General features: G+C 40.4%; 4 protein-coding genes and 1 long non-coding RNA gene across 14 annotated transcripts; 3 read left to right on the forward strand and 2 right to left on the reverse strand.

The window, feature by feature from the left end:
- Positions 1 to 6,593: 6,593 nt before the first annotated feature.
- Positions 6,594 to 41,603, reverse strand: LOC119745404. 2 transcript variants are annotated; one of them, XM_038221727.1, is made up of 11 exons: positions 41,289 to 41,603; positions 37,499 to 37,597; positions 26,978 to 27,102; positions 22,243 to 22,322; positions 19,513 to 19,566; positions 17,699 to 17,852; positions 16,122 to 16,237; positions 14,233 to 14,398; positions 12,324 to 12,737; positions 10,874 to 10,980; positions 6,594 to 9,691 (listed from the first exon to the last, which is right to left on the reverse strand). In XM_038221727.1, the coding sequence occupies exons 1-11, from the start codon at positions 41,300 to 41,302 to the stop codon at positions 9,665 to 9,667; spliced, it is 1,356 nt and encodes a 451-aa protein (XP_038077655.1). In that variant the 5' UTR covers positions 41,303 to 41,603; the 3' UTR covers positions 6,594 to 9,664. The 2 variants fall into 2 exon arrangements, with proteins under 2 accessions (XP_038077655.1, XP_038077656.1); XM_038221728.1 differs by lacking the exons at positions 37,499 to 37,597; positions 41,289 to 41,603 and adding an exon at positions 33,302 to 33,496.
- A 3,036-nt stretch (positions 41,604 to 44,639) lies between these two features.
- On the forward strand, positions 44,640 to 74,308 carry LOC119744883 (tRNA modification GTPase GTPBP3, mitochondrial-like). Of its 3 annotated transcripts, none has more exons than XM_038221074.1 (9): positions 44,640 to 44,968; positions 62,435 to 63,001; positions 64,287 to 64,422; positions 66,814 to 66,967; positions 67,950 to 68,022; positions 69,089 to 69,232; positions 70,083 to 70,248; positions 71,532 to 71,936; positions 73,484 to 74,308. In XM_038221074.1, exons 1-9 carry the CDS (start codon positions 44,947 to 44,949, stop codon positions 73,707 to 73,709), a joined length of 1,893 nt encoding a protein of 630 aa, XP_038077002.1. In that variant the 5' UTR covers positions 44,640 to 44,946; the 3' UTR covers positions 73,710 to 74,308. The 3 variants fall into 3 exon arrangements, with proteins under 3 accessions (XP_038077002.1, XP_038077003.1, XP_038077004.1); XM_038221075.1 differs by lacking the exon at positions 44,640 to 44,968 and adding an exon at positions 56,164 to 56,206; XM_038221076.1 differs by lacking the exon at positions 44,640 to 44,968 and adding an exon at positions 61,092 to 61,288.
- LOC119744884 lies at positions 50,755 to 52,016 on the forward strand. Its single transcript, XR_005273600.1, has 3 exons — positions 50,755 to 50,801; positions 51,033 to 51,163; positions 51,314 to 52,016. It is a non-coding gene; the product is annotated as an uncharacterized LOC119744884 (long non-coding RNA).
- A 3,563-nt stretch (positions 74,309 to 77,871) lies between the features above and the next one.
- On the reverse strand, positions 77,872 to 116,933 carry LOC119744575 (uncharacterized protein DDB_G0290685-like). Of its 7 annotated transcripts, none has more exons than XM_038220562.1 (16): positions 116,685 to 116,933; positions 110,644 to 110,853; positions 109,698 to 109,752; positions 107,218 to 107,381; positions 104,239 to 104,502; positions 102,795 to 103,265; positions 100,190 to 101,206; positions 96,980 to 97,230; positions 94,852 to 94,892; positions 93,650 to 93,829; positions 93,563 to 93,595; positions 90,735 to 90,866; positions 86,955 to 87,103; positions 86,454 to 86,517; positions 80,849 to 81,781; positions 77,872 to 78,454 (listed from the first exon to the last, which is right to left on the reverse strand). In XM_038220562.1, the coding sequence occupies exons 1-16, from the start codon at positions 116,871 to 116,873 to the stop codon at positions 78,267 to 78,269; spliced, it is 4,341 nt and encodes a 1,446-aa protein (XP_038076490.1). In that variant the 5' UTR covers positions 116,874 to 116,933; the 3' UTR covers positions 77,872 to 78,266. The 7 variants fall into 7 exon arrangements, with proteins under 7 accessions (XP_038076490.1, XP_038076491.1, XP_038076492.1 ...); XM_038220563.1 differs by lacking the exon at positions 93,563 to 93,595 and having other exon boundaries at positions 80,849 to 80,990; positions 81,027 to 81,781; positions 93,617 to 93,829; XM_038220564.1 differs by lacking the exon at positions 93,563 to 93,595 and having other exon boundaries at positions 93,617 to 93,829; positions 107,218 to 107,339.
- Positions 116,934 to 119,929: 2,996 nt separating this feature from the next.
- On the forward strand, positions 119,930 to 124,176 carry LOC119744382. Its single transcript, XM_038220284.1, has 2 exons — positions 119,930 to 120,671; positions 122,746 to 124,176. The coding sequence occupies exons 1-2, from the start codon at positions 120,210 to 120,212 to the stop codon at positions 122,776 to 122,778; spliced, it is 495 nt and encodes a 164-aa protein (XP_038076212.1). The 5' UTR covers positions 119,930 to 120,209; the 3' UTR covers positions 122,779 to 124,176.
- Positions 124,177 to 128,327: the final 4,151 nt, after the last annotated feature.

Raw genomic sequence — 128,327 nt, forward strand, 5'->3', positions numbered from 1 at the left:
CTAGGCAGGGTAATCAGTCTTACTCTTGTACGTCCTAAACTACCCTGGCAAACCGAATCCACATAGTTATTTACTATCTTGACACTCGTCGTCAGCCAATCAGATTGCTTCGTAGACTTCGTGATGCTTCGCTATACGCACTGAATATTCACGATCTGATCTACAATGTCATTTTTTTTAAGCTTGAGAGCGCTTTACATGTAGCCTTTGGTGCAATATTTTAGGTAACACAAATATGGAGACCGAATTGTCGAGGATTTTTTTTCGGAGTAGAGAGCCTACTATACATGATCACCAGAGAATTTCCACTCAGGGTGCCGGCCAGTAAATCGGTCCGAAATTGTCTATACGCCGGCCAAAGCACGATTTGCATGCCCTCAAATTCTTCAGTATTAAAGCATTTTGAAGAACGTGAACTTGATGATTTGTAAAAAAAAGAAGGTTGAAAGCCGTGCAGAGGACTGCGAGCTCGTATTTCTGTGAAATGTGGATGAAATTAGGCTCTAAAATGGCTCTATTTTTCAATGGAGCGTAGGCGTCCATTTTCAAAATGGCGATGGGTTCAGAACTGCTTTTAGAAGTGATCATCTTTGGATGGAATTTTCTCCCAAAAGTCATCGGTTAACCCCCAGAAAATTGAACAGAAAATGAAAGATGACGAAATAAGCTTTAATTTGATGTATGTCTTGAACACTTCAGAAGGTTGTGAGTATTCCTGAATTTCTGAAGTGGGGGCATTTATCATTGGGGTCTTTGGAAATTTATTTACTGGTCTGCAACCTACAAATGCCTCTTGAATAGTAGACATGTTTTTTTTGTTGGAGTGAGGCCCGGTGGGATCAAGAGCCTGCGCTGCGTGGACTAGTCAGTGGCAGCCAAAGCCATTATGTAGCGCAAGAGGTACGGTTGTTGCCCGATTGTACTGGAGATGGATTCATGTTGGCGGTCAGTTTTGTAACAAGCGATCTGATGGGACGTTAATCCATATTTGGAAATATCATGAATAATTCATCGCGAGAGGTCAAAAAAGTATACACGCATGCGGACTCGGTTTGTCGATGAAATTTTGAAACTCTTTCTCCAACGAATGTCAGATGTCAAAGGAGGGTGCTCGCTAATCTTTAGGAGGTCGGTATATAATGTACCACCTAAAGACCTATTTACTGTACACTAAAGATGTACGGTACTGGGTGTGTGGTTTTGAGTTTCACAACGAAAAAGAGATTTTAGTTCAAATTGCTATTTTCCTAGCAGTAGGCCCTATAGGCCTAAACAGTTATTCAATTTTGAATGAGACATCGAATGAAAACATCCACCTATATTTAATTATGGAATAATTACATTACAATTTGCGGCCCGGCAATAATTCCGTTCTCATGGGGTAGGCTGGTTCCAGACCCACTATCAGAATCAATATTGTAGGGAGGGAGCCAGTCTACTCACTTTTGTTTATGTTTGGCGTTATCTATTTTCAAGAGGGTTGGAGACGCCAAAAATAGAAAAGAGTATTTTTCTCCCGTTGATTAAAATGAAGCATACATGTTGAAAGTTTGTAAGGAAAAAACAAAATAGAATTTGTACGAACAGTAGGCATGTCTGGAACATTTCGATCCGTGACCCAATGTCGATCAGCCTCCTCCACCCCGACTTCTCGCCGCGACCAGCGGTAGACATCAGCCCCCTCGCAGACACTATTTATTCAATTTGTCTGTGCACAGAGTCAGATGGCAACTCGGGGTCGATCGTGGATAGGTGTCAATTGACACCGTGGTTAACTGGGGGTTGGGTCCCGCACAATGTTCCATGTCACACTTCGTGTAAACTCGATTTGAGCCTACACTTTAATATGCAACTGCCATGCATATATTATTGCAAGCGTATGTTTGTTGGGCTGTAGCCTACGTGTAGCCTACGTGTAGCCTACTAGTACTAGTTTTAATGTGTAATTTCGATTCGGTATACAGGTTCAACGGCGAGTCAAAAAAAGCGCAACCCAAATGTCGGGACTATTGTGTTAGTGAAGTTCTTCATGTAGCACTTGCAAAATCTAGGATATGAAAGTCCAATTCATAAGCTTTCTTTTAGTACAAGAATCATTAAAATCACTATGTACTTTTCAAGTTATGGAATTTTAAACACAACCACCGTTTTAAAGTTCTGTCCACGGATCACAAGAAGGTAAGTGTTCTTTCAGCAATACAAAAACAAATCACATAGGGATATGTGTTAATCGTTTTCGTTTTGCTGAACACCTTTTTTGTGATCCGTGGACAGAGGTTTAAAACGGTGGTTGTGTTTAAAATTCAATAACTTGGAAAGTACATGAGTGATTTGAATGATTTTTATACTGAAAGAAAGCTTATGAATTGGGCTGTCATATTCTAGAATTTGAAAGTGCTACATTCAGAACTTCACGAAAACAATGGTCTCGACATATTTTTTTTTACTCACCCTGTATTTATTTGGGTTGCTTGTGCGTTTACAATGCACAAAAAGATATGCCTGAAATAATTCTAAATGTGTAAAGTAATTGTTTCAGACTATAAACGTGGGGCGATTTTTTTTTCGCGCTCGATGTCTCATTCAAAAGTGAATAACTTTTGTGTTGCTAGAAAAAAAAGCTAAAAATAAAATGTGTCTTCGGGTGAAAATATATCGGTCAGTACATCTTTAATCTTGATGCAAGCAGCACCTGGTTTCTTGATCTGCCCTAATAGACGCTGTGCGGAGTCAGAGGGCAATGGTTTTGTATTGCCTGGATAGGCGTGGCTAATGGTTTTGTATTGCCTGGATAGGCGTGGCTAATGGTTTTGTATTGCCTGGATGGGCGTGGCTAAATCTTTTGTGCATTCATTGTACCAATTTAAAAAACAACAAAGAGTACAACATGAGATAGCTAGACCTGCAATGCATGAGGTCTATGAACTCGAGCCTCAACATTAACATCAACAAGAGTTGCCAACAAGGAATGTCAATAACTGCTTATCAACTATAGACCTAACAAACTAAATGTTAAAAATTCACAACCACCACTGATTAACAAAACTTTTTTCTTTCCACAACAATATGATAAAGCTCGTAAAAGCTTCATTCAAATATTTTTTTTAAGCATTCACATTTTTTCTTTTCATGAACCAAATCTGAAAGGAACAGAAAAGCGAAGCGTGAGATTCATGGCAGGAATAGCTGCGTGTAATGCGATTTGAGAGACTCATCACAGCTGGGCGTCCATTGTCATCGAAGGCCGCTTAATGGGCTTGGCAGGAGAACCGTTCAAGTAGCTGGATGACACTATAGACAATTAGTATCAGTGTCTTGCACTGTTGGCGATATAGAGGCCCACTGTATCGCGGGCGATACAGTTTACATGAACATAGTTTCGTGTGGCCTTTATATATGGGAATTTGTCTGGAAAGAACCATTACCCTTCTGACATTTTTCTCCGTAAATGGAAGATGTTAATTTATTCGGATTTCCTGTGACCAAAACCTTAAAAAATATATTATTTTTTTTAAATGAAATTTTATCCACCAGATGTTGGCGATCTCTTGAAGCTAAGTGTATTCTTAGTGCTTGGTGCGGTCCTGACGAACTCAACTATACAGATTGAACCATTCCTTCCCCCATGATTGAAAACTTCTAACATCGACACGAACATGATCGGTGGCTGGTACATTGGAGCACAATATATTTGATTGCAAAGGCTCATGCATAAAACTATGCAAAAGACAGAAACAAAATTCTCTTACACATTGTGTCTTTTAAAAACTCTCGAAAATACCGGATAACGTAAAAGGATGACATTTCAATAATTCTTGAAATTTAAGATTGACCACCACATGAAATTTCCAAAACCTAGCACACTTAGATACCAATTCCATCGTTTCTAGTCAATGCAGTTTTCAAATCGTGAAGGCTCATCTTTTTCCCCCATTTTCTTTTCTAGATGGAAGGAGGGTAAAAGCGAATAGCGCGATTCGAGTCGGAACATTACATTAATGGGGACAATATCGTTACTACCGAAATTCCTTTGAAACCTCGAAGACACAAATCAATATCTACCGTTTTCAGCAGACACTGTACGTCCTGTAGGCCAGAGGGCGCTGCGCACTAAAATCAGGACCTCTGACGGGTGCAGACCAGTAAGTAGACTTACATAGACCTCAATGACAATTTCGCGCACTTCCCAAAAATATTAAAAGTACTCACAACTCTCCAAGGTGTTTGCGATAGACATCAAATTAAAGCCCATTTCTTCATATTTTATTTTCTGTTCCATTTTTTTTTGGGGGGGGGGGGGGTAACTAATGACTTTTGGGAGAAAATTCGATCCAAAGATGATCACCCCTAAAAGTGGTCCGAGCCCATCGCCATTTTGAAAACGGACCGCCTATACGCCCCATTGCAAAAAAAGCACTTTTTACACTAATACGAGCTCGTAGTCCTCTTTTTTTACAAAACCCTTCTTTTTTACAAATCCTCAAGTTCACGGCCCTGAAAATGCTTTAATACCGGATAATGCGAGGGCAAACAAATCGTGATTTCGGCGGCGTAGGCAATTTCGGGCCTATTACAGGTCTGCACCCTGACGGAAGAATCTATTCAGGAGTACAGACCGTACCAGTAAAAAGGCGCAAAACTTTAAATTGTTCTCTTAATAGAGAATTTCGTGGCCCCTGCCCTGAAATGAAGGGTGCCAGTTCTAACGTGGTCTTTGAACTTGTATTTCTGAGATTTTTGATGACATGAGACCCGAAAGTCGCTCTATTTTGCAATGGAGTGGAGGCATCATTTTTCGAGTTTTTAAAATTTAATAACGTTTTATCTTACCAGGGTAGCCCCATCAGTTATCAAAGAACTGTTCTCCCTGGGTCCCTGGCGATGGGCTTCGTGACTGCATGAAGGGGTGATCATCCTTGGCGGGAAACACCCCTCAAATGTCATCACAATCCAAGAACACACTGAATACAAACACCATGGCATATCCGATCAGTTTTATTTAGTACTGAAGCAACACTGCAATGCACAATTCTTCATGAAATGAACTCCAACCTCGTTACACACTAGACTTAATAGTACTCACACTGAGGTACTTTTTCCACAACTAGAACATGTACCTGATGGAATGTATTAAACAAAGACGTCTTAGCCGACCGTATTTTTGTCTCTCTCTTTTAATAAATTCAATGTTTACCTTATAATTTGACAACGGAATTATATGTACCAAACTCTTACAATTGTTACGTGTGAATTATACTGATTATTCTAACGGACAACATTCACGTAAAAGTTACATTTGTCCCTTTTCCCTATTAAATTCGCGTGATATGCCAAAAATATAAAGAGATGAGACACATAAACTTAATTACAAAATCTGTAGTGCCATATTAAGACCAAATTGGTATTTATACTTCACTGTTGTAGGTGGTCAAATACATGAACACATAAAACAAATTGCAGTAGGACAGATACCCCCAAGTTGCGCACATTTATCTTTTCCCTAGATTTCATCAAGTGGTCTTGCCAAACCTCTGTATTGATAAGCTTCAAATTCACAAAGTTACTAACTGGCACAGTTACCCTAAACTGAACTGTGTGGAAAATCATGTGAACAATGATAGCATCATGGTATTTAGCCCAAAAGCAAAAGGGGGGGGGGGGGGGGGAGAGGTGTCCATAAACTGAAATAAAAAATAGGCCAAGGGTTGCCTGACGTGGTGGACTTGAACAAGTTCAAAGAAATCCCCAAATTTACCTGTAAGAAAAGTTTTGACATTAACGTATTATAAACAACCATAATCTCTTGGGGGATTTCTTTGAACTTGTTCAAGTCCGCCAAGTTAGGCAACCCCTTGGCCTAATTTTTAGCCCAATTTCCGGACACCACCTTCCCCCTTTTCTGCTTTTTTCAGGCTGCTATCATTGTTCATATAAATGGATATCCACATAGTTCTATTAGGGTAGCCGTGTCAGTAAATAACTTTGTAAATTTGAAGCTCATCATTACTGAGGTTTGGCAAGACCTCTTTGTAGTGGGGCAGATAGGGGAAATATTTGGGGGAAATGTGCCTTTGATGATACAAACATGGCATTTGGCACACAGAGTATGTCTTAAGAAAGATATCTGGCTATAGGGCCATCGCAGATTTGTCCTTTGAACAAATATAGGTAAAACAACAAGCAATTGTCAGAATTTTCAAAATGGCTGCCATTGCTTGTTATTCTACCTAAATTTTTCAAAGGACAAATCTGCGATGGCCCTACAGCCAAATACCTTTTTCATGACTTAATCTGACTGTGTGTCAAACGCTATGCTTGTATCATCAAAGGCACAATCCTATCACCTATCTGCCGTACTTTTGGTGCTTTGGACAAGTCGATCAGCCACCTGACTATGTGTTCCCTAAAATTTGAAACATTGTCAAAAATGGCCTCCGCTGGACAGACATTTATCATGAAATTTTATATCTCTCCTTTGAAGAAATAAATCCTTGAGAGAGAGAGAGTGAAAAACATTTGACTATTCAATCAATATAATATCCTTTTTGGGACCTTGTCTGCTTGTGTTTACAAAAGAAATGTACACAGCTTAATTCTTTACCACCACTCAAGTGTTTTAACATCACTATGGGATCGAATAATGTGCAATCAAGTGCAAGATATATTTCCCAGAATTAATTTCCTCTTCGTGAACATTTACAATAATCTTATTTTACCTAACATTTAAACTTTGTATAGTCAATAAACCTTCATTGCCATCATTATAAAGCTCTGCTGAATATATACTCAAGTGTTAGATTTAAATTATTAAATTTCTTGCATTTCAATTCACAGTGATTCTTTATTATGAACAACCCAATTTATACAAATATATAACAATAATTTACAAATGTTGTAAGGAATATATATATCCGCTAACAAAACTTATAATCAAATACAAATCTGTGTTTGGAATATTAATTTTTGTTGTAGCTCACGTTCCCCTCAAAACCAAACCTAGATAACACAATGAGCACAGATTGACACCAAGAAGACCACACATGAAATGAATCAATCTGCATAGCTTCAAGTACATGTACTATACATTGGTGGAGTAATGTTCAGGGCAATTCCCCCAAAATGTTTTCACTTTTATATGTGGATCTGTGTAGAGACAAATGAAAAGTGAAATATGAGAATTTTCCTGTACATGTGCTGACATCTGGAAATCATAAATATCATAAAAGAAACAACTCAAAGTTTAAGGGATTATACTTGCGGTGAACTGGTATCAAACAGTTCCATCTGAATACTTAAATACACGGAATGTCAATTGAATACTATTAGTTATCCGGCGAGCGCGAGTGAAACACGGAATACTGTAGTGCGTCTGTGTCCCACATACCACGAGGCCGAAGGCTGAGTGGTATGTGGGGCGCAGAGGCACTACTCGCGCGTGTTTCACAAGTGCCCGTGGGACAACAAATTTATCTTCAAGCAAACTTAAAGCACAGTGAAGATGGAACACCCACAACTCACATGAACTTTTCAGCGGTTATCCTATTGCACATGCGTGTTGTAAGGAACGACGCGCGCCTCTTGATATGCAGAGTGCGTATGGACCGTGGCCATGCTACATGGTTATATGTAGCACGGCGTGTTGCCATGGATCGACCAATAAGGATCAAGGATTCAAGTTCACTTGAAGACAAAGCTGAATATACTCTGAATAAGGACAAGGTGAAATCGTACTTGCCTACAAAAACTGCTCTTTTGATTACCAATAATATTGTAGACATGAATGGGTTACTTTGGATTATCAGGTTATTTTCTGTTTTTTCCCCTCTTTTTTCCCTCTGCATGTTCTAAAGAAGCTGCCACGGGTAACAAGTACACACATTCACAGTTAACCCCTAATTTTTTAGAAAACGAAACCAAACTTTGACACATACTGTTGCTTCATACTCTAGACTACGGCGTGATGAATTTTTTTTAGGACACACAAGCACCTCTCTTAATAAATTAATAGTTACTCTAACAGGCAAGAACTAGCAGTATTGCATGCTGAAACTGTACCAACCCAAATATAAACAAAGCCAATGCAACCAAAATAAAGAGTTATCTCAAATAAAGAGAAAGAGTCTGGTTCTAATCTACATTGTCTAACTAGTTCCAAATTCACCCTCATGAATGATACTTACTTTACACAGGCCAACATGCTTGCACTATGACAGTTCAAATTATGATCAACTTTACAATTGCATGTGTGCTTGTAGAGCAAGCCACAAGCACATTGTATCCGTCAAAAGCTAACTACCAATGTTGGATTCTGTATGTTTGATCAGGCACTTTCTATACTTGTTTCTTAAGACCACACACAAATTAACGGATTAGACTTAGCATTGCAACTACATAAGCACAAAGACAATTGATATTTTGGCTTCTCAAAACTGTCTATACGCAATACTATTTATATATCCAATGTTTTACTTACAGCATGTAATGTATATACCATTTTATATAACACCCAAGGAAATCCTTGTCATTTGATTGGAGGATTGTAGGTCACGCGGCATCCATTGCACGGCCTACGTCATAACCGTGCATTTTTGGTTGCATCCACCGTGCATTTTCGTCCCATCCCTTTTGATCTATTGCACGCCGCGCGCACACTAAGACACGCAGTGGCCCAGCGCTATACGATCTTTGCGCTATTTAGACCATAGCATGCGTTATAGCAGTAGAAAATTTGCCTTTGAAGTTGATGCAGTTGCATTGATGATTTTTGCATTGTTTTAAGAGCTTAGAATGTTAATTTTCATAAAATGATTTGACTTTTAAAACTTAATTGTTATCCTCAAACAAGCTGAAAAAAGTAGTGGATATAAAACAATTTTGTGAGTTTTGTTTGTTCTTAAGGTGTTATCCTCCAATCGAATGACAAAGATCTACTTAGATGTTATATAAAACAAACAATGAATGTTTCGCATTTCTGCCATGGTGAGAATGTTTTCATTCGTTGAAAGATGGAATGTTCCATTCAACGAGGCGAAATCTTTCAACTCATGAAAATATTCTCACCATTACACTCATAAACATTCATTATCTGTATACCAACCCCCAGAATTACATGTCAAATGGAAGATGATAAAATAAAACAAACATTTGTTGAGTTTTATAATCATTCTCCACTTTTTGAATAATTCCTAAACGCTGATAATTCTCTTATAAACAGGTACATAAGGTATCAATTTTCTTGGGTCCGAGGGTAGAACGGAGATAACACAACCATGGAAGGAATAAATTAAACTAAAGTACTTATAAACACGACGTTGAAGACATCTTGCTTGGAATACACAACCAAACATTCAAATAAAAACGTTCCACTCAACTTTTTATGTGCTTCTTCCGTGTTGCTATACCCCAGCTTATGGAGACTTTTCAAGCGACACACACTGACGGTTCGGCACACAGGAATACAATGACACATCAGCTGAATATCGTGTACAAAACAATTCAGGCACACAATGGAATCCAAACGCTGTTGGCGCTTCTTTTATTTATACAATACCTTTTACCTCTTCCACTTCCTGGAGGAGTTCTGAAGAGGATAACCACCAAGTACCAAGTACTTTTCACATTCTTTGGTTGTTTATAGTGACTGTTGTCTTTTACAACATGTTGTTCACAGGGACGTCGTGGGGACCCCATCCTACAAGAACAAAAAATAATAGAGTCAACAACGAAACTAGCTTAGAGAGCATATGTGATGTGATCGAGCTAAATGAGTCATTTGTCGACCCTGGTCAATTTTTTTTTTTTTACAGATTTGAAAAGAGCACAATGTCAGCATTACTGCTGTAACACCGCATGCTGATATCATCTTTAGTTCAAAAATTATGGAGGTCGGAACACCAAGAGATGTGATGAAGTGATGTGATGAAGTGGCCCTATTTTGGCCTGAATCTCCAAATGAAAGTTCCCGACAAAAGACTCATTTAGCTTGATCGCATCAAATATGAACTCGGGAAAGCTAACTTGACCAGCTTTGGCCTATGACAATGGCCCTGAATGCTCACACCGGTATTTGCCAATACCAGTACCTGCATTCAGGGGCACTACAGTATGTCCCAAAAATGTGTCCGTCTGACTATTTTTGAAATTCCTACAAAACCATGAGGTCAATTTTGAAATTGTTTGATTGTGCAGATACCCCTATGAGTTTCACATAATTCCAGTCATGCGTCACTACACAACTGTCAATTGATCACAACATTTTGACAATGTGACCAAGTTCCTTGCCTTATTCAATTTCAGTGCTGTGTCAAGTAAGTGGTGTTCAAAATCCTTCATGTTGTGAAAAGGGCTGCAGTTGGGATTGGAATCATTTGCCTGGCTATCAGTCATCATGGCAAGACATCAGTTTAATGCTCAAGGGCAAATGAATTAACTTTTCTAAAACCCTCCTTCTGTTTGATCAGTCACAGTCAGTCAGAAATTCAATCCACTTCCCCTGCCATAACTTAAACACAGGCTAGTGGGCAGCAGTCAGATCATATTGCTGGTAGGCACTGCGACAAGTCAAATTCATTTAAAAGACAAAATCAAGTAACTGGTAGTTACAGCTGGCTTATCAATCTCCTGCAGTCAAGGTATAGTTGTATGAAGTTACATAAACAGTCACAGCCAGTCAATCCTGCTTTATGTAGGCAGGCAGCACTCAACTGTTAAAAAACAGTCACTTGACTGATTTTTTGACAGCTAAGTTGGCTTTGTAGAATTTGCCAGCCAGAGAGGGAGTGTTGTGCAAGTCAACATAATACATTGTCAAAAACAGACTAGCACCAATTATCAAGAGTGTTTGCATTATTAGGAATGAATAGAGAATTGTTACCACTTCTGTAGTGTTGGTTGCCAGTTCAGATTGCAAGGCTTCGTCAGACAGTCTTCTTATCTCATCCAACTCAATCCGCAGCTGGGCTTCACTCTCACCTTCAGAATCTGACCGTAACATAACAGAAAGAAACATCCTTAAACCATTGCTATGGTCTCATCTCACACTTTTGTTAAAAGTGTGGATTCGGAACTACGATTCGGAAATTACCAATGCATCTTCACTGTCAGATTCTCCGCCGTCACTGCAAAACCTACTTTGAGTCGGAAAGAAATCATCGTCTGAACTATCCATGTTGACGGAAGGAGCCTACGCACAAAATGACTTGGTTGTAGGGGTGTGGCGACACACATGCTAAACACGCCACAATGCTTGATTACGTATAAAGCCTCGAAAAACTCCCTTGTAAATTACCCTAATGGCCACAACTCGACACGAGATATGCAAGTCTTTTCATCTCCACTCACTGGACTGTTAATGACAATACTTCTTTTGACGCAATGGTTTAAGTCAAAGAATACACTCCCAAGTGTGGATTCTTAAATTACGAATCCACACTTTCTCGTGTATTCTCCTTAACGTACTGTGAATACTAAGACAAACTCAAACCACAGCCTACAGATATTTGGCACATTGTCTTATCATTTCTCAACCACAACTGCCAATACTTGACTCAGACAAAGCTCAAAACAATCACGTTTCCTCAAAAGTTCAAAGACGTGCCTGTGGCTTGAACCTATGGCAAACTAATGGCCCTTTGCATCAGTAAAGTACCATGATTTTATTCTTAAATTTATTCTAGGAAAGCTGCTGATTGTGAGGGACATTTTCAGTTAACACAATACAGGGTGAGTAAAAAAAACCCTGAAACCCGATGGAATTTGAATGAAGTTTTGCCTGTAGCACTTTCAAAATCTAGGATATGAAAGCCCTGTCATTAAGCTTTCGTTAAGTATGAGAATCATTCAAATCACTCATGTACTTTTTCAAGTTATGGAATTTTGAACACAAACACCGTTTTAAAGTTTTGTCCACGGATCACAAAAAAGTCAGTGTTCTTTTAACAAAACAAAAACAATTCACCTGCATCCCTATGAGAATTGTTTTAGTTTTGCTGAAAGAACACTTACTGTTTTTGTAATCCAGGAAAGAACTTTAAAACGTCGTGTTCAAAATTCCGTAACTTGAAAAGTATACATGAGTGATTTGAATGATTCTTGTACTAAAAGAAAGCTTAATGACTGGGCTTTCATATCGTAGATTTTGAAAGTGCTACACGCAAAACTTCATTCAAAAATGGGTCCTGCCATTTGAGTTTGGTGTTTTTTTTACTCACCCTGAAAAACAGTATGGAGGATATAATGCTATCAGCAGGATAGATGTCAATCCCTAATTAAATCAGCCAAAAAAAAATTATCAGATGCTTTGACAGTGATTGAAGGCTCTTCACCTGTTTTCACGCTGCTTCCTGAGCTGCATGGCTCTTGTGTGTCTCCCTCAAAAGCTAAATTTGTCACGCCTCTGTTCATCTCATCTTCAAGCGCTCTTCTCTCTGTGACTGTTGACAGGCCCCCAGATTGCCCTTCTCCGTCATGAATGAAGCCAGCGTTAGACAGGCCCTCGTGGCTGGGTGAGGACGTCTCCTGCCGGACCTCAGAGATGGCCTCTTGGACAATCTGCCTGGAAGCCGCCGAGGCGAATTGCTCATTGGCATGGTTGCCATGTTGCAAGCTGCTTGAGAGTGCAGGGGAGCCGCTAGGAGCAGAGCTACTGAGAGTTGGCGGTTCACTGTAGATGTTCTGGGTGGAGGATATGGATGTGGCTAGGTCCTTGGTGGATGAAGCGATGCTGTCTAATGAAGCATCTGGGTTTGAGGCAAAACAGAAACATTGAAAAGAACATCTGTAATAGTTTGTCACATTCCATAAATTCACAAAGAGAAACTGGAAAGTTAAAAAAAAAAATAGTCAATAGAAAGTTGAAAAGAAGAAAAAATTCCAAAGGGAGGGATTTGAGCCTAGAACTTGTGGAGCATGGTGCTTTACTATAATAATAACGGAGTCTTATATAGCGCACGTATCTACCAACAATAAGGTACTCAAGGCGCTGGTTATTATGTCTATTATTAAAGAAAGGTAAATAAAGTATATGAGAAATATGAGACCCATTATGTAGCACCTTATAAGGGTTGACAAGGTGCTGCGGCGCATATTGCAGCCACTGCCAGAAACACCGGGGCAAACCCCTTCTCTTAGCGATGAGTGTTACTGGGTTCTTTTACATGCATTACACAACACACGGGAGCTACGGCTTTACGTCCCATCCGAAGGAGGAAGCAATAATGGTAAAGTGCCTTGCTCAAGAGCACAAGCACCATGTTCCCACGGTCAGGATTCGAACTCATGTACCACGGCACACAAATCAAACTCTGTAACCATTGGACCACAGCATCCCACAAACACTCCACATACAGAGTTATCCAGCCCTATGTTGGTGGCTTCTCAACATGTCAATGGGTTTGTTCATGAGTGGTACTGGGCAGGTGCCATACGCCTGTATGTGTCATGCTGCCAGGGATCAACATGAACAATGATGTAAACCTCAGATAGAGCAAACAGGGATCACTCAGACAGGATATGGCCTTTTGCTTCAAATCATCAATTGTTATACCTCTGTCTTGAATACTGTATTTTCATTGGCCTAGAACGATCATGTGTTAAGTTTATAAAAAGTCATGGCACACTCCCTGTGGGATATCACGTATGTGATATCCCACAGGGAGTGTGCTATGACTTTGTACGTACAGTACACGGTGTGAAATGCTTGTATCGTTGGTACCCGCGCTATTTTCACCATGTTTTCACACATGAGTGGGATCAGTGAATTAGCAGACGATCAGCTGTTTCGAGCGCGCGACATGCATGTGAGTTGAGGTTCGATAGTCATGATTGTTGTGTTTACTGCTGTTTGTTTTCGTGACTTTAACATCAAAATCTAAAGAATCCAAGACAGAGGTATAACAAAACAATTGTTGACTGCTGTGATGTGGCATATGACGTTTTGAACACCCGAAGGGCGCATAGCACCCGAGGCGAAAAACCATGTTTGATACAAAAGTTCATGGATTATCAGCACTTTTCACTGCAAGAGTTTGGACTCTGAGCCAGATACACAGGCCAGCCAGCCAATCAAGGCAGTTTCTTTGCTTGTTGAGGGGTCAAATAAAAGTCATATACAATGCATGCAACTTCTGTGCTTGACTTGAATTGTACTTTACTGCATCAAATTACAAGAAAGGATGAAACATGCAAGCAAGTAATGAAATCTAAGGAGCTAGGAGGTCGTTGGCCTGTCCTCACCTTTGCTGAGTTTGCCATTCACTCTGAGTGTGTCGGCCTTATCGTAGTCAATTGCACTTGAGGATATGGAGGCACTAGTCCGGTAGTTTGGCACAAAGTCCAGCTTTGTTGTGTCTGGATCCAGATTATTCTGGTGAAGGAAGTCTCTCAGATACGCAATCTCTTTCTGCAATAAATCACGTTTAAAAGAATTGCTAGGTGACTAGTTACACACTTTGTTGTTCTCAATCCTGTCTCAAAATGCTTCCTCTGAGACAATGGACCGATCCAGTAAGCCCCTCTCACTGCGCACGTGGGCAAATTAACACGTGCTCCTCTCCAATGCCACACTGCATTTTCCTGCCGCGCGCATAATACGCGCGTGCACGCATGTCGGACTTTTGTGCACGCATGTTGGACATAAATCACTGTGATTGGTCAGAATACCATGGGGCGGTGCTTACTGGATCGGTCCATTGCTTCTCTGAGACATCAAAAAAACCCGATTTCCACGATCAATAAAAACCTTTAAACTGGAGGTACAACTACAAGAATCCAAACGGGAAAATTCAGCCACTTTGTTTCAGGCTTTTGCGGATATGGACCAATCAAAGCAAAGTTGTATGAATTGTGTTGCCAGGGACTTATTAACAGGCTTAAATCGAGAGAAAAAGCTCATACTAGTACTTGCAAGATAAAAATGACATGTACTTATACTCTTACTCATAGAAATGGTCTCCTACTGGAATTGTAAATCTTTTTAAGAGGTACTGTTTGGGAGGCTTTTGCATATTATCTAATACCCAGTTTGACAGCAACAAGCCCTTAAGAAAATAAGTACCCATAGAAATGTGCTGTACTCATGGAAAGTACTCATGGAAAGTACTCATACCTGTACTCATTCTTAACAAAATGTACTTATACTTGGTACTTCGTTGGATCTTCTCCTAAGGACTTCCACAAGGCCAGAAACACTGGGGCAAACTCCTTCTCTTAGCGATAAAATGTTACTGGGTTCTTTTACGTGCGTTACGCCTTATACAACACATGGGACCTCCGGCTTAACGTCCCATCCGAAGGACGAAGCATTAATGGTTAAGTGCCTTGCTTAAGGGCTCAAGTGTCAGGGCCCGGGCTCGAACCCACGTCAACTGTTGCCTCTGAAACACCAGAACATGAGTCCGGTGTTCTTAAAGGGAATATACATCATTTGCTTTTGTTGTAATTTTCAGAAATGGATGGATTTGGGGGGTTAGTATTTTATAGCAAATATTGTTACACTGACGTTTTTGACGTTTTGGGTTCGTAGATGCAATAAAAACAATCATTTTCCTGGAGTCTGGTTCCCTGACCCCATTTAAGATGAAACTGAGCAATATATAGTTTTTGGGGAATTGTAAGGTCAGGGAACCAGTCTGGCTGGCTTGTACCCATTCACAGGTGTGTAATCGATTGCAAACAAGTGCAGACTTGGAACTAAATATGGTCAATTGGGACAAGTATTTGAAAAAAGCCAGTTTTTTCCAACGCTGGTCGGCCGACCAGCGTTGGAAATTGATACAAAATACCACTTTTCTTGAAAATGACAGTACACCAGGGGCCATGATTTTACAGGATGCTTTACACTGTCATTCACTAACAGTCCAGCAAGATATTTCCTAATTATTTGGTAGATTTATTTTTTGATGTTTGCAAATGTTGTATTTTCCCTTTAACCGCTAGGCCATGACACTCCATGACTTTTGACACTCCAATTGTCCTGTATTCATAGTCATACTCCTGGAAAGGTACTCATATTCGTACTCATGGCAAGGTACTCATACTCATACTAAAGTGCTTGTATTCATGGAAATGTACTGGATGACAGAACTTGATGACAACACTGCATAGAATACAGCTGATTATCTTACCAGCTGCTGGTCACACTGAGCCTGCAGTGCATCTGCTTGGGCTTCTGCTTGTCGTCTGGCATACTTCTCCATCTCTAACTCACACGCCGACTCCTCTCTCACTCGCTTCTTCTCTCCTACAAAGACACAAATTCCCCAAAACACATTACTGACCTGCTCTGATCAAAGGCATCTAGAAATTGCCAAGTTCATCCAATGGGTTTTAAATATGGTTGACATATGTTGCACCTCCACAACATGTATTGTTCATGGCATATGACACAATATAATCAGCAACCGTGTAACTATAATTTGAAGATTAAACAAGCAGTAAGGATGAAATGGCCTGTGCAGAAGACAATTATAGTACTGCAGCAACCAAAATGTGAACTTTATTCCAGTTATTGTTAATAAAATTATCAAAGTGTGTCGACAAAGTGAGATTTTTCCACATTCTGCATAATGAACAACCTACATGTATTGCATGTGAATGCGTAATGTGACTTAGATCCTATTTGGAGAGTGGAATACTTTATGTGTAAATTTCCAGAAAATAACGGATTTATCATGAGCAAGTAGAAAGGGGGTGGTCACATCTCAACATGGATTGTAAGATGTCAAACTAACAACGTTGATGAATAAACACAACAACACTTGGAGACAGGGAGACGAGAAACAACGTTCTTAGGGAGAGTTCAACTCAAGCATTTCAGAGTATCCTCTATTAAAAGATCCTACGCTGTCTGTCTGTGTGTCATGTTTCTTGTACATGTACATGTAAAAGGAGTGAGTGGAAGTGCAAAATGCAAGGGTTAATGGAGAGGTATCAAGTGTGCAGGTCCTATGCTCCAATTTGTCCTCTGAAGTCACGGTTGGTATGTGAAAAAAAAAAAAGATTTAATTGTCTTGTTTTGCTTTTTTGGCAAATTTCTTTCTTTGACAATTTGCACAGTGAAATATTACATTATCTCGATGAAAACACTCCAAAACATATCGCTATTACGCAAAACATACCATTGATGATTAAAAGTGTGGCAAAATTGCTTCACCAGGGTTTAGCACACCCACTTGGGGTCAACATGCAAATTGAGGTCAAAGTAATACATTAGTATATAACCCTTTAACCGTCGATTGTGCAAATTCGTACAATATGAATATGTAAGCATTTCGAAACCTGACTGCACAACGAACCCCTTCTCAAAAAAAGTCAATTGTGGGCTTTACGACTCCACCCAGCTAGCGGGTGCCGTGCTTGCTAGTGTACCAAAATGTAGCCAGAAATTGCGCGCAAGGCCACTTGCCCTGCCCTATCAAACTGTAGCTGTAAGCTATCAATAATTAAAATATCCTCTGACCCTTGTATATTACTCTGGTCTGTGTGGACAGTACCACACGCACATAGCTTGCTCTCTGATTAGCTCCTGTATTTTTTACATGAACCATCACAGCCGATTGCTTTACATGTTTAATGTGCAGTTGAGTTGTCATGTAAGGATTGATGAAGACAATCCGTATGATTTACCAGATGGTATTTCAAACCGTTGTCAGTGGAGATCAAATGATCAAACCGATAATGATTAGCATGTGAACCAACTAACCACGCAGAATGCCCCAACATCTCCACATACGCAGGGCAACAATGAAGGAGAAGGCTCTGGTGAATGGGTACCAAATGTAGTTGTCCTGAAGCTGGATGACGAAAAAGACCAAGTCTGGGATGAATGTCAGGAGGACAACACAGGCATCAAATATCTGCAATAAGAAAGAAGATCGGACCAAAATCAGGTTATCTGGCCATTGATTAAACGGAGATTTAGGCTTCAGCACAGATGTTTTGCTTCCACATGTTTTGATTTGTTGAGCTTGGATTTCAAATCAAATTAGGTTTTGCCCTTCACCGACGTTTTTAAACACTGTGTACTCAGTGTGTTACCTCCCGAGTGAAAGTTGGAAAAAATCACTCGGGTGGGACTCGAACCCACGACCTCCTGCTTTCTAGTGCAGATGTCTTACCACTCGACCACCGAGCTAACGGGATCGGTTGGCCGGTTCGAATCTGATGTACATAGCAGCGGGTACCGCATAAACTATTATAAGATGGAATTTTGCATTTTTTTCCCAACTTTCACTCGGGAGGTATCACACTGAGTATACAGTGTTGAAAAACGTCGGTGAAGGGCAAAACCTAATTTGATTTTTATCACCCCAACGCAAAATTCCATCTTATAAGAGCTTGGATTTGCATGGAAGGTTTGTTCTGGTCCATGGGCAAATATTATCAACCTGTTTTTGCACGAGTAGTTTCTCTATTAATAAACAACAAAGGTCAATTTCATGGCGCTACTTAACAGTAAGCAGAAAAGTTGTGCTTACTATAGCAGAAATTGTGCTAACATTAAGCAATATTTCATGGCGTGGATGTGTTAACGGTTGCACTCGCATGGAGATTTCTATCGTTACGTCACTGATTTAAGCACCCGTTTCCTCTTAGCTAAGCGTGCCTTTTGATGTGCTTACTGCTTACGGTCTCCATGAAATAGAAATAGGCTGTGTTAGCAGAAAATTGTGTGCTCAGCAGCCCCATGAAGTTAGGCCCACGTCTGTTTCCATTCAAATGCACGTATTGGCCAGAAACTGATAGCCACCAGTAAATTTCCTCAGCCAATGTTGTAAAATCAGCATTCAAATTAACTTTCGTGCATTTGAATTCAAGTAATTTGCTTAATCCAGTTGCTCAGTGGTTCATTTTAACAATTCAGACTAACTGCAGCATGCAAATGTTGCACATAAGGTTCTTTAAATATGGAACAATTATGCATTGCGTTACAATAGACTTAAAGAGGTTGTGGAATGCTCGAAGACATTTCCATCATTTTTTGGGTATACATGTATGTAGCCTAAGGTGTGATGAAATAAAAACGACTATTGTTTCTGTCATGAAATGAGTACAAAGGGTACTTTTGAGAGCTATTTTTCAGGTCCTGTTTCGACCCGAACGTGCAATTTGTGTAAAAGTCGTCGTTGCGGGCAGCAAACAAAACACAGTAAATCATGACGTAATAAACAGGACTCGTTTATGCTATTCTGCATCGGGAGTCCTGTTTATCACGTCACGATTTACTGTGTTTTGTTTGCTGCCCGCAACGACGACTTTTACACAAATTGCACGTTCGGGTCGAAACAGGCATGACAGGACTTGAAAAACAGCTCTCAAAAGTACCTTTTGTACTCATTTTATGACAGAAACAATAGTCGTTTTTATTTCATCACACCTTAGGCTACATATAACCGAAAAATGACGGAAATGTCTTCGAGCATTCCACAACCTCTTTAATTGGCCATTGTACATTGCTATACAGTGTATGTGTGACATATTCAAGGTTGTAGCATCAAAAAGAACCCAGCATCTCACCTCTAGCTTTCTCCTTCTGAAGTGGGCTCCCATGCTGAAAACTCTAACCACAACCTAAATAAGTAGATGGGAAATTGACATTCAAATTAATATGTACAACATTTACACTGTAGACGCAGATCAGATCCATTCTGTGTATTGAGTTCTACTTTCTTAGCAACTTTCCTAAAAATATCCCAAAACAATTGTTCTATGAGGGCACAGAGTTTGATGCTGGCTAGACGCTGTCTGTCAAGCACAGTGCTGCATGTCATCTACAATATATGTATACATGTATGTACAATAATGTGCACGGTGGTTTTACTCCCACCCCAGTATGCTTGATGTCGCTCAAGTTGTTTATGTGACTACTGTATATATCAAAGGTACATGTAGTAGGGAATTCTCCTTATAGACATTGCACGGATGTTGTCATTTCCTAAAATAGTTTTATAATTAAAAAATGTTAAAAACTTTTTGATGCTTTGTGCATGGGTTATAATTCAAATTGTCCTGCCTTTCATCGTCATGATCGTTTTCCATAATCCCAGGTGTACATGTACAAACAGACATGTACTTGTGTATCTACTGTAATCTGGAATTCTATTGTTCACCTTGTAAAAGATTTCTGTGTGACTGCCGAAACAGCTCAATTCCTTTTTGAGGCTCCACGTAAATGGTATGTGAGGGGGGGGGGGGGGAGTATACAAATACAGCATGATTTGAGGGGAAGTAGTGGGAATTACTGGTCCCGAGGTGTAGGTCAGCTTGACTACCTCCCGACATGAAATGGAGGGGGTAGTCAAGCTGATCCACACCGAGGGACAAGCAATTCTAACTATTTTCCAGAAATAAACCATGCTGTATTTGTTTTACTGCACCTCATAAATATTTAGTAGCCTCACTGTCTTTTTAGTAGCCTCACTGCCTTGTCAATAACGGCGTTCCTAGATTTTGCATATTTATTCAGCACAATTCAAGTTCTTTGTCACTAGTGCCAACACAATGTGTTTTTACTGCAGTTAACAAGGAACAACAGACTGGTTCCGTAAAGATTTCATGTCATAGACTGCATGTCTACGAGGCGGGTTCCAGAGGGAACTTTTGGTGCTACCAGAAAAAAACTACCGCAAGGCAGCAAGCTGGATACTCATCGGGATGATGTCACCTGGGCGCGTATCATTTTTATTTCCCGGACGCGCGGCGGAATTGGCCAATGACGCGTTTCAATTTGATCATGAATATTTATGAGGTGTAGTAATTGAATTTACCCCCTGAATTTGTGCCACCATCGCCTCCAGTTATTCAATTCTGAAATAATCATGACTTAGAGCAAGTACACATATCGTAGATTTGTAATTTGACATGGAAGTATCATTGAAATTGACCGCTAACTATTTTTATTTGCTTAGCAGGTACTTTGCATTACATAATCTCTCTTTGAGATAGAAAGCATTAAAGATTGTGTTCTGAATTTACAAAATGTTATGTCACCCAAAAATTTGGACCAAAAATGTATAGAATGACCCGAATAACTGTGTGGGACTAACAGCTTAAATGCTTGGGCGGACACCGTGGAAAGACAGACTCAAATTCTCTGTGTGCAATGAGGCGAGACACTGTGTGGTACTTCAGTTTAATTGTTGGCTGCCATACCAAAGTCATCACTGAACAGACTCACCAAAACAACATCATTATAAGGGCATATAAACTACAAATATAGCATGTAAAGGTCAATTTATCACTGTCACAACAAAGTGTAGTCAGGTCAAGGAAGGAAACCTCATTGTGCAGCACAGATCATAATAAATAATGACATTTCATTTTGCATGTGAAAAAAATTCAAACTTGCTCTATTGTACACTTTGTATATGCTTGGTCAATGTCACCACAAAACTTGAAAGATGCATTCCCCGCGCTACTTTCGAGTTTCATCCCCAAAAATAGATTCCTTTTCTAAATTGCTATTTTTCTAACAATATTGATCTTTGAATGAGGCATCAACTGAAACAAATCTGCCCATGCTTATTTACTGAATTATTGGCTGCCAGATAATAATTCTGTTTTCGCAGGCCAGGCCGATTCCCATTGCAAAATCAGTATACATTGTACATGTATCTGTTTGTGCCCAAACACAAAAGGTTTCTTTGGTTGCAGACCTCCAACAACGAAAAAAAAATTTGAGGTTGAAGTAAAACATATTTCAGTTGAAAATGTTTGAAGAGAAAAAAAAAGTTGTTTTAGAGCAATACATATTGTTTAAATTTTAGGAGGTAAATCAGCAGTAAGTTCCAGGCTCATAATGCAGTTTGCTGGGGGGGGGGGGGTGCTTGACTGAGGTCATCACTGGGTTTGCCTCGCACCTTCTTTCCTCTCCTCTGTTATCAGGTCACAGGGAGAAGGGAGATATGACACAATGAATGGCCAAGAGTTTGGAAAGGTAAACATTTGCATACATGGACTTGAAGCATTTCTGTGCCATGTTCATTCTTCCTTCTTAAGGGATGAAACATCTGACAACCACTGCCATGCCAATTCTAAGGTACCGATTGTCCTTCGGCTCAGCAAAGTGGAACACGGAAAATGTAGAGTGTCTGTGTCCCACTTCGACCAAGTGGTATGTGGGACACAGACGCACTACATTATTCCGTGCTCCACTCGCACTCGCAGGCCAACTTACAGTACCCCACTGCTTGGTGCATGCTGCATTTGTACATGTACATGTGATGTTCATATAAATTGAAGACAAACCTCAAGCAAAAATAGAGACAAGATGGCCAGGCTGCTTGCAGACAGCGCTGATAGAACCATCTTCTTGTCATCAGGTGCAACTGTTCAAGGAAAACATACACAAATTGTTACATCATTAAGACATTTGACACCATACTTTACAAACATACATACCGGTACATTTACCAGTATACAAATATTGAATGCTTCGAGTGGTGTGGTAAAACTAGCCTCCCTCGGTGATCCATGGACATTCTATTTTCCCGAGGCGAAGCCGAGGGAAAATAGAATGGTCCATGGATCACCGAGGGAGGCTAGTTTTACTTCACCACGAGATAAAGCATTCAATATTTCTTTTATAACACTTCACCCACAGATTCTGCTTGGTTTTAATATTTCAAATTATTTAAATCTGAACACAGTTGAAATAAACTTCAATTTCAATACAAAATTGGTGGAAAACGTATTTCTCTCTTCCAAATTACCCCTTCACGAAATGTTTGAACCCAAGTCTGCGGCGCGCTCTCTTTCGAACAATACGTGCTACGCACAATGCGCAACGCGCACACCAGCATCCATTTGCACACAAATACCGCGCCGTCGAAATAGTACTTTGGTCGCTAATGGTATAGTACTTTGGTTGCTACGGGTATAGTACTTTTGGCCGTGCACAGAAAGATAGCAAAATTAGAAAGTTAAACATGTGACTCGCTCTCGGCCAATCAAGACACAGAATCTGTGGGTGAGGTGTTATAATACATTATATACCAGGCATGCGACTGCGAATTAAAAAAAAAAAACGAGGAAACTCCAAACCACACAAGATTCCTACAGTGTTTTTCAATTTGTCATGGCATTCATGAAAAGTAAAAAACAAGGAAATCAGCGGATCTGAGGAAATTTGCATGCCTGATATATACGTTCCGGTAGTTGCAGGGCAGGTCCATGATAATAGTATACCCCTAAATGATCCGCATTCATTTCGTTGAGAAACATGACAAACGTTATTAAAAAAATATTTTGATATAGAATTAGCAAAAAATAAAAAATACCACTCCATAAGCAACAGCCCTGGTCAAATTATTAGTGTTTAGTTATTCATTGGTTATCTTCATCGACCATTTGATTAATCCAGTGGTATTTGCAATAATTCTCTGAATTGGCCAAGGGGTCATTGTGATGATCATCCAAGGATGTCATTTGATCTAAATACATTGTGAACTTATGTATGTATACATACAGGGTCATTCCATGTCAAATCACCCAATGGGTTACACCCCACCCCCTTCAAATTTGCTCATATTTAGTATGTGGGGTAATTTAGGCTGAAAAAGCTGAAATTTTAAGTTTTAGCGCCATCGGACAAACGGTTTTTGTGCTTCCGCCCCCCATTGTTTAGCAATACATGAACATATTTCAGGGACAAAAAATCCCTACTTTAAATCCACTAGTACACTGCATAGGGATATCACATTTTGCAACACGTTTGCCAACTTTGACATGAGCTACATGTAGAAACCAAACAAAAAACATTATATTTTTTTGATATTTTGTAGAAAACATGGTGGGGTTTAATTTTCATCCAAGTTCGTCTCAAAGTTGGGAGATCCACAAGGTCAAATTCAAGGTCAAAGTAAAGGTCAAAAGGTCATTATACTTCAAATAACCCTGACATGAAAAATAATGGTAAATTTGGATTCCTTATGATGTTACCTTTCAAAAGAAACCAAGATTAACAAATTTGGCTTACAGGTTATGGAGATATGGTCATTTGAAAATTGGCAGCCACGCCCATTTTGACCAAAATTGCCAAACAATGGCGGGCGGTAGCGCAGAAACCGTTTATCCGACGGCTCTTAAACTTAAAATGTTAGCTTTTTCAGCCTAACTTACCCAATAAACTAAATATGAACCAATTTGAAGGGGGTGGGGTTTAAATGTAAAAATTTTTTGGGTGATTTGACATGGAATAATCCTACAGTCATGACAGTGTATCAAGCACAATAACAGCAACACATGTATCAGTATATCAATATTACTTGATTATTCGATATTATTTTGATATTAATATCACAGATATCAAATTTTAACATATCCAAATATCGAAAATTATATTTCGATATGATATCGAAAATATTTAAATGCGCCAGATTATCTTCAAAATAAATCTCCCGCTTGTGCTTTTAACGTTTGCTGTATAATTAATTAAAAACTCGTCGGCAACTTGTGCTTGTGACTCAAAATAAAAACACCAGGAAATGCCAAGCGGCGATGCTATGTGCTCAGCGATTGCTGGAATTTGCAATCTCCCTAATGAAAAACCTGCCTGTTCTGGACAAACTCTCAGTGCTGAGATATATTTCAAAAGTTTCAGCAATATGCTGCAGAGAAAGTTGTTGGAAAATTGGGACTTAAGTTTTTTTTTTTTTTGCTTGAAGAACTTCCGTTGTCCGTAGTGTTTTTACCTGTTCTTTATTTGTTTACATTGGATAATCCATATACCAATTATCTTGATATCGGATTTCTAATATATCGATAATTGAAAATTCTGATAGACGGTGCTTACATGCACATATAAAGTACAATCCTAAATACTCAAATCTTCATGAAATGTTCATGACAATTAGGCAACAACATGTTTACTCACTCAGTGCACCGCACACGACAAGATACAGAAACTACATGTACATGTAATAATCTTCAAGGACTTGATTATTCACTTGGACATGTACTTTTACCTTCAGAACTGTCAATAAACTGCCAGTGAAGGTAATATTTGAAATACTGGTCTGTAATAAAATTTCACAACCCAGCCCTAGGTGACCTAAGCTGGCTATTGAAAAGACAATCTTATATTTGACCTTGGAGCAAACAATATCTAGAGGCCTAGATTTGTGTCTATAGTCCTGGACAAGTATCTCAGGCTTAAAGTTAAAGTTCAGTTCTGCAATAAGAGTTTTACTGTTAAAGCTGCAGTCCATCATTTGCAGCTACAGTATCCAAAAAGTATCTGACATAATTATTGTTGAAAAGCATAATTGGTTGAAAGATAGTTGAAAGATAGTAAGGGAATTAAACTCCCTGTGAAATAATTCTTTCTGGCAAGCTGTCATTTTGAAGAAATCAACGAAAGAAGGCCTTTCCAACGGTGCATTTTAAGACGCACCGTTGGAAATTTTCGTTAGTAGTTTGGGTTTTTTTGTACTGCGAAGCGCGCGAAAGCGTTGACACGACGAACACATGCGCACGGTTGCAATTATTCGTCGGATCGCTGCGCAACATCGCGTAGCTGCAATCGGCTCAGTGAGAATGTCTCTCTGAAGCTGAATTATCAGGCCCAATTTCAAAACATGATTCAGCAACTTTTGATTCGAAATCGATATCCTAGAATTTTTTTTTCTCAAAATATACGGGTCATTCCACCGGGTTGGGGAACAATGTGTGACATACATGTATGACCACATTAAGAAAAGCATGAATGCCTTGCTAGCAGTTGCTCTACATAATATTTGCTGTTGGGTGTTTCACTACTGCAGAAAGTTTGAAATGATTTCAATGTACATGTATTTTGCCAAAAACATGAGCAAAAAATGTCATTTTGGACGTAACATTGACACCGTGTCAGTGTTCCGTCCAAATATGACATTTGTGCCTTTTTTTTATTTCTGCGAAACATTACCCAAATTCACTTTGCGTAGTTCTAACTATACATGCAACACAATAAGAAAAGCTTTTGTTACGGTTGTCAGGTATCAAATGGAGCAGAAATGATAGCTTGGTTGTGTGGACGTAACATTGACACAGTGCAAAACCCAAATGTCACACTTCCATTGAGTGATTTTTACACCGTTACATCCACACTTGAGGTATTGTTTCTGCTATATTTGAACCCTGACTATACCAAAACAAAAGCTTTTCTTGGTGCTTACAATAGGTGTCCAGTTGTAAATATGCAATGTCAGTTTGAGTAATATTCTACATAAGTGTAAAAAATGGCAAAAAAAGAATATTTGGATAAAACATTGACATGGTGTCAATGTTACGTCCGAATTAATACATTTTTGCTCATATTTTTTTCAACGTACTTTCAAATGATTTCAAACTTTCTTAAGTATTGAAACACCCTCAGACAAATATAAAGTTGAGCAATTGTTTAGAATGCATATTTTAATAATATAACCAAATATATGGATGTAACATGCACTGCTTCCCAACCCGGTGGAATGACCCATACAGCTGAAGTTCAGCTGAAACTTCATCAGGTTCAGAGTTGCAATCACCTGATTGAGAACGTGCTCTGGGCAATGAATTCAGGCGCAATTCGAGATCGAGACCCTAGAATATTCTTTTTTTTCTCGGAATATACAGCATTCACTCAGGTTAGTTGTTAAACACCCTTCTTCAGATTTTGAGCACTTTTGTTGCTTCAAAACATAATGCACAAATAACAAATGGTGTACAATGTACGTACCTGTCAGACTAATACAAGTGCCGGTGCATATACAATGTGCTTATCTACCCCTTTCTGCAAGTACATGTAAACCTAACCTAATTCTACCATTTCGGTATCATACATCTCCTTTATTATTTTTTCAATAGGTTCAAATATGTCAGTTTCAATCATATTCAAGTTGAAATTTCACCAATTGGCAAACTGATCATTAGACATTCAAGTGATATCCATGGCAACACCTAACCCATCTGGACACAATGGTGATTCATTAATCTTTTGTATAGTCTCGTTTATCCATCTTACCAGCAATCATGTCATAGGAAAACAGCAACTCTGATGCAACAATGAAGCAGTTAGCAGCATTCAGGACAAGCGCTGAGACATGGAGAGGGATGCTATTGATGAACTGGTCCAGATGCTGATGGCATCTGGGCAGAAAAGACAATGCAAGATATCATACGTTACTTTATCCAAAAACAATCATTTCCAACAGGAGAGAAAAATGTAATGTGGGAAATAGACAAAATGTACATTTACATCTTACAATGTATTTGCCATTCATATATACCTTAGACAGTTTACCCATTAACCAATAACGTACCTACATGTAAATCCTCAAAATCCATACCCCTGTTTTGGAGTACCGGTATTTCAGCGGATTCAGGATACCTCCATATAATATTGAAAACAGAGGATTTTGATGGATTCATGATCGTAAGCCTAGCCGTACTGCATGATTTTGATGGATTCATGATTGTAAGCCTAGCAGTATCCGCTCCGTTCACAAGTACCCCCTCACCGGCAAAGGAAGTATAGTTGGGGGTACGCGGCCACTGCGTGTACATAGAACAAATCCCCTGGTGTATGCGCGTCACACACAAGGAACGGTACGCGTCAACCAGCGAAATGTACCGCCCATGGGACGTTGTTGCTAGGTAAAAGGGCGCCCTTTTTTGGTAGCGCACGGAACTCATTGCGGAATTGTGATGGATTTAGGATACCTCCATATATACTGAGCACGCAGTCACCAACACCAATATTTTTGTGCATGACACAATAGGTGGATATTTGCGGATTCAGGATACTTTCTCGTAAAAGTGCTCAAGGGATAAGGGTTAATAAAGGTCGAGAGCACGTCACGTGGCCTGTTTTAACAGGTTGATAAAGACATGGCTGGCTGGTCTTAAACACTTTTCCGGTGTCACATGAAATTTTGGCTCCTATGAAATCCCTTGCCAGCACCGTTTTATTGGTTGAACGTTCTAAATCCTCAAGTAGGCATGAGCAATACTACCAGTGGGTCACTATTTCATAGTCCAAAATTCACACAACACCGGTGCATCTGCGTTGTGCGCCACATCACGCAGTACGCGCAACGTGGGCGTCAGCGTCAATCTCAATATTATTATTACGGTAGGAGTTGTTGACCAGAGGGCCTGACCAATGTATAGCCAGAAGGGTGTTTTGTTGCTCGAAATTGTTGAAATTTATAAATTTTGACTTGTTTTGACTTTTGGACCGAATTTTTTTAAGACGAGTTGGAGTCTGGATGCTGATAAGTACCATACCAAAGCTGAAGCATCAAGACTCCAACCTGTCGTAAACATTGCGTTTAAAACCTCCCAAGCACACATTTATTCCCTTATTCAAACATTGCTGTCATTGCATAATTGAAAAAATTCTAGACATCTATATGATTTTATTTGCAGGACGTGTCATCAAAACAAACACAAGATTTTTCATTAGATGGATGGGGGGGGGGGGGGGCCTGAACAAGACAACTGTTTTACTGTAAACACATGGTAAAGGAACAAATTTGTTTTAAAAAAATGCCTGTCTCTTCAACTTCCCCTACCGGTATAATGGATTTGTGATGCAAACCAATGAATCTGTTGTTAATCAAGGATTTACTTTTGTTCCTCTTCCCTTTTCCTTTGTTTATACGTTAACTTTTTCGCAACAGCTCTTTCTGGTTTTGTACACGTTTTCCAACCGAGTCGTCCTTGATTCGGTTTCAGTCCTCGATTCATCGATGATGTTGCACATGTGTGTCCTCGATATACACCATAAACACGCGCATGTATTTATTGTATACATGCACATCTAAAACATTAATACTGATATTTGTATCCTTGTGGAGACATTTCTTTGTTCTCGCGTAGTAAAGTTTTCGAGTTTGAAAGTGTAGTTTCAAAATGCTCTTATTTTAACCAGAATTAATTTCCTTGGCTGAAATTCGGACTTAATATCCCTTTTCTAAAACTGTTCCATTTGCGACAAAGCAACGCACCTTGGAAATTCCTAGTTTTGTGTAAAATCTATATACAAACGTGTACATGTATCTATTTCATGAAAACCTTGTGGAGATGTGTTCATCTATAGAAATTGCCCTGTGGAGACGCATACACAGTTTTGTTCCCTATTGTGTGCATGTCTCCAGAGGGCACAGTGTATCAGATCACCAACAACCACATGTTTGCACCTCCCCTCATGTACTTTGATGCACCTGTAATAGTGTAATGTATTTTTGGATGTACTGTAATGTACCGGTACATGTTCCGTAATTCTACAGCAACGTGAAACATATTTTCAATTAATTTCCCATTTCAAATTAATTAAAATGCAAAACTTTGACAATTAATCATGCACAGAACATGGAGCCTGTGTGCATGTACCTGCATTTTTCTGGTCAAACCACTACACAGAAGCCAGACAGAATAAAGTCACGTACATGTACATGTACTCTTGACTGGCTGTGACTGTTTATGTTACTAACAATGATTGATAAGCCAGCGGTGCATACATGTACCACTTGCCTGCTTTTGACGCAGGCATGCAACTTGGAAGAAAAAAAAACGAGGAAACTCCAATCTTTCCAAGACTTTGTACACTGTTTTTTCAATTTTTAATGGCATAAGTGTGAAGTGAAAAACGAGGAAATCAGCTGATCTGAGGAAAAGTTGCATGCCTGTTGACGGTTGACTGAATTTGACTAGTCACAGAGCTTGCTGTCGGTGACTAGCCTGTGTAAAAGGCACGGCAGGGGAAGAGGATTGATTTTTTGACTGTCTGTGACTGTTCAGGAAGCATGAGGGTTACATGTTTTTCCAGTTTCAATTTGTTCTGTGTATGTTGTACTTAGGCCTACATTGTATTCATTCTTTGTAATTTAATGAAATGCAGTTGGTATAGAATAAAATTCGTACACTTTTACTGAGGAGTAGGCCTACACAGCACAAATCTTGTGGTACATGAGGTTATCAACAAGACTGTACTGTAGCCATACATGTACACAGAGAGTGAAACTGACAAACCAACTGGTCAGTCAGGTCAGACAAAATGACCTACAATGTAGACTACATGATTTTCCCACGCCACATGCAAATTGCCCAATTCCTTCACTAACTTAAAATGTGCAACAGTACAAACAAATTTAATTGAACCCATCGTACATTTGTATTTTTGTTGGTTCAAATGTATACATACAGGAAATACATGTACTCATAGGCTATAGAAGATGTCTGATGTCCAAAGCTTCACCATACATGTTCCAAAATTCAACCATACATTTACATGTACATGCACCAAATACTTGCTGTTGAAAAACCTGTGACAAATCTATGACACCAAAAACATACAAATAGGCTTACAACAATACAAACTCTTTTTACTGTGTCAAAGTTAATAAAAGCAAATTCGTACAATGCACCAGTACTATTTCCGTGTACAAGTTTTCAGCAATGAAAGCAATAAACCTCAAAACATACACGAGTCAACATCTGCTGGTGCCCCAGCACATTGGACTTGACAATGCATCTATAGGTGTATTCTTTGCAATATGGAAACATACCGGTAGAAACGTACCGTACAAATGTTTGGTACAGTTTCCACATTTAATTCTCGTTTTCATTTTTATAGATTTGCTATTATGAAATAGCTTCTTGCCTTTTTCTTCAACAAATGTACATTTTCCATAGTTTTGAGAAATGTTTGTGTGTAAAAAGGTTTATGTGGTCTAGTTGGCCTAAATATTCATTCATTAATCAAAGTACCCTACATACATGTACATGTACATGTACCAGTACATGTACATTGTACACCTCGATCAGGGGTGATTAAAAAAATTCTTGCCTACTGTATGTTTCGTAAATATGCTCAAAAGAATACAGTACACGTGAACCTGCTGTCTCGAAAACATTTGATCATCAACTGATTGAATATTGCTTTTTGCCACTTTGAATATATGACTTTATATATTACATTGTACATTTAACTGTGATGCCATATTGGTAAAATTATGCCAAATCTCGAATCTAATTAAAGAAGCTTACATGTAAAACTGAAACTGAAGGTAACATTATTAAAAACTTGCACTTACAGTAAAAAGATGCCCTGCAATTGAATCACAGGAAGTAGAAGCAAATGAGACAAAGTATTTCAAGTGAGGAACTATTTTACAGGGGTGTGAGTGACCACTGATAAAAAATAGCTGAAAACAGCTGAAAAAAGGTGTAAAAAACTGAACTTTGGAAATCTCCTATACTTTTGTACACAGCAAGTGAGGGCAAAAGCTGGAAAAAAAAGCTGAAATCCAAAACAAAAAAAGCTGAAATCAGCTTTAAAGCTGAGATTTCACACCCCTGATTAATACAATGGACAAAAATCATTCACTTTGAGACTAGAAATCCCAGAGTTGCAACGAGATATTACAAATCCACTAGGATCCTGCTTTCAGTACAAAACAAGTGGGAAAATTACACAGACATATTCAGCAAAACAAATTATAAATATTTATGATTGGAACACCTGCCGCTTATAATGGACATTATGATGGATTGGGAGAGGCTTGGGTTCCGTGGTCTTTCCCTCCCTGCATGATTTAATAAGTTAATGGAACACCACATACAAACAATATGGCCACGCACGAAAAAAATAGAAGAAAAAAAAGACAATGTAAATGATGTACAGTATTTTTTATGTACTGTACGAGTTGAGGTTTTTATAGTATTTTTTTCAATGATTGTAAAAGTAAGTGTAAAAAATGTTATGCAAAAATTGAAAATTATTAAATTTATTATTTAAATACATTATGAACATTTAAGCGAAAAAAACTTAAAATAAAAAAATAAAATGGGACTACACGTGTATATTTGCACATGAACAGCAGATGTTCGCAGTTCAGGAATTCCTATGGAAACTATTTGACATTCCTTTTCGTTAATTTGATTGAAAAGAACACTTTTTTAAACATTTAAATTTTTCGAAGCTTTTCGTGGCAAACAAGGGTGCGGTCATGAGATGTCATTTCAGGAAAACATTGTTCAGTTTAGGGGTTTTATTGTGAGCCCACATTTGCTCATTGAAAACATTTGTGAAAAAAAACTTTGCTCATTTGGCGTACTGTCATATGAAACAACAATGAATCACCAAAGAAAAGAAAATTTACAACAGCAAAATATCCAAATTCTGGCAAATTTTCTTACTGAAACATACCGGTACATGTAAAAAAAAGACATAGATAGAAAGGACTTTTTTAACAGACTAATCTCTTATTTTTGCATTTATTTGTCCTTGTTGATACACCTCAATTTGTTTTCAAATTGTGTTCTCATTTACATTCATACAAGTACATGCAACATGTAATTTGAAATTGGGATTGAGGGTGAAAAAATTATGAACATTCACACTGATTAATAATTTGTTTTGGGAGATACTTTGCTAATAATAATGTTAACTTTCAACTAATTTGTTGTGTACAATTCCACTCAATTAAGTGGTTATTAACCCTACCCTCCCCGAGTACCCCCAACATCAGCAAAATCCAGCCCCCCCCCCCCCCCCCCCCCGCCCCAACCCTACCCATTTTGATGGATTCTGGGGGACTTGGTCCTGCAGGCCTGGTTTGACTAAATATTGATGGAATATGATGGACTTGGGCCTGGAGGCCTTAAACAAAGCATGCATTGGAAGCAGTGTGATTGATGGATTTTGGAGGAATTGGTCAGTAAGTTTAGTAAAAGAAGTAGGGAGTTAGGGTGAATGTCACATGTACAGACCTGAACATGTTCATCATGTTCATAAATGTACGTACGGTTGGTCTACCCTTCATAACATATGGATAAACTGCCTAAGATAGATGTACCGTATGCTTTCTTGTACATGAACGTACATACATGTACGTACAAATGTATGTAAACTTGTGTTAAGAATTAGACTTCCTTGTACACACCTACATGTACATGTACATGGCATGCATTGTCACCATGGATTCTATTCATAGCATCCATGGTGACAATGAGTCTCTATTCAAAAGCAAAAACATTTCTACCGTACATTGTAACTCTATGAAAATCAATGTGTCAATTTCAAAAACGTATCACGCGATGAGTCAGCATAACAGACACAATGTGCACGTACACATACAGCGATAACATTAACAAGTTTATTTGAATTTTTCCATGGATTATGTAAGTCTGTATCTGTTATGTTAACTTACGAAGAACATTGCCTTATTTTCACACAATACACTGTACCATATCAATACAGGCTAAAAGAGTTGCAACCTGTAGAATATGTTTCAAATCATAAAACATGCAAGATAACATCTAAACCAGACCAGAATCTTACCTTTTATATGACCCAACTGATTGCCGCCGCCGAGATTTTGCCATCACAAGATTAAACACTAAATTCCAGAAATCCGAATCTAATCATCTCCAAGGCAATTAAACACCAACCCAGAGGAGTGCTTTTGACGAACCAGTTCCATGACATACGGTACCCCAAAATCTGGCGCGGCGCAAAATCTGCTGCGCAAAATATTAGTCATCAAGTAGCGCAGAATATACGTACACCAGTGCAGGTGCAGCACTCGGCGCATTAATAAGCACTCATTGAGAATACTGAGCAAGTCTGATCCCACTCAATCATGCGGTTTTTTTTTTTTTCTCGCTAGCTTCCTGGTTTCATCAGTTTGCTGCACAACCACCAGGTGTTACTTAATCACCCCCCCCCCCCCCAGTATGTGTACGTATTACCTGGCATACATGTACAGTGTATGTAAATGGACATGTCTAGCCAATAATAAAGGTGTTCACTCATGAGTGTAAAATGTACACATGGCTATAGAAATTTCTCAAAGTGATACTAGTGTACTGTTACAAACATGGACAAATTTACACATGAAGCTACGGTAGATGACAATATTTTGATGTACATGTAGATCTTTTTTCTAATAATTGGTGGGGTTTTTTTAATTGTACTTTCATGAAAACAATATTTTTAGTTCCCAACTGCGAGTAATACGGTGCCTAGAAAAATAAAACCTACCAAACTTTCACCCAACATGTAACGAGTCAGCGCAAAGATGGAGTTTCTCCAGTTAGTATAATTCCGAGCTCAAGAGTAGGCCCCAAGGTTCCTTTTCAAAATGTATTCTTCATATTGGGGAAAGCGAGGACCACTGGAAACAGTCAAACATCAAGAACCTCTACTCTGGAATCATTAAAACTCTATGTAGGCCCTGCCAATTTTCAGCTCGATATATATGTACAGCTTTTAAAAAATCTGAAAAAAATATACTTATAAAATTCCAGTACGGCATTTACAATGCATTTGATTGCATTTTAATTGTCCTTTTATCAGGTGATTGGTTTCTTTCATTCCTCATTGCAATTCGTTTCCTAAATTGTATATTGTGTGTTTCAAAGAAAGTGTATGAAAATGTTAGGAATCAGGCCTTGCACAAGCCTCAGCCTTTTTCCTACCACTTAAAACCCAATAACTGAATAATGGGGTTTTTTTGGCTATTGATTGTGATGTTCATAAATTTTTGTGAAAAAAACAGAAATTCATTTCAAAGGCCATTTTTGCTAAGAACCATCCTCAATCCTCTAAAATTGTTGGGTCTGAGCTGTATACAGAGAGTGAGTGCAATATAGTGAGATTGTCAATAATACGGCATTTGCGAGACAATAAATTTGTATATAGCCTGTTTGCACATTCGTAAAACATTAAACAAGTAGAGCTATGGCACTGTGTCCTAAACATATAATTAAATGAGGCCAAACACATTTCATTTTCCTGTGTTTTTCTTGTGAATGCTCATAGTACAGCTTACTACCGGTGCATGTAACCATGACAACTAGAAATGCATACATTGTGCAACTACACAGCAAGGTACAATGTGCAGTATCTCTAATAAGGGAATAAATGTGTGCTTGAGAGGTTTTAATCACTCTGTTTAAGACTGCTTAGAGTCTGGGTGCTGATAATTACCCGAGCTGGAGGCGAGGATAATTATCAGCACCCAGACTCTAAGCAGTCTTAAACAGAGTGATTAATACCGACCGAGCACATATTTATTCCCATTCATAAATACCTTTTCGGTAAAAAAAAATCAAGGAATTCGTTCAAAAAATCCCGATTTTGATCAACAAGTTCACTCCAGCTTTTTGAAACATCCCTCTAGCAAAATAATGGAGTGTTCAGCTGGCGAGTAAGATGTAAACAACCCTTTTATGGAGATTGACGCGCGCGTAGCACCTGGGGCGTTGCGTTTTGAATTTAGAACTATAAAATTCTGACTCACTGGTAGTGTTGCGCATGCCTACGTTAGAATTGTGAACGTTCAACCAATGAAACGGTAAGAGGCACTGGATTTTTAGGAGTCCACATTTTATGTGACACTGGAAAAGTGTTTAAGACCAGGGCCCAATTTCATAGCGCTGCTTAACAGCTGACTTTGTGCTTACCGAGCCACCATCTATTTCATAGGGACCGTTAAGCAGTAAGCACAGCAAAAGCACGCTTAACCCCAGAAGAAAACTTTGCTTAAATCAGTGACGTAACAATAGAAATCTCCATGCGCGCGCAACCGTTAGCATGAAATAGTGCTTAAGCAGCAGCATGATTTTCTGCTATAGTAAGCACAACTTTTCTGCTTACTGTTAAGCAGTGCTATGAAATTGGGCCCAGCTAGCCATGTCTTTATCATCCGTTTAAGACCGGCCACGTGACGGGCTCTCGACCAATAGGAATGGCTAAACTGTCTGAGGTATAATTTATGAATGTCTGTTAGTAAGCCATTTGCGAGTTACATAGATAAATTACAATGTAGCATAACATCTGGAACGCTGACTTAATCCAATGCTTTGCACATTTTAACTTTGCATTTTCCCGACTAAAGAGACTGTTACTATAGGCCTACATGTACATGTATCACGTAATTTGGGGCAAGCCTTATGCTAGCAACCCCCAGCTCCAACATGGTCTGGTGTCTTTGTGCCATTCTCACCCATTGTGAACAATGAATTGGTGCTGAGCATCTCTTACGAAACTATGCAAGAGCTTGCCCCGAATTTGGTCTGGAGAATTCACAGTTAAAAGTCACAGACATTTTTCAAATTTAAATCCCAAAGGGTATACTGTAGGTCACTCGCAAATAGCTTATTACATGCACATGTTCAATTATTTTTTTTAATTCAAACATTTGCACTATAATTTGCATAATTAATGCATCATGTCAATATTACCTTTTTGATTTGCTTGCAACAAAATTGTAGCTACACATGTAGAAAGGATTAGGACTACATGTATTTTGGACACACAATCAGCGTAATAGTTGAGAAAATTGAATAATTCATCTATCTTGGAACATCGGCCATCTTGGTGAAATTTCTTTTTTTCTTAAATGCCTGCCTCCTTCTTTATTTCAAAAAGGCGGACAAGAAACTATTATTTTTTTTACTCGGCCTTACAGTCACTGGTCACCAATAAATACGATATATTAAACATGGTTAATTCCGGATAAGAGTTGCGAACTCATGAATTTTTGAAGTACATTTTCTACAAGTAGACCTAAATAATTGTTTCTTGGAGTGTAGACAAACCAAGCTTTCAGAAACAGTTTTTGCTTTTCTTCTACTGCACTTGGATTAATTTTTTGTCAAGGATTGAAGTTTCGAGAAACTGAAGTAGCATTTTTCTCTATTTTGTGAGGGAAATTTGAGTTCCCCTCTGTAACATTTCTTACATGTATGCTTCAAAGATTTTATTTTTGGTTGACTATGAAGTCTCATGCTGTCCCTATCCACCACTGTAGATTTTTAAACCAAAAGATGAAACATCACAGTTCTGAAGTCACAGTTGAAATATTTGACTGATAAAAAGACAAGGCCAATAATATGGCAATGTGGCATGAATGGCCATCATGGCCTAGCCCCATAAATTTTGGCTGAAATCCTGGGCTACCTCTGTATATCAGCCACAAAAGGCCATAATGGTCATAAGTGCATGCATGCGAGCGCACTTTGGCTAATACTGAATGACAGGCAACAGCCGTATCGATGCACTTTGCCAAAATTTGACGCAAGCTAGTGAGGGCGCGATTATCACAAGCCATGACGTCTTTGCAGAAATTCGTCCGAATTCAACCCGAAATAACAAGATAACTAGACCTCTGAATGTAATGAAGTCAACAGGTTTTTTTGTTATTAAGCAGTTTTAGACATGATTGTGTGATTACATAAAAGTGACAAAATGATTTTCTGCTCCCCTAGCAATGGGACCTTTCACGCACATGGCCTTTTGACGCTGATAATATACGGAGGTAGTCTAGTATTTCAGCCACCCTTGTTTCTGGGGCTAATAATGGCCATGTTTTGTTAAATTGTAAATCATCATTGAATCAAATGATATTCATTTTAACAACGCATATATCCATTTTTACAATACGGTGAATTTGCAAAAAAACATCAACAGTCAACTGTCAGGTATATAAAGCATGTCAGGTGAGGTGACCAACATTTTGTGAGAATGACTTACGACTTGGCGCTGCTCTGTCTTGTTGTATCCTCCATTGTTAGTGGAATCTCTGATTTAAAACTGCTTAAACTCCGGAGCGGAGACAACTTCTCCGACGTCCTGTCATAACCAAAAGAAATGAATATTATAAATACTAACTCTCAAAGTAAAAGATAGTTAATCTCTCCAGCTTGGGACCTTCGTGCACCAACTAAATCATAACAAATTACCTACCGGTACATGTAAATTTATTCTACGTTTTATGAAGAAGTCACCATCATTTCACCAGACGGTGTAACAAATATCATCAGTCCTTTGCTCGTACCACTCTCGCCCAAAATACAGTCAAGTACGAGGGTCCCAAGCTGTGCAACTCCCTAGATGTTTTTATACAACACCTGAATAAATCCCAGTCATCTGATTGGTGGATCGTTGATCACGTCATTGAATTATTCGTACCAACGCACGGCGCGCTCGTGGCGCGCAGCGCACAGTGCAATGGAAGTTCTATTGCACTGTGAATAGAACTTCCATTGCACGGTGTCGCTGCTGCTGGTGGTGGCGCTGTTTTAAATCGAGATAAATTGAATATGATTGTTCTTAACCTGTCGAACAGTTTGCATTAATATAGATATGATGAACTTGTGGCACTTTTAACCAGTTTTTAACCTGAATAAATTGGCTATTAAAAGTCAACCAATCAGATGACAAGGATTTATTCAGGTGTTACATGATATATAAAACAAGTAATGAATGTTTCACATTCGTGCAATGGAAAGAATAATTTCATTCGGTGACAGATAAAATGTTCCATGATTCCACTCGGCTTCGCCTCGCGGAATGGAACATTTCATCTGTCACCTCATGAAATTATTCTAACCATTGCACTCACAAACATTCATTATTTGTTTACTATATGGAATTTTCCATAATTAAAACAAAAATATAAAGCCGAACTACCGGTACATGCAATAACTAGGTATATAAACTCTCTACACATAAAGTCTATTCGCATGACACACAGGGTTACAAGAAGTTACTGTCCTTTTTGGTTTTAGTTTATTGTCTTATTGTATGTATTTTGTGTTAGTATGTAATAAGGGAATAAATGTGTGCTCCGGAGGTTTTTATCACTCGTTTAATACCGCTTAGAGTCTGGGTGCTGATAATTACCCGAGCCAGAGGCGAGGGTAATTATCAGCACCCAGACTCTAAGCGGTATTAAACAGAGTGATTAATACCGACCGAGCACATATTTATTCCCATTCATAAATACCTTATCCGTAAAAAAATATCAAATAATTCGTTCAAAAAATCCCGATTTTGTTCAACAAGTTCACTTCATGCTTTTTGAAACATCCCTCTAGCAAAATAATGGAGTGTTCAGCTGGCGAGTAAGATGTAAACAACCCTTTTATGGAGATTGACATGCGCGTAACATGTTCTGCGCGATGTCACGCAGAACGCACCTGGGGCGTTGCGTTTTGAATTTAGAACTATAAAATTCTGACTCGCTTGTAGTGTTGCGCATGCCTACGTGAGGATTGTGAACGTTCAACCAATGAAACGGTAAGAGGCACTGGATTTTTAGGAGTCCACATTTTATTGTGACACTGGAAAAGTGTTTAAGACCAGCTAGCCATGTCTTTATCATCCGTTTAAGACCGGCCACGTGACGAGCTCTCGACCAATAGGAATAGCTAAACTGTCTGAGGTATTTATGAATTGTTAATTAATACTAATGGGAGTCCCTACTCGACAAGCAGTTGCAGATCTTGGGGACCCCATCCACATTTACTTTTCTTTTCGTATCCTCGACCCTCCATTATCTGCGCAGGTAACGCTTGCAATACGTGCGCGCGTTGTCACATACAGATTGAAGGTAAATGTGTAGCAAAAGGGCCGTGTAGCTTTAGGGTAGGGGTCTGACGATATAGCTACAATATTGTGTAGACAATTAGGCCTATGCGGAAAAATAAAGAATGAAAAACCCTACACCATGCCCTAACGTCCTATTTTTGGCCATCGTGTAGTGTAGGGGCCCTGTTTTGTTTTGAGTCAAATAGGCCCTATGTAATTTTATTGCTCCAAAATCCCCTTCAATCAAAAGCAGACTTTTCTCAATTCTAATGATACCCGTTTTGCAATTTTGAACAGTTTCTTGGGGTAGAAACCCCGGGAAAATGTCCATACTCGATCATCAATTTATCTGCTGCCAAACATATTAATTGTAACCTCACCTTGTGATTTCACCCAAGAGGAATCGAGGAAGCTGTGTAAATTCGAAAAAAAGTTAGGCAAAATGTGTTTTTAGAGCACATTTTGGATGCTCACGTCGTGCATAACTAAGTTGGATCAGCCGGTCAACAGCGGTACGTTATACGCATGACATCGACAACCATGACCAGGCATGCAACTGGGAAATCACAAAAAAAGAGGAAATTCAAATTTTTCCCAGACTTTGTTCAGTGTTTTTCTATTTTCAATGGCACACATGGGAAGTAAAAAAAGAGGAAATCAGCTGATCCGAGGAAAAGTTGCATGCCTGCATGACGTCGCATGAGCCGGCCAATGATAGTGCAATACGTCATTATAAATATTTATTTTCTCATGAATCATCATCAGCGTTTAGAGTCCATTTGTCCCACTTTGTGGGGTTGGACATTTCATTTCCTTAATGGCTGCTCTCCAAGCTTTCCTGTCTGTGGGGTCCATGTGAGCAATACCAGATGTTTTGGCATCTTCTTCTACAGTTTCCCTCCAGGTTTTTCTAGGTCTCCCACGAGGCCTTCTTCCGGCGACTTGAAAATTGAAAGCTCTCTGGAGCCAGTGTGTTGCCTCTCTCCTAACCACATGTCCATACCATCTAAGCCTGTTAATCCTCATAACCTCTGCTACCCCCATCAGGCCCACTGACTGAAGGAGGACTTCATTCCTCGTTCTTTCATGTAGTGATGTCCTGCACATCCACCTCACCATCCTCATCTCAACCTTTTCCAAGCGCTGTACACTAGACGATTTCATTGCCCATGTTTCGTTCCCGTATGTCATGCATTTTCTTACACACGTATGCATCATACACCTTCCTTTTCACTCTTAGAGGGGTCACCCTTGAGGTGAGGAAGGGAGAGAGTTCGCGAATATTTAGTTTATGTCAATGGCTACTTCAAATACGTCCAAAGATTGATTATTGCAACAGCGATCGTGCGTGGCCTAGCGGTTAAGAGTCTCGTGTTTCAAGCAAGAGTCCGAGGTTCGAATCTCGATGAAGTAAGTGACTGATTAATAAATAGGAATAAAGGAAAGGAGAGGGTGAGAGTAGAGGAGGGAAAGTGAAGGGAATAACCATAAAGGATACAACTTTTGGTGCTTGAAAATTAATCGAATAAAACGTGGTGATCGAGTATGGAATTTTTTTCGAAACCCCGATTTTCCTGTGCATTTTGTGCCTTGCGATCATCGCCATTTTACCCCCAAATTTCCCTCAAAAAATCAAAACCCTACCCAGGCTCTATGTATGACATGATACTATAGGCCCTAGGCCCCCTACCTGTTTATTGAGAATGTTGCCAACTGACATGACTGACAAAAAAAAAAGGGACATGACTGAACTGGGGCCTAGTTTGGTACAGATTACAGTAGCAGTGACAGTAGGCTAGGCCGATTTTAAAGTGGATTTTGCTCCCGGGCCCTACACTACTACACGATCGCCCTATTTTTGTTCTTAAGTAATAATGCATTGCAATTGTGCCACAGTTTACTACTAACAGTATTTTGTAGCTTTAGCATGTTTAGGTGAGGTTTACGTTACCTGTCTGCAGCCATTTTGAACCGATTCGATTGACACTTCACACGTGACGTACTGCGTTCGACCACCTGTCATGAATCATTCTTTGTTTTGCGACAAAACCATTTTTTGTCGAATTTAATTCGTTGTTACTTCATTAAGAGAGACATTACTGTTTTGCCAAAGCAAAGGATGGTTATCAAGTCAAAATGATGTCTTAGTTTTTGAAGCGATCGAGTATCAATACATTACAAAACTTAGTTCTTTTTCTAAAGTTACATTCACACTTCACAGACATTACATGACTCAACTGTCAAGACTACGGCCGGCTATACGAACGACGTTCATAAAATGTTTTGGAGTGGATCGTAGATCGGACAACCTGCTGAAAAAAGTGAAACACGAATTAGCTGCTCATGGAAGGGCGCCACCACGTTCCTGATAGGTAGCGCTAACATTTTTGTTCTTTTGTAAACATAGAGTTTTAGAATATAACTCTCTGTTTGTAAATCATGCAGATATGGAACATTTTCAAAGCAGTTTATTCGCTGATTAATGGAACCAATCTGGTATAATTCAGGGAAAATGCTTGAGTACCTCATCTGACAGTGTACGATGATGCTGTGCATGAGTTGACTGAAACTGTATTAACAGGATTTATATTCTAAAACAAGTTGACTACATGTACTTTTGAGATAATTTTTGTGTTTGAGACAAAGATGTGTTTCTTCTTTGTATACAACCCCCCCCCCCCCGCTAATTCCACTGGTAATGGATGCATCAAATCTGGAATCTGTCTACTCCAAACCAATATCTCAGTCATTAATACATTACGGACACACTCTCGCAAAATGTGGTTCGACAGCTTTCTAAAACCTCGTGGGATCGGGGTTTTGTGCGTAAACCTCATCAGTTAGCCGATCACGCTCAATTGACGCTCAATTGATCACGCTCAAGTCCCATCATAATAAGCTAACCATGTTAACCGGACCATTTTCCCCAAGAGTGTGTCTCTAAGGCCAAAAAAAAAGTCTCCGGTTTCTGGTATGCGCGCGCGTCGCCGAAGCCATGCGCGTCGGCAAAATGAAAACTTTTTTTTTTCAATGAAAGATGATGTCTCAAACCGCCAAACTCACTGGTTTGAGTGGAATCCTGCTGCTGCACAATTTTAACGTGTTTTTAGATGGGGTTATGATCGAGAATAAGCTTTATGTGGCCTCTCTGGACTCCATGTATTTGCAAGAAGTTTAGTCGGGCACCATTTGCAGTCATCGGCCGACATTTGAAGCAAAAAAAAAACAGGTAAAAACAAAAAAAGCCGCGTCGCCGCACCACTTTTTGGGCAAGCTCCATACCAGAAACCGGAGACTTATTTTTTTTGGCCTTATGGTGTATGACGTTTTAGGCGAACCGGATTAATGGACCGATCCAGTAAACCCAGTTAAATTATAAAAACTAGAGCGCGCATTCACTATACCGCACGCACAATGCAGACGTGCCACCCTGTAGACCTCGACGCCATTTTGTAAGTGGGCAAAAATACTCGGATGTGCACACTTCAGGATTGACTGCAATGCGTATCTTGTTGTTTTACTGGTTCCATTTATAAATCCCCCCGACAATGCCTTGTTTTACCGTGCTGTTTTGCCTAACGTTATGTGTTGTGCGCATGTGCTTTGCCCACTTACAAAATGTCCTTGCCAGCACGGGGTCAAGTGATGAGTGCGCTCTCTAGATTTTTTTAATATAACTCTATGAGTAAACCCCGCCCACTGCGCACTGGGCAATATTAACACGTGCTTCTATCGAATGCCACACTGCATTTTCCTGCCGCGCGCATCATACGCGCGTGACTTTTGTGCGAGCACGTCGGACATATAAGTCACGGCTGTGATTGGTCAGAACACCATGGGGCGGTGCTTACTGGATCAGTCAACCATAGTCCACCCACACACCGTATACCTTTATTAGAAAAAAAACTCCGTTTATTTCGTTGCATTCCCGATGATCATTATCGTACACCACCATACATTTATCGTGAATTTCATGTCGCGAAAAAAAACCGATGTTGTAGAACTTCAATGTCTAGAAAAAATTGCGATCATCGACAGTGTCGTGAAATAAATTATTTAGTACGTCTTAGTTGTCCCTAGTTCGGGCCCAGGGGCGGCGAAACCGGGGTGGCACCCCCCCCCCCCCTGCGGACATAATGTGCCCCCCTTGAGCATAAAATCTGCCGGCCCCCTCGAGATATATAAAACAAAACTGGCTCTAAAATCTCAGATAATTTGTTTTCCCAAAATGGTATATCCTGAGAGTTCTGATATAAGCGGGGAATATGAAAACCCGAGCCCTAAAACCTCTACAATGGGCCTTGAAAATGGGCACATTATAAATTTCAACCGGAAATACGTCAAGCACCAAGCATTGGAATTTTTAAGAAAGAATTTCTGTCTCTTAACATAGATGACATCATCAGGGGGCCCACTTTGTTGGGGAATGGATAGGTCGATACACAATTTGGTTGAGGACTGTGTTTACCGTAAAGTTGGTTGTACTAAGAAACTGTCCAAAGACTTGTGTGTGGGCAGTGAAGGTCATTTGCTCTGTATAAAAGTATAGGGACTACACATTGCATAGGTACTGTGTGGGTGTATGTGTATACAAGGAAAACAATGAGTAATGCATTTAAGAGAATTAATGATTAAAAAGTTCAAAAGGAACATTGATAATTAAAGTGTGATAATTAACTAAAAATTAAGACGAATTGATAATTGAGAATTGATAATCTGAAAACGCTACAACTTCATGTAAATATCTGCTCGGTCACCATGGCGTCTGCATATTACATCCCTACTGATGAGATAATGCATGCAGTATATTCCACCAGATACAGAACCAGAATAAACTTGGCCGGTTTCGAAGAGCGCTCCAATTTTTGTAAACTTGGTACCAGCCCAGCCCCCCCCCCCCCTTTGATTTTACGGAGGCCAAGTGTCCGGTGAAAAAAACATGTCGACATCAAGTTCAGCACGGTTGTGCCCCCCCCCCCCCCAAAAAAAGCTGGATACGCTGCTACACCAACGGAAGATGCCTTTTATTGAGCAAGTGCCCCGGTGATGCGACTGTAACCGGTCAGTCCAAAAATTCAACCCCCAAAAGTGGGTGCAGTGCATTTTGTTTTCGTCCTTCACAGATTTATTTTAACAGGCAATTGTTTTCAACTCAAGTTGACCGTAGTATGAAACTGTGTCACCCGTCTAAGTAAGTCTCGTGACCAAGATGTAATCGCCCATTGGGATTACGTCATTAGCATTCTATCCGATTCTCATTTCTAACCCAGGCTTGTGCTGAATGCACATTATGCAAATAACGTGTTCAGAAGATTTCCACTCAGACTCCAGCCCTATTGTTACATTCATGCCTCGCTGATCACCATGGTACAGCGACCTAGCGTGCACGGGCTTTATTTTAAGCTGTTGTTTCCGTGCTGGGCTAGGCCTTCATTACTGTCGTTGTGCTCCTCACGCTCACTGCATGCTACTCATTACACTGTTCGTAATTATCATTTTGGCTCTGTATAAAATTGTTTATTCTAATTGAACGCGCACATTGTGTCCAATTTATATTGTATGAACAAAGACATCGTTACCATTTACTCCGATCAACACCAAGAGGGGCAATGTCTTCAAGAGTAGAAAGAGGTACGTTACATGTCTCTGGTTAATGTACATGTGTATAAAGTTCTCCTACAAAATCTAGGGTCACTTTAAGTAAGTGTAAGGCCTTTATTTGTGTATAAAGTATAACTTGGGGATAAGCAATAATAAGTGATTAGGGATTCGTCTCACGCGTGCAGTGACATTGTGTTCGCACGTACAATACTGCATAAGAATTCATCTCACAGGGGAAGTGACATTGTGTTCGCACGAATGATAAAAAAATTGCATAGGATTTGGTACGTGCAGCGACATTGCGTTCGCACGTAAAATATAAAATTTGAATAATATTTCGTCCTACACGTGCAGTGACATTGCGTTCGCACGTAGAATATAATCTTGTGTTAGCACGAATGATAAAAAATTTGCATAGGATTTGGTACGTGCAGTGACATTGTGTTCGCACGTAAAATATAAATTTGAATAATATTTCGTCCTACACGTGCAGTGACATTGTGTTCGCACGTGGGGAGAAAATACAATTTCGAAAGAATTCGTCAGACACGTGCAGTGACATTGTGTTCGCACGTGAGTTAATTTGCATAGGAATTTGATACGTGCAGTGACATTGCGTTCGCACGTGGAACAGTTGAAGGGTAGCATTCCAGTGGAAGTTTTTTTTCAAATTGTTGTCCCTGAATAATTCATCTCGCTAATTTACACCAGTATTTTCAATGATAAACCTGTGACAGTGTCTCCTTCATTGTCACATTGACTTGCAGGTCTTATGTAACTCCCTTTCTAAAGAAGGTTAAAAGACGTTCTCCACCTCAGTCTCAGAAACTAAAAAATAAATTGAAACAATATAAAACCTAATCAACATTCTGGGCAAAACGTTGGTGCAAGTGATGCAAACAATTAATTAGTTTTTTTTGTAGGTCAAGTTGGGAGGAGTGCAGACGCTGCAGGCGTGCATTATGCAGCATCCGCAAAGCAAAGCAGCTGCTGGATCTGTAGGAGTGTTAGGATAATGTTATAGGCATTTAAATTCGGCGATTTAGAAACCTACGCGTTTAGAAACCTCCGCACCGCGTTCTATCACTTTTCCGTTCGACAATAAGGCATATTCATACGTAATGTTCGGCAAACTCGTGGGTTTTTTTTTGGCTAGACCGGAGACGGTTTGGTACGAAGACCTTGAAGAGACATGGGAGTTATAATTTTTTTTTCCATTTTCATAATACTATTACGTATGTGTTATTGTCACGTACGTACGTAACTCACGCACGTACTTGAATATTATCACGTACGTAGGTAATACTATCACGTAGGGCCCACGTGATAATTATTACGTACGTAGGGCCCACGTGATAATTATTAAGTACGTCTACACAACGTATACTCGTTTAAGGATACACGTATTATCACTTACATATGCAATACATGTACGTACGTAATATGTACTTATTTATCAGGTATGTACGCAATAATAATACTAATATTGCGTTAGTACGTAATATTATATTATCACGTACGTATATGATAAATTAGATGTATCATGTACGTACGTTGTGATTGTCATATGTATATAGTAGTAGGCCCTAAATAAGAACAATAATGTTCATCTCCTCTTGGTCTTCGTACCCACGTACCCGCGTATCCGCATATCCGCATATCCGCGTACCTGCGTAATCGCGCGATTTCGTGTACCATACTTCGAAGTGATAAAATCTAGGGAACTGTTTAGCAAGGTGCAATGAACAGTGTTAGGGAAAATGAAGTAAACGAAAATTAGCCTGCATAGCCCGCTGCGAGCATGCGCACATTGAGCCTGCAGGCAGTGCGATGGGGAGTTTTAGAAGTTTTCTAAAAATATATATATATATATAAAAATAACACTAACTTAATGCAAACGAAAATCTGTCTAATGAATAACACTGTCCCCCTAAACTTGAAAGTACTGGTGTATTTTATTTTATTTTCGCTATTAAGAAACTTCACTCGCAAATTTAAAGTCGATTTTGTAATTGATTGAGAGTCATTTTGTGATGTTTTATCGATCATCAACTGGAATGCTGCCCTCTATACGGACATTGGCTGGTACTTTGCCCAACTCAAAACAATAATTAAACAAAAGTTAGTAAAACAACTACAGAAAGTGGCAATGCCTGGTGCGTTGTCCACCAACGACGATAGAATTTCTTTATAATTGTATAAAATGTTTAAGAGCAAACAAGATTCATAAAATCTAGGCCATCGGCAATTGACAGTGACCATGCCTGGTGCAGTGTCACTTGTAAGGGATACCCTCTTCGGTGCATATTAGCGCCGATTTCCAAGAGGCCCCTTCCTTCAGAAGAACTTGAACATCAAAACTTAAACCATTTAACAAAAACACGGAAGGACGTTACTACTTAAATAGCCATACAGAGAAAACTGTTGGTTAATAAATAACACTAATTCCTAAATGAGCTCTCTGTTAAAGTGACATATACGCTCTTATAGTTACACTAAAAGGTCAAAAAATCTGGGATTAAACAGCGTCTGTAAAAGCGCCGCATTGTCTATACTTCGCTAGTCTGTGAGCAGTGAGGGCACAGTTGACAGTTGACCATATTTTAATGATCGTAGTAAAATCAAAAGTCATAACTTTGGTTAATTATACTATGCTTAAATTTATATAAAAGACATTTTTATTCTGTGAAGAGCTTTTAAGCTCGGTTCATTATTAAGTATTTAAAGATAAACTTATCTGTGAGTAAAAAAATGCTTACAGAGAGAATGACTTTTGGGGGAAAAAAACTCAAAAGTAGATTGTATTTTGTTTCATTGTAAATTTTGCATGTTTGATTTTTGCCTTTGTGTGCATTGCTCTCTGTGTGGTGTGATTTTTTTTAATGGTATCCGTCTGTTGTCTCTGACAATAGACAAAATTAAATGTTTTTAAACAAATTAATCGTTGCGGCTACGAAAATGTCAAATCGTTAAGCAAAATCGAAGCAGTTGTTGAAAGACTTGAAATCAGTGTTATTTTTTTCTCAACTGCAATACGTCGGGCAAAAAATGTTACGGGTTTGAAGCGGCAAGCCTCAAATTTACGAAAATACGAAATCAACTTTCAAATGTTAGCAGTATTGGAAAAAATAATACCTGAAATCAGTGTTATTTTTTTACCTTTACTGCAATACCTACCCGGATATTTATTTGACAACGCGTACGACGAAAACTGAAAACAAAATTCAAATCGGTCCAAAAAAAATTGTAGCAAAAATCACATCGTAAGCGATTTTTTTTCCGAAAAAAAAATCACTCCGCTTTCTACGTGTAGGCCTACACGCTAGGAAAATGATGACAATAACGCGAGGAAAACACCACAGCGTTAGTGAGAGTAAAAATACCCGAAATCAGTATTATTTTTCTTGCCACAAAGTAAACAAAATGGGTTATGGAAATAAATCAAAATGACGAAAATAACGGCATAAAAATTAATCATCCGCGACGAGAGAAGTAAATACATGTACATGTACTTGCAAAAAGTCGGAAAGCGAATTTTGGCAAACGGTGGGAAAATGACGGCAGCAAAAGAAAATGAAATTGACGAAATTACGAGAAAAAGAAAACCATTATGAACAAAATATCTGTTTAGAAAATGACTGAATTTCAGTTATATACAGCGGCATTTCAAAAACATCAAAATTGTTGGCATTGTCGAGAAGTGCCTTCAAAAATACCTCATTGCCCCCCCCCCCCCCCCCACACACACACACACACACACCCACACACACACAAAGTACATTGTGAAAGGGTACAACTTATTGGCAACCTGCCACTATCGGCGTCGGCACATGTTCGTGTGCATTATGACAAAAAAGATCATGTCTGTTTTTAAAAGTAAATAGTGGAAACATGGGTAGAATCCTTTAGTTTCTATTTGGTATCAAGTGGCCTAATTACAGGTAGGCTTAGACATAATGCTTTGGAATGTTTCACTTCAGTAACAAATGGGCTAGGCCCAGTGTTTTCGTAACCCTGTTCACTTAGGAAAGAGTTGCAGCTTTCATCAAAGAAACTGATGATCTAAAAGTTGAGACTGCATGGATGAGCTAGGCTGCTTTGACTGGACGAAAATCAACCCTCCAAGGCTCCAACAGCCTCATTACACAGAAACTCGAGGAACCGGAAGCAGGGAGGAGGACCGACAGATGAACGGATGACCTGCTTGCTGGGCTACCCATTACTGATTCTTGAGGTTAGTTTACACGTTGGCCTCCTCTTCGCAGGATCAATCAAGTCACAGAACTCATCAAAATGGGCGATCTGACTCTGTTATAATGTTCTTCCACAAACAACGAGTTCTGGTATCCTTTCAGAAAAATGAGGACCACTGACTGATGAGGGAATTGCTTTGCTGAGATTGATGAGCCTGCCTCAAGACATCGTCAGGGCTCCAACAGCCTTATCACACAGAAACTCGAGGAACCGGAAGCAGGGAGGAGGACCGACAGATGAACGGATGACCTGCTTGCTGGGCTTCCCATTACTGACTATCAGGTTTGTGTACATGTAGCCTGCTTAAACAGAAACAATAAATAACTAATCAAAATGGGCGATCTGGCGCTCTTCTATGTTCGTCCACAAACAATGAGCTCTGGTAGCAGGGCTTTGCTTTGTGGGGTTATTCAATGTTGTCTTTCCCCTTTTTAGCCCTGGCACGGTTACAGCTCAATAAATCAAATGTTTTCTTTCGTCATTTGAATCCTTTCAGAAAAATGAGGACCACTGACTGATGAGGGAATTGCTCTACTGGGATTGATGAGCCTGCCTCAAGACATCGTCAGGGCTCCAACAGCCCCATCAAACAGAAACTCGAGGAACTGGAAGCAGGGAGGAGGACCGACAGATGAACGGATGACCTGCTTGCTGGGCTTCCCATTCCTGATTATTAGGTTAGTTTACATGTAGGCCTCCTCTTAACAGGAACAATCAAGTCACAGAACTAATTTAAATGGGCGATCTGACTCTGTTATTATGTTCGTCCACAAACGAGTTCTGGTAACAGGGCTTTGCTTTGTGGGATTAATTCAATGTTTTCTTTCCCCTTTCGAGCCCTAGCACGAATACACCTCAATAATTCAAATGTTTCCTTTCGTTATTTGAATCCTTTCAGCAAAGTGAGGACCACTGACTGATGAGGGAATTACTCTACTGAGATGAGGATGAGCCTGCCTCAAGACATCGTCAGGGCTCGGACAGCCTCATCAAACAGAAACTCGAGGAACCGGAAGCAGGGAGGAGGACCGACAGATGAACGGATGACACTCAAATTACATTTGTGTTTGTCCTTTTGTGATTTATTTCATTGCACTTTTTTTTTCTAGTTATATTTTTTACTTCGTATGCACAATTGTTTTTCTTGGTGGTTTTGCATGTCTTTTCATTTTCTTATTAATAATTAACTTACCTCACAAAAGTATAAACGCAATATATATCGAGTGTTGAACTTGCCTCGCGTCAAATATTTGTTTTCACATAATAGCTAAATTAGACAAAATATAATTCTGAAATGTTTCAAAATAATCTAGGAATTTTTTTTGGAGGGGGGGGGGCATTCTCAAGTTTTGTCTTCCCTTTTTAAAACCTTATTCGCAAAATGGCGAAATACAAAAACCTGGCTTTACCGTGCACAGTCATGTAGTCGTTGCTTATGTAATAATCATCTATGATATTATAAAGTGATTATTAATTTCTCACATTTATTGGCCTTCTGCCCAACTTTTTTCCTCATTTGGAATCTTTTGTATTTGTTTGTATGAATTGGTTTAAATATTTGTATGAACGGATGACCTGCTTGCTGGGCTTCCCATTACTAATTCTTGAGGTTAGTTTTTAGTGACATGTACCTAAAGAATAAGTAGAAACAAGTAATCAAAATGGGTGATTTGGCGCTCTTCTATGTTCTCCCACAAATAAAGAGTGCTAGTAGTGGGGCACTGCTTTGTGGGGTTAATTCGAACATTTATTTCTCCCCCCCCCCCCTCTTGCTATACCTTTCAGATCTTTCTTAATAATAATTCGGATATTTTCTTTCGTCATTTGAATCTTTTTACAGACATGAGGACCACTGATTGATAAGGGAATTGTCTTACAGAGATGGATGAGCCTGCCTCAAGCTACCATAAGATGGGAGGACCGACGGTTGACTGACTCTGCCTGCTTGGTTGGCCATTACCGATTCTTGAGGTATGTTTACTTGAAAAGAGACCAGGGATATGTAGGCCTACACTTAAATTTGTTATTCCTTTAATACTATGTCACCTCTTACGATGCTTGATTTCCTCTTTAAATATTAATTCACAATTTTGCTAGTTTACTCTTTTTGTCATGTTTTAGAAGATGAGGACCGCCAAGCTTGGATGAGACTGGAAAATTACGAAGCTGCTCTATCTGGACAAGGATGCCCTCATCAGACACTTTCCAATTTGCGGAATATTGGATCAAAAATTTGCAATATTATAAAACATAAAAATGACGAAAATACGAATTCTTACGCCAAAGTTACCGCTATAATTGGAAGAAATAATAGCTTAAATCACTGTTACTTGTTAACTTTACTGAGATACCTGAAATATTTGACAACGAATATGACGAAAATTGAAGAAAAAAAGGCAAATGTGTGTAAAATACATTGCAGTGAAAATCAAATCATGAGCGGATTTTTTTCTCACAGAAATGCTTCTCGGCTTGCAACAAGTGTCTGAGAAAATGATGAAATTTACGCCGAAAATAACTGAAATCAGTGTTGTTTTTACCTTTACTGCGATACCTACCCAAAATATTTGACTAAACGCGTGTGACGAAACGTGGAAACAAAAATCAAATCGGTCCAAATTAAATAACAACGAAAATCACATATTACGTGGAGTTTCTTCTCGCAGCACGGCACTCTGTTTCTACAGGTAGCTACAGGAAAATTACACCGAAAATCAACGCGGCATATGTGACGAAACATAGTTTACACGGCTAAAAAATCACAGCGTTAGTGAGAGAAATAATACTTGATATCAGTGTTATTTTTCTTACCTACAAAGTAAAACAATTCGATTGCGGAAGAACGAAATTACAGAGACGAAAATTACGTTAAAAAGATTAACAACGGCAGCGAAAGAAAAAAATATTTGAAAATCGGTAATTTTCTAAACTTCTAGGCCCTAGGAAAAATGACCGAAATAATGTCAACAAAAAAATTCAAATTATAATCGGCAGCCACTTCCACTTTAAAAAGTCGGAAAGCGAATTTTGGTAAACGGTGGGGAAAATGACGGCAGAAAAAAAGGTAAAAAAATGACGGAAATTAAGGAAAAACTCCATTATATCGAAGTAAAGAAAATGACTGAATTTCAATTAAAGCAGCATGTTAAAGGCAGCCCCCCCCCCCCAGTTCTAGGCCTACACCACATCTTTTAAGTATTATTCGTTGGCGAAAATAACTGCAATTTGTGACATTGTCAAGATGTTTGCCTTCAAAAAGGCCAGAAATATGTTATGCATGTGAAAGGGTACAACTTAAGCATGGGCGTCGCCAGGATTTTTTCTAAAACATATTTTTCGCAAAAAATTCTTGTATTTCTCGACATCAAGTTCTCGATTTATCAGTTTTAGAGGGGCGGGCAGGGACATTTTGCCCCCCCCCCAAAAAAAAAACCCATTTAATTAACACCACTATGACTTTGCGTCATTTTTTTTTCTTCCTTTTCTTTTTATTTTTTTGCTTCTCGGGGGGGGGGGGGGCAGCTCGCGACGCCCATGAACTTACGTGTAATCAACAAAGCGATAGGGGAAATGGCTGTATAGGACATGCGACATATTTACTATCGCATGCGACATTTCTTCGTGTTTTTGTAAAGGTTTAAACTTAATCTACATCATTTATGTGAGTCCGATTTTGGAAAGATCGGCAGGGATACATGTTTTCATCAAGTAAATATTTCTCCTTTGAGTTACTCATTTGGTTGTCTTACTTTGACCTTTGATAACGTATAAGGCCGACAGTGCTGTTTTATTGAAGGGGAGAACACGAAAACCATAACGGAAAAGTAGTTAAAAAGATCGGTCTAATATAGACTTTCACGATCAAATCTTTGTGGGCTACCAGTATACCGTACTTAACGTAAATTCAAAAGAAAGCATTTCAAGATATGCGACAGGTTTAGAGTAACATAGAAAACTACTATTTCCCTGTTGATTTTAGCCTACGTGTAACCGTCCCTCCGTATAATACTATGTTCAATGTAAGTCCGATTTGGAAGGGATCGGCAAGGATTAAGATGGCATTTTGTCATCTTAATGTCACGTGAATTTCTTTTAATGGTTGTTTATAGTGTGCGAGTTATATGCAGTTTCCAAAGCAACCTGTCATTATCAGCGTCGGCACATTATGACAAAGTAATCGTGTCTGTTTTAAAAAAGGAAATAATGGAAAAATGGGTAGAATCGTTTGGTTTCCATTGGGTCCTACCCATGACCTGGTTATAGGTAGGCTTAGACATAATTATTGGCTACATTTGCAATGTTTCACTTCAGTAACAAATGGGCTAGGCCCCGTGTTTTTCGTACCCCTGTCCACTTAGGAAAGAGTTGCAGCTTTCATCAAAGAAACTGATGATCTAAAAGTTGAGACAGACTGGATGAGCTAGGCTGCTTTGTCTGGACGAAATTTAACGTCTTTAACAAGACGTCGGTTTAACTAAAACGTGACTTTCTTTCCATTGTATATTTATTAGAAAACCAAGAACGTTCAATTTTTAGGAAAATTTAAAGAATAAACTGTTCAGGAACTTCTATCCATTAAAATGCATTGCAACAGGTATTTAAGTGACACTCAAATTACATTTGTGTTTGTCCTTTTGTGATTTATTTCATTGCACTTTTTTTTCTAGTTATATTTTTTACTTCGTATGCACAATTGTTTTTCTTGGTGGTTTTGCATGTCTTTTCATTTTCTTATTAATAATTAACTTACCTCACAAAAGGATAAACGCAATATATATCGAGTGTTGAACTTGCCTCGCGTCAAATATTTTGTTTTCACATAATAGCTAAATTAGACAAAATATAATTCTGAAATGTTTCAAAATAATCTAGGAATTTTTTTTGGAGGGGGGGGGGCATTCCCAAGTTTTGTCTTCCCTTTTTAAAACCTTATTCGCAAAATGGCGAAATACAAAAACCTGGCTTTACCGTGCACAGTCATGTAGTCGTTGCTTATGTAATAATCATCTATGATATTATAAAGTGATTATTAATTTCTCACATTTATTGGCCTTCTGCCCAACTTTTTTCCTCATTTGGAATCTTTTGTATTTGTTTGTATGAATTGGTTTAAATATTTGTATGTCAATAAGACTAAGGAATTAAACAAAATAAATAAAATTTGAAAGATGTGAGACACTTGATATCCTTGGAAGGTTGTCAGTATTTTGCCTATTTTTGTTTTAGTTGTTGGCGGGGGAGGTCAAGCTACTACAAAAGTAACAAAACCCAGCTGAAATGACGTTTTATTATTTATGGGCGATTGGGGGCGGGGTGCGCACATAAAGGCACGTCAGGGAATATAAAATAATTAGGTGTTTTTGTAAGGGAAATCTTTACTCTTAAACGGAAATAAAAAGAATCTCCTAGGCTCCTAGGTTCTACCTTTTAAAATGTCCAATAAAAAGACCCGAATTTGCATACGCCGGCCAAATCACAATTTGCATGCCCCCATGGGCTTTTAAAAAGAACTTTTGCAAATGGGAAAGACACTTTGGAAACAATCAATCAGTTTGAATATGCTTCATGAATTTCTGAATAAACGAGCACATTTTTAAAGAGTATTTAATTACTATTATTTTTCGATTTGGTGGTGGGGGAGGGGGTGGCTGGGGGGGGGGGGGGGGGGCTAGACAGAAGATATATCAGAAGTGGCGCAATAAAACCGACAGCGGGCGCATTAATTTTGATTAGGGTTTCAAAAATTTACGCGAGTCGTTAATTTGCATAAAAAGTGCCCCCCACAATTTTTTTTGTAAAAAACGAGACCGTCTAGTTTAAAAATCGGTGAAATCGTGCGAGTAACCGAGGATCATCTCCCCAGCTTTTGGGCTATTATCTAAGAGCAGATTTGATAAAATTAGCGTCCAAAAATGGGTCCTATTTTCACGAGAAAATGTAGGGATGCCATTGGTAACTTTGGCAGTATGGCTCAGCATTACCGGCAGGCTTCAACCCCATTACGGACACACTCTCGACATGCTTTCTATACAAAAACCTCGTTGGATCGGGGTTTTGTGCGTAAACCTTATCAGTCAGCCGATCACGCTAAATTGACTTCGGCCAATCCGCAAGTCCCATCATAAGGAATATTAAGTTAACCGGACCATTTTTTCCCAAGAGTGTGCCTCTAATGTAATATTTGAGGAAACTCTTGAAGCAATCCGATGATCGCCGCTTGAATTCTGGTTGTGCATTGTCGGCCCCGTCTCCCTCCTCAATAATAATAGTATTCTCTGGTTTGATAAGCAACGCTAACGTCGCGAAATCTCAAAATGTTACTAAAATTCGTTCATTTTTCGTCATCAATGAAATTCCCGCTCACAGTTTACATCCGACGCGTTGACCTACCCAACGGTAGTGGGGCGCCCTTCCCCGGCCATGGACCATTATCATAGACATATAATAAAACCTAGACACGACATTATCTGCTTTTACGTTGTAAATTCTGTGGAAAGATTTCCATACACGAAGTTCACTCAACACCCTGTGTACAAACCCTATGAGATTGGACTGAAAAATTCTACGTGTTTTCTAAGAAAATGCTTGTATTTTCTCACTGCTCAAATTGACTTTGATGACATGAAATTGCTATCTTGGGGCTTGTTAGTCAATACAGAGGAAAATTAGTGAACTTATATGGAAATCTTTCCTCCATGGCTTCTCCATGGCATATTCCATACGTTATTCTATACGCGCAGCATTTTGCTCACAGGTGCAATAGCAAATGTCGCGTCTAGGTTTTATTATATTTCTATGATCATTATTGAAGACACGTGTCGTTTCATCAGGCCCTGTACAAAAAGATACCCAGTGTCCGACGCATGCCTAAAACTTTCAAATGAGTTCAAAAGAGGGCGCACTGCCACATGTGTAGCTGATATGCAACTTGACAGTGAGTGACTGCCAGTGCCATGTGTGTGCAGATATTCGTGTCATAAGCTTCAAGTTCATGATTCACTTTTGATAAATTTGGTATGTAAATATACGTGACAAGTTGTTTTAATTTTGTGGATTATAAATGAAGCCTTAGAAAGAATTTACCAGCTGACCAGACGCCCCTTCTTAATTGCCTTTTTTTGGCTTTGTGTACATGACTAGCATGACTAGTCCGAGTAGCCCCATAAATCATGTGGCCAATTTACTGGACTACCTCCGTAAACATAGGCCACTTCCACATGTACAAAAACGTGTCGCACTTTGTCAAATTTTGATTTTCACATTTAAGCTTAGTTTGTAGGTTTTTTTTGCTTTAGAAGCACACTCGCCCTCTTTATAGGCTAATCAGAAAGTGCTGCCTTTTTCAGATGTCTATTTTTTTGTGAAAATTTTCATGTTGAAATTTTGATACGCAAACGTGTGCAAATGAATCTGGAATTTTCACGCAAATCAGACATCTGAAAAAGGCAGCACTTTCTGATTAGCCTTTAAAGAGGGTGAGCATGCTTCTAAAGCAAAAACCCCTACAAACTAAGCCTAAATGTGAAAATCAAATTTGACAAAGTGCGACACGTTTTTGTACATGTGGAAGTGTGGCCTATGTTTACGGAGGTAGTCCAGTAAATTGGCCACATTTATGGGGCTAACTTGGACCCAACTTATCGCCTTTTATAATATTCGGACAGTCCATGTCCGATTGTTAAAAAAAGGCGATAAGGCCCCCCAAAAAAGTCTCCGGTTTCTGGTATGGAGCTTGCCCAAAAAGTGGTGCGGCGACGCGTTTTTTTTTTTTTTTTACCTGATTTTTTGCTTCAAATGTTGGCTGATGACTGCAAATGGTGCCCGACTAAACTTAGTGCAAATATATGGGAGTCCAGAGAGGCCACATAAAGCTTATTCTCAACCATAACCCAATCTAAAAACACGTTAAAATTGTGCAGCAGCAGGATTCAAGTCAAACCAGTGAGTTTGGCGGTTTTGAGACATCATCTTTCATTGAAAAAAAAACTTTTTCATTTTGCCGACGCGCATGGCTACGGCGACGCGCGCGAATACCAGAAGCCGCAATGTAAACAATGCACTGCTAAGTCAACAATTACACTAAAGTAAACGATGCACGGCTAAGTCAACAATATACACTAATGTAAACAATGCACGGCTAAGTCAACAATGTACACTAATGTAAACAATATACACTAATGTAAACAATGTACACTAATGTAAACAGTGCACACCAAGTCAACAACGTACTCTAATGTAAACAAAGGCCAAAAAAAAAAGTCTCCGGTTTCTGGTATGCACGCGCGTCGCCGTAGCCATGCGCGTCGGCAAAATGAAAACGTTTTTTTTTTCAATGAAAGATGATGTCTCAAAACCGCCAAACTCACTGGTTTGACTGGAATCCTGCTGCTGCACAGTTTTAACCTGTTTTTAGATGGGGTTATGATCGAGAATAAGCTTTATGTGACCTCTCTGGACTCCCATTTATTTGCACTAAGTTTAGTCGGGCACCATTTGCAGTCATCAGCCGACATTTGAAGCAAAAAAGTCGGGTTAAAAAAAAAAAGCCGCGTCGCCGCACCACTTTTTGGACAAGCTCCATACCAGAAACCGGAGACTTTTTTTTTTTGCCTAATGTAAGTAGTGTACGCCAATGTAAATAACACACGCCAATGTAAGTAGTGTGCGCCAATGTAAATAACACACGCCAATGTAAGTAATGCCCGGCTTTCCGATTGAAATTCAACTCGGAAAAAATGTTGCATCCTGGCGCCACTTGTTTCCTCGCGCCACTTGTTTCCTCGTATTAATTATCTCAATGAAGATCAGTCTCGTGGCAAAAAATGTTAAAAGACATGAATCTGGGACTTACCGGTACAAACATTTCCAATTTTGTTAAGAAATACTTTGAAATGCACTCTCCATTCCATAGTCTCATCTACATGTTTGGAATGGAGAGTCCAGTGCATTTTCAAAATATTTCCTATAGGCCTATAGGGCTGGTTAAATTTTGGGTCAGTGATGAGTGCCAACTATGAGTCATATTCCGCCTCGATCGATCACCTGCATCTTGCTTGGCCAAGGTCTACAACCGCCTGATTCTTATCAGGATCCGAGCTGCCATAGACCCAATGTTGAGATACAACCAGAATGGCTTCATGGGAGGCCCATGCTCAGATACTTGCCCTTAAAAGAATCATCTAGGAGGTCAAGAAGAACAACCTGACAGCTGTCTTAGCCTTCGTAGATTTTAAGAAAGCATTTTACTCGATCCATCAGGAAAAAATGATGAAGATCCGGAAAAGACTGGAGGCATATGGAATACTCCCACGACTCCTGAAAGCCATTCAGGCCACCTACACAGATACCAAGTCCAAGGTGATCACCCCGGATGGTGAAAGCTGTGTGGTCATTGTTCAACATCCTGGCTGGAGTCCTCCAGGGGGACACGCTCACCCCATTCCACTTCATTGTTGTGCTCGACTACACCCTGAGGCAAGCTCTCAAGGACCTTGAGGATCGGCTTCACCATCCTACCAAGGAAGTCGAGGAGAACCAGGCAGGTCAAGATCTCAGATCTGGATTTTGCGAATGACATTGGTCTGCTCTCAGACCAGATCCGAGAAGCCCAAGAGCTTTTGAGCTGAGTAGGAAGGGATTGTGACAGGTTGGACCTTCACTTGAATGCCAAAAAGACAGAGTACATAGCATACAATGTCAGCGAGTATGAACCCCTCAAGATCCATGATGATGGAAGCCTCAAGTGTGTTGAGGACTTAAAATACCTTGGGTCCATAATGCAAAGTACGGAGGATGAAGACCAGAAAAACCCTCGCTTGGAGAGCCCTCAGTGACATGAGCAAGATCTGAAGGTCCCACCTATAGTATTAAGGAAGCTCAAGCTGAGGTTCTTCCACGCTACCATCGAAACCGTTCTCCTCACTACGGGTGTGAGGTATGGACCCTCACTAAGTTCCTTTCATGGGTGCTATACAAGGATGATCCAGGCTATCCTGAATGCCAGCTGGAGGACACACACAACCAATGAGGAGCTGTATGGCATCTCCCCAGCGGGCTGTCCATCAAGATCCAGGAGTGGAGAATGCACCTAGCTTGCTGGTCACTGCTACCAGCATCCTGAGCTGCCAATAAACAAGGTGACCTTTGAGAGCCCACTCATGGCAAGCTGTCCCAGGGGAGACCAGCGAAAATGATGGTCAAGGTCCTGGTGGAAGTCGACACCAAGGAAGAGCTGACCAGCTGTATGGGCAACCATGACATGTGGTGTGTCAGGCATCATGCTCGTCTCAAGCCAGGCCTGTTTGAGTGGACAAACTGACTGACTGACTGACTGACCACTAGCTGCAGCTGATTTGACACTGATCACATCCACAATGTCACCACTAAGCACTGCAGCTGATTTGACATTGTTCATATCCATCATGTCACCACTAGGCACTGCAGCTGATTTGACATTGTTCATATCCATCATGTCACCACTAGACACTGCAGCTGATTTGACATTGTTCATATCATGACACCACCAGGCTCTGCTGCTGATTTGGCATTGTTCATATCCATCATGTCTCCACTAGACCCTGCAGCTGATTTGACATTGTAGCATGTCACCACTAGGCACTTCAGCAGATTTGACATTGTTCATATCCATCATGTCACCACTAGGCACTGCAGCTGATTTGACATTGTTCATTTCCATCATGTCACCACTAGGCACTGCAGCTGATTTGACATTGTTCATATCCATCATGTCACCACTAGGCACTGCAGCTGATTTGACATTGTTCATTTCCATCATGTCACCACTAGGTCCTGCAGCTGATCTGATATACATGTAGTTCATATCCATAACGTCACCACTAGGCACTGCAGCTGATTTGACATTGTTCATATCCATCATGTCACCACTAGGCACTGCAGCTGATTTGACATTGTTCATATCCATCATGTCACCACTAGGCACTGCAGCTGATTTGACATTGTTCATTTCCATCATGTCACCACTAGGTTCTGCAGCTGATCTGATATACATGTAGTTCATATCCATAACGTCACCACTAGGCACTGCAGCTGATTTGACATTTCATTTCCATCATGTCACCACTAGGTCCTGCAGCTGATCTGATATACATGTAGTTCATATCCATAACGTCACCACTAGGCACTGCAGCTGATTTGACATTGTTCATATCCATCATGTCACCACTAGGTCCTGCAGCTGATCTGATATACATGTAGTTCATATCCATAACGTCACCACTAGGCACTGCAGCTGATTTGACATTGTTCATATCCATCATGTCACCACTAGGCACTGCAGCTGATTTGACATTGTTCATATCCATAACGTCACCACTAGGCACTGCAGCTGATTTGACATTGTTCATATCCATCATGTCACCACTAGGCACTGCAGCTGATTTGACATTGTTCATATCCATCATGTCACCACTAGGCACTGCAGCTGATTTGACACTGTTCATATCCATCATGTCACCACAAAGGGCTGCAGCTGATTTGACATTGTTCATATCCATCATGTCACCACTAAGCACTGCAGCTGATTTGGCATTATTCATATCCATCATGTCACCACTAGGCACTGCAGCTGATTTGACATTCTTCATGCATCATGTCACCACTGAGCACTGCAGGTGATTTGACATTGTCCATCTGCTCTCAGACCAGATCCGAGAAGCCCAAGAGTTTTTGAGCTGAGTTTAAATACCTTGGGTCCATAATGCAGAGTACGGAGGATGAAGACCAGAAAAGCCCTCACTTGGAGAGCCCTCAGTGACATGAGCAAGATCTGGAGGTCCCGCCTATAGTATTAAGGAAGGTCAAGCTGAGGTTCTTCCACGCTACCATCAAAACTGTTCTCCTTGCTACGGGTGTGAGGTATAGACCCTCACTTAAAGTTCCCTTCATGGGTGCTATACAAGGATGATCCAGGGTATCCTAAATGCCAGCTGGAGGACGCACACAACCAACGAGTAGCTGTATGGAATCTCCCCAGGATGCCCATGAATATCCAGGAGCCGAGAATGCGCCTAGCTTGCTGGTCACTGCTACCAGCATCCTGAGCTGCCAATAAACAAGGTGACCTTTGGTAACCCACTCATGGCAAGCTGTAGCGGGGGGACCAGTGAAGATGGTCAACCTGATGAAAGTCGACACCAAGGAAGAGCTGACCAGCTGTATGGGCCACAATGACGCTTGGCGTGTCAGGCATTGTGCTCATCTCAGGCTAGGCCTGTTTGAGTTGACGAACTTACTAATTGACTGACTGACCACTAGACACTGCAGCTGATTTGACATTGACCATATCCACAATGTCACCACTAGGCACTGCAGCTGATTTGACATTGTTCTTATCCATCATGTCCCCACTAGGCACTGCAGCTGATTTGGCATTGTTCATATTGTAACATACAGAATTTTGCTATAGTCTTTTGGGGTAGCTGTGGCTAGGAGCAGGATAAACGTCGACTACGAAGACTATACAAAGACACACTGGTAATGACTATGAGCTCAGCTATATGGAAAACTGGTTTATTTTTAAGAACTCAATATTCTACCGGTATTGTGTATGTACAGAAGTAGAAGACGGAAGACAGAATATCGTAGATAAAGACTGGCCAAAGCATATTGCTGAATCAGCTTATGGCTATGCCTCTGGTTTCCCAGGGAGAAGAAGGAGAACTCAATGAAAGTGGGAAAATGTGGACATTTTATACAGATTCAGAGGGACCACTTTAGGTGAAAATAGGAGATGATGTCATATAAGGAAAACATAACTTATGTGACATCATTTCTGAGTAAAGGTAGACTGACCATGGACTGACGTAATGGTCAGTCTGGGAAGTACACTTTTGATGTCATTTTTAAATCACAGTCTTGGTATGCTGTAGGTGTGTTGCTTGGAAAAGAGTGACGTGAAGACCTTGGGGTGTAATGTGGAACACCTGTGGTGAGAGTTGTATCAGGGACAGTCCAAATTTCGGTCTTACAATATCCATTGTGCCACCACTAGGCACTGCACCTGATTTGACATATTGTTCATATATCCATCATGTCACCACACTAGACACTGCAAACTTTTGAGCCAATTTGAATCAGTTAAAAATAATTGTGTTCTCTGTAACCATGTTTGCCATGTCTTGTTGCATTTAAAAGTCTCTCTCTGAATTATTGTTATATGGCATTACTGATATACATACATTTACTGTTTTTACCGTTTTACAGGCATGGCAGTGAGTACCAAGCACTTCCAACTGCTTCAAAGAAGGTGTGGTGTGCATTTTCTAAAGACTTTATACAGCACATTTATATGCAGGAGACTTTCTGTAGTGTGTTGTCATGCCAATCCTTACCAAACCGAGGGTTGGACTTGGAAAAGTGCAAAGTTATTAGGAACAGTTCCCTCATTACGTATTCTCCAACGATGGTTTCACATACCAGTCAACCAGCACTACCAGTCCAGAGGCGAAACTGGCAAATTTGCTTCAGAATCACAGAGCATTCTGGGTGGACGGCCATTCAAAGCAAAAAGTAGTCACCAATCACAGAGAGCCTCAACATCAGCACAGGCTACTGAGGACATTTCCCAAGACACCATATTTGCATTGTCCTCTGGGCAGGGGAAATGCGGAGTGGCAGTCATCCGTGTCTCAGGCCCTGGGGCCTCCAAAGCTCTGTTGGCCGTCACCAAAATGGCCAATCTCCCAGAGGCTAAGAAAGTGCATTTGAGGAGATTGTACAACCCGACAGATGGGGAGACTGTGGACAAAGGACTCATAGTCTGGCTACCGGGTCAGTTAAGTTTCTTATTAATACTTCATGCACAATTTGAGGATGTAACTTTTTAGTTTTAAAAAGGTAAACAATCTAAATCCATTAACAAATTTCACAAAACGTTAAAACGAAACCCAAAATGTTAAAAGAGGACCTACATTCATGTGGTCTTCCTTTGAGTTAAACATATAGCACAAATAATTAACGATTTTTTAAACCTTTTAAAACGATTAACGATAATTAAAACCTATTTCATTTACAAAACCTCGAAGCACCGCAATGCTTTTCGTGGTACGTACATGTACACATAGTTAAGTTTTGACTGCCTGCTATTTATTATGTCAATCATTGTTGATTTATTATGCCAAATTAATATTTGCTAAATGTGTACAAAATTAAATGCAAAGTCACATCCTTAACACATCTTCGGCCAATGCCTCTTCTTTCATTAGTCAAAGTACCAGCATGTTAGGGCAGTGAAAGTAAGTAACTCCCAAAAGCAAAAATCAAGTAGTGCTCATTACCCCAAGCATGTCAAAGGTACATCAAAGTTTATTTGGTAGATGTAGACTCAACCATGCAACAATGTTGAAACCTTCACGACAAAATTATGTGTGCATTGTTAGCTACATCATCAGGACTAGTTGTTTCTAATTTCCCAGTCAATCTCTTTATACATTTGTCTGGAGGAGAAAAAAACATCAAGTAAGTAATCAGTAACTGTCAGTTGTTAGGAAAACCTTAACCCTAACCCCCTAGGCCCTTGTTGCTTACAACCATCCTCAATCCTCCAAAATCCTCCAAAATTTTGCAACTCCGCCTAAATTTTTCAAAATTGTCAGACAGTCCTGCCTCAAAATGCATTCATCCTCAATCCTCCAAAATCCTCCTCATCCCAAGACTTTGCACTCGTGTTTAAATGAAGGATAACCAACGCCAAATCCTTCAAATCATCAGACAGTCCTGCCTCAAAATGCATTCATCCTCAATCCTCCAAAATCCTCTTGTGCTTCAATCACCATTCATCCTCAATCCTCCAAAATCCTCATGTGCTTCAATCACCATTCATCCTCAATCCTCCAGAATCCTCATTTGATTCAATCACCATTCATCCTCAATCATCTAGAATCCTCCAAAACCGCCAGGAGGATTTTGGAGGAGTGAGGTGGGTTAGGGTTAAAGACATATAACTTGCTGGGGAGTACAAGCAACCTCAGAGCTATCCTTGTAGGGATAGCACCAATAACATACATGTACTGCCTCTGCTTGCATTCATAATGCTGTTTATAAACTGATTTATTAGGACCACAGAGCTTTACTGGTGAGGACGTTTGTGAGTTTCATGTCCACGGTGGGTCTGCTGTTGTCACGGCAATGCACTCCGCCCTGGATGCGATCCCTGGCCTAAGACACGCTGAGCCTGGGGAGTTCACTAAGCGGTAAATACATGGTACACGGAAGCAGGGCATGGTGGGGTTGTAGAATTTCATTGGTCCATTCCGTTGGGTATTTTAAAGCTATAGTCCATCATTTGTAATTAGTGCATTTTGTTCGTTTGAAGCAACAAAAGTGTTCAAAATCTAATAAAGGATACTGAGCAACTAACCTGATGAAGTTTCAGCTAAGCTGAAAAACAGCATTCTAAGATCTCAATTCAAATCAAAAGTTACTGAATCATGTTTTGAATTGTTTTGTAATTGCAGCTATACGCAGCGTCGCGCACTGATCCGACGAATTATAACAACCGCGCGCGCGTGTGCGTCATTCCAATACTTGTGCGCGCTGCGCTGAATAACAAAACGAACTACTAATTTAAATTTTCCTACGGTGCTTCTTAAGAATCACCGTTGGAAATGCCTTCTTTCGTTGATTACTTCAAAATGACAGCTTCCCAGAAAGAATAATTTCACAGGGAGTTTAGTTCCCTTACTATCTTTCAACCAAGTTTGTTTTCCAACAGTAATTACGCCAGTTACTTTTCGGATGGCTGCAAATGATGGACTATAGCTTTAAGGTTGACATGGAGAGTCGACTGTGTCGAGTGCAAGTATAGTAAAGCCTTGGGTTTTTTTCAAATATGGCTGGCTGAACAATCACGCAATAAGGATGAGAAAGTTGCATACAAAGAAAAAATTGGCTTCATACTGGTAGAATGTTAAAAAAAAAAAGAGCAAAATTCAGAAACTAGCATCCTTTTCTAAACTGTAGTTTGATTGTAGGATTTGCACACATTTGGTCTGTAATCTGTCAAGGATGGTGTAGGCTGGTTGTGCATTTTATTTTCATTCTGCAATCTCATGTGATACCAAAGTGCCTTCACTTGACTCTGCCATGGATACGACGGCCTGTAATTCAGACTGTATGCTTGCATTCCCTGCCCCTTTTTTTCACTCTGTGTGTAATGATAAACCTGCACCATCAAAGTGCTATATTTTGTATTATATAACTGACATACAGATCCTTGTCATTTGATTGGTGGAACTCACATCACGTGACATTCATTCTCGCTCCCATTCACGCCAGGGCTCAAAAGTCCCATTTGCCCATGGTGAATGGGATTTACTTTTCAACAGTAGGATCATACTTGTTGCATGACGCAGTATTTGTGTGCGCAAATGCATGCTGGCGTGCGCGTTGAGTGTTGTGCGTAATGCGTATTGTTCCCAAGAGCCAATACCGTAGCTACAGAGTTGGGTTCACACATTCCATGAAGGCATGCATGGTTTGGAAGTTTGAAATACATTTCCCACCAATTTTGTATTGAAATAGAAGTTCATTTTAAAGGGAAAATACAACATTTGCAAACATCAAAAAATAAAACTACCAAATCATTTTGAAATACCTTGCTGGACTGTTAGTGAATGACAGTGTAAAGCATCCTGTAAAATCATGGCATCTGGTATACTGTCATTTTCAAGAAAAGTGGTATTTTTGTATCAATTTCCAACGCTGGTCGGCTGACCAGCGTTGGAAAAAACTGGCTTTTTTTCAAATACTGGCCCCAATTGACCATCGCACTTGTTTGCAATTGATTACACACCTATGAACGGGTACAAGCCAGCTAGACTGGTTCCCTGACCTTACAATTCCCCAATAGATGTAAACTGCTCTGTTTCTTCTTATATGGAGTCAGGGAACCAGACTACTGGAAAATGATTGTTTTTCTTGGTTTTTATAGCATTTTCGAACCCAAAACCTCAAAAAAGTCAGTGTAACTATATTTGCTATATATTTCCAACCCCCCAATTCCATCCATTTATGAAAATTACAGCAAAAGCAAATGATGTATATTCCCTTTAACCGTAAATCAAATGACAAGCAATTCTATGTCAGTTATAAAACAAATATTGAGTGGCTTTAAATTGTGAAATGGGAGAAATTATCTCTTGGTAAAATCTGGACTTTTCCATTTTCACGAGGCGAAAAGTCCGGATTTTACATTGTGATAATATTCCTCCCATGCCACTGTGAGCCACTCAATATTTGTATAAAAGCTCTTGTAAGTAGGTCCACCACTGAAACAGCAATTTGCATGCTGAACCTTACTATCCTGATCACTGTTATGTCCGGCCGCTGATACTGTGAGATCTTTAGGGGTCTCCCAAACCTTGGCCTTATCCCTGCTTTGGCGTCATCTCTGGTTTCAGAATCATATGTAGAATTAAGAGACATTGATCAAATGAAATTACTCCAAAACGTTTGGCCTCATATTATTGCATTAATGTACCATTGTACCTAAAGATCAACAGTGGAAAACTGAATTCTTGAGCCAAACCTGATATGAAGCCAAGGTTTTGAATACGCCCCTCGATGTTTGTTTCTCTCTCCAGGGCATTTTTAAATGGTAAATTAGACTTGACTGAGGTGGAAGGTCTGGGAGATTTGATCCAGGCTGAGACAGAAGCCCAGAGACGTCAGGCTTTGCGGCAGATGGAGGGAGACCTGGGCCAGTTGTATGAGGCCTGGAGGTTGCGACTCATCAAAGTAGGTGGAGTGCTTGAGACATATCCACCAGAGATGTGAAATCTCAGCTTTAAAGCTGATTTCAGCTTTTTGTTTTGGATTTCAGCTTTATTTTCCCTCACTTGCTGTGCACAAAAGTACGTATAGGAGAATTCCAAAGATAAGCTTTTTTACGCCTTTTTCAGGTGTTTTCAGCTCTTTTTATCAATGTTCACTCACACCCCTGATCTACATGTACATTGTTCAGCAGGAGGACGTCGGATTGAGTCTCACATTAGCAAGCTTGTCAATTGCTCGTCAATTGCTTTTTTTTCCACAAGTTCTCGGACGGCATGTACCAGTGTTTCCCCTGGCTAATGAACTGAGCGAGGTGGTAACAAGATGATTGAAACAAAATTTATGCAGTCTGCAAACTGAAAAGAATGCAGCACTCACAGAAATGTGCGATGATTCCAAAAACACATCGAAACTGTGAGTTCTTGATACATGGAGGTAAAGGAAAACGCTCATATATGATACAAAATGATTTTTTTTCAATTGATATTTCCTTTATTGTAAATCTTCACAGCAAGGTGGTGATATTGGCAAAAATTGAGCGAGGTGGTCACTGAAAGTAGCGAGGTGGGCCACCTCACGTTTGAATGGGCAGGGGAAACACATGTACACAGTGCTTATAAAATTGCGTGGGTGATTTAATGTAGAATTTTCAGGGAAGGTTGAAAAACAGCATACGATAATTCATAAATGCCAGCTCATGGGGCTGCTGATCATTGGTTCGTGAGTGACTTTGTCATGCACGCGCACGCACCACTGATAACTAGCCCCCATTGGCTGCACACTACCTATTGCTAGTTTTATTGCATCCCGTGCTATATGAGAACCGCAATCTGAATGCTCATGTTGTCTTTTGAACAACTTTCATTCAACTTTCAATCAATCAACTTTCAATCTATGGCGTCCCCTTGCTTGCCGTACTTAAAACCAAAACATTTGTGTTTTACAGTGTGTTGCGCATGTAGAAGCATTCATTGACTTCAGTGAAGATGAGAACATTGAAGAAGGCGTCCTGGACCAAGGTATGGAAATCAGACATATATCACTACAAGTTGGAATCTTTAAACAGGATTCAATATCTTGATGTGAGGGGAATAGTCTGATGCGAGATGATTATAGAGTCAGATGGAAAACGTTTGTTACAAAATGAAATCTGGAATTTTCAATAGAGACAAACGAAATCATTTGTTTTAGTAGCATTTATCTACTTTTGTCCATATGGGGAGGGATGAACATTTTATTGGGAAGATAGTGATTCATTGAATTCTCAAATTCCATCTAAAAGTTGACTGGGAAGTTGACTTTAAATTGTAACAAAGTTTTTTGGAATTACCCCCTCCCTGTAGACGTGAAAAAAAAAGTACTAGCAGTAACTAGCAACTCATACAATTTTCAGGTGTAACCCTCCTGCTATTTAAACAGTCACAGACAGTCAAAATTCATTTCCACTTCCCCTGCTATACTTTAACAAAGGCTAGTTACCAGCAGTTTATATCAAGTGAGCAAGCACTGTGACTAGTCAAACTGGGTCAACTGACAAAGCAGGCAATTTGTGGTCACAGCTGTTTTATCACTCGCCCAGACAGAGCAAAGCTGTATCAAGATACTTAAACAGTCCCAGCCAGTTAAATCCTGCTTTATGTAAGCTGGGAATTCTTAATTGTTGAAAACCGTCCTTTTGATTTTGGCTGAAAGGGCTACTTGGCACAGAATGTATGTTTGCATAGGAGGGTTAATGTTGGGAAATCTAACTGTAAATGCAGACCAGCCTTAAGCCCGGTTCATACTCGGCGCGAACGCGAATTTGTGACGTCATGGCAAGTATTCGCGCTGCGAATTCGCAAAAGTTGAACACATTCCAACTCGGGCGAATTTCGCAGCGAATGTTTCATGACGTCAAATTCGCTTCGCATTCGCATGAAGTATGAACCGGGCTTAACACTTTTCTCCGACTCCTAAAAAAACCCCAATGATTTGTTTCTATTCCTGACACCTCCCCTGTTCTGCACAAGCAAAACAAAAAAAAACTTTGTCCCTGACCCCACTCTCCTATCAGCATAATCCAATGAGAATCCTCCTTTCTTTCAGCTCAGGCTGGGGTCAAGCAGCTTGTCACAGACATACAAGCTCATCTAGATGACAATCGATGTGGTGAAAGATTGCGGAGTGGAGTCCAAGTTGCCATTATTGGACAGCCAAACGTTGGCAAGAGCTCCCTCCTTAATCTTCTGTGTAAGTGCCAATTCGTAAAATTAAGAAGAGGGGTTTTGACGTGAAATAAGTTAAGGAGAATACACGAGAAAGTGTGGATTCGTAATTTAAGAATCACGAGGCGCGAAGCGCCGAGTGAATTCGTCAATTAAGAATCCACACTTGCGAGTGTATTCTTCGACTTAAACCATTGCGTCAACAGAAGTATTGGAAAGAATGCTGCAACCTGACGCCACTTTTTTCTTCATATATCATCTCAATGAAGGCCATTTGTTGCAAAAATGATGATAAGACATGAATCTGGGACTGATAAAATGTTTCCAAAATTGTTAGGAAATACTTGAAATGACTCTCCATAGACGTTGTACACAAGTGCGGAAGTGGCGTCAAGTTGCAACGTTTTGTTTCCTGACGTGTTTAGCGTGTGTATCGACACGCAGGCTCCTTACGTCAAAATGGATAGTTCAGACGACGATTTCTTTCTGACTAAAAGTAGATTTTGCAGTGACGGCGGAAAATCTGACAGTAAAGATGCATCGGTAATTTTCGGAAAACAAATTTTCACGCAGACGGTCCTATTCATGCTCATTATGGAGAACAATTGTCTGACATGTTTAAAGTGTGGATTCGTAATTCCGAATCCACACTTTACTAAAGATTCGTCGTTCCGAATCCACACTTTGTGACCAGTGTAAGAGATTTGTAGATCCGAATCCACACTTTTAACAATAGTGTGACGTCATAGCAATGGTTTAAAGTCATAGAGAACTCATATTGATTACCTACCTATACTTTTACTGTAGAATACCCTTCCTGCACCCTGCTTCTCTGAGAATGGGCCTTAAGAATTTTTCTTTACACGTTTGCAAAGGTCAGAGACCGGCAGCCATTGTGACCCCGATAGCAGGCACTACCAGGGACGTGATTGAATCTGCTGTCAACATCGGCGGCTACCCTGTGCTCCTCCTAGACACAGCGGGATTACGAGAGACTCAGGATGTCATAGAACAGGAAGGCGTCCGTAGGGCCAGGCAAAGGTACCTTTTAAAGCTACAGTCCATCATTTGCAGCTATCCAAAAAGTAACTGACATAATTATTGTTGAAAAACATACTTGGTTGAAAGACGGTAAGGGGACTAAACTCCCTGTGAAATTATTCTTTCTGGCAAGCTGTCATTTTGATGAAATCAATGAAAGAAGGCCGTTTCCAAGGATGCGTCTAAAGACGCATTCTTGGAATTCTCCGCCAGTAGTTCTTTTTTAATTTGGCGTTGACACGACGCACACGCGTGCACGGTTGCTATAACACGTCAGTTCAGTGCGCGACATCGCGTAGCTGCAATTGGCTGAATGAGAACGTGTCCCGGATGCTGAATTAGGGCGCAATTCAAAACAGGTCTCAGCAACTTTTGATTTGAAATCGAGATCCTAGAATATTGTTTTCTTGAAATATACAGCATTCACTGAGCTTATAGTTGTTCAGCACCCATCTTTAGATTTTGAGTACTTTTGTTGCTTCAAAGGACCATAATGCACAAATTACAAATTATGGACGCTACCTTTGTAAGTGCCAACATGAGGCTCTTAGCAGGGTCTCAATAGAGAATCGTCATTGGTCTGTATTATTGTCATACATAAAACAGTGGTGTAGTCGAGTACATTTCAACGAGTATGAGTACAAGGCTTTTTTTTTCATGAGTACTAGCATGAATACGAGTACCCAAAAATGTACTAGTACAAGTACCGTCCACAAGTTAGGAGCAATTTTCGTTTATGTTCTCAACGGCTTTTTGTTGTCAAACTAGCAGTGATGTAGTCGAGACCATCACAAGACCAGACACAAGACCAGTTGCAAAGTAAGCACAAGACCATACACAAGACCAGCCACAAGTAACCAGGCACTATAAATGACAAAGGGAATGCCTTTGGATGCAGTTCATTTGAATAGCTTGTATTTGAATTAAGACTGGAGGTCTTGTGTGGGTCTTGTGATGGCCTTGTGAAGGTCTTGTGAAGGTCTTGCAGGGTCTCGACTACAACACTGCAAACTAGACATTAAACAAGTGCAGATAGAAGCCTCCCAAATAATCTGAAATTGTTTTTTTCTGCATGTAGCTCTTATAAAATTGTTTAATGTAGTCTTGCGGAAGAATGCTTGCAGGAGTACTAGTACGACTACTTTGTCTTGAGTACATGTACGAGTACCCAAAAATGAACTTCAGTGCTAGTGAGTACGAGTATCACAACATTGACATACAAAATCACTATGTTGGCAGTAATTGTTTGGCATGTATCTTATAACATTGTTTGTTTTCTACAGGGCTGAAAATGCTGACTTGACCATCATTATGACGGAAGCAAGTGACATCATCAGTAACATAGCCTCCTCAACAAGCAATAGCCATGATAGACTCTCCACCATCTTGGAAAAGAGGCTTCAGGAGACAGAGACTTTGACCTCTGAACCGACCCAGGGGTCATCACCGTCCGGGGATTCCATTCCTGGTGACGGGGGGTTTCAGAACTCCTCAATCGTTGTCATCAATAAATCGGATCTTGTTGATGTTGATTGTATGGATACCCTCACATCCATAGAATCGGCACTTTGTCAGAAACATGACAAGAAGAATGAAGTACAGAAGAGATCAGTCTGCATCATGTCCTGCACAACAGGCCAGGGAATGGACCACTTTCTGGAGATCTTGAGGGGCAAAGTTGAGGCTCTGTAAGTGTTTCAAAGGTTTTGCATGTGTTTCAAAGGTTTTGCATGTTTTCCTCGCAGGTCAATCGTATGTCCATCACAAGGCATGCAGATCAAGTTAAGGGACGATCTGCTCAAATCATGACATTCTTTTGTTAGGGGCCGTTCACAATTATCAACATTTTCACAAGTGTACAAAGAGTACGCTTTTTCAAGACCCCTCCCCCTAAAAGTGTACGAAAAACATGTTGATTTGTTTTCACACAAGTCTATATATAGACACTTGCATGTGATTTAAAGGGTTTTTGTAACTTTTGTAGATCAAGATTTTGGCCATGACATGAACCCCTATTCAATGTGAATGAAGATGTATGTATTATAAATGATTGTGAACGGCCCCTTACAAACTCCATGTATTTGTTGGTCGGATTCTTGTGGACAATACATCCTTTGTCGAATGAGGAATTTCAACAATTGATCCAAGTCAACAGCACGGCTAGAATATTTATTGTCAGCCATTGCTAGTGCCGGTGTTGTTCGACAGGTGTAGCGTGAATATCCGACTCCATGAAATGTGGACTCATTGGTAGTAGTGCGCACGCGTGAGTACGATACTATGCTATTTTTAGGATCGTTTGGGGAGAGTGACCTGTCACGTGCGAGGGATGAACCAATAAAAGGGAAAAAGGGGTCCGATTTTCATAGGAGTCGGATTTTCATGTGACACCGGCCTTTAAAAACACGCAGTGGATACGGACTATACATGTACATGTACATACAGTACATTTTCATGTACATGTGTAGGACAATGCCGCGCATGCTGTACACAATACGTTCATGGGATGCAATGCGGGGCCTGGCGCGGGGCGCGACCGGCTCGGCAAGTGCTCGATCGGCATCGGTTGCGGCTGTCGGCTGTGGTGACGGGCGAGAAAACAGATCGACATTTAAAAAAAAAAAAAAGCGTTAGGCGGGCATTAACGGGCGAGAAAACATATCGACATTTAAAAAAAAAAAAAAGCATACAGCGGCCATTAACCCCCTCCCCCCCCCCCCCCAGCGTACGGTTTGTACGCACGTGAAAATGTTGATAATTGTGAAGGGCCCCTTAATGTTCAACCCAATTGTTACCTTGCCTCTAATTTGATTGATTATGACTTGTTATGGGCTCCGTGCACGAATACCCCTTCAACGGCCAGAAAAGAGAGTTGTGGGAGACCGAGACTGGTTCCTGGTCCATCCGTTGCAGACTTTGAATGTATCCATACTTATGGGGGGTGAGAACTAGTCTGGGAGACTTTTGAAAGAGAAATTGAACGCATTCACACCGAGGACGCTCACGCGAAGATGCTCATGATGGCTTAGCTTGGGCAGATTCAGGATAAATAAGTCTTGCGAACTTCGCGCGCGAAACCAGTACAGTACGCACGCGGTGTGTGTCTAGTCCACGGTGCTCTCAAAATTGGTAAAAAAGGACCCTCTTTTGTTGGCGCACAGAGCCTATATGGCATGTGATTCTTAGCCTCCATTTGCAATAAGAATCTAAATTGTTTTCTCGTTTCTTTGCTTAGGTGTGGAAACCCCTTGCTTGGCAACCCCAGCTTGACGCAAGCCCGTCACCGTAGCAACCTGAGACATTGTCTGGCTGCTCTGGAGGCATTCAGCAGTCATGAGGACCTCGTAATGGCAGCTGAACAGCTTCGTATTGCACTCAGGCAGCTTGGCAAGATCACGGGCAGAGTTGGGGTGGAGGAGATTTTGGACGTGGTGTTCCAAGACTTCTGCATTGGCAAATAACAGGGTCATTCAATAGACTTCATTTACATTAGCTGTAAAGGCATGCTGAAACTGGTGACAAAATGAATATTGCTCCATTAGCTTCCAAAGGAACATTCACAGTGAGTCTAACTATTTAACATCAGAGTCCAGGGCCAATTAAACGAAACCCCAAGACGCGTCCCATCATCGAAACTCGTCTTATCTTGCGACTCATCCTAGGATTGATTTCACAAACTTGGGATGTGTTCAGCACATGTCTTAACTTCCTTAGCAACGCCTCTGAACTTGTCTTAACTTGAGACCGGTCTTAGGGTCGTCTTATCTCATAAATAGATCTCTCAAATGATGTAACTTCCTACAGATTGCCAAGTGCATCGGCATTTTGGGCATCAAATTTTCATAACGCTCATCGGCTGCGCCGTATCTTGAAGAAATTTCGAGCAACAGGCGCGCGTGTTTAGAACATTTTGCACACTGAACGCAATTGTAATTTTCTTATGAAGATAGCATTCTATGAGAGAGATCTATAGGTGTGTTAATTTGTATATTGTCTGGACATCATTGCAATTATGTCTTCTTGTTTAAGAAGATTGTATGCCTAGAGCCGTAGTTTTGAGGGGAAAAAAATCGCTGCAAAAACATTAGAAAAGTCTAATTATAAGCCAACCCTACTTGACTATTTAAAATATAATACTTTGGGTTCTTGAAATCATGAACTGAGGAGCGAGAGGTTTTGTCATCAGGGTATTAATGACTCTTTTGTATATTGTGTAGACCTACATGTACTTTGTGTGTGAATTTTAAATTAAAATAATTGATGATATGTAGTCAGTTTCCTGTCAGGTTTTTAAAACGTGAGAGCACTTGTATACAAACAAAAGCACTGTACAAATTGAAACAATGATTTTCTCCTTTAAAAAAATCCTGTTTATCAATCAGAATACTTTCTCAGAACAGAAGGTGGTCTCCGCATTATACATCTAAATGCAATACATGCAAAAGACAAATCATACTTTAAATTATAATTTAACAATGCACAGGTCAAAAGACACAAAGAAAACTGAACTGAAAAAAAACATAGGTCAAAGCAGCATTATATAAAATACATCTAGCATGTCTAACCTCTGACTACCTCCCCCCAACCCCCCTCCCCCCAACCCACTCTGAAAAAAAGAAAGAGTTTGTATCCTGGGAAATTCCCTGATACACTGACATTGCTTAAAAACAAATCTCCAAACTACTTTCCAATTACGTTTATTTCAAAAGGGACCATTGGAAATGGTACGCATACGGGATACACATGCGGCTCAGAAAAAAGTTGCTTGTTAAATCGCCATTTTGCTTGGTTATTTTATCTGGCCCATTATGGGCAATGTGTATTTCATATTAAAAGTTTAAGATGTTTGTGTGTGCATTTGGTGAAACCACCACACAAAATGCTGATACAACCAGGTGCATGTAGTTTTTCCGAGCCGCAAATCATCCTTTATGCGTACCATTTCAACTTGACCCTATTCGTCCATAAGAATGTATCCCATGCAAAAACATGAATCCAGCATCTACATCTCTTACCTTACCTCTTACAAATGCCACCAACAAAATTCAACTCGTATCATTTGTTCAGGAGAGACTTCTACAGTAATAATTAAATGACACATTTTCTATTGCTCAACTTGAAAAAAAAAAGCAACACAAATGAACTTAAACAAAGATTTTTCACAAAATATCCCCTGTTGCTCGGAATTAAAAATACATATATGAAATAAAATATTATTGCCTTCTATAGCTTCAAAGAAATATACATCATGGCTTGCTCAAGGGGAAAAAAAACGTACACTGTACACTAAGGAAACATAACAGGAAAACACTCATTACAAAATGACAATAAACATCAAATTTTGTGTAACAAAGTGACTTTCTCTTTCAGTCTAAAGGTGATTCATACTTCATGTGAGTGCAAAGCGAATTTGACGTCACAAAACATTTGCTGGGAATTTTATCGGAGTTGAAATGTCTTAAACTCTTGTGAATACCGCAGCGCGAAAACTTGCCATGACGTCATAAATTTGTGTTGGTTTTTATGCCGAGTATGGACCAGCCTTTAATAGTTACATTGCCTAAAACTGCCCAGCCTATTACAGTCTTATAACCAGAGTTGGTAAGTTGGAAACATTGCTTACTTGCTAAACAATTGATTCACTTGCTCAGCATTGAACTGGGTACAAACACTGTACATGTATATAATGACACTATTGGTGATCCCTGCATTGGGCAACAAAATTGCATGCTTAAAGGTGCAATCAAGTGTTGAGAAGGTTTTGCGCGCTAAAGGGGAATGGGAAATCTGCTGAACTCTACCGCGGGGGGAAGGGGGGGGGGGATCATATATAGGGACAAATTTTGTAGCCCAATTGGATGCTTTCCAAGATGCTGTGCTCCTTTCAATAACAGTGGCTCCAGAAAAGTATAGGTTGGGCAGTTTTAGGTGATGCATGCAATAAATAAAGTTTTAGCAACCAAAAGTCATAGTATAATTACTGAGGAGGTATCCACATTTCACCCCCACCACAAAAAGACTAGTTACTTGAATTCCCCATACATGTGTTAAGGTATGGGCATCATGTAGAACACATTTTCACTCGTTACGCAGGTTGTTTTTACAAAGTCAGTTCAGTTCTGCGGAGACTTTGTCCCATATTGACTAAAATTCCTAAATTTCAATAATTAGAGGGTACAAAATTCAATTGGCAAAGAGGTAAGTACACAAGTATAACCAGTGCTAGAAATAAATAGATATTAGGCCAAAAAAGAAAATAAGTCGGTCTCTGGTCAGTGCGCGCGTCGATTTTAATCATGCGCGTCGATCTTTTTTTTTCCAAAATGTTCCGCGGTAGCTCCAACAGCGCCCTCTATTTCCGCACCTCCTCAATTTGTTTTACCAAAGAGCACCAAGGAATGGGAAATTGCACCAAGGCAAATGATCGAAAGCACCAAGGCAAATTATGGAGGACACCAATGTACACGAGGACACCAAAAAAGAAAAAAAAAAAAAACGCATCGCCGCGTCAATTCCAGAACTTTGGTCTGACCAGAGACCGAAATTTTTTTTTTTTGGCCTTATGATCGATAGGTTTTGAGAATTTGAATTACGAAATCAGATTGTCCCCGTCATTCAAAATGACTTTGGCACAATAAACAAAATCACTATTACTTCAAAGTAGTTACTGCACTGCCCTATCAGTACACAATCACATTAAGTTTGAATCAGAATTTTTTTGCATGTAACACAGTGTTGCACTTCTTAATTAAAAAGTTCAACAGGTCTGTACCATATACAAGACAAATCCAGACATTAAGTAGTACCAAATTTAGAAGTTATGTGAACTTCGCTTGAAATGTTTTTGGCGGTACATGCTTCACATTCGCTAGCAGCATGAACCTGCATTTAGACAGAAAACACCATAATAACACGTACGACTACCGACTATCAGAAAGCATAGGCAGCACCGTGTTGATATATGTCACAGATACGTGGCACTTTGAAACAAATCACACAGCAATATTTGCATACAGTTCATGATATAAAATGGTGGAATGTATCATTGTGGACATACAGTTCATGATTCAAGTTCATTTTAGATGCTTCCGATCACAAGAAAACGTTAACATAGTAAAAATTAGGAGTGAATGCAAAGAAGGAGAGCGGAGCAATGCATTCTGGATTGGAAACTGTTCAATGTCAACATTTGGACAGTGTGGTACACTCCCCAAACAATGACAGCATTGTCACTGATGCCAGGAATTCCAAAATTTTGCAAATTGTGAATCATCCCCGTGAACATTTTAGGGAAAATTGGTTTGCCTTACCAATAGGCAGGCATGCAACTGGGAATTTAGAAGAAGAAAAAAACAAGGAAATTCCAAACTACACAAAACTTTGTACAGTGTTTTTAAATTTTGTAATGGCATTAATTCATAAGAAGTAAAAAATGAGGAAATCAGCGGATCCGAGGAAAAGTTGCATGCCTGAATAGGTTTGAACCAAGACTGTTGGCATGTTTTCTATGTTGCATCATATGACTATGGCAATCATATCACGTCATATATCATGGGTTTTTCTTTCAGATACATTTACTTTAGTTCACGCGAATTCATGGTATCACCCCAATTTTTGACAAATACAAACACTCTTTATTAACGAATACTTTTAAATCTTATGCCTTGTAGACACACTGAAAATCAGATTTTAGAGTATATAGATCTTACTTTGTCAAATTGTGATTTTTGGAAAGGTACAATAAGTTTTTAAAATAGTGTTATAACTAAAAAAATATCAGAAAAAATAGTAGTGACTGATGTTTTCCTTAAGTAAAGATTGATGTTTTGCTTAAGTAAGCAAAATAATTACTAAAATTACAATTATATATTATTTAGGGGTTTAGTATGAAGTATTTCTGGTGTGCTAAAAACAAAACATGGAAAAAGTGGACTTCTTAAACCCTAATTGTAAAAAGCAAAAATCATGCAAGGTTTGAAACATGAGACATGACAGACAGTGACAATGGTAAGGGTTCGTTATACATGATCCCTGGCGTCGTAAACATCATTAGCTCGGCCTTCCTCCAAGTTCTCATTCCCTTGCGCGTCGCCGGCGTCGTAGTGGTGTCGGATGTCGTTTTCTTGTGCATCAGCTTCCTGATCGTTTCCGCCATCTGGATTGTTGTCATGATCTGGGTAGTCTGCGGCATTGTTCACGTTTCCGTCTGGGTAGTGGAAAGAAAAATCCCAACAATGAATACTTTTAATTTAAGGGTACATTTAAGATCAGGCACAGTTCTACATGGGGCTAGGTGGCTTAAGTTCCCCTGAATTTTATCAAGTATCCAAAAGATGCCATTTGATTACATCATTTTTCTAGTTTCTCGAATTCAGAGAAACTTTCTGGAAATTCATGCAGTCTCCAATTTCTCAGGGCAATTTCTAAAGCCCGGTTCATACTTCACGCGAAAGCATGTGCGAAGTGAAATTCATGTCGACAACAATGTGTGGACGCGCTTCGAATGTATTGTTGACGTCACGAATTTCGCTTCGCTTTCGCTTTTGCATGAAGTATGAACCGGGCTTATAGCAAATTTATTTCCCTTTTTTTCGGTTGGCACATGTTCAAATTTGTGGGTGTACATGTAGAACTGTGCCTTATTCATCAGCATGTTCCAGAACAGTGCTACATTAGACTAGGATGGAGACAACGTTGAAGCCAAAGAATCATAAATTGAGAGACAAGATTTGGTATTGACAGAATAAATGCTTGATATTCTATACCAGTGTTTCCCCTGCCCATTCAAACGTGAGGTGGCCCACCTCGCTACTTTCAGTGACCACCTCGCTCAATTTTTGCCAATATCACCACCTCGCTGTGAAGATTGGCAAAAAAGGAAATATCAATTGTAAAATTTTCATTTTGTGTAATATGTGAGCATTTTCCTTTACCTCCATGTATCAAGAACTCACAATTTGGATGTGTTTTTTTAATCATCGCGCAGTTTTGTGAGCGCTGCATTCTTTTCAGTTTGCAGACTGTAAATTTCGTTTCAATCATCAAGTTGAATTGTTACCACCTCGCTCAGTTCATTAGCCAGGGGAAACACTGGACAGGTCACGAACTGATAAAAAAGGGCTTCAATTTTGACTCTCTGGCTAGGTCTTATCCAACCTATTGTATTCACTTTATTTGCATTACATGATACCACACCCAGTTAGAGGAGTGCTGAACAGAAACCACTGCAAAATGCTGGTGATCTGAAATGCAATCAGTTGTTACTGCATACATGTATATTAGTGGTCTGCACAACAATGTACAAAGTGTGTGGACACACAAACGAAAAAGAGCATTCCCTATGCACAGTCTAATGGGATCAGTTCTTCTTGTACCCAAAAGAAATATGGATGAGAAAATCCTTAATATGAAGTAATTTTTTCCCAAACACACAAACACAAACACGCATCAAATGAAGAAACTTGTTTGGATGGATGGTTATACAAACGGTGCACACGACTACAAGAATGTGAATGTTGATATAATTTAGAATTAAGTGAATGGGTTATTTCTAAATAGAAACATCTGTGGAAATATGAGCTGTGAACCAGTCCAAAACAATGGAGAGAGATGACTTTTTTGGCTGGTAACCAAATTGCAATGGAAAACATACACATATATTTCTGTTTGGACTTCCAGGACGTTTTGGACCCGGCTACTAAGCAAACAATTTGGGGAGTAAATGGCCACCACTTGGACTCAGGAATGACATACCAGCTTTTATGGGCTAGATGCAACAGACAAAGGCCAGAATGATGTCACTTTTTAAAATGTATCAGGAGGCGGCCTCCAAAAAGGAAGCGGGTGGGGACGCTAAACATGTTTTTTTTTTATTTGGCCTTTCCGGTAGATGTCTTTTTTCCTGAACAGTATTTGAGTCTACTTGATTACAACTTTACATTTGTGAAAAACAGAGCATGTTTGCAAATTCTACTCAATTTCAGTAGATTATTTTTCGTTCTTCACAAAAATTTCTTGGAAATCCCTTTAAGAGCACGAATAACTACGTAAAACTGTTTGGATTTTTCCTTTGGTCCTACATGTATTTTAGGCCTAAAGAACCCTCAAATTACAAGTCATCAGTGCTAAACAATTTCAAGTTACACGCAATACGAAAAACAGAAACGGAATATTGCCTCAATTCTCTCAATCCTTTGGCCACAATTTTAGCTCCCATTCCAAGGATGTATCTTGGGGGTATGCTGATATACAAAGTAACTTTGCAGGATCTTCAGTTCCACCATGTATAAAGTTTATAATGTTGAAATGTTTATGGTGAGAGAATCATTAATCGGTGTCAGTTTCCCTAAGTGGTGTTTTTCTGAAAAACAACACATCAAAAGAAAGGTTACTTTGTTAGTAGTCAAACATTCAGTCAAACTCACTATGGGCAATATCTCACAAAAGTCATGTACGTGTACTCTTTCCCTTGCTCTCTCAAAAGAATTGTTAAAAATCCAAAAATTGGGATATGTGCAAGTTGCCCATAAGATAGACTAAGAAAAGTGGTGATGTGTTAATGGGAGAGACACATGGGAGAATAACAGGCATGCTGTATTACAAGCGTAGTTCTCCTGATTCTGCTCCTGCTCATTGCGTTCAGCTTCATTCGAAGACAGAGCGTTGGCTTGCTCAATCTCCACATCGCCCAGCTCTAGATGACCCTCCTGCTGCTCTTCACCATCCTCTGGGTTCCCATTATCCTCTGGGTTCCCATTATCCTCTGGGTTCCCAGCATCCTCTGGGTTCCCAGCATCATCTGGGTTCCCAGCATCATCAGGGTACTCGGCATCATCTGGGTTTTCAACACCATCTGGGTTCCCAGCATCATCTGGGTTCTCGGCATCATCTGGGTTCTCGGCATCATCTGGGTTCCCAGCATCATCTGGGTTCCCAGCATCATCTGGGTTCCCAGCATCATCTGGGTACTCAGCACCATCTGGGTTCTCAGCACCATCTGGGTTCCCATCATCATCTGGGTTCCCATCATCATCTGGGTTACCATCATCATCTGGGTTCTCAGCATCATCTGGGTGCCCATCATTGTCTGGGTTCCCATCATCATCTGGGTTCTCAGCATCATCTGGGTACTCAGCACCATCTGGGTTCTCAGCATCATCTCGGTTCCCATCATCAGCTGGGTTCTCAGCATCATCTGGGTTCTCAGCATCATCTGGGTTCTCAGCATCCTCCTCCTCAACTTCCTGTCCATCATCAAATTGCTGCTCACCGTCTTGCGGTGCATCTTCTTCGTCTCCTGCATCTCCAACATCTTCTGCCTCTCCAGGATCCCCGACCTCCTCCTCCTCCTTCAGCCCATTTTCATCCTCTCCTTGCCCGGCACCATCCCCTTCTCCCCCATCCCTGCCTTGCATTCGATCTGCATCCTGATCATAAATGAACGCAGGTCTTTCCACCGCCGGTCCCCCATCCTCTACCTGCCGTTGCCGCTGTTCCTGTTCTGCTTCCCAAGTTTCATTTCCTACCTCTTCATCTGTCAAGTACATGGTTTTAAAAAACAAAAAAATTCAAAGTGGATGAAATGTTATGCTGCCTGCTCACCAATGTACAGTCAAACCTGCCAAAAAATAATCCTAGCCCTACCATGATGAAATACAGTCCGGCGGTGCAAATACTGGTACAAATGCGCAGTTGACTATCGCAATTTTTCTAGTTTCTCATTCACGATGAGGAGTTTGTGACACAGATGTTTTCCAACAAAAACAATGCAGATGGCATGGTTGGTTGGTTGGTTCAGTTAAAGTAAGGGCTTTACAATTTTCTGTGCCAGTTTGTAGAACTGGAACACACAATTTTAATTCAGGAAAGAACTCCTCCAATTGTGATTCATGTACACTGAGGAAGTGCTATGTTTGCACAAGTGGCATAGCCAGGTTTTTGGAGCCTAGTTGGCCAGGACAAAAGTTTCAAGAAAAAAACTATGTCCACTTTTCTGCCTCTTGCAAAGATAATTTAACCCTAACGTACCTGAATCCATCAAAATCCACACCCCTGTTTTGGAGGATCTTGGTGGATTCAGGATACCTCCATATTGAAAAAGTTGGGGGATTTTTATGGATTCAGGACAGTAAGCCTCGCGGTTCTACAGAATTTTGACGGATCCAGGATACCTCCATATTGAGCAGTTGGGGGACTTTGATGGATTCAGGATCTCAACAGTTTAACGCCTTGGCTATATGTTTGGTGTGTACGAGGTATGTGTACTACACTGGTGGATTCTGATAAACTCAGTACTAGTGGATTCTGATGGACTCATAACACCAACATTTTTTTGCATGACAAAATTGGTGGATTTTGGCAGATTCAGGATACTTTCTAGTAAAAATACTTAAGGGGTTAGGGTTAGAGATAATTTTTTTTTGGGGGGGGGGAGGGTTACTGGTGTCCTTAAAAGTTAAAATAAGCTCATCCACTTCCAATAACTGTCAGAGGTTATTGTCACAGATTGTCACTGGATTTGATGTGTATGGCAGCATTTTGCATGCTATATGTAACCTGTACAATATGGATGGCGTTACAGCATTTAGCGCACGCCAAGGAAAAAATAATGGACTTTAGGCCAAAAAAAAAAAAGGCTCCGGTTTCTGGTATGGGCCTGCGTCGCCATAGCCATGCGCGTTGGCAAAATTTTTAAAAAAAATTTCAATGTAAGATGATGTCTCAAAACCGCCAAACTCACTGGTTCGACTGGAATCCTGCTGCCGCACAAATTTTAATGTGGTTTTAGATGGGGTTACGATTGAGTATAAGATTTATGTGGCCTATCTGGGCTCCCATATATTTTGCACAGAATAGTCGGGCACCATTTGCAGACAGTGTTGTATTTTTGTGATTGTGTGTGTGTGTGGAAGCCAGACGTGTGTGTGGATGTGATGGTCGTGTATCTGGAACCTGTAAAGGCCTTTTAATTAGTGCAATATGTAAGTGAGCAGACTAATGACCAGCCTGGCAGCACAGGCACTATGTCGATGTCGCTGTATGGTCTGACGTTACTGTTTTCTCTGATTTTTGTCTTGACTATCCAAATTTCCCGAAGATTGCTCGTGTCGGTCGAGATCGTAAGTGGGTGCAGAACTCTCAAGCCTTATGGCCTTACTGAGGTCACCTCAAGCTCCACCCTGAAGGATATGTTTGAGAGTTTTAAGCGGATCGAAGCGTCGTCATCTGCAACATCAGCCGACATTTGAAGAAAAAAAAAAGTTGAAAAAAAAAGCCGCGTCGCCGCACCACTTTTGGGGCAAGCTCCATACCAGAAACCGAAGACTTTTTTGGGGGCCTTAGGCATAGCACATATAAAACAAAAGCACACTGCTTGCTTTGAGGCCAGTGTTACTGCCATAAACCATCACCAGATCCCATCTACCCAAGCATTTCCCTTAGCCAAGCTGCCGACCCAAGCAAACCCACCAAGCACACCATGTAAGCAGCATTACTTCTTTAATGAAACACAGAGTTATAACTCCGTACTTTTGAAATCACCTTTTGAAGTTTAGACTTCCGGATCTGTCAATTACAAAAGAAATATTGATGCTTCAGTGTTTGGATAGATGAGTTGACTTTCAAGGGTTTGGAGGGGGACATGACGGGGGGTGTTGTTTGTCTCATGGCTGGTACAAGACTGGGACCTTGAGTGCTCAGAAACATGCAAAACCAAATCAGGCCAACTTCACTTTTTAAAGGAGACTTTTTTCAATATTTTCACATGACAGGGAAGTCAAGTGATTTCAAAATGAGGCTAAAGACTAGACTGGTACATGTCCAACCATGATCCAACTGTTTGAAGAGACTGACCTCTTCATTTGTTGTCATTAGTGACTGACTATGGAGAAATGTATGGAAATAGAGACCAGTACACATGCCATATGTTTCTTTTGACACAGTTTATTGATGCAGTACTTAGCAGTGTTGGACTGGTTGTTTCATGTTTTCAATACCTTAAGTTTTGGAACTCTCATACAAAGTATTGAGAGTCCCGAATTTCGGACTAGGCTGGTACATGCATGAGCAAAGTAGTGTACACTGTGTTTGACCCAGTCAGCCAGTAGAAGATTATACAATCATTGTCCAACATAGCCCAGGTTGGACGAAGTCTTCATTGCATTACGACTGACATCCAGGATGAGAATTCTCTACATAAGACCACCCAAAATTTGGACCAGATTTTTGTTACGTTTTACCTCGTTACAGAAGCTTATTTCACGCCTACAGTTTCTATGTGTCCTTCTCTATTGATCCAGGGGTTCAGGAATTCCATATGTGATGCTGACCGACATTAATCAGGAAAATAAACTCTAAAGCAACGTTAAACTTGTACGTGTTTGTAGTCTCTTTTCATCAGTTTTATTCCCGAGTCGTACGTCATGTACGTAAGCACGAAAGCGCGCACGCTAGCGCCCTCATTTGTTTAGTTTTGGTTGGAACAGTGACGTCACTGCAGCCAACCGACGTCACGAAAACGCTCAACCAATGACCAAAGCCGAAACATGTTTCTGGTAACTGGCGCGAAAACACGAGACCACGCCTTCAAGTAAGTGCGCGTGCGTATGAGGGTGGTTACTAAGCAAATCGCGCGTGCAGACTGCATATTCACGCTGCATAGTCTGGCTCCCAGACCAGACGTGATATGAGCGCCGAGCATAATTGTCAGGTCTAGGGAACCAGACTACACGCTGCACGGACATACGTCATGTACGACTAGAATAAACTCTGCGGTGAGAAACTGATGAAAAGAGTCTACAAACACGTACAAGTTTAACGTTGCTTTAGAGTTTATTTTCCTGATTAAGGTCAGTCAGCATCGCATATGGAATTCCTGAACCCAGCGGCCCAATAGATAAGGACACATAGAATACTACGACATAAAAATTGGCTTCTCCAACAAGGTAAAAATATTGAAAATATTGGTCATAATTTTTTTCACCCGGTTTTGAGCACTTCATACCCTGGACTCCCTCCGTTACGTAGGGAGGAAAGGGAGTCCACCTGGGCTATGTCCAACACAGTTCACAGCACTGCAAATGTCTTGATTGCCATTAAACCATGCCCATGGCAAGATTCAGACAAAATGGTAATTTTGGGTGGGGGATGGGGGGGGATGGGGGGGGGGGGGATTGGAGCGGATTTTCCCATGCATGCATGTATCATCACTAACCCTGGATACTGAATTCTTGCTCTGCAGGAACACAAACCAATGTCTGCACTGGTAAGCAGGTGGTCCTGGGTTCAATTCCCACCCATGAAAACTTTGTAAACATTCCTCTTTACAGAGGAATGCACTTGATAGCACCTCTTAAAAGAGCAAACGTTCTAAAATCAGTTGAATATTTTGCAGTGAATCAAGTCATAAAATCTGCTCAGCGTTATTGTTTGGTTTTAAGAGTGACTTTATCACCGACATTGTTGCAACTCTGGTTAAAGATAAGAAACTCCCAATGGGAAAAGCCTGAACTATTCTTGTTTTGCCTGCGGGTCAGAGTGGAAGGACTTTAGGCCATCAGCCTGGGGGATTGGTCAGTATCAAATGAGGGGAATAATGCTCATTGTGACTTTTGGCAAGGTATGCACCCCTGTAGTTGGAAAATATGTGATAGCATTGCAGCGGTGGCAGCTTTTTGGCTGGTATCACTTTTTTTTTTTTAAATGGCGGCCAAAATAAACTTGTTACCACATATAATTAATCCAGTAACAAGCCTATTGGTGGCCATTTTGAAGAAAAAAAATTAAAAGTGATTACATCCCAAAAACTTCCACCGCTCACACTGCAAAGCTATCACACATTTTCCAACTCTAGATGTGCATACCTTGCCAAAAATCGCTTTGAGCATTGCTCCTTTCGATCATTTGATACCGGTGGCCCAATTTTTGGACCAAAGCTGATAGCCTACTTTGCATTCTGCCTGGCAACAAGCTAGGACATCCCATTCAATCCGAAGGCATCTTGGAACCTTTCATCGGAACCCTGACTAGCATTTCTGACTCGGTCATTTGTCAAAGAATATGTCACTGGGAGACATACTTCCAAACATTAATACACTCAAACAAGTTTTTACAAATTCTCATTTTCTCTAAATCCAAAAAATATAACTGATAATTTGATAAAATACCCAAATACCAAACAACAAACAGAAGACAATGACACAACCTACCTTCATTGTCTCCTTCTATCTGAATATCTTGGTCCACTACTGGGACGTTGGCTCCTTCATTTGGCTAAAGATAAAACAAAAGACTTTTCTAAATTTTATTGTCAAATAAATTAAATAAAAAGATGCTCAATAGGCTCTCAGAAGCTGCTGGCCAACAAATTCGTGTTCATGCATGAGTCAATTGATTGTGCCACATACTTTCTTGAAGGAGTAGTGTTTGTAGTAAAAAAAAATATCAGGTTTTGACCCCAGTGACCCATGATGACCTCTGACCCCAGTTTGGTCATGTGACATGTTGGGGCTGGACTACTGATAGACAAAGTTTGGTTGAAATCGGTCAAAATATGCAATAGAGAATGTCAACGTTTGTTACTAACTAACTAACTAACGGAGAGACATGATGATTTGTTGAGCTGCTACCCGCAGCTAAAATCGCAGCTAAAAATTGAAATCAATTTCCAAACTTGCGTCCCTGCATTTACTGTTTAGGAATTGGCTAACCTCTTCAGCATCTCTCCCTTCATCGCCTTGGTCACCTTCCTCTCTGTCATCTCCATATTCTGGCGGTCGCCCATCCCTATCCTCTGCCCTGTCCTCCCCTCCCTCATCCTGCTCTCTGCCTGGCTGTTCCTCATCTCCTCCAGCATCCTCTGTAGACAAAACAGACAAAATATCATTAAAGGGAAAATACAACATTTGCAAACATCAAAAAATAAAACTACCAAATCATTTTGAAATACCTTGCTGGACTGTTAGTGAATGACAGTGTAAAGCATCCTGTAAAATCATGGCACCTGGTAAACTCTCATTTTCAAGAAAAAAAGGTATTTTTGTATCAATTTCCAACGCTGATCGGCCGATCAGCGTTGGAAACAACTGGCTTTTTTTCCTAATACAGGCCCCAATTGACCATCGCACTTGTTTGCAATCGATTACAAACCTATGAACGGGTACGAGCCAGCTAGACTGGTTCCCCGACCTTACAATTCCCTCATGTATGTAAACTGCTCTGTTTTTTTCTTATATGGAGTCAGGGAACCAGACTACAGGAAAATGATCGTTTTCCTTGGTTTTTATAGCATTTTCGAACCCAAAACCTCAAAAAAGTCAGTGTAACTATATTTGCTATATATTTCCAACCCCCCAATTCCATCCGTTTCTGAAAATTACAGCAAAAGCAAATGATGTATATTCCCTTTAACTATGATTATAACACTCCTCTTGCTTGTTCTTTATCCTGGTTGGCTGAAACACGGTCACGTGTGATTCACTAACATGACTTACCCTCCTACTATTTAAGAGGTCACCAATGGTCAAAATTTACTTCCTCACCTCCTGGCCTACTGTGTACAAACCAATAGGGGTCTTGACCAATATTGACCCAAGCAATAACAAGGCTGACAATGCATGTTTCCATAGGAGGGCTAATAAAGGCTAGTGTATGAAACTTGCGTCAGCGTGAACTAAGCGTTTCTTTAATTGTTGAATTGCTTACAGTTGAATTGCTCATGTGTTAATTGTTGAATTAAAACAGTTCAATAATAAAAGCCTGAAAGGTTTTTTTTTATTTTTGCCTGGGCGAAAGGCTAGGATGTCACTAGCTCTACCTCAACATATTGACAGTGATTGCTGTCGTAAATAATTCTCCATGCATGTGCGTCCATTTTTACATTTCAAAAATACCTTGATCTTTGTCCTTTCTATGCACATGTGCATTACTGTTTTTGTTCTTCTTCTGACAAGAACAGCTTTCTTGTGTTTTTTTTAAGCTCTGGTAAGAGCTAGAACATGTCACTTGGTGGTCGGTCGGTCGGTGAGTCTGTCTGTCTGTCCCCAAAAAAAATTGACCAAAATAAGGCCCCATAAGTTTCCCACAAAATATCACTACCAAACTTAAATAATAAAAAAAAAAGCAAACACAATATATTAAATACTTGTATGTAACAATTCGGAAAGATGTTTATGAAAAGTTTGTAAAAGAAGGCCAAATATGTTCAGTAATGTTATAGTCACGTGGTATTTATCACAAATCGCTATTAATCAGGTACACATTGTACATCTAAAGTATGGTGTTGCATATGACAGGCATGCAACTGGGAATTTAGAAAAAAACGAGGAAACTCCAAACCACACAAGACTTTGTACAGTATTTTTCAATTTGTAATGTCATTCATGAGAAGTAAAAAACGAGGAAATCAGCAGATCCGAGGAAAAGTTGCATGCCTGATATGAAAGGGGAACTCCCAAGCTACACGCCAATGTGACTCTAGAGGTCGCTGTTCATGTGGGTCTGTGTAAAACAGCGTAGATTTCATGCAAGACTTTCAGGCAAGACGGCCGGAGCTTATTGTGAAATGCATGTACATGACCTATAGCAATATCCAATTGATTATCTACATGTATAAGAACCGTACCTCCACCAGAACAGCCTTGTGTCATGGACAAAACCATTGCACACAGCAACCACAGATATGGGATTTGGTTGTCCAAGTAAAGCAACATGCTGTGCCAACACTTCCACCAAAATTGACAGGATTTTGACAGGCAAAAACAGGATGAGCATAGAACACAGCATCTTTTGGAACACTCAGGAAATAGAGAAGAAGGAAAACTGATGCTTTGTTGATATAAAGGAAGGGGGAGGTTGAAGCTTGGTTCGCCGAGGGAAACAAACAAACTTTTCAGAAATTGTTGCTGCATAATCCAGCATCCCGTGGAAATTTCAAAGAAAGTTGAAAGCAACATCCTCAAGGACGTTTGCAAACACTGGATCAAGAAGACAGCCTTTTAAAATGTTGAGAAAACAGAGGACAATGGAAGATGCAATGCGTTTTGGAGTAAGGGAGGTTGCAGTTTGTTTCAACAAGGGAAGCACAAAGGCTGCAAGCTGCATGATGCAGCATCCCGGTGAAAGCTTCTGGTATTCTGGTACAATAATTTCCTTTCTGTTTGTAGAGCAACATTCTCCAGCCTTTTTAAATGCTGGGGTTACAAAGAATGATGGACCTGAAAATGGCATTGAGGTACAGAGGCAGACGGAAGGTGCAGCATGGTTCATCAAGGGGGAAAACAGCAAAGCTTTTGAGAAGTTGCGAGCCACTTGCCAGCATCAGAGCCACTTGATCCCATGGGAAAGGAGATTCACATTACCACAAACTTGTCACTTGGGTTCTGCTGGAGTGCAGCAGGGCTTGGTGGGATCACTGCTACTTGAGGGGTGTCTCCCCTAGTTCCATCCGTCTGAACGACAGAGGTCAACCCCTGGCGCATTCTTGGTCTCCTTGGCTGCTCCGGATACAGGTAGTTCAGAGGCCTCATGAGGGGTATCCCTTGGTACCCATCAACATGGTCAGCTCGACGTAATGGTTCTGGCGTGACCTTTGACACAACGTTGCCTGGCATTCCCTTTTGGGTTACCAAGGCTGTATCATCTTGAGGCAAGGTTGGCAAAGGAATAATTTGTCGTTCGAGTAAGGTGTTTGTAATTCACAAAATGTGAAAATGAACAAATGAAATGCACAAATTTAACTGACAAAATGTGGTTAATGTTGCAATTGTACCTGTACAGTTTCTTTATTTTATGTACATTGACGTGAAAGCAACTTTTCATCGTGCACTTGTACTGGAAAACAATTGTCCATATTCGTAGTTATTCTCCTACTCACAAAAGGACTGGACAGCAATGGAATAGATCTCTCTCATAGGACTCCACCTTCGTAGGAAAATTACAACTGCATGCTCAATGCCATCAGGTGCGTGTGTACTTGTTCTACATGTACATAACCCCCGAGGACCGACACACAAAGGGAGAACAACAGATCCTTTCAGTCCTCGGGCGTTGGGTCTTTTGTTCAAAATGGTCCTCTGTATTAAGTGTGTGTGCTTAGTCTATGGGAGAGTGGTATATTACAGGGACAAAGGGAAACACAAAACATTGTCCTAGAGAGTATAGTAAAACAAGAGTGGATGCGCGCAGTGTGCAAAATGTTCTAAACACGCATGCGTGTTGCTCATGATTTATTCGAAATACGGCGCAGCCGATGCGCGTCACGAAAATTTGACGCCCAAAATGTCAATGCACGTGGCAATCTGTAGGAAGCGATGTCATTTGAGAGAGACCTTTTCATGTACATCAAATTTGTTTTAGCTCCACAATTACCATTAGAAATGTGCTACGAGTGTAACTTCCTTCCTGTACAATACACAACCCAACACACTTGTGACCTATGATCTGTGACCTGTGACATGACCTGACAGCCCCCTCCTAGTTTTGACCCTTACCTTGTTCCTTCTGCCTGTCCTCTTCATCGCCCTGTGGTCTCAGGCGCTGCATCCTCATCTCCATGTCCTTCTCCAAATCCTCCTGTCTTGCCTCATCATTCTCCTGGGCCTTCCTGCCTTCATCAACTTCTTCTACAGAGGCAAACATGTGAAGTGTTCTATAGCTCTCGTTTCAAATGATACTCTACTACAATTAAAGCTACAGTCCATCATTTGTAATTTGTGCATTTTGTTCGTTTGAAGCAACAAAAGAGTTCAAAATCTAATGAAGGATACTGAGCAACTAAGCTGATGAAATTTCAGCTAAGCTTCAGCTGTACATTCTAAGATCTCAATTTCAAAAGAAAAGTTACTGAATCATGTTTTGAATTGTTTTGAATTGCAGTTATACGCGACGTCGCGCACTGATCCGACGAATTATAACAACCGCGCGCGCGTGTGCCTCGTTCCAATACTTGTGCGCGCTGCGAACTACTAATTTAAATTTTCCTACGGTGCTTCTTAAGAATCACCGTTGGAAATGCCTTCTTTCGTTGTTACTTCAAAATGACGGCTTCCCAGAAAGAATAATTTCACAGGGAGTTTAGTCCCCTTACTATCTTTCAACCAAGTATGTTTTTCAACAATAATTACGCCAGTTACTTTTCGGATGGCTGCAAATAATGGACTATAGCTTTAAATCCTGCTCTCTATCATTAATATCAGTGCCTCCAAGGAAAATTGAACATTCGTCAGTTACTTTTTGATTCTTGATGTAATTTACATATTGTGCGTATGTGCTTGTGCATTAACCCTAACTCCCTACTGTCTTTTACTAAGTACTGGACCAAGTCCGCCACAATCCATCAGTCACACTGCTTCCAATGCATGCTTTGCTTCAGGCCTCTAGGCCCAAGACCATCATACTCCATCAACATTTATTCGAAACAGGCCTGCAGGACCAAGTCCCCCAAATTCCATCCAAATTGGGGGAAAGGATTTTGATGGAGTTGAAGAGTTTAGGGTTAGTAAAAAAAAAAGTGTTGGTTGGTTGGTTGGTTTGTCTTTTAACAAGATAACTCAGAAAGATATGGACGGATTTGCATGACTTTTTTTTTGGGGGGTGGTCCTTGGTACAAGTACAAATCTGGGTCTGGATGCAGGAATTTTTTTGAAGGATTTTTCACCATTTATGCGAGTATTTCTTTTGGGTGTACTGACAACATGGTGGGAATTGTTTAGCCTTGGCGGAGGTTTGCGCTCTCCGAGTGCTTTCTGGTTCCCTTTGTTAAACCACCGATCCATCTCATTGTGCTCTACTCCATTATGTTTGACCTGATCAGTTTGTTCTTCACCCACCTCCATCTTGGTAAGCCGGTCCCCCGTTATCATCTTCCCCCTTTTTTTTTACCCACCTCCATCTTGGTAAGCAAGTCCCCCGTTATCACCTTCCCCCATTTTTTTTACCCACCTCCATCTTGGTAAGCAGGTCCCCCGTTATAAACTTCCCCTGTTTTTTTTACCCACCTCCATCTTGGTGAGCAGGTCCCCCATTATCATATTCCCCCATTTTTTTACCCACCTCCAACTTGGTAAGCAGGTCCCCCGTTATCAACTTCCCCGTCTTTTTACCCACCTCCATCTTGGTGAGCAGGTCCCCCGTTATCATCTTCCCCGTTTTTTTACCCACCTCCATCTTGGTAAGCAGGTCCTCCGTTATCATCTTCCCCGTTTTTTTTACCCACCTCCATCTTGGTAAGCAAGTCCCCCGTTATCACCTTCCCCCATTTTTTTTTACCCACCTCCATCTTGGTAAGCAGGTCCCCCGTTATAAACTTCCCCTGTTTTTTTTACCCACCTCCATCTTGGTGAGCAGGTCCCCCATTATCATATTCCCCCATTTTTTTACCCACCTCCAACTTGGTAAGCAGGTCCCCCGTTATCAACTTCCCCCGTTTTTTTACCCACCTCCATCTTGGTGAGCAGGTCCCCCGTTATCATCTTCCCCGTTTTTTTACCCACCTCCATCTTGGTGAGCAGGTCCTCCGTTATCATCTTCCCCGTTTTTTTTACCCACCTCCATCTTGGTAAGCAAGTCCCCCGTTATCACCTTCCCCCATTTTTTTTACCCACCTCCATCTTGGTAAGCAGGTCCCCCGTTATAAACTTCCCCTGTTTTTTTTACCCACCTCCATCTTGGTGAGCAGGTCCCCCATTATCATATTCCCCCATTTTTTTACCCACCTCCAACTTGGTAAGCAGGTCCCCCGTTATCAACTTCCCCGTCTTTTTACCCACCTCCATCTTGGTGAGCAGGTCCCCCGTTATCATCTTCCCCGTTTTTTTACCCACCTCCATCTTGGTAAGCAGGTCCTCCGTTATCATCTTCCCCGTTTTTTTTACCCACCTCCATCTTGGTAAGCAAGTCCCCCGTTATCACCTTCCCCCATTTTTTTTACCCACCTCCATCTTGGTAAGCAGGTCCCCCGTTATAAACTTCCCCTGTTTTTTTTACCCACCTCCATCTTGGTGAGCAGGTCCCCCATTATCATATTCCCCCATTTTTTTACCCACCTCCAACTTGGTAAGCAGGTCCCCCGTTATCAACTTCCCCCGTTTTTTTTACCCACCTCCATCTTGGTGAGCAGGTCTCCCGTTATCATCTTCCCCGTTTTTTTTACCCACCTCCATCTTGGTAAGCAGGTACCCCTTTATCATCTTCCCCGTTTTTTTACCCACGTCCATCTTGGTAAGCAGGTCCCCCGTTATCATCTTCCCCCGTTTTTTTTACCCACCTCCATCTTGGTACGCAGGTCCCCCGTTATCATCTTCCCCATTTTTTTACCCACCTCCATCTTGGTAAGCAGGTCCCCCGTTATCATCTTCCCCATTTTTTTACCCACCTCCATCTTGGTACGCAGGTCCTCCGTTATCATCTTCCCCGCCGTCTTGCCTGGCAACGTTCTCCTCCTCCCCTTCTTTAGCTTCTTCCTCCTCCCCTCCTTTAGCTTCTTCCTCCTCCCCCTTCTTGACCTCTTCATCCTGCCCATCTTTCTCCTGTCTCTGCTGATCTTCTTCATTCTCAATCATCTTCACAGGGCCAGGATCTTGGTGATCTGTCCAAGTAAAGCACAGTAACTTACTTAGCAATAGCGTCTGCTCAGTGACTCCACGATATAGGCTCTATAGATCAGGGGTGTGAGTGACCACTGATAAAAATAGCTGAAAACAGCTGAAAAAGGTGTAAAAAAGCTGAACTTTGGAAATCTCCTATACTTTTGAACACAGCAAGTGAGGGAAAAAGCTGAAAAAAGCTGAAATCCAACACACACAAAAAGCTGAAATCAGCTTTAAAGCTGAGATTTCACACCCCTGATAGATGTTCTAGACTGAATGCTGTAATGATGACCTATTATGGTGCAAATTTCACTTTGATTGAAGCAACTCAGTAACATCTAAAATTGTAATATTGTACAAACAGGGTTCGACCTTATCTTTTTTTCACTAGCCAGCCGGGCTACTGAAACAGACTCTTAACAAGCCCGCAGGCATTTTCACTGGACCGCATGTTTTTCTTTTATAGAGTATCTCATGAACAATAATGTGCATACATGTAAAACGTGTATCCTGAGGCAATCTTGTCAGTGTTTTTGATAAACACATCTAATAATTTAACCCTAAACATTAATAATAGAATTAGACACAAATTGGTACAGGTTTGCTTTCTGAATTTAATGAAATATTTCTTCCTGTCCCTTCATCTTTGCCGTAGCCAAATAATTTTGGACTCGCCAGCTAGCTGGGCTACTTAAGCAATAGTTTGACTAGCCCGCCGCAGTTTTGACTAGCATTTGGCTAGCGGGCTACCGCTTAAGTCGAACCCTGGTACAAATGTTATTTCTGAATTGTACCATTATGCAAAGTTGCGTCTATTAGGATTCAATGTCTGTTGGTAACCCACTATGGAGTTGTTTACACAGCATCCCAAGTCGCTTAAAAATATGGCCAATTGGGTCCATGATGCAACGCCAGAGAATTGACCACTGCAAAGTCCACATCACTCTTTCATCACAGGTAGAAGTAAATGGTTTTTGTTGTTGACAAATAGTATTTTTGGGGGGGTATTTATCAGACATACCTTGGCCTGCTTCTTGTGGACGGTCAACTTCTAATGGAACTCTGCCGTGAAAAATTTAAAAAGGGCCTTCAAATTCATGCCAATATGTTTGAAAAGAAAACAAAAACGCTTATTTAATGATCACCCCAAGCTGTTTTTACAGTAATTCAGCAAGTTATTCAACAGAATTGTATTTAAGGCCAATTCAAACTCGGCAAGAAAAGCAAACGCAAATGGGCAATTCCATGCAAAAGTGGACACAGCTGTAAAGTGGAAACTGTACAACATCTTCCAAACTACAAGCATCACAACATCAAATGTGGTGTCAAATTAAAGGGAAAATACAACATTTGCAAACATCAAAAAACGAAATGATCAAATTATCACGAAATACCTTACTGGATTGTGAGGAATGACAGTCTAAAGCATCCTTTAAAATCGTGGCTCCTGGTGTGCGGACATTTTCAAGAAAAGCTGCATTTTTCCAACGCTGGTCGGCCGACCAGCGTTGGAAAAAACTGGCTTTTTTTCAAAAACTGTTCTTAATTTTTCATATTTAGTTTTCTGAATTTTCTTTGCAATTGATTACACACCTCTGCAGGGGTACAAGCCTGCTAGACTGATTCTCTGACCTTACAATTCCCTAAAGTGTATTAAGTGCTCCTTTTCATCTTATTGGGGTCAGGGAACCAGACTACAAGAACATGATAGGTTTTCTTGGTTTTTCCAGCATCTCCAAGCCCAAAACGTGAAACATGTCATTTTAACAATATTTGCTATAACATACTAATCCTCCAAATCCATTTATTTCTGAAAATTAAAGCAAAAGCAGATGTTGTACATTCCCTTTAAAGGGCTACAAGATCTTTCATTTGAGTGGTGTGCCAATGAGATTGAATGTAGTTAAGTATGATTTTGGGTTAAAAAACTGGCTTTTTTTGCTAAAATCATGGATTTTTGGTAGTCATTTTGACAGTTTTTAGTTTTACGGCTCAGATAAAATACAGAGATTTCCTTAAAGGTGAAATATAACATTTGCTTTTGCTGTAATTTTCAGAAATGGATGGATTTGGGGGGTTATAAAGAAAATATTGTAACACTGACTTGTTTGAAGTTTGTGTTATAGATGCTAGAAAAACCAAGAAAACAATCATGTTCCTGCAGTCTGGTTCCCTGAGCCCACTTAAGATAATGGGGAATTATAAGGTCCAGGAACCAGTCTAGCTGGCTTGTACCCGTTCATAGGTGTGTAATCAATTGCAAACAAAATGTGGACTGACTAAATATGGTAAACTGGGGGCAGTATTTGAAAAAAGCTAGTTCTTTTTCCAACACTGGTCCGCCAGTGTTGGAAATTGATACAAAAATACCACTTTTCTTGAAAATGACAGCACACCAGGTGCACGATTTTACAGGATGTTTTTAATAGACTGTCATTCACTAACAGTCTAGTAAGGTACATGTATTTCATGATAATTTGGTAAATAATGAATAATGAAAGGTTTGCGGAAACACCATGTGCGAATAATTTCTCAACTAAGAGAATGGTTCTGAAAAGAACCAGAGGTATAAACTCGACGTTCCGGTCAGTATGCTCTGACCGTCTTCAGGAGATAATTTGGTAGTTTTGTTTGTTGATGTTTGAGTGAACATATAACACCTATGCTGACAAATCTGCACTGGTTGCCAGTATAGTCTCGCATCCATTATAAGGTCATTCTCATCATCTTCAAAGCTATCCATGGTCTATGTCCAGCCTACATCTCAGAACTACTTGTACCATACAATCCACCAAGGCCCCTTAGATCACCTTCCCAGCATCTTCTCACCATGAACCCCAGAAAAATGACGAACTATGGTGAAAGAGCATTTGCATGTGGGGGCCCTAGACTTTGGAATTCTCTCCCACTGTCACTGCGATCAATAACTGACCTACAATTGTTTAAGACCAGCCTTAAAACACATTGTTTTGACAATTGTTTTCCTTAGTCATATAGATTTGCTTATGAATTGTAAAGCATTTTGTGAGCTCCGACAGTCCTGAAATGCGCTACATAAGAATGAGTTGTTATTAGTATTATATTATGTTTGCAAATTTTCCTTTTCATTGCCCTTGGGCTAGGACAATATTTGACTGGCAGCATTTTACCCTCTCTCGTTGTTATCAGGCTCCTGCTGTCCATCCAGATTCTGCAGGTCCTGATGCTGCTGCAGCTGCTCAAGCTGCTGCCGATGCTGCTCTTTCTGCAGCAGTTCTTGCTGTTCAAGAATGTACCGCTGCTGGGCTTCTGCATCCTGTGCCCCGGGCTGCTGTGGTTGCTGCTCTTGCTGTGGTTGCTGCTCTTGCTGCTGCTGCTGCTGCTGCAAATACTGGTTGTATGCCTGCTGGTTCTGGACATCCTGAATGGATCAAGTATCGGAATTGTTGAAATGAAACGTAAACCTATGGCTTTGAGATGCAGTTATTTGTCATCATCAGTCAATTCACAATTCAGTGCGCCACCAAGAGTTGGCCACGGAGAGTTAATTTTTCCCAGTGCATTGTGGGAGATGGTCGACAAATTCGCGGCGCGGGACATTTGAAATTGTTAGTTTTTTCCGGTCAGTAGTTTCGTAAGAGTATGATTCGAATACATGTATATGTTCACCCTTTTTTTCTTTTAATCAATATGGTGTTTTTGATAAGGCGGCAGAACGCTATGTCCCAATCTATAACAAACTTAGCTCAAGTTGTCTACTGACACTCATTCAAACAAATGGACAGCATTTTGTCAACCGTAAACTTAAAAAATGGACTCTCCATGGCAAACTCTTGGTCACTGCATTGTGAATCGCCCGAATTCGAACCTGGGTTTCATTTGATCTAATGAATGATGAATGATAAATGGCCAGTGCATCTTATCATCACATTGGCTGCAGTTGAAACCCTACTTCCTAGAAGCATTTCAGCACACAACTGTTACTCATACTGATGACATTTTCCTGTCTCTGATACCTTGATACTTTGTTATTTGCCATGATGATATGATTTTTTTTATTTGTTGGGTTGGTAGTTTGCTATTCACGATCTCTCTTGGAAGTCTGCTGCATTAAAGGTATAGTCCATCATTTGTAATTTGTGCATTTTGTTCGTTTGAAGCAACAAAAGTGCTCAAAATCTGAAGCAGGGTGCTGAACAACTAACCTGATGAAGTTTCAGCTCAGCTTCAGCTGTACATGTATATTTCGAGAAAAACAACATTCTAAGATCTCGATTTCAAATCAAAAGTTGCTGAATCATGTTTTGAATTGGGCCTGAATTCAGCGTCCGAGACACGTTCTCACTAGCCGATTGCAGCTACGCGATGTCGCGCATCGATATGACGAATTGTAGCAACTGCGCGCGCGTGTGCATCGTGCCAATTTCCAACGGTGCTTCTTAAGACGCACCGTTGGAAAGGCCTTCTTTCGTTGATTTCTTCAAAAAGACAGATTGCTAGAAAGAATAATTTCACAGGGAGTTTAGTCCCCTTACTATCTTTCAACCAAGTATGTTTTTCAACAATAATTACGCCAGTTACTTTTTGGATAGCTGCAAATGATGGACTCGGGCTTTAAAGAGTGCATCAAAAAGATAAATTTATAGATGCCAGATGTAACAGGGACAGGAAAAAAATGTGAAACCGAGGCAAATCTAGCATTCCAAGAGCAAAGCAGGACTGTCCTAAATATTTGAATATTCGATCATCAACTAAATATTCGAATAGCTTTTTGCCGGTTCGAATATTAAAAAAAAATGCATATGTACGTGTACACACAACTGTGATGTTATTTTAATTGTAAAGTTGAGGCGCTTTATTGTCAGATGCCACTTTTTTGTTGATGGTAACTTTTTTTGTCGACGGTAACTTCTTTTGTCGACGGTGGTTCATGGTAACCATTCTTTTACCAGGTTAAGCTCTTGACAGTTATAAAATACTGCAAAAAATAATCTTGATCACCACATGCAAATTTTTACCGGTGCTTTGCGTGAATTTTTGACTGGCGCAACACGCAGTTGCAGCTGGCACGTGTAAAACTGGATTGGCAAGTTTTGAATCATGGAATATTTGGTCAAATGCAGTTGTGAATAATCACAAACAAAATTATTTAAAAAAAACGGACAATGTTCAAAGAAAACACCAATATGAAGTTCTATGCACTTTTCTTGGCCTCCTTTGGTGAAAATGCAAAATTATCAAGTTTGGGCAATTTAGTGCCTTTTTTTTTACCGTGCACATACATTGTACACTTAGGATGTACGGTAAATACATACTTTATACTTAATGTGTTTTATAGCATGGCTGTAGAACTTGTGAAATTCTATATGAAGAGCATTGCCACTGCGCTGTGTTATCAGTTATGTGTTAATTGCCCGCACCACCAATACCAAACTGCTGCATATTGCTCACCAAGTCAGAAATTGCCATATTACATGCAACGGCTACATGTACACAATGTGAGTGGAGAAAAAAAACAGTTATGAGTAAAGTGTGTCCAAATTCATGATCCCACCACTCCAATGCTGCCTATAGACTCTGTGCATATCTCAACTGCCCTTTGCGGTGAAAATGTAAAAAATACATGATGATGGAACAGTTAAGTGACTTTTTCGACCAACGTTTCCCCACATGGCAAATGCTCTCATAAAGATGTTACGGATTTCTGAACGTTCAGATGAAAAATTGGCTGTGCGCGCTTGGGGCAATTTGCATGCATGAACTACATTGTAGCGCATGCACGCACTTGAATCCTTCATCGGCCTCTGTGGGTAGGCCACGGAACGCCATCATGCACAGAGTCTATAGAAAGAAGTCCAGAAGCCCAGCAAAAGTCAGAAGCTAAAGCAGCACTAAACAATGCCCACGACAAAGAGATATGGGCTCCGTGCACAAGTACCCCCTCACCGGCAAGAAACGGAGAGTTGGGGGAGACCATCAGGTGAGACATTCAAACGCATCGCAGACAATGCTCACATGAAGGCATTATGGCTTTGTGCACATTCAGGATAAAATTAGTTGTGCGTACGTCGTGCTATACGCGCGCAAACCAGTACGCGCACACGGTGTGTCCCGACCAACGGGCTCTCAAAAGTGGCAAAAATACGCCCTCTCTGTTGGAGCACGGAGCCCATAAGCCCCAAGTCCATATTTGCTCACTGCATCTGGTTATTAAGCTGTGCACCTGTTACATGTACCAGTGAAATAACCCATGGGTGCAGTGATGCATGGTTTAAGTAGGCACAAAAAGCTCATGATATGGTGAATATCCCATCCTGTGGAATGATACAAAGACTGCAAATATGACAAATGCGAGCTGAAGGCAATAAGGTCAAACTTGCCACATTTCCACCCTTCTGAGGTTGGCCTGGGTCGTTCTCGTGGTGATGGGATTGCTGCTGCTGCTGCTGCGGCTTAGGAGTTTGTTGTTGATCCTTGCCTTCGGATGGCTGTTGCTGCTGTCCTTGACCGTCCTGTGACTGAGGTTGTTCTTGTTGCTGTTGTTGCTCATTGCCTTGCTGCTGCTGGTCTTCGTGCTTTTGCTCTGAGCTGTGAAGCTTTTCTTGCTGCTGCCCTTCCTCTTGCTGTTCCTCAATGCTGTGTTCTTTTTGCTGTTCCTCATCTTGCTGCTGTTCTTTGTCTTGCTTCTGGTTCTGCACAGTGCTGAGTTGCTCTTGCTGTTGCTGTTCTTGCTGCAGTTTATCTTGCTGCTGCTGCCCTTCCCGCTGTTGCTGTTCTTGCTCCTGTTTACTTTCCTGCAGCGTTGGCCCTGCCTGTTGCGCCTCAATGCTGTGCGGTTCTTGCTGTTCCTCGTCCTGCTGCTGTTCTTTGTCTTCCTGCTGAGGTTGCTCTGTGGTGAGCTGTTCTTGCTGTTTATGTTCTTGCTGTTGTTTATCTTGCTGCTGCTCTTTCTGTTCTTGCTGCGCCGTGTGCTGTTCTTGCTGCTGTTTCTCTTTGCTTAGCAGCTCTTCCTGCTGCTGATGTTCTTGCTGTTGCTCTTCTTGTCCATTGCCTCCCTGCTGCTGCCCTTCCTGTTTCATCGGTTTTTGCTGTTGCTCATATTCTTGCTGATGTAGATCCTGCTGTCCGTCTTGTTGATGTGGCGCCAATGTAACCTTCTGTTTGTTGTGGTGTTGCTCTTGTTCTCCATGCTGGTTTATTTCTTCCAACTGTTGCTTATTTGTGAGCTGCTGCTGCTGCTGCTGCTGCTGCTGCTGAGGTTCTTTTTGCCGCTGGTCTGTATGTTCCATTTTATTCTGTCTGTTTACCAGTTGGTCGTGTTCCCTTTCACGAGAATGAGATTGTTGCTGACTTCGTTGAGATTTCTGATTTGCACCTTCTTGCCCAGTCTCGACAACCTACAAATTAACAATTAGTGAATAAATACCGGTACCTCACAATGCTTCTGTTTTTGGTTCATCCTCAAAAACAAATTCAAGGGGTATGGTTAGGGTTTGGCAAACCTCTTGAGAAAGAAATAAGGCACAAATCTTTAGAATACAGAAACGAATGGAGAGAGGGCAGGACTGATAATTAAAACTCAGATTTTTACACATCTCCCTAGGTATGCATTGGTCCAATGCAAACTTTGGGCAGTGACATTGAAAATGCCAACAATCGTGTTTGCACAAAACATAAATCTTATGTAAGTTTGAGTACTACATGTATTTGGAAGTCTCTTACTTAACCCTAAAGGGGCCGGGGGGGGGGGCGGAATCCGGCCCCCCTCGACTTTTTCCGCGATAGCCTTTAAAAAAAAAATGTTCGCGACCCGAGCTTTTGTGACTTTTTAGCCTCGAGCCTTGCGCATCTTTTGACACCAAAAACTTGGCTTGATCGCATCACAAATGTCAATGTCTGCAATTACACCTGCGTAGCTAATGTGGAACTAAATGCTTTTGAAATGGACATTTCTTTTTTCATAAACTATTTTGATTTTTAAACCAAGCAAATGTTATAAACAATTTCTACAAAAAGTTTTACACATCAAAATGTAAAAAAAAAAAATCACAGTTTTTTGAAAATGAGCAGAGCAACATGTGATGCCTTGAGCAACATTAAATGTGAAAGAATATAGACAATCAATATTGAATATTGAAATTAAAGGAAATTGAGATAAAAAGGGTTCAAAAAATGAAAATTCAGCTTTGAATCCTACAAGCCGTAGCAGTACATGTAGTCCATTGTGCTCTTGTTTACGCAAACTGGAAAACAAAATTACACAAACAAAAGTGATTTTTTTTTATTGGTTGGGTTGATGCAAATGCAGAGAAGTAGAGCGTGGTTAATTTTTATCCCGTTGAAAAATGACGATATTGATCAGCAAGGTCCACGGGCGGGCATCTCCAACAGCTGGCTCTCAGCAACAACGATGCAATCTGAATGGTACAGCAGCTGGGCAATGTTTTCAGCGGATGACGGAAAAAGCACAGCATTGACGTGTCCTGTTCCACGAAGGCATGGGCTCATACCATCCAAAAGACAATGTTCAGCCATGATGACGACAGCAATGAGGATCCATTTTTCTGTTCATGTTTGTTGCCGGCCAAGTCTGTGTGGTCCATTGTGCAAGACTCCTATATGAAAGTTCAAGCTCACATCTGGCATTGTCGCAGCGTTATGGGTGTACTTTCAATGAAAGCTGCGTGACTTCGCTTACAAAGTCTCTTTTACATTTGCACTTCAACTTATTTTTAAGTATTAATAAAACCATTTTTGACCAAAATATTAAACTTTGACAGGTGGACGCAATGGTGAAGGATGAGTTTGGAAGAAAAAAAATTAGCTTTAAAAATATTTCCACTTGTGCATGATGAGTTGATTTTGATAGGAGGCATTAAAAAAGTGCATGGTAATGAGTGCTGACATTCGTGATTCTCCTGTGGGATGATCCGATGATGTGATGCACCATGTTTTATGGTCAAGGATATTTGTTTAACTTGCCACCTTTGATGTGTCTAACTGCTGTTGCTGGCCGACATGCTGTTGCTCTTGTTCAAGTTGCTGCAGCTTGTCTGCAGTCTGCTGCTGCTGGTATTCTTGTTGCTGCTGCTGATCTGTCTGCTGTTGCTGTTGTTGATCTTGTTCCACTTGCTGTTGTGGGTGTTGTTGATATTCAACCTGCTGCTGCCCTTGCTGCTGCTGATATTCTTGATGCTGTTGCTGTTGCTGTTGTTGATCTTGCTCCACTTGCTGCTGCGGGTACTGTTGATATCTAACCTGCTGCTGACCCTGCTGTCCCGGATATTCTTGATGCTGTTGCTGATCTGTCTGCTGCTGCTCTTCTTGCATGTCTTGTTTGCCAGGGTGTATGTGCACTAGTTGCTGCAGTTGCTGCTGTCTGTCTTTAAACTCTTGAAGATGTTGCTGATGCCGCTGCTGTAAATCTAGGTTCATGCTTACCTGATTCTGCTGTTCCTAAAAAACCAGTCGCAGCAGCATAATCATCACTTCAAAATTGAGAAGTTATGTTAAGGGTGTACATTTGTCTTGGTAAAGTCAAAAGAGGACTACTTCAGTCGAGAAAATAAAACTTTGTTGAGCTTATGGAAATTCACAATTATGAGGTACCATATTTGACTTGCACCATTTTGCTCCCTTGTACTTAATTCCAACCAGGATAAGTTCTTGTTTTCTTGGATTTTTTAATGTATTTGTCTACTCTTTCTAAACTTGAATGTTACTGTGTTCACGTTGACCCAAGGCATGAAATGAGTTAAACACAGACATGTGGGTTGGAAGGTGAACAATAAAGTTTCCATTTGGTACATGTACAGTGGAACGTCGCTATATACTGAACACGGCTATACCAAACATTCGGCTATACCGAACATCATCCTTGGCTCCCGATTTTAATGCATAAAACGTACCGAACACTGTTGTTGAAAAATGTCAACAGAAGAGCAAGAAATAGATACTACTTCCCCAAGATATAGAAGGGAAAAGCCAACCGTGTAATCTGAAAATCTTTATTATTACATGATTCAATAGTCGCATGTGTTCAAAGTCATCTTTCAGTAACTACCAAGGCATACAGGGTGAAGTTCTGCTTACGGAATTGAAAAGATGAATGGACAAGTTTGGCAAATCAGCGCGTGGTTTGGAAACCAGCGCGGGGTTTGGAAATGAACAATGGTCAGAAGAGGGCACCACTTGTGTGTGAAAAACCACTTGCTGGTAAGTATCGGCTTAAAATTGCTATACCGAACGATTGCTATTACGAACAATTTCTATGGATCCCACAATGTTCGTTATAGCGACGTTCCACTGTATTTGTTGAACATCGAACTGCATTTCTGGGGGATTTTTGTGGATTGTGTGAGACGATCAAATCTTGAGGACTCTGAGAATATATTCATCATGTATCATCCATTTTTGAAGTCACTCCTACCTGTCCAGTACCAGGTTGTTGCTGTTGCTGCTGGTCCTGTTGCTGTTCGTACTGTTGCTGCTGCTGTTGCTGCTGCGGCTGATATTGCTGTTGTGGTTGATATTGCTGCTGTTGATTAGTGTCTGGCAGCTGTTCATGCTGCTGTTGTTGCTGTTGTTGCTGTTGCATTGTCATTCGTAGCTGCTGCTGCAAGTTCTGGACATTGTTCTGGCATGTATTCAAGGATTCCTGACATTTTTGGGCCTCAATTTGCCTTGTTTGGACCTGCAACACAAACAAGCCAGTGCTTTAGTAAATTGAAAGAGTCTGAAATTAGTCACAGGCTTTGAAGTACACAGTAATAAGAAAGTATACAATAATAAGCATAGTTACAGTCTCAGTGTAAAATGTAGTCTAGGGGCTAGATGTTGTTAATGGTTTGATACGCATAACCCGCCACCGCGAGAGGGCCCTATCACGACCAACCAATATCACCCACAGACTTGTCAGAACAACGTCTAGGGAAACTGCTGAAATCTCCCCCCGAAAAATGGGGGAAACTAGTGCGCATGCGCGACTTCTGCACGCAACTACGGTCCATCTTCAGTCCTACGCATACTACACATAACAAAAGAGCTGACCAGTGAAGCTGCACAAATGTCTTGCTGCATCTTTTATTGCATTTGAGAGTTTGCGTCGGAACTACTATCCTTTCTTTGAATTGCGCGCTGCATATATTAGGCCAAACAGTGCGAGCGTATTACACAACCAACACGAATTTCCCTAGACGTTGTTCTAACAAGTCCATGGGCGATATTAGTTGGTCATGATAGCGCCCTCTGGCGGCGGCAGGTTATTGCGGTCGCGGGTTATCGCGTATCAAACCATTAAAGGGAATGTACATCATTGGCCTTTGCTGTAATTTTTCAGAAATGAACTATTTGAGGGGTTACTATAATAGATCAAATATTGTTACACTGACATGTTTGAAGTTTTGTGTTCGAAAATGCTGGAAAAACCAAGAAAAACACAAATGGTGGAGTAGTCTGGTTCCCTGACTCCACTAAAGATAAAATTGATCAATTTATAGATGCCGGAAAATTGTAAGGTAAGGGAACCAGTCCACCTGGCCTGCACCCGTTCATAAACATGTAACCAATAGCAAATAAAATTTGGACTGAAAAAAATGGTGAATTTGGAGGAGAAGTTGAAAAATAGTTAGGTTTTTCCAACGGTGGTCGGCCGACCACCGTTGGAAATTTATACAAAAATACCATTTTCTTGAAAATGACTTCACACCAGGTGCCATAATTTTACAGGATGCTTTCGACTGTCATTTACCAACATCCTAGTAAGCTATTTCGTAAAAACTTTGTAGTTCTATTTTTCGATGTTTGCAAATGTTGTATATTCCCTTTAACAAATCAAACCTTTAACAACGGCTAGCCCCTAGACTATGTAAAATGTTTACATGTGACCTGCTTTGGCAAAGTGAAAGTAAAGTGGGAAAAACCTGAACTCTCAATGTCAGGCATGTCAGGGAACAAAATAGTACCAAACCTTTCTCTCTCATACACTATGACACTACCTGCATACAGAGAGGTCCCCACAAAAAAATGAATGGCATACTTCCACTAGCCTGAGACTCCAACCACATATACCAATGCATGAAGAATCTTTTTGGAAGAGAAATGAAACCAAGATCGCCCGATTCAGTCCCCATTCAGTCGGGTGGCATGGGTGGCTTGTGCGTAAAGCGCTCGCCTCTCACCAAGGTGACCACGGTTTGAATCCTGGCCGCGGATTCTGGCCTATTTGAGTAGAGTTGTGTGTTGGTTCTCTCCTGTGCCATGAGGGTTTTCTCTGGGCCCTCCGGTTTTCCTCCCTCGAGAAAAATCAAACACTTTCGATCTCAGGCTGTGCTCCGTGGTCATATATGGGTCGGTGTGGCCGGCAGCCATAGGCGCCTTTACGTGCCAGCAGCCCGACCATGTTGTAGCCGCTTCTTCGCAATTCAGTATCCCAGCCGCCAGTAAGTATGATTAGCCTCCCGAATTATTATATTATTATAATAGTTGTTGTTCAAGAGCCTATTTTGTGAAGCAAGGTGGGGGTCATTGCTGTCCCGATGAATTACTAAACCGCGGACAGGAATTCAACTTACATTGTAATTGATAGATGGATTGTTATAAATGTAATACTACCCACATGAAAGAAGTATGCTTCACAAAATAGGCTCTGCTGCAAATACCAATGAATACTACTGGACTGAATCGGGATATTTTGGTATCACAATTCTTCTAAAAGGATTCTCCATCCATTGGTACAAGTGGTTTGAGTCTCAAGGTAGTGGAAGTATGCCCTTCCAGTTTTTTTTACCACCCTGTGTAGACATTTTATCAATTTCAGTCTTTAAGGGTGCACACCTGTAACTAGGCCTAAACCCATCCGCCGAACTCATGAATAAAAGTTATACCCTCAAAATATATTTTATATTAGAGAGTTCTCTCTGTTCCCCATAACATTGGGGAATTGAAGAGATATGGCAATAAACCTCTGGCCCGGACTTGGGGCTTCCAATTCGGAGCATTTCGGATACAATTGGGCTCAAAAGTGGTGCTTTTTTGCCATGTTGTGGAGGCATTGTTTTTCAAGATGGCTACCATTCTGCTTTGGGGGAAAAAAGGGGTTGTCTTCTTTGGGCGCGAATTTCTCAAAAAGTCAATGGTCAACCCACCAAAAAATGAAAAGAAATTGAAAGATGACATGTTGATCATCATTTTTCTGTGCAGCTTTAATACCTGTGAGAGTTTTAAGTATTTTAAAAAGAATTTTGAAGTATGGGCATTTAGCACTAGTGTCTATGGGACTTTTTTTCACTGTTGCACCTTTAAAACTGAGAACAACTCCAAACTGAAATTTGTGACTGAATCCTCATTCTGCAGTAATGAGTCACCGTTACATGTAGGAGCCAGATGACATGAGTACTCTGTGACTGACCTGTGCTTTTATGGAGTTCAGCCTGTCGTTCAGGACCTCCTTGTCTTCTAAACACTGGCGGTTGTTGCTCTCAAGGAGCCCTTGCTGCGAGCGAAGATTGTTCATCTCTTCTTGACGTTTGGCTGTAATTAAGTCATCCTCTTCAATTAATTTGTCGTACTTAGCTGAAATTGACCAAAACAAAACTGTAAATATGGAGTGGTAGTTCCACTGATGAAAGAAAAATTACGCAACACTGCTAAATACTGAAGTATTCCTCAACCAATTTATGCATGCAGTAAGCATCAGCTCAGAGCCAATCACAAGCAATGTGTCTCCCAGACCAAAAGAGTCTGACCATTCTGACAAAATCTTAGGTTAGGTACATGTAGCCGCCACGGCTACAAATAAATATTATGGCCCTTTCTCAAAGCTCAGCTTCCTTTCCGTTTGGGCTTCATCATTAACCCTAACCGCCCTGAATCCTCCAAAATCCTTTTTGCAAATTGGAGGAATTTGCAGGATTGAGGTTACATGGCCAAAGTGCGTTGCTGATTTCGGAGTACGCACTGTGTCAAGGTCTTGGGCCGGACCTTGTGTTGTTTATGCTCAGCCGTGCATAAATTTAGTCCTTGATTATACTTGACATCCTCCGCACTGCTCCAGGATGTCACTGCCTCTGCCTCAGCCTATTGACAGTCATAGCCGGAGGATTTTGCAGGATTCAGGCAGTGGTCACCCCTCCATGGACCATATTCAAGAAACCACGGAGGAATTTGCAGGATTGAGGCTATATGCTATTTTTCCATGAGGCCAATTGGAGGATTTTGCAGGATTGAGGCTACATCCTAGCAAAAAGGCCTAGGGAGTTAGGGTTAAGGCCTTGAATGTTCCGACCAAATAAAATAAAACAAAAATAATTGCTCGCTTGGATAGCAAAACATTGACTGATGTTGAGCTGGAATCTCCAAAGTTTGGGACCCAAACATCAGGCAATGCCCGAAATGGAGACAAAGCCGACTTTTGGAAAAACCCCTAGGTAACCGTCGTCAGATTAGACACAGCAAAACTCGCCCCTCATACGATCCGAGTGCATAGTTGAGGCACAAAGTCGCAATTGAGTTTCAAAGTTTTTAAACGCAAACAACGAATATATTAACTCAACATTTTTAATAAGCATTGCTGTTCCTCAATCAAAGTGTTTTGGGACGATTTCTGAGACATGTTTTAGCGTAAGAAGTTCGTAAGTTCAACCATAGAGCAAGGAACATGGTTCAGCCTTTGTCGTGTCAATGTTCTAACGCTTCTCCGTGGTTCATCAGTTGGCCTCTTGCGGCGATATCAAGTGAAAAATCGTCAACTTCCCCATGGTTTTTCACAAAGAATTCCCTGAATGTCATTTTGAGATTTCACTGGAAGACATTTCCTTTTTGTTTTTGGAAAATGTTCACATTCTCCGATATCTAGAGCAAATTGCAGTCTTGTGTGCACGTGCACGAGACCCGAACGAAAGCCACAAAAGACTAGTGGCCGTCCGATCCGATCATTGGTAGAATATCGCATAACAAATTTTCCTAACGCGATGTCAACTAAGACTTGCTTTGAGCAACCTTAAAGCGTTTAGTTTTAAAAAAAATCATTAGGACACTTTGCTTCCACGATTTCTCCCACAATTTCAAGCAAACATTTCATTTCATGGTGTCCCTAGGCTCGAAAGTCTGTGCGGCCGTGTAACTCACGGTCAACCAATAGAATTACTTGTTGGGCACAGACATTGCCATGGGGATTTCCCCTGGCACGCAATACCGCGCTTTTTGCACACACGTGTGTACGTACAGAGGAACATGAGACACACGAACCATACTTTTTGGACTGCGTTGCAATGACGATTACGTGACGAAGGACCCAAGTGGTCTAGGTACAACGTATGTATTTTAAAAGTAAATGCAAACTGATGTTAGACAACGATTTCTTTCGGATAATGCCTAAAAAAAAACACTTGCTAATAAATGCCTAAAATGGTTCTGGCTGTCGGCCATTTTGACCGATTCTGATCGTAAGTCGGTATCGTAATATTTTTTTCCCCAAATAACCAATAAAATTGTGTGAGGTCGCATTTTACCACTTTCAAAAATAGGATCGGTCGGGTGACCTGAACCAAAGACATTTTTTTGTTTGGTCTTATTGTCCAAACAATATACAGTGTATTCAAAATTATATTTTTAGCCCAAACATTTTGTATTGTAAAATTGTATTCCCATTTTTTTTTATCTTCTCAAAGTTACGTGCTCAGGATGTGAAATAGTCTCCTTGTGAGCTCTCAAAGAAAAAGACAGCGCCAATTAGTTTGCAATACAAGAACAGTAGAGTATCTGAGCCTTAAACCCTTTCGTGCACAGAGTTGTCGCTAGCAACCGCCCAAGGTTTCGTCATACATATTGTAATTGGTGTATCTAACCAAATAATTTGTGCACCAAAGATTCAGTATATTTTTGTCTTACCTTTACATTCTTGTAATAGTTGTGCTGTGACAGATAAGTTGCCCTGTTTTATTTGCTGTGTGAAAACAAACAGAAAAAATAAGAATTACACCTACATGAACATGTGTGTAAAATATGAAAAGGCTATGATATGATTCTTCCTGAATCTATCCAGCACTAGTTCAAAGGCACACAACAGCAATTGTACATATTTGAATGAAATGGAACATCAGAACACTTGGTTGTTTTTAGCTGAACTTAAACCCAACCTGCCCAAATCCTCCAAAATGTTTTTTGCAAAATTGAGGATTTTACAGGATTGAGGCTATACATGTATGGCAAATGTGTGGCTGATTTTGGAGGATGCACGGTGTCAAAGTCATGGGACGGACGTTCTGTTGTTCCATATGCTCAGCCGTGCATAAATTTAGGCCTAGACTACTTAAAATCCTCTGCGCTGCTGCAGGATGTCACTGGCTCTGCCTCAACATATTGACAGTGATTGCTGGAGGATTTTGCAGGATTGAGGCAGTATGCAATTTTTACATGGAGGCAGTTGGAGGATTTTGCAGGATTGAGGTTGCATCCTAGCAAAAGTGCCGAGGGAGTTAGGGTTAAATATTGTAACAATTAAAACCAAACATAACCGGTCGTTAGATTTGTGAGCAAATATGGGAATGTACGGGAATGTCATCAGCACTGCCTCAACCCATCAACAGTGATTGGTGGAGGATTTTGAAGGATTGAGGCAATGGTCACCTCTCCACTGAACAAATTCCAGAAATAACGCTTAATTTTGGAGGATGGAAGCTGAATCCATTTTTTACATACTATGGCGACAATTGGAGGCTTTTGCAGGACTGAAGACGCTTCCTACCCAAACGGGCCTATGGGGCTAGGATTAAAGTACCAGTACCAAGGAGAATTCAGATTTCTGGAAGGTTACTAGAACAAAACTTGTCCTCACAAATTGGCCCTCCAGGTCAGTCTTGTGTTCTTGGCAGACATTGAGGTTGGTGGTGAGCTGCTGGTTCTGGGTGCGTTTGCTGTCGAGCTCCAGCAGGCATTGCTGCCTCTGCATGCCCAGGGCATCCTTCTCTTGTCGGAAGCTGTTGATGAGCCGGTTGGATTCCGTGATTTGCATCTGTAAGGCCTCACTGCGCTTCTCTAAGTGTATCTGTAAAGGCAGATAAACGACAAAATAACACCAATTGGGACAATGAATGCGGTTTTAGGTGAAAAGGTAGGAAATTGGAAAATGGCAAGGCCTCAGGCCTGCAACAAACATTCAGTTATTTGTTGTATTGCTATTCAGTTCCATTTTTTCAGCTTGAATAATTAAAAATCGCTGCCCGCATACAGGGTGCACCATTATTTTCAACATGTGAGACCCTCATCGTTGGAAATGTATTTTTCCCTGCTACCCATCTGACCTCTGGACCTGGACAATCCATAATCCAAGTAATAAAAAAAAACTGGCCTCTGCATTTGTAAAAAACCAATCAGCCATTTGAGTAATCAAAACATTAACAACAAAAAGGAAACCATTCATTGGTACCAGTAACAAAAATAATCAGTTACATGTACTTTCAGGCCTAGGATGGTAAGCCTTATATTATTTCAAAGACACCCCCCCCCAAAAAAAAAAACCCAAAATTTAGGAAAACGAATGACACTGTTCTAATACATGTATGAGAATTCCTAAAAATATATAAAAAATCTCCCTGATTTTGTAAAACCCTGGTACCCTATTTGCAATTTGTATTGTGTGTGTCAGATTATATTTCATAATAATTCCCCCCCCCCTGCTTCTTATGGCGGCAGTGATGGTGTTGATAGTGGCGGTGACAGTGGTCATGGTGGTGGTGTTGTATCATAGTATTCATACTCTACAATGCTGTATGTTAGCAATGTCTGAATGGATTATTCATTGTAAAAGCCACATACATGTGGGCACAACAGAGACTACTTATGCACTGGAACTTTTCATTTTTAGCCACGGGATAGCAGCTCAACACATCATCACGTCTCACCGTTAGTCCGTTAGTTAACACATGTACACGTATGTAGTTAGTAACAAACGTTGATATTGTCTACATGTAAATGGTATATATTTTGACTGATTTCAACCAAACTTTAATAAAAGTACTCAATATCAGTAGCCCAGCCCCAACATGTCACATGACCAAAATGGGGTCAAAGGTCATCATGGAGTCACTGGGGTCAATAAGTTTTTACTCAAAACACTACTCCTACCAGAAATTACATGGCACAATCACGTCACGTGACTCATGCATGAACACGAATTTGTTGGCCCGCAACTTCTGAGATTGAGCTTGTATTGTTTACAAGTTCATGTACATCAGGTACTCCATTGGATAACCACTCTTTTTTTTACTAAGGCCAAAAATTTAAAAAAATCGGTCTCTGGTCAGCGCGCGTGTCGATTTTAATCATGTGCGTCAACCTTTTTTTTTCTTTCAAATTAACACGGAAGCTACAACAGCCTCCTCAAATTTTTGTACCAAGGAGCACCAAGGAATGGGGAAATTGCTCCAAGGCAAATGATAAAGGGCACCAAGGCAAATTACGGAGGACACCAATGTATAATGAGGACACAAAAAAGCAAAATAGTACCCACCTTGTCTGTACAATACAAGCTTGAAAAAAAAAAAAGCCACCAAAAAACAAAACAAAAACGCGTCGCCGCATCAATTCCGGAACTTCGGTCTGACCAGAGACCGACTATTTTTTTTTTTGGCCTTATTTTTAGTGATGTGTTTTTCCCCTACCAACCATAACAATGAAAGTGAATGTTCCAGTACGTTACATGGCTTATACTTTTTTTTCAAATAACCACTTTTGAAAAAGAAACTGAAAATGTGCTTTGTTACTTATTTTGAGAGTTTGCATTTTATAAAACATACTGCCGATCTAGTCATATTTGTTGAGCGACAAAATCTGTACATGTAGACTGGAAGATTTAACTGATAATTTGCTATACACCTGGAGACTGTTTTTTGGTGTTCGAGAATGTTAAATAGGAATTCCAACTACATGTACATGTATAACATCTGTACACTAGCGTGACTGGTAAATCTCAGAGCAAAATGCCAGTCTCAGATTTGTTTGCACTTAGGCTTAATATCTATGCTCCAATATTTGTTCATGGTATAACATCTGGCTCTATTGAATTCTGTAAACAGTGAAACACGTACAACACGCAAAGATAAAATTTGCAGGATGAATTTTTCTGATTAATGATGATCAAGGAAAAATCAGAAGCATTTTCAAAGCTGTTGAATGAGCTACGTGAAATTTGTAAATCAGGTTAAGTTGAATTTGAGTTAAACAGAACACATTAAATTCCACTCTCTCTGACCATTCACATACACATTTCCCATTTGACCGCTCTATTTAGGCCAAAAAAATATATATTTCTGCTTCCGGTTTCCCTATCTACCCTATTCTGACATTTTTTTTATGGGAAAAAGAAAAAAAAACACCCAAAACCATCAATTTTTATTCTTTTTCCCTGGACTACATGCAGATGCCTCCATATGATCATACACAAAAAATTTGCCAAAAAAATTCCCTACCTACATGTATGGTACCTGCATGTACCTTATTTTTGAATGCCATGTAATCAGAAGCAGAACTTGGGGGGGGGGGGTTTGGGGTTTTTTTTTTGGCATTATGCCACAGCATGCACACAAATTGCCATTGTTACTGTATTGACATTGTTAGTTTACGCTTTACGTGCACTCATGCATACATGTACCGGTATGTTGCGAAATACACAATGGATGGATGGCATTTAAGAACCTCTACTCTTTTCTCTGTGGTAAAAGTGCATATGTGCCACACCCAATCTTTTTTGTAATGAGGAAAAATCCTATCTCAGCAATAGTTGCATATAGGCCTATAGCTTCACAGTGCAACGTATACACAAAGCCTACAAGTTTACTTTAAAGGGAAAATACAACATTTGCAAACATCAAAAAATAAAACCACCAGTACCAAATCATTTTGAAATACCTTGCTGGACTGTTAGTGAACGACAGTGTAAAGCATCCTGTAAAATCATGGCACCTGGTATACTGTCATTTTTTAAAGAAAAGTGGTATTTTTGTATCAATTTCCAACGCTGATCGGCCGACCAGCGTTGGAAAAAACTGGCTTTTTTTCAAGTACTGGCCCCAATTGACCATCGCACTTGTTTGCAATCGATTACACACCTATGAACGGGTACAAGCCAGCTAGACTGGTTCCCTGACCTTACAATTCCCCAATGTATGTAAACTGCTCTTTTTCTTCTTAAATGGAGTCAGGGAACCAGACTACAGGAAAATGATTGTTTTTCTTGGTTTTTATAGCATTTTTGAACCCAAAACCTCAAAAAGTCGATGTACAGTAACTATATTTGCTATATATTTCCAACCCACCAATTCCATCCATTTCTGAAAATTACAGCAAAAGCAAATGATGTACAAATGTATATTCCCTTTAATATTGTAACTTGTAAAAGAACAGACATTTAATAATTTCTTACTGATCAATACAATTTATGTACAAGCAGCATTCTTCAAAAATGTATGGCTATGTGCATTCATGATGCATTGCGATGAATGCCATCTTTATTTTTTTGTGTTTTATTGTCATCATTTTACCTCAAAAATCCTCTCTACAAAAAAGGTATCAATGTAGCATCCTGATGCCACTTTAAAAATTAAAAAACCCACATTTTTTGGTTTACCTTGTACATCAGATAGTAAACTTTCATTTGAACACTGCAAGGAATAGAATGTCTAGACCATGTCTTTAAGAGAGATTTGATGACGAAAATGTTGCTGCAATATTAAAGGTTTCTATGTTGAAATCGATACAAAGAAGGACACGATAAGGCCAAATAAAAAAAACAACCTGTTTAGCGTCCTGCCTTTTTGACAAAAAGGAAGGAGGAGGCCCTTTCTTTGTTTTTTTTTTCTCCAAATTGGTCGCCCGACCGGGCTATTTTTCAAGATGGCCCCAGTTTTTTTTTTTAAATAGGCCTACATGTAGCTGTCTCAGGACTCAAGAAATGACATACCAGCTTTATATGGGCTAGATGCAACAGACAAAGAGGCCAAAATGATGTCAATCCTTTTTGTTTTCTTTTTAATCATTATAATAATAATAATAAACAGTGCTTTTAAAGCGCATTTTGCACAAGTCCCAATGCACTGAACAATGCAAAACAATAACACATAACAAAGACAAACTTAACAAAGAGTTTTGTGTGAACAAGTGTATTTTGAGGGCTAATTTGGATGTTCCAAGGGTTGAGGCGGCTTCCAAAAAGGAAGCGGGCAGGGATGCTAAACATGTGTTGTTGTTTTTTTATTTGGCCTAAACACAAGTGGCAGCAGTCCATATGAATAGTCATATCATGAACGTCTTCTGGACAGTTCCATTTTCGCCAAGGAGCATGGAGTTATAATACTCGTGTGAAGGGACTGTTTGGGTTACATCTATGCTGTTTGTCCACTTGAAATTAACACTTTTCTGTTCTAGTGTCGCTTACCACCCCTCCCCCTTTGTTGAATTCTTCCTTCTTCTCTTTGTTTTCCCCTCTGGCTTTTTTTTTATACCTATCATATGCCCCGCCCCCTCTTGTTTTGTTTTTTGGGGGTTTTTTTATAGAAAAGAAAACAAAATATAATTTAGAATCTGGTTTTCCTGTGGTAGGATGGCTGTGTAGAGGTGCTAGTCACCTGTTCCATCTTGCCACTCACTGGCTTAATCCGTACGTATTCTGGCATAAACTTTTTTTTAATAATTAATTGAAATTGTAAATTCCCTATATTTTTTATCTGTGATTCTGTATATCTTGTAATATTTTTTTATATCAGCCAGTGGAGAAGTGTAATAAAACAAACAGAAATAAATAAAAGTTTGTGACGTGAGACCGGGAGATGGGCATGGGATCGAAAATTGATTCACATGTTTGCGTACTCCTAGAACTATGAGGCTCCACGTAGTGGAGCCTCATAGGTTCAGAACCCCGCAAAATTGTTGTCGTCACAAAACACTAATTAAGTACAAAAACGTCCATCCCAACCAAGCCGTTTCCCACAGAACCGCTGCACAGTTTGCCCCTAAACTCCGTACAATACCTCATGACATACTCACGCTATGTGCACCCAACAAACATCGGTGGATTCTGTCGGGTTTTTTGCAAAAATGATGGAAAATATGCCCCTTCCGCACTGAGCCAACCTGACACTTGAAATTTGCACGCGCGCAGAATGATCGCAGTCATTTTCGGTCCGATAGCTCGGAGCGCGCCGCGGGGGGTATGGTGTAGGAGCGGAACGATAGTATGCGCATGCGTACAAGTGCCAGTACGTACCCCCCGTGGCGCGCTCCGAGCTATCGAACCCGAAAATGACTGCGATCATTCTGCGCTCGTGCAAATTTCAAGTGTCAGGTTGGCTCAGTGCGGAAAAGGCATATTTTTCATCATTTTGCCGAAAAACCGACAGAATCCACCGATGTTTGTTGGGTGCACGTAACGTGAGTATGTCATGAGGTATTGTACGGAGTTTAGGGGCAAACTGTGCACCGGTTCTGTGGGAAACAGCTTGGTTGGGATGGACGTTTTTGTACTTAATTAGTGTTTTGTGCCGACAACAATTTTGCGGGGTTCTGAACCTATGAGGCTCCACTACGTGGAGCCTCATAATTCTAGGAGTAGTGATCGCCATCTTTATTTTTGTGTTGCATTTTGTCATTGTCATCATCATTTTACCCCCTAATTTCCCTCAAAAATTCAAAACCCTGCCCTTTTATCTATGACATACCTGTATGTTAATGTTGTCAATTAGTTTGGTAGATCAAATAGCTTAAAAGTGAATTTTGTTCCCTTATAAAGTTATACGAACCGGGCCCGTAGATACACAATCGGCCCACCCACTGTAGTTTTCCATTCCCCCATTCAATTTGTGCACGCAAAAGCAATTGGCTTACTTTGGACATTGCCAACTCCTCTAGTGTAGACGTCATCTCTTGCACTTGCTTCTGCAGAAGTTTACTCCTTGACGAAACATTCCAGTAATTGAATGCCAGCACACAAATGACGACTAAGAGTCCGAAAGTGAGAAATTGGGGAGTTTTTCCTCTTGACATGCCGTTGGATGCCATCTTCGAGCGTTGCATTTTGGCCAACAAATTACTTGTTCGCAGGGTGACCGTAAAGTCATGACCAAATTATGCTAAACGCACTTCAAAAATCTGTCAGATTTATCAAAAATCTGCCAAATTCCCCAGAATTACTCGAAATACACAAACACTTAAAATCACATGCAGATGTTGTAACATTGCCTTATTTAAGGTTCAATAAAGAATCTATAGTTACATAAAGATGTTATGATATTGCGTTAATTTCAGGCAAAATGCGGTTGTGTCACGACTAAGTCATCCTGCAGTTCCAGCACCTAGACTAGTCATTCTGTTCAATTTCGCTTGAAAAGATTAAAGTTTTTTCCATAAAAATGAACTAATTTTTCAAATTTGCTATGTTTTTTTCTGTCAAATATTAAACCATTTGTTCAGAATTATGCCCAAAAAAAATCCATTCTATCAAATGTTCTTGTTTAACTCGTTTTTTAACAAAAAAACAATTGTGAAAGTTAGCCGAAAATCGGCTAAAACGGTCATCTGGATTGTTCGTCCGAAGTCGACGCTGGTTGCGAATTACTGGTTACCAACGTTTTAAAGAAAGATGGTTAAGGATGACGCGAGTACCAGCGATAGCCGCCACGCACTTAAAGTTAATATATGTTGTTGGCAGGTGTATTATTTGTACACGTACTCGTATTTGTGTGGTGGTGTTTGTTTTTGTTGTTTTTGCATGAACATGCACTGTCACTGTTTGTGGGCTTCTGAACCAGGGTTATTAAAATTCATGTGTTTTTTTTGGGGGGGGGGGGTAATCAAAAGCAACATAATCTCGGATTTCTCTCGAGAGTCCGACTGGAGTCACAATTTCTGGTGACTCGACTCGACTCGAGTCCCTAAGTGTATAAATTACTCAATTCAATTGAGTCACTGCGAGCAAATGACTCGACTCCGAGTCGAGTCCCTTGCCAGAAGACTCGCCTCGACTCGGCTGGCTAAACTTATGGCATCCTTTTATAAATTTTGTATGGTATATAGTGTTCAAATATCCGTTGACTCGAGCGAAATATTTGAATCGACTCGACTCAGCTCGACTCAGCTCGAGTCACTTATTTAAAATGACACGACTCGACTCGAGTCACACAATTGGCAGTGACTCGTTAAAACTCTGTGAAATAAGGAAGAAGACAAGAGAATGAAATCAGAAAAGGAGAATGAAATCAGAAAAGGAAAAGCTTTTCGTGCACGAAATTGTTTTATTCAGATAGTCTATTCCTATCCTGTACACAGGTGTCGACAGGCCGATCCATTTTGCGAATTTTAGACATTTGGAGATGATCTTGCAAATCAATGATTGATGCCCACGTGTTGTAAACATGCTATAAACATTGGTGCGGCCTAAATAAGTCGGACATCAACTGGAAAAATCTTTCCTCTGGCTCTGGGGCTCTAGGCCTATCAAATAACACATGAGGGCGGTAGGCGTTAGCAAAACTCCAGGTGATTCCTCTCATTTCGTTTACCCCTCCTATATTTCTCACCCAGGCCTAGGCTACATATCCGCCGTAAAGAGTCTAACAGCAATTTCCTTTCCAGAACAAACAGCAGTCATTCCATTTTGAACCCTTCACAGCTGGGGAAGTTGGACAGATGTCTCAGTTATTCAGTTTTGATCGGTTGCTTCAACGGCCACAAAGAAAAGGTATCGATCTTTAATATCAATGTGAAAACAAGGTTGCCATGGTTACAATCTCAGCCAGATTTATGACCTTGGAACACAACATTTTTGCATAATGCATCAAAATACGACTGGTCGTATAGTTCAGTAGAGGAGTTCCAATGTTAAAAGGGTACTTTCGAGAGATTGAGGCCTTTTATGCTTGAAAACGGGTTTCCACGAAATGGTGGAAAGATAGTTAACTGAATATAAACGTTCACACTAAGATATACCTTATGAATTTGCTGTTTTTGTATGGTTATTGTTCGAAAGAATTACGGGGTACAACATTGTTTAGTGCCAAAAATTGAGCCGATCGAGCAATCAAGTCGTAATTCCAGTCACACATATTTCTTTTCAAATTGTTACCTCAAACGTTCGCAATGAGTTAAGTCTGAACTAGGACCTGATATCAAACAGTGAAATGTTTATCATGTTATGCATGTCTTATACGTTGACATTTTACGTTCACAATGCAAATACTGGAAGAACGTGCCCGCAAGGACAAAATCGCTGCCACGAAACAAACGGGTTTTTTGTTCAACGTTTCCTCCATAAGATTATAAGACACTAATTTGTGGATTTTCTGTGACTTGGACATTATGCAATAGGGCCATAAATGTAGTAAACAATATGAAATACCAAATTTTGGCGATCTCAGGATGAAAATACACCTCCAGTTAACTCTGATAGCCTGCTTATTTTAGGGGTCACAAAAAACGTTGTGCTTATCGTGAGACATGGTGTGGGGTTAGAGCGCCCCCTACGACTATGTATAGAAATAACTTTAGGTCTTCACATTGCGGAGCAGGAATCTCTCAATGTTCCATACATAGTGCCCAACGGTATTAGACAACAACAACTAAGAAAATTAATCAAAGTAATTCAAATTCTGGTAAAACGAAATATCGTCGGGGATGAAAGTTTGCCACCCCCCATTGTCGCTTTTTGCGGGTCATGACGACATGTCATGTGTTGAGCCGTCTTCACATGTTTACACTGTCATAATGGTTTCTGTGGTATTTTTCCAGATTGCAATGAGGTTTTGACTGTTGGGAATCTTTTGGTGAATTGTCTTAAAATAACATGAGGGGGGAGAGGGGAACTACACCCGATCGACTCGAGAAGCAATGTAGCCGAATAGGAAAAACCCTTGTTGGACTCACAAACGAGAAACATAATGCCAGGTCGATCGCACTAAAATAAAAACTCTTCTTTTTTGCATTGTATCAACTTGACCCTTAACAAAAGCAGATTAATTGATTAATTAATTGATTAGGACAAATGTCTGCCACATCTGGAATAAAACCTGCGGTGGGGCACGTGGCGCAAACTGTTATTGCTATGACGTGTCCACGCTGGTAAATTCAATGAGTATTTCAGATATTCATGATGGTCTAAACGATTAGAATTCGAGGCAACAATGAACAGCCACTTCTTGTTAGTAGATCACTGTTTTTGAAGATGGCTAATTGGACTAAGAAGCTTCAAAATATTACTTTAAGGGGCATTAAATTTTGAGGAACTTATGCAGTGCAGGTTTTGTCCAGCACTTCGGCTATACTGTGACGGCCATTTTGTGACACCATCTACAATAGTGACATTGTCTTTTTTAAAACTGTTGTTTTAAGCAGCGGATCTTGACGCTCTGCACCGACATGTCAGCGAAAAATGCCTCCCTCCTTCTGGCTTCCTTGGCCCTGCTCAGTCTGGGCTTCAACCTCTACAAGAGGGTCTTCACGGCCAATGAGACGCTGCGATGTGCTGGAGAGCTGCACGTGACTCGCAGGCACACCAAACTAGTCCGGTCGAGACTGAACAAAGCAGTGGCCACGCTGGCTGATCTGAACCAGACGATAGCGGGACTGACGGCGGGGGAAGCCCCTGTGGACACGGCGGCTAACCACCGCACTAAGCCCGCATCAGACATCGAGGACTTGGTGGCTAAGATCAGCGCACTGGAGAAGGCAAACAACGAGGTCAAGACGTACTTGCTCATGCTGCAAGAGGACACCAAGGGGGCCGAGCAAGAGGCGAGCTTGTCTGTGAAAACCGGTGGGAAGTTGACGGATGAGATCAACGATTTAAGGGAAGAGTTGAAGCGACTGAAGCGAGAACTGGTACGTGAACACCCATCTTGTCAAATAAAGATATACTGTCAGTGATTCGGGGGGGGGGGGGGTCTGATGAATTTTCAACTTGTATTACTTTAACGGAAAAAAAACCCAAATTTTCCTTCTGGTTTGGACGTTTGCAACCCTGCTCTAATTTCGGATTGCTTTTGCGCTCAAAATAGATCTGCCCTGCCCCTGCGATTAGACTAGTTCCTGGTCACTACATCATCAACACATATGGGGCGGGAACCAGTCTACCATGCGGGAACTGAATCATTGTCGAGTTTCAAATAATTTGAAATGTGTAAAGTGATTATTCCACAACCAAATGTGGGCCAATTTTGTTTCGTTCCTTATAGCTCCCTCAATAGTGCATACCTTTTGAATTATTCAGTGTGTCCAGAAAAAAAGGAAAACGGGGTTGGGGGCTCAGTTTCTATAGCAACAAATAAACGATAAGCTTCAACTCTGTCTTTTGACACCAAGAAACTCTCATCATCGTCACGCCCCAAGTGGTTATGAATCGAAAAGATCCTTCCAAAAATGGCTTCGTTCAGGACTGCACATCTTGACCGACGACGGCCAAGATAGAGGACAGCATCAGGGCAGTCCAACAGCTACTTGAAGAAAATCCTCAAGTTTCAACCAGAGGGAATGTGCCCCTAGCATCACCTTGCTTGTACCAGGGGCGTATATCCGGGGGGGGGGGTTATATCCCCCCTTTTGACCGGGGATGGGCTATTGAATCACCCCCCCCCACCCCCCCCCCCCCCACCCCCACACACCCACACCCACACCCAGACTTGTTTCACATACCTAGTGTGGACTTTCCTTTCTTTTCGTGTAGTTAAGGAACACCAGTGGAAAAACTCATTTTTCTCAAACTGTGAAAACTCTTACAACCCAATTTTTTTTCAATGATTCCCTTTAGTGTTTCTCTTCATTCTGCTACAGATAAACCTAACCCAAAAATGCCTCTAAACCTGTTTTCCAGAAATGGGGAAACACTGTGTGGACGTGGGCAAGTCCACACTTCGTCGCTGCTACCTACATTATGTGGACGTCTTTTGTTCGGAAGTCCACACTGCGTATGTAAGACAAGCTCACTGACACACACACACACACATTCTCGAATTTGTATCCTTGTGGAGACATTTCTTTGTTCTCGTGTAGTAAAGTTTTCGAGTTTGAAAGTGAAGTTTCAAAATGCTCTTATTTTAACCAGAATTAAATTCCTTGGCTGAAATAATAATGATAATAATAATAATACCGGTGGTTATAGCGCAGTTCCAAATTAATGATAAATGCGCTTTACAAACAAAACAAAGAAAAATTAAACAGATACATTGAAAGAGTAATCACATAAATTCGGACTTAATATCCCTTTTCTAAAACTCTTCCATTTGCGACAGATCAACCCACCTTGGAAATTCCTATTCATCTATAGAAATTGCCCTGTGGAGACCTATACAATCTTTTGTTCCCTATTGTGGAAATGTCTCCACAAGGATACAAATTTGCGCTCACACTTTTTCGTGATAAGAAAGAAAATGCGGATTTCGAGGTATTTTTCTAACATCCCAAAAACCAAAATGTACACAATAGCACTAAAAAGTGGAGGAACAAAGTACTAAAGCTTTTAAAGTGTGCCGTTTGATGTACGCGCGGGAGTACATATTGATATACATCTATATCCTGAAGAGCAACCCCCCCCCCCCCTTCGAATTTCCACAGCCGGGCAATTATTGGATTTTGGTCATCCCCCATCCCCCCCCCCCCCAACTTGCCGGCACAGATTTACGCCACTGGCTTGTATGAAACGAAAGAGGGCAAAATTAGCATTCAAATAAGGTGTACACTGAGGGAGAATGTTGATTGATTATTGAGCAAGTCGCCCCGAAACCCCTGGTTCCCATTTTTCAGGACACACTGTAAAAATATTTTCCAGGACGAAACTCGAAAATAGCACGGACAGTACCTATTTAACTCAAATTATAGGCCTATGGGCTTGTGGAAACGGCAGATAGGCCCATGGTCATTCACTGTCATATTACTCCTTTTTTGAACACTTTCTTTGCAGAAGAAGGCCGTGCGCAAAGATATCTCACAATAACATCCTCGTGACGTCACCCAAGCGTCAATGAGATGTCCGCCACGTCACACAAACAGACGACAGGAGAATTATTGCACCCATCGTGTCGCTATGGTGACCAGGAATCAGCTTATGAACAGCCCTACTTCGGCCATCTTGAAATCGATTTTGTCTGAGTTGGGGAAATTGAGTTCTGGGCGCTACCTGTTTCAGCCTTGCGAAGCAAATCACGGATGCCTGCATATAATTTGTATTGCGACTCTTCCTACTCCTGTACGTTAAAGGGACGATACAACATTTGCAAACATCAAAAAACGAAAAGATCAAATTATCACGAAATACCTGGATTGCAAGGGAATGACAGTCTAAAGCATCCTGTATGTAAAATCATGGCCAGCGTTTGAAAAATTACACACCTGTGTATTTCTGAAAATTGCAGCAAAGGCAAATGTTGTACATTCCCTTTAAGGATAAGCTGTTTCAGCTCTGTATGATAACAATGTAAAACTTTCATGTTGTTTTATAATTTAGTAAAACAAAAGCTTACACGAACATTCAAACAAACACTTTAACATATAATTTCATTTACAAATTTCTTAATTAACTAGTTTTGTCGTTGTAATAAAAAATCTCTCTAAGAGCATTATCACATAAAGTACAAAACCGTTTTTAAGCGGCGAATTTGACACACAAAAAAATTTCATTTCTTTTCAATAGTTTGTTCGATATAAAAGTACAAACTTTGGTCTAAAATGTCCAATTTCAGATGACTAACTTTTCTTGAAAAGTAATTCATGAATTAAGGCACCTTCTTCATGATTTTTTTTTTATAAAAGTGAAAGACATAGAATTTTGAAGTGTTACATTAATGATGACCACATTACTGAAACTTAAGTCTCCAATGATTTTACATGCACATTTACATAAAGACCCGATGATCTACAAAGATGTGTGTTTTGATGCAGGAATTCTGATAATGAAGGGGTTCCTTAGCACAAAACCGATATTGTATTTTACATAAACAGACAACAAATGTGACCAGCTATATCGTAATGAGGAATAAGCCTCACCTTCGACTTTTCAAGTTACGTACATCATGTTAAAGGGAAGATACAACATTTGCAAACATCAAGAAACGAAATGATCAAATTATAACAAAATATCTTACTGGACTGTTAGTGAATGACCGTTTAAAGCAAACTGTAAAATTGTGCCTCATTGTGTGCTGACATTTTCAAGAAAAATTGTATTTTTCCAATGCTGGTCGGCCGACCATCGTTGAAGAAAACTGGTTTATTTTTCAAAAGCTGCTCCTAATTTTTCATCTTTAGTCATTCTGCATTAACTTTGCAATTGATTACACATCTGTGAAGGGGTACAAGCCTGCTTGACTGATTCTCTCACCTTACAATTCCCAATGTCTATAAATTGCAACGTCTCATCTTAAGTGGGGTCAGAGAACCAGACTACAAGAATATGGTTGGTTTTCTTGGATTTTCCAGCATCTTCGAACTCAAAACGTGAAACAAGCTAGTTTAACAATATTTTCTATAGCACACTAATCCTCCAAATTCATTTATTTTTGAAAATTTGCTGCAAAAGCAAATGTTGTATATTCCCTTTAAAGCGCAAATCATTGGCTTTCCAATGACTTTTCAGTGTTCTTTCAGCAAAACGAAAACAAATCACATATGGATGTGGGTGAATTGTTTTCGTTTTGCTGAAAGAACGCACACCTTTTTTGTGATCCGTGGACAGAACTTTAAAACGGTGGTTTTGTTCAAAATTCCGTAACGTGAAAACTACATGCGTGATTTAAATGATTCTTGTACTAAACGAAAGCTTTTGAATTGGGCTTTGATGTTCTAGATTTTGAAAGTGCTACATCTAAAACTGCAATAAAACAATAGTCCCGACATTTGGGTTTCTTGTTTTTTTTACTCACCCTGTATTTCAGGCCAATCCAGTCAGTGAGCAGTTTGCAGCAGCTTAATTATTGTTCCTAAATTAATTACGGCAACTGAAGTGGTCGTCGGTAAGCAGAAACTCTTGAGTGACAAAATGAGAAATGGAATAGACTCAACCGAGAACCAGTCAGTAGACTTTTCAGCTTGGAACAAATTTTTGCTTATCTAACAATGTCTGGGCTCAGCGCATATTTTATATTGTTCTGCACAATGACGAAATTGCCCCGGTCGCTTAATATCATTTTGGTCATGCCGGATTCAGCGGACTGGTCTTTCTTACAAGAGCACCACAAGCAGTTTGAGTTATATTTTATATTTGTGAACAAAATATGCCAACAAATACAAAACATAAACCACCAAACAACAACAACAACAAACGTATAGCCCTTGAACAAAATATACTTCCTCCTTCCCAAAGGGAATTTCAATGGAAAATCAGTATTTTTTGGTTATTTGCTTGACCTACATTATTTAAATGATATAACAACATTTAAAAAAAAAATGTTCAGACAAAGGCTAATCTCCTTAAGCCTTAATTTACATTATTTTCAATGTCCAAACAAACCAAAACGATGTTCCCACATTGAGACCCACTAGTAGCTTTGAACTGCATAAAAAGCTTCAACGAGCGTCAGACGAGCTTTCCTCGTAAAAGTACACACTGTCACCAAAAAGAGCCTTACTACTCGTCTTGTTAATTTTCCCTTGTTTCATCAACTCCATGTGCATCTTCATTCGTCGCTGGAACATCTGAAACCTTTGTTTCCTCAGCCGTGCTGTTTCTTTCTTAAGACCAGTCAGGGTGGACTTGTATTCCTCGTTGTCCCTGGTCAGCCTAGCCACACGCCGCATGGCGTCCCTCATCCGATGGTCAATCCGACGGGTGGCGTTCACCAACACCTCCAATGACGAGGCGTCGGTACGAATCCTGGCCAGAAGGCGCGCCTCGCGACTGCGAAGCTCCAATCTCTCCGAGGAGGAGCTCAAGTAGCACGCCAAAAGGAGCGAGACGGTGAGCAGGAGGAGGAACAGCGTACACGGGGATGAGGCGTCGCGGACATGCCCTCGGAGTATGGAGGACGCCATCTTTGTTTCAAGCCCACATCTAGATGCAACACGATGTACACGTAGGCTTAGAGATGCAACCACATCCTGTGGACATTAAGGTCGCTGATTCTGATGACAAACCACTTTCCACGCGTGGTCAAGCATTTGCTCATTTATTCCACAGTCAATCGTTCAATAATATTGAACCCGACCTATTCGCAGGTTTTTTTTGTTCTCTGCACAGCCAGTTTTCACGCAATACTGAAAATGCTGGCTGCACACATCAGTTATGCGTCCAAACGATACTACATGTACATGTAATTGCCTCATTGTGTGAGTCTTTCATATTAAACACTGACACGGTCATAATACCAGCACGTATAGGCATGATGCTTCGGTGCGGTCAAAGATGACGTCCCTTGCCTCACATGCACCAGTAGACCACATACAAGAAGGTTTCATTTGCGTTGGCATCATTGTATAGCTCACAGAGAGATTGTGAGGTAAATCAAGATCAATGCTTTCTCGGTTTTTAAGCTGATTTCTGATGGAAACGGCCAAGCGGGAAAAGCAAGACTCGTTCCCTAGCAACAGACGCTTGAATCTCTCGTTGAATCAAGCTATACATGTAGTTGACCTATATTGTGTTCAGAGTCAGTTTGCCGCATATCACGTGGGATGCTATAGGTCTGTTCATAGGTGACACAAATTGACAGATATAATGCAGTAATTTGGTGCTGTCAGTCTGTATAAGGATGTTCTGTTTTTAACTCATTTGATTCATCCTGATTGCAACACCAAGTAAATGTAAGAGTATTGAATGTAACAAAAAAGTGTTTAGCTAAATTATGAAATATGAATAGGAAAAAACAACAGTTCAAAATTGCACAAAAAGAAATACACACATTTAGGCCTACGCAAAAACCGCTGTGTGAAATGATTTCAGGTTATCGGGCGGCCAACCGCACTATAGGACTTTGGTTTTCATTCTAAATTTAAATAAAAAGATAACCACAGAAGCTTGAATTCATAGTTAGTGATGTTTCAACAATTCAAAACAGCTTCAAAATCAGCAGATAATGTACTAACTATGCAGCAATCTCTGTTTGGCTCGTGGAACAAAGCATATCCAGAGCACTGATTGGTGTTGTATCGTGCCTGCAAGAGGCTTGCTATAGGGCTATGGCTACGTCTTCTCAGCCCGCTTCCACATTAAGACCGAGCTATACAAATGTCCCCAAAAAAGTGGCTGTCTGACTATGAAGTCAATTTGGAAAATGTTGGTTGTGCAGATACTCCTAAGCCTTGGCCTCAACCCCTATGATTTTCCTTTAATTTAAGTCACGCATCACTTCACAAATTGTCATTATTGATCAATTAAACAACATTATTGGACACTGTGGCCAAGTTCCTTGCCTTACTCATTTCAGTAAGTTGTGTAAATCCTTCATGTTGTGAAAAAGGGCTGCAGTTGGGATTGGAATCATTTGCTTGACTATCAGTCATCATGGCATGTTTAATGCTCAAGAGCAAATGATTCCAATCCCAAACCAGCCTTTTTTTCTCAACATGCAGGATTTTACACTGCTTACATAACACACCACTGAAATTGATTAAGCCATGGAACTTGATCACAGTGTCCAAAAATTTTGTTGTGTTCAATTGAAAATTGTGCAGTGATGCGTGACTGAAATTAAATGAAACTCATAGGGGTTGAGGCCAAGGCTTAGGAGTATCTGCACAACCACACAATTTCAAAATTGACATCATGGTATTATAATTATTTTAAAAACAGCCAGACGGACATTTTGTTTGGGGGGGGGGGGACTAACTGTAGACGCGGCCTACATTGTGGACTGTACAATGTAGTTTCTAGCCTTGTCCACTCAAGTGCGATTCTTTGGGAAATGGTGGCAAGCCCTGACAGATATGTTCAAACACGTTCGACATTATTGTTCATTAACCAACGCTTGCTTTGACAGCTACATGTCATTTGAGTTGTCATTTGCACAATTGGTTTCCAGAGGCTCGTGATATTTAGGGAGTCAGGTTGGCGTAGCGGTACTTTCTTCGCCTTCCACCGCTGTGACCTGGGTTCGAATCCCGCCTGGGAGTCAGGTTGGCGTAGCGGTACTTTCTTCGCCTTCCACCGCTGTGACCCGGGTTCGATCCCGCCCGGGCCAATGTGGACTGGGTTTTCAGTCCCTAACTGATTCCGTGGGTTTACCCCAGAATATTCCTCTTGGCTTTTCCTCCCACCTCTAACACTGTAACTTCTTCTCATTGTGTTCTCTTCACAGGTTTCTTCAGGCTTGCGAGCTACAAAGCCTCGGGCGCTTTTGAGGAATCCTTGGTTTCATTACCAGAAAATGATTAATAATAATAATATTTGTAAGATTTGTAATGAGCCAATGAGCCAGCTAGTCGAGTTCTTCTCTGGGATCCTGATGCCCCTCGTCGAAGAGGTCGTCCCAACATGACCCTGAAAACATCCATCGAGCTAGAAACTGGTCTGAGCGGTCCATCTCTTTCCAACAATATGCTCGACAGGGACAG

Source organism: Patiria miniata, unplaced genomic scaffold (genome assembly GCF_015706575.1).
Source record: "Patiria miniata isolate m_02_andy unplaced genomic scaffold, ASM1570657v1 HiC_scaffold_7, whole genome shotgun sequence".
Lineage (NCBI taxonomy): Eukaryota > Metazoa > Echinodermata > Asteroidea > Valvatida > Asterinidae > Patiria > Patiria miniata.

Bases quoted from the DNA above. Each gene is read 5' to 3' on its own strand.
- LOC119745404 (XM_038221727.1), bottom strand. The intron at 22,323-26,977 runs GTAAGATGGATA...TTCCTTGAACAG, and splicing joins TTCCTATGACATGATTGCTG to TTGCACCTGATGACAAGAAG. The intron at 9,692-10,873 runs GTAACAATTCTC...TTGTTCTTGTAG, and splicing joins CAACCAACACTACAGAAGTG to GATGGGGTCCCCACGACGTC.
- LOC119744883 (XM_038221074.1), top strand. From the start codon at position 44,947: ATGTCTTCAAGAGTAGAAAGAG. The intron at 64,423-66,813 runs GTAAATACATGG...TTCTCTCTCCAG, and splicing joins CCTGGGGAGTTCACTAAGCG to GGCATTTTTAAATGGTAAAT. The intron at 71,937-73,483 runs GTAAGTGTTTCA...TTCTTTGCTTAG, and splicing joins AGGGGCAAAGTTGAGGCTCT to GTGTGGAAACCCCTTGCTTG.
- LOC119744575 (XM_038220562.1), bottom strand. From the start codon at position 116,873: ATGCAACGCTCGAAGATGGCATCCAACGGCATGTCAAGAGGAAAAACT. The intron at 103,266-104,238 runs GTAGGAGTGACT...CTGGTTTTTTAG, and splicing joins AACAACCTGGTACTGGACAG to GAACAGCAGAATCAGGTAAG. The intron at 81,782-86,453 runs GTAGGTTGTGTC...TGTACTTGACAG, and splicing joins GATAGAAGGAGACAATGAAG to ATGAAGAGGTAGGAAATGAA.
- LOC119744382 (XM_038220284.1), top strand. From the start codon at position 120,210: ATGTCAGCGAAAAATGCCTCCCTCCTTCTGGCTTCCTTGGCCCTGCTC. The intron at 120,672-122,745 runs GTACGTGAACAC...CTTTCTTTGCAG, and splicing joins AGCGACTGAAGCGAGAACTG to AAGAAGGCCGTGCGCAAAGA.